A 120,833-nucleotide genomic window follows, 5' to 3' on the forward strand; every position below is an offset into this window, starting at 1 on the left:
TATGTGCATATATTTTGATACACTTAATTTAGCCTCATGAACTAATCAAGTCCTTAAATAGGTGAATCGGATGATCTAGTTTTAGGGCAACATCAAAATGGCGATGTGCCACTGGAGGTTTTAAATTGCAGCCGTAGATCACGGCACTGACCTTGAGCTCACAGCCCATAAATCATGCTTCAGTTGTGGGGATGTGTCCGTCATACCAGTGCAATATATGTGACCTGTCTGATCCTTCACAGTCTTCAAGCTTGATAAAGAATAATGAAATGTGATTTATGACAGAGACACTGGGTTCATGTGTTTAGAAATTATGTTAAAGTTGTCTATGAAGAGGGTTTGGAGAAATATAATGTCCAAAAATGTATGTAATTCTTTACGGAACTTCATTGCTTCATAATATCAAGTCTTCATCTTTAGTGGTGAATCAAACACAAATCCACAGCCTAAAGACTTTGAGTCCTAAACACCCCAAAACATTATCAATGTTGAGAACGACATAGATTTGCTTTAAAACATCACAACGTTAAGTCGTGGTAAAATTGAAAGAAAAGCACAAAATTAGGATAATTTCACCGTTTTTCTCTGACTTGTGAAACAAGGTTTAGGTTTTGTTTTCATTACGAGTGACAAAATAAGACTAGATTGACTTATTTTAGCTTGCATAATAATAATTAATAATAGTGTTTTAATAATAATTCCCATGGTGTTTGAATCTACACCGCCATGCTTCAAGATGTACCACATAGGATTGTGGCCATCAATCGCAGGGAAAATTGAGAGAGATGTGTGCGCACTGCACAGAAACTTACTATAGTTCTGAAAAAATTTACTTCAGACTTGAATAACTCCAGGGGGGCTCTTTCAAAAATGGGACACACCCTAACCTCATTAGGCGCCAGTTTACACAACAAAATAATGCAGCGTCTTGAGTCTTCTTTTGAATGTTTCAGAAAATGTAGCGCAGTGTAAACAAGCCCTAGTTAGAACTTTTATTTTATACAAAAAGATACCGTGAAATACCACACAGAGCAGGAAGAATTATTGCGCAGTCACTGAGGAGCCCTACCATGCATATTGCATGAAAATCTCACACTCCGTTCTTCTAACACACACACCTAATCCTGTCAAGGTTAGACAGTACAAACAGATCTTTAAGATGCCATTCAGTAACCATGCCTATCTATCCCAGATATCTCCATGTCAGGAAATGTCAGAAGAGGGATTAAAAAGTGCTCCTTAGCATTATCAATTGTTTGCAATTTGCCGTTTTTATCCACAGGAGAAAAGAAGGACGGCCTTGTCAAACCTTAAGTATCAACCCTGCCCTGAATGACTCTTTCTCTGACATTCACATTTTTCTGCAGTCTGAAATACTGCTGTGATGCTCATCATCGATGTACTCCGGCAGAATATATATGGCATATTACTGGTAATGTTTTCATCCGCCTGCCATTTTAGCTCTCCCTCTTGCTCTCTTTCTTCTCACATACACCTACTTAGAAATGCGTTGAAATCAGCGAGATTCATGAAATGGTTTGGCACGGTGTAAATTTCAAATGGACGTCATTTGTTTTCATTTCACGTGTTTTTGCATCACAAGCAAGACAAGCATTATTACCCCTTTACAGCCTTATAAAGCTGAAATATTACAACTGGGAAGTGAACTCTGCTTCCCAAATGGCCCTATAATGCCTACGGAGGGAACCGGGTTCTCAGAGAGTACTCAGCAGGAGCTGCGCGTGTTCATCAATCTTCATGGGAGCTAATAAAAGGCGATGTTGACTGTCTGTAGAGCTATACAGTTTCGTTTTTCCGTCAGAGCATTAAAGGCTTTTCAACTTTCAATCCACATGAGTTCCTGGAATTGAATTCTATACAACCCTGTTTGCATTTTTCTGTGCTTTTCTTACAAATTCCCCTTTAAAAGGCATTCAACTTGTAACTATTTAATAAAAAATAAAAAAGATATATATTAATCAATGTTAATTCTATTTAATTTATACAGGGAAAACCAGCTGAGACCCTGGTCTCATTTACAGTGGTGCCTTGTATTACAACAACAAACAATAAAAACATGAATAAGAAATAAAACAATAAAGAACGCATTTAAAAAAAGGTAAGTACAATTCAACAATTTACTACATGATTTATTTTTATAAAATAACCCAATTCTGATCTTCACCTGTAACAACTGCTTGGGCACTGTTACACGCCTGTTACAGGCCTAATATGAACTGTTACAGCCCTAATGTGAACTGTTACAGTCAATCAATCAATCAAGTGTATTTATAAAGTGCTTTTACAAAACACCCAGCCTTAAAGCCCAAGGAGCAAACAACAGTAGTTTTCAATTTCAGCTAGGAAAAGCTCCCTAAGAAGGCCTAAATTTAGGAAGAAACCTAGAGGGGTGGCCAGTCCTCTTCTGGCTGTGCCGGCTGAACATATTAAGAGTACAAATTATAATAACTAATAAATGCATGTGGGCTGAGTCCAGGGTCTCAGCTGGTTTTCCCTGTATTTAAACTTAGTCCAGGTCGGAAGCATGACCAGATGGACAAGGACAGGGACAACACGGGAGATGGGGGAGGTGTCAGCAGAGTGGCAGCTGAAATCGTCAGGTATCGTCTTGATCTGCAACACAACCGGGAGGACTTTGGACAGGGACAGCAATGGGCCTTTCAAGCCTGGTACTCCTCAGGTTTGGGCCAAGACCTCATGTCCTCCTAAGTTTAAAAACGGCAGGAGAAATTCAGCTAGATTTAGGCTTGTGCGAATTGGTCAAAGTGCACGTATTATTGTTCCAGCTAGTGTTAGCTATCACAATTTTGGTTTTATGTTCGCTAGATAGCCACCAACGAGTCCCTGAATTATGGGAGTGCATCTAATGCAATAGTTAGCCCAGATGATGTTTTGATTGGTTTTGCTGTTTACTTTGTTTCTGTGTTCCGTAGTTATGGAAAGGGCCCATCAACTTTAACCCCATTTGAAACTAAAGTCTGTGTTAATTTTTCCAGCATCGATGGGTGGAAGTTACACTGTTTCAAACAGGTCAGTATGCTCATGATTAGTAATGACAATGTCAGGTCCTAATGGAGTTATAGAGCCGATATACAACTCACTGCCGATAGGTGGCGTTAAGTTGCATAAGGCACCTTAAACAAGAGCAATTTAGTTTTTCAAGTCTAGTGGCAGCCAGAGAAGATTTGTGTTTTTTGAAAGAATGTGGAGGGGGGCGTTTACCCCATTTTACCCTGTAAGTTTCCCTCAGTCAAAGGAAGCAAAGGCTATAAAGATTTATTTGTTATTGACAGGGTTGAAATTCCCTTGAATTTGTTTCCAGATCCAGTGTGCTATATATAATGGGATTATGAATATAAAATGAAAAGGGGTGACAATCCTCAAGCTCCATCTTAAACCAGCTGTAGGGAGCTGGAGAATGGTCAAGCCAAAATATGACAGCATGGATGTTGTTAAGATTCATTATACACTTTGAGAGCCAATCCTGCCTCCGTTTTATCCTGTTTTTGTTACAATCCCAGATGAATGGATGATGGAGTCCAATTGTTTATAAAAGGATTTAGGTGTGAATATTGGAATATTCTGTATGAGGTAAAGAAATTGCTGAAGGAAGACCAATTCATTGGCATCAGTTTTTCTCAACAGGGATATTGGGAGGATTCTTCCAAATTGTATGTTTGTCTTGTAGAGAATATATTTTGTACGTGGCTTTTTCTGAGACGATCTTTAAGGTGTACTCCAGTCACATTATCATTCACCTGAAACCTTTATTCAGCTGTAAAGTCCCACCAAACAGATCATTTTGAAACCGTGGGTGACCAGGGTGGGAGGGGTCAGCAACAATCTGGCCAGCACACTAGCCCTAGAGTAACGTTAGGACCTAGACGGAGGGCAGGGGGCGGCTGATCGCCCTTTCCGGAGACTAAAGTGTGTGGCAGTTGACCCCTGCAGCAGAAAGAACCGAACCAAGTGGGTTTTCCATGGAGGTGAGGGTGGACTCTGGCATTGAAGTTTAGAGCCGGTAGAGGACAGACTGGGGTGCTTTTCTTTCCTCTGCTGTCACAGCTGGTGCTCCACTGGTGTGCCTTTTTTGTGATTGCTGTGATTTTGACCTTTCCCTAATTTAGCCAAAACTAACAGCTGAGCCCTAAATCTCCAGGGGTGGTTTTGTGAGGAGGTCTGGTTGTTCTGACTGACCGGGGCCAACAGCCGGTTGAACTCTCTACGATACAAAACCTGAGCAGCTTGACAGAAGCTACATTTTAAATGTGGATTTTCTTTTTGCATATATCAAAACAAATACTGAAACCGAAGCGGACCGAGCAGCTTGTTCTGGAAAGGGCATACATGCTTGATTGACAGACACGTGTAGGACGTGATACAACACATTTTGCGAGAAGGGGGGGTGAGCGAGAGTAACCGAGGCTATTATTATTATTATTTTTTTACATATGTTAAAATTCTGGAAGTCGTTTTACTATTTCAAATACTGGCAGGTAGCGATGAGTTTGACTGACATAAGGAGTGCTCTGCATATACGCTGTGCCGCGTTTGCGTGGGACTGGATTAATAAAAGAATCTAAAAGACTGTTATTAACTGGTTACCATTCAGTTCCGGAACACTGGAGATCAGTTATTTTTCTGTTCATTGAAAATGTTGTTTTCCTGTTATCTGTTCTTTTCCTTGAACTGATTCTAAACCCTGGCCTCAAAAGTAACACAAAAAATTAAAAGCAGGTGGGTGTGATGTCCTCACCAAGACAAAAAGTGTAAAGAAATGCTCAGGCCGATTTCCGGTCCAAGTCCGTCCCTGGCAGACTCAGAGTTCCGTCACACCCCGAACTCCAGTAGGGGCAGAGCCTGTCCTCCTGTTAGACACTTTCAGCCCTGTCTGTCTGTGGCCGAGTGAGAGCCATGCACAAAGTCATCCAAACGGAATAATCACCAGCGTCCGTCGGTGACCTTTTTGTTTTAATGTTCCCTGGATGATTCATCACGACCCTAATGAAACAGATGCTATTCTCATTAGATTTGTTCTAATTATATAATCTGCTGGTTCCCATACTAAATAGGAACTGTGGATATGTACCAAATGATCCTGTGTTGCTGAGTTGGAACAACATGGTACTTGCAACATCAGGGTAGATGGTTTAGTTTCCACAGAAGGAGGATGGCCAGGACAAAAGTGTATGTATTACTAATGATAATCAGTCTGGATAAGAGTGTCTACAAAATTACTTACAGAAAATTACTTGTCTTAAAAAATGCCACATCATTCTCTATTTATGGTAGGGCACTTTTGAAATAAGGTTGACGGTGTGTATTATTGTTCCATTAAGTGTTTTATATCCTTGCAGGGACTCACCCTGTAAACTCTGAAGTGTTCAATATAGAACCCTCTGTTGAAAGGGTTCTGCTTGGAACCACAAAGTTTTTTTCCTGAAACCAAACAGCATTTTTTAATGAATTCTATTGGGGCAGCAAAAAAAACTATTTACCTACCTGAAGACCTTGGAGAATCACAAGCAGCACTTATCGGTCATAAATTGTTGAGGTTGCCGGGAGCTGGAACTGTTTGATAAGAAGGTTCTTCTTATGCTACCACTTTGTCTCTGACACAAAATGAATTGCCACCCGGTAAACTGGGCTACAGATAATAACTGGCAAAAAATATTTTCAATTAAGCAAGAGAGCATGGCAATGAAAATGTTGAAATACAATTTTAATTTATCGAAAGCAATTCTGGGCTTTCTCTTCCACTCCAATCCTGTGGGAACATGAATAAAATGGTGAGGAAAACTCTCTGAGGCTTCAGTGTTATCAGGTTGTTTGAGCTCAATCACATCCTCCTCTTCCTTCAGTCTAATTCATTAAAGGTAGACCAGCCGACACGACCGCCAACGAGTAGCCTCACAGATATGAAAAATGAGTGAGATGCAAGACTTTAATAGCTGGTGTTCTTTGGCAGAAATAACTTTTAAAGTCATAACTTCATTTAACATTACTTGTTAAAAGAAGTTATGGTACCTTCATTTAACAAGTAATGCAGAATGTTTACATTTTTGTAAGCATTTATTCCACAAACAACTACATAAAAGTAACTTATTTCCGCATTCACAGCCCTACAAAGGCATTAATAGCTGGTGTGCGCCCCTTTGGCAGAAATAATATAGGCATTTATCTGTCAGACCGAATCTTACATCGACAGGGAGAAATGTGCCCACTTATAGAACTGATTCAGCTGTGTCATGTTTGAGTGTTTCTATAGGGTTAGAATCTGGGCTTGACTCATTCCACGATCCCTCCTTTTCTTATTTTTGAGCCATTCTGTTTTAGATTTTCTCAAGTGTGATGTGTTTGATGTGAGTGTTGGGTCCTTGTCCCGTTGCAAGATCAATTTTCAGTTCAACTTTGACGGAGGGCCTCCCATTCTCCTTTAGAACTCTCTGGTACACTGAACAATTCTTGGTTGAATCAATTACACGGCCCTGAGGCAGAAAAAATGCCCCAAACCAAAATGCCCCATCTTCCACGCTTCACGCTTGGTATGAAATCCTTCTGCCCAAATGCAGTGGGTTTGTTTACACCAAACGTGTCTGGCACTGCCGCTACTTTACCTCTGACTCTCATCCAGAAACCTGGATTTATTCCAACCTTTATTCCTGCTCACACCTCTTCGTCCCCGTTTAAACATAACATACAAATGTGAAACAGGAGCGTTTTCCGGCTGAACTGTTTGCTCACACAGGAGGCTGATAGTAATGAATGTGGCACCGGCCTGACAGCTCCGTTTGAAAGAGGATTGTGCTGTCAAGTGACCCTAAGTGTGACTGCGACTGTTGACTGATGGGGTAATCAATACAGCCAGCTCCATCCCAAATGGCACCCTATTCCCTGCATTGGCACGGCTACAGCTCCTATGGAATACTGTCTTGTCAGCACCCAAAATGTGTGTTGTAACTATTTCAGTCCAGGTCAAGCACCAGTGCAGAGTTTGTGGTTGCGTGATTCAACTACAATCTTGGACATGTTATGTTATTCTTTCTTCTGATGTGTGGGTGGGGGTGGGGGGGGGTTTGAATGCTGAACCACCATTGGCCTAATAGAGCTGATTAACAATCATTAACGAAAGTCTGTCTGGAAAGACTCTGGTGTCCTCACAAGATAACGATGAAGATAATGACGATGGGTGCTCAGTGTCTGTGTTTACATCATCACAATAACTCATTCTCACCGAGTCACACAGAACGTTATCACATTGTTCATTCCGCCCCTAGTGAATCCCAGATCTCTATGTCAACAGCCTGAAGACACAACCCATGCCACTGAATGCCTGGGATATTTTAGGATTTGCCTATGGGAAGCTAGAGGATTGTTTATGACCATATGCCTTGTTATACCCCACCCACTTGACCTGGTTCCCAATCAACCAAGATTGTTTTTCTCTTTCCGGTTCATTCACGAGTAAGCAAAAATATGAATACAATTTGCCAGAAATATTAAATAGTGTACACATAAATTGAATGTTAGTTAAAGGAAAATAAAGGATTTAATTGCTAACCAAAATGTTTTTACTTGGTACAAGCATTTAGAAGGCCATTTAGCAGTTAGATACTCCTACATAGACTTTGACTAGATGGATTAGTCAATTAGCTTGTTAATTAACAGATGTTTTATTCACATTTTAATTATATACAAAATTGACAATTTCCAATGCTTGTCAGTGATAGTCTGTGGCTTACTAACCTGTGTAACATTGTCATTTCAATTGTTGTTTAATAAGTAGCTGTGGCTAAATCATTCATAGTATCTATTACACAGTTGGAGGAAATTCTTACTCTTTCCCATTTTGTTTTAGCCTGGAAGTCATATAGACTGGTGAAATGGTAGTGCTACATTAGGCCTATTCCTGCGGAACTCAGAGTTAACATGATCATGTAATAGTATGGTTTTATTGTATAGTAAACGGTAATTATATGTAGTGATTGTTGAATACAACCTATAATCAACTTGGGTAACCAATCAAACACACAGAAAAGTTAAGCTTAAATGGAATGGAAAGGAGTTGTGCATTCCACATCAGTCCACAGAAACCTAAACACCTTTCAGACCTGGGTGGTTCTACTAAGACAAACTATTGATGTTTGAGGTTTTACGTGTATTGGCAACTTAATCCCAGGATAAAACCTAAAGGCTAGCCCAGAGACTGACTAAGAAGAAAGCCTTTTTGCAATGGAAGTTAATGAAGTACACTAGACCCAGTTAATATCCTGGTGTCTGTTAGAGCCACCCCTTGTAGGGAAAATCCACTGCTACACACTATTTAGGGTGCAATTTCTGTCTCCCTAAATACCTAGTTATGAATGTCTGGAAGTGTTTCAAACATAATTATGCACAATAGCAGTTATACATGCTTTTCTCAAAGTCCTGTAAAAACTATTTCTACTGGACTGAATCTTTATTCAATAAATGGTTCCGTGACTGAACCTTGGTATTTAGGTAGACAGTGTTACATGTAACGGTGCCAGTAAAGCATAAATGTAAAGAGGGATTATTTTATAGAAATAAATCTTCCTTCTCCCTGACTAGTGAGAAGTTAACTGTTCAGGCAGCATTTTTAGCTGTTCTTGATTATGGAGATAGTAAATACCAAAGTGTAATAGACACGACCCTGAGATCCCTAAACTCACAGTGATCTTTGTTTTATGACAGTTTTAATACTCATCTCTGCATCCTTTACCAGAAGGTTGTCTGGACGTCATTAAAGATGTGTGGAATACTGAAGTACTCTCGGTTTACAAAGCCCTTCTCCATAAACTTCCAACTTGTCATCTCTGTTGAAGGTCATAGTTTTGGATTATAACATCAGGTCACAGGGTTGGTTAACACTGACCCCTTTGGTAAACACTGAGATTGGTAGATCAGATTGGTAGATATTTGACAAATGTCTATGTTTTAATTAACTGTGTATGTCTATGTGTATTTACATGTTTTGTATGAGTTTATACACTGAACAAAATTATAAACGCAACACTTCTAATACCTTCTCTATGTACACAAAAGTACCTATTTCTCTCAAATGTTGTTCACAAATCTGTCAAAATCTGTGTTAGTGAGCACTTCTTTGCCGAGATAATCCATCCACCTCACAGTTGTGGCATATCAAGATGCTTATTGGACAGCATGATTACTGCACAGGTGTGCCATAGGCTGGCCTATAGAGAAAGTACAAAGAGAAAGTCTTAGATCTTTGAGTCCAGCTCATGATAAATGGGGGCAAAAACAAAAGTGTTGCGTGTATAATTTTGTTCAGTGTATTTATGTGCCATTTGTTTGATTGTGTTCTCAGGGCACACTTGTGAATGAGACTCAGGTCTCAATGTGTAAATAATTTGAGCCTTTGTTTGAGCCATCTGTCTGATCTATAACTTGAAATCATGTTCTGTAGCAAATATTGTGGCTTTTTTGGCAATTTCTTTGGCTTTATGAAGCCTAAAGCCTGACTGGAGCCCAACCTCCTTGTCAAATTCTGTTACCCCTCTTGAAGCAGACATTTTCTTGCAATCTCAAAACTAGGCAGTATTGTTTTTTTACAGATGCCCAGGAACTTGCAGGTCTTTTTCTAGAGTGTAAAATGTGTCTGTTCTGATGAGTGAAAAATCACTACATGAAATCACTATGTGGTCTGGTTTACCAACAGGAAATGTAGATGTCCCGTTTCAACCACTGAAATGCAAAAATGCTTGTACTTTCACTAGGTGTATGAATAATTAATATGAAAACAAACAGATATTGAACACAATAGTATAAAGCATTAAATACAAAATTACATCACAAATGCATTTAAACTTGGATTATTGAAACCTGTTATACCTTCAGCAAGTCCTTAGACCACTTAGGATGTTCTGGAAGAAGAGGCCTTGTATTTCCTTTTCCTTGCTACCCTCGTACTCCAGTTTGTCACCCATACGCCCACTCCTCAGTCCTCACTCTACTAAATAATGACATAGACGCTGCAGTGCAACTGGCTTAAGGGGAAGAGGAATAAACATGACATAATTAAGAGGATTTGCATACCATTAGTATTCTGTGGCGATGTTAGCAATGACCCCAGAGGCTGTGAGAGCACTAACAATGTTCGCCAATACATAAATTAGACAAGAGGAAAAAAAAACAGCAGTGCAGCAGGGTTGATGAGAGTCAAGAGGGAGCTGCGCGTCCTGAACTATTCCTATATTAGCGCACTGCTTCAAAAGGTACAACTCCAGGTATGGTGGGTCCCTGCAAGTCATGGATGTGTTTTCACCCTTGGACTGGTTTACATGCAACAGATGGATTTTTACATGCAACAAAGTCAGTGTGTCAATAGAAGCCTTTCAACACGTTAAGACAATATTCTAAGGCAGTTAAAAAAATGATTATTATATATATATATATATACTGTATATATATATACACACATTTATATATAACTACATACATTAAATAAGACAAATGCAAAAACTAAGTTATCATAAGGGTTACATGTTATCTCACACCTGTTAGGACTGAAGTTCAGTCAGGCTGATATCTAATTTTAACAGTAATGGCTCTATCAAGGAAAAAACACGTGTTTCATTAATTACAACAAGAAGTCCGACAGGTTCCAATTAATCAAGCATTTTCTGACATTTTTACTGAAAACTGTTCTAGCCATCTTCCAGGCTGATTGACATTTTCTGTCACATTCACAAGATTGACGACAATTTCTGGTTGAAGCTTCGATAGAATCAATAACTTTCACTTCATCAAGATTGAAAGGTGTAGTGTAAAAATCCAGACATATTCTAAAGTATCATAGATATATACTGTTCTCGCCCCCATTATCACATTAACCATCTCCCTTTTTAATGAAAGATCAGAGGGGAGTGCAAAAAGATAAAAATAAAAAAAATTGCAAATACATTTAGGAATAGAGGTAGAAAATGTATATATTTTAAACATAGTATATCAGGGCCAGCGAGTGAAAGATCACTGGTTCAAATCCCTCATTCAACAAGGTGACACATTTTGAAGATCCCCTCCCAATGTCCCTGCTTGGAAGTATTTAATGGCATTACAATGGTCTTTCTGGAATAACTTAACCTTATCCAGAACATCGTTATTTTAACCCAAAAGTCCTGTCATGGACAACTTGATAACACGCATATAAGACTGGTCAAAAGAAAAACAGCTGTTAATTGAAGATGGAGGTAGGACTGGCTCTCCGTAAATGTATAAGATACTACTTGGCCGCTGCGTCCATGCTGTCACGTTTTGGCTCGCAACCTTCCTGCTTGTTAGAATTCACTTAGGATAGAGTGTGAGGATCCCCACCCCTTTTCTATAGCCGCTGTGATCTGTCAGTCCTGCCAGGTTAGAGAATCTTCCTCCGCCCTAGACCCTTCTACTCCCTCTACATTCTCAGCTGTCTTTGAGACTGTATCACTTTCATTGATAACAAAGTTAGTTCGTACCATGCACCCCACAAATTGTGCCCTGGATTCCATTCCCTCTCGCCTTTTAAAATGTGTTTTTGATACAGTTGGGCCCAGTATTCTTATTCTGATTAATACTTGTCTTGTTTCTGGGTGTGTTCCAGCTACTTTTAAACATGCTGTAGTACAGCCATTTATTTAAAAAATAAACCTGGATCCTAATGTTCTTTCAAATTTAGGCCCATCTATAAGTTACCTTTTCTCTCTAAAGTACTAGAGAGAGTAGTTCTTAACCAATTGACAATGTTTTTAGAAAATCATGATATCCAGGAAAAGTTTCAGTCTGGCTTCAAGCCACGTCATTGTACTGAAACAGCACTCTTAAGAGTTTTTAATGATCTCCTTAAAACTGTTGACTCAGGGAGCCCCGCTATTCTGGTGCTTCTGGACCTGTCTGCAGCCTTTGACACGGTGGATCATGGGATTCTCTTGAAACACTTTGAACAGTCCATTGGCATCAAAGGATCTATCCTGAAATGGTATTTTCATCGACCATGGCACCTCTCACTTGTGGGTTCCCCCAAGGCTCCATTTTAGGCCCCATTCTTTTTTCACTATATATGTTGCCCTTGGGATCCATTTTTAAGAAACACAATATCTCCTTTCATTGCTTTACAAATGTACAAATTTATATGCCGATAAAAACAACATCTAACGACTGTACAGCTTAGACTGCTTAAAGGATATCAAAATCTGGTTGACGCTAAACTTTCTTACTTTAAATGAAAGAAAGACAGAGATTCTCATGTATGGACGAGGTAATTGCTGGGTGATCCTCTTGGTACCCTAGGCCCTCTAGCCTCTTATAGTAGACCGTTCGTTTAAGAATCTCGGTTTTATCTTTTATGGCTCCTTCAAACTTGATAAGCAAATGAGTCTAGTAGTGAAATCTAGCTTCTTTCAGCTAAGACTTTTGGCAAAGGTTAAGGTCTATCTTCCTCCGAGGGATTTTGAGAAAGTTATCCATGCATTTATTACATCTCGGCTGGATTACTGTAATTCCTTGTACCTGGGAGTAGATCAGAAAATCCTAAATCAGCTCCAGTTAGTACAAAATGCCGCCGCTCGACTTTTAACCGGTATAAGAATACGGTAGCACATAACACCAATTTTGGCGTACCCCATTCGCTTCCTGTTCGTTTCAGGATTGATTTTAAGATTTTAATGCTTGTCTTTAAGGTTTTAAATGGATTGGCCCCTTTATATCTGTCTGAACTTTTACATCGTCATTCTCCAGCCTGAGCACTGAGGTCAGCTAACCAGTTACTTCTAGTTGTCCCAAAAGCCAGGCTAAAAACTAGAGGGGATTGAGCTTTCACTCCGGAATAGTCTACCACTGCATATTCAAAATGCCCAGACTATACACACTTTTAAATCATTACTAAAGACGCACCTTTTTACTCCGTCTTTTAATCTTAGCTGAGTTGTCATTAAATGTCTGTGCTGCTATTTTGTCTGTGTCTTGTTATGTGTATCTACGTAATTTTTTACCTGTACATTTCATATATTTTGTATACTTTGATATTTTGTCCTGTACAGGTCAACTACAGTTGTTTTAAATGTGCTTTATAAATAAAGTTGACACTGACATTGACAAAAAAGTCCATAATGTCAAAGTGGTAAATAAAATCTACATATTGTTCTAAATTAATTACAAATACAGAACACAAAATAACTGATTGCATTGCAAGTATTCTCTCCCATTAATCAATATTTGAAAGAGGCACCTTTGACAGCAATTACAGCCATGAGACTATTTGAATAAGTCTCTAAGGAAACTGTAATTGACAGATATGCTGGTGACTGATAAGGATGTAGGTTGTGTTTTGTTCTTGCTTGCCTATATTGGCATTTTATTTTATACTGTGGTTTTGGGGGAGGTGGAAGGAGAGGGATGGTCTGTGGTTAGAAACTAAAAGAATGTCTGTTTCCTTCTGTCTTAATTCACATCACAAAAATCTGGCATTTTAACAGGGGTATGCAGACTTTTTATATCCACTGTACCTCATCAGACAAGTGACCAAAGGTCAGTACACATTGCAGTAAACCAGAACCAGTTTCAGACAAGGCACCATGCTGTGTACACCAGTGGTGGAATGGATCGCCCCTCCAGCTCATATTCTAAAACACAGTTTCACAAAACAAGCAAGGCAACATGTCATGCTTTGTTGCATTGCTTCTTAGTGTGCACCACTGATATAAAGTAATCCTTTAATGAAATCAAATAAATGTGTTAATGGTGTTAGAATGATTTTATGTAAACATGGATATGCTTATGTGTAAATAACATACAATCCTAGTAACTTTGTATTTTTATTAAAAGTATAATTTGTCTATAAATCATTATTGGAGACAACTCCTGAAGGTTCTGTCAAAATGGGCGGGAATCCTTTTACTGCCCTACAGCCAATCTGATTGAAAAAACACAAATAAAGCCATTTACCTGTAAGGGGGTAGCTCCAGGAATGTGCCACCTGCCACAGGAGCAGGTCTGATCCCCTAAAAAACATCCAAGACCAATTGGCTAAAGAATTGGTGATAGACATATAAATAATGGAATAAAAATGTGGCTAACTTAATGAGTGTGTATGAAGAAATGGGAAGATAAATATAGATGGAAGATAAATATATAATGGCGAAAGTAATACATAGAGGGCACTGGACACCACATAGCTGAAGTTAATACCAGAGGACAGTTGCTGGAGATGGGAAAGCAGTGGCGCCTACACATATACTCTGGTCAGGCCAAATTTCGAGGGGCTTTTTGAGGTGGTCCGGACACAGTCCCAACTCACTGGAAAGCTGGACACGTTGAGTGCAACTTCTGAACCTGATGACTATGTGCTAACTTGAGAAAAGATGGCTCGTTCAGGACATCACGACGGATAAGCACATAAGCCTAAGACATTGGAGGAAAGTCTATCCCCCTCTTCTTGCCAGCTGCGCCGATAGATACAAGAGAGTGACCCTAATCACACAGGAGCAGTTTAAAGACACTCAGGGACAATTTATTATATTGTGTAAGGTATCTCTATAAGTAAAAATAAGAACTAAATTGGATCAATTTGTTATGTGGTGTAGCTGATTTTCTCATTTTGTATCCCAGGAAACTGGCAAACCAGCCATTAACGTGGCCAGAAGATGTTGATCAAAGTTGGTTGAAATGGTTGACACAGGATGCATCTAGCTAACATTCTCTATACTGCATGAGATTTTTAATTTTAAAATTTTCAATAAAATGGCACACATTTCTAAAAACTTGTTTTCTCTTTGTCAAGTCTATAACACAGTGTAATGTGGAGGAAGTGAAGGGGTTTGAATACTTTCCAAGGCCTCTGTATATACAACACATTTCCTTGCAAAGAAGGCTGCATATGATCTTTGATTTTTCGATGCAGCTGTTTTACCTGTAGCATCAGAGTGGCAGGGTGACTAGTAAAGCATTTTCTACTTGAAACGGTTGAGTGAATCCACAATGACTCACAGGGCGCAGGTTGCCGGTGTCTCAAATTGCACTCTATTCCCTATTTAGTACTCTTCTTTTGACCAGGACACATCAAGGCACAGAGAAGTGTCTCATGTCCTTGGTAAAGAATAAGAATTCACATCGGCCACACAGGTCTTTATTGCGTCATCGACTTACACATAGCCTCTTAGCATGCAAACTGGGATGACGAGCGCAACAATGCATCTTGGGAGCTGTTCCTACCTTCCCAGTAGATTGTAGCAAAGCTCTACAAAGCTCACATATGCAGTCCTAAAGTGCCTGTTGATATTTAAACAATGACGTTTTGTGTAGTGTTCTGCATAGAAAATGAAATCTGTACGGCAATAACTATGCACATTATTACAATGAATATACATGTTTAAGCAGCTTGTACCCTGCTGCATCGAATGGTCTACTATTGACAGATTGTTCTGGTGCAGCCAGGAGCATCTTAGAGTAGTGCCTGAGAAAGTATGGAATCCCACTATTGGACGGCACCACCTTTTCTCCTCGCCAAATCAAAACCAGACATGGATTCCACGCCGTGTGTAGTTTATCGTGCAGACCTGGCTGTTCTGCACCGGTTTGTCCAGCTGATCAGCCTCACAATCGGGCAGCGGGCCACTTCAGTCACAAAATAGAATGTGAACACGCAAACATTGACGTCCATATTTGATTTGGAGGCGATGATGGCATCAGACAATCACATTTAATGGTCTCGTAGGCACTGCTCAGCGATGCATCACAGCTGTCTTCTGAATAGCGATGCTCTGTTCCGCTGGCAATGTGTTTTTTTTTTGTTTTTTTTAAATTAAACTCATAAAAACATACAGGGACTGATACACAAATCAGGCGGGTAAAGCAACGTGCCATGGAAGCGAATTGCAGAGCTGTCGCCAGGCCAATCTGATTAGGCTGTAATCAAATTAATTAGTAATGAAAATGTTTCATTCGTGGGCTAACTACAGTGGTGCTTTATGGTGAACAGGCTGAGGACAGGTGGGCTTGTATACGAGTTACGTACTGTATATCAGCTTAGCAGTATGAACACCCACCCACACATGCATACACACATACACACACACACACACACACACACACACCTTTTATTTACAAGTGGCTTCCTCTTTATTTCGCCTGCCGCCTCCTGCACTACAAATGAGCAAGGGCTACTGTTAGAGGATCACAATAATTTACGATGAGACATTCTGAGAACGGAGACAAGAGCCACTCACCCTGCTGTGTGTTTTCTTTTTCATCCTAGCTTGGTGTCCTCATAAAACCATGGTAACGTTGGGATATTTTTGTAACAAAGTGTTTTGTTTTTGCAGTTCTCTGTGTGTGTGTGGGTGGAGTGATATCCAGTGCCAATCCATTTTCCTCAAAGGAACACACCCGCCATCTAGTAATTTCCAAGCGGAATTATAGAGGATATATGATGCTCAATTCCCATTGTTACTTTGAGGTGTTTCAGAAGCTCAGAATTTAAATCATAATGTGTTGGGGCTGTTTAGGGAACTCATTTATGCATACAGTTGGCTAATCCCTAAAAGCAAGCTATTCGCTGCATGGTGCACAAAGTTTGGACAGTGGTCAGGTGAAAAGGATTGCGCTGTAGGGCACTACGTGGTAAACATGGCATTTGGGACGCGTGTGCACCCTGTTCACCCACTGTTATGAAAAGACTCCTCCGGCAGGCAGCGGACGGGCTGGCAGTGAAGGTCAATCATGGCCAAAAACATCCTGCCACCTGAACCGTTTGTTTCCCTGTGATGTGGCCGTCAGGAACCGGCCATCTGTCCCGCGGAGATTAATATGTCAATGCTCACCGCTCCAAGCCTCCTCCGAAATGTTACCTGAGACCAACACTGTACTGCCCTGAGAACTCTGCTTACATCGCTAACATTTACACTGTTAAGTCATATAGCAGACTTACTGCAGTGAGTGCATTACATTTTCAGACTTTTTTGTATTGACCCCACGTGGGAAACATACCTGCAACCCTTCCCGGGACCATCTAAATTGCATTGCATTTACTAGAACTGTAAATCTGTAGGTTACCTATACATTGTATGCACGCTGTTGATGTCCCGTTGGCTAATAAAGTATCTCACAAAAGAGAACACACCGCTCACATTTCTGAAAAATATTTGATTATATCTGTTCATGTGACAACACTGAAGAAATGACACTTTGCGACAATGTAAAGTTGTGAGTGTACAGCTTGTATAAGTGTAAATTTGCTGTCCCCTCAAAATAACACAACACACAGCCATTAATGTCTAAACCGCTGGCAACAAAAGTGAGTACACCCCTAAGTGAAAATTGGGCCCAATTAGCCATTTTCCCTCCCCGGTGTCATGTGACTCATTTGTGTTACAAGGTCTCGGGTGTAAATGGGGAGCAGGTGTTAAATTTGGTGTTTCCAATCCTCAAATCCTTGTAGTCCCCTTTACGGCACATCTAAATCGCAGCTTTGTACCCCAACCACTCAAAATAGGCAGGCACACACACACACACACTTCGAAAGAGCACCGGCTGCTGCCACTAACTGTGAAAGAGCCACAGTTGGACGTCCATGTCTTTATCACATTCTATAATGCAGCTCTCCAAAGTCCCTGTTTGGCCTTCTCTCCTCACTGGTTTACAGTGTATTCTGTGTCTCCATGTTTGACCTACTCTCCTCACTAGTTTACAGTGTATTCTGTGTCTCCATGTTTGACCTACTCTCCTCACTGGTTTACAGTGTATTCTGTGTCTCCATGTTTGACCTACTCTCCTCACTGGTTTACAGTGTATTCTGTGTCTCCATGTTTGGCCTACTCTCCTCACTGGTTTACAGTGTATTCTGTGTCTTCCTGTTTGACCTACTCTCCTCACTGGTTTACAGTGTATTCTGTGTCTCCCTGTTTGGCCTACTCTCCTCACTGGTTTACAGTGTATTCTGTGTCTCCCTGTTTGGCCTACTCTCCTCACTGGTTTACAGTGTATTCTGTGTCTCCCTGTTTGGCCTACTCTCCTCACTGGTTTACAGTGTATTCTGTGTCTCCCTGTTTGGCCTACTCTCCTCACTGGTTTACAGTGTATTCTGTGTCTTCCTGTTTGGCCTACTCTCCTCACTGGTTTACAGTGTATTCTGTGTCTCCCTGTTTGGCCTACTCTCCTCACTGGTTTACAGTGTATTCTGTGTCTCCCTGTTTGGCCTACTCTCCTCACTGGTTTACAGTGTATTCTGTGTCTCCCTGTTTGGCCTACTCTCCTCACTGGTTTACAGTGTATTCTGTGTCTCCCTGTTTGGCCTACTCTCCTCACTGGTTTACAGTGTATTCTGTGTCTCCCTGTTTGGCCTACTCTCCTCACTGGTTTACAGTGTATTCTGTGTCTCCCTGTTTGGCCTACTCTCCTCACTGGTTTACAGTGTATTCTGTGTCTTCCTGTTTGGCCTACTCTCCTCACTGGTTTACAGTGTATTCTGTGTCTCCCTGTTCCTACGATGAACCACATTCAAAAACTCTGCTAGAGTTCCACTATTCCTGGAGATCTACTGTCCTGTAGGTTTTCTCTCCAACTCTAATTTAGCACACTTGATTCTAATAATTAGCAGGATGAAAAGCTAAATTAGGTTAGTCACAAATGGGATTGAAGAGAACACCTCAGTAGATCTCCAGGAACAGGGTTGGGCAGCCCTGCATTAGAGCCTAGGCTTTAATAACATATCATGACACATGGAGAAAGAATATAACATTTAATGTTGGTAGCACCATATTTATTCATTTTCAAATTCAAATTATCCAGAGAATATTTAATAATGGTGGTACATACTCTTGTAAATGCATGCGAAAGTTCAAAATTTACAGTTTTGTTCAAATGTATTTAACCAAATTCCCATTTTGTGGTTCAAATCAACCTCAGAAATGTGCCTTTGTTAGTTTTTTCCCAAGTATTTTAATGCTTGTTAATAAATGTATGATGTTCTAAACAGGAGAACATGTAGAAATGTGGATTAAGAATATATTTTTTCTACAGTTTGTTAGAATTAAACATGTTCAATTGCAAATGTTTGTGTCTGCATGTAATATATAAAATATATCCGTTGCTTGTCTTATAATCTTCACAAAATAATCAGCCTTGCAATCTGTAGTTCATTTCATTCCAAAAAAACTTAACTATTTCCCTGTGGAGGACATCATGATTAACAGAGTAAGTCATGTTTAGATAAGAACTCCCGGCAGATTCATCACACATTTTTAAGTCCATTTGAAATTGTGCTCATTTGCTATCCAGTAATTGGCCTTGTTATGGTGGCTCTAACAGCCATTTAAAACTATGAAAAAAGAGTACACATTGAGAGAAATGTGCCTCATTTTTACGCAATCATTTACATAACGATTCAATTTGCATTTGCACGTACCAAAAGACAAACAGGGAAAGGGTTGTGGGCTTGGAACAAGGAGTATGCATACAGGAGCCTGACCAACCACTTATCAGTGTTCAGACATCTGCTATGTGGCTAAATGTATTGTTATACCTCCAGTATAAAGTACATTTAGCCATATAATAGCGACAGACTACTTGTCATTCTCTTGCTCTTCTATCAACCTCAGTCACTACACAACAGTATATCACATACAGAAGACTGGGGGTGTGTCGTATGCCAGCTCCCGGCAGAATGAACAGATCTCTGCTACTGCCGCTCAGTCCATTCTTGTCATCACTCTGGGGATAAGCATGTCTTCTTGTTCGAAAAATCACTGGAATTATCTATTTGAGTAATGAACACAGTTCTTTGTTCAAGGTGATCAGACATCCGTTTATTTTGGACAGTTTTTGGTGGACCTCAGTACCAATTTCTCTGCTTTTTTGGTTCTGTATTCCAGCACTTGTATTTTAAATGATTACAGTGACTATTGGGTTATTAAAGTGCAGACTGTCAGCTTTAATTTGAGTGTTTTTCCAACCATAAAGGAAGAATCACTTAAAAATTACAGCACGTTTTGTATATATTTCACAAGTGCTAACGAACATTGTTCCACTGATAAGATCAGTATTGTGCCAAAGTGTTTTTGCCACATGAGAAAATTGTTTAAAGACATTTATCTGAGCAGTAAGGGCCAGTTCTACGGACCCAGATGAAGCCTATGCTTCATCTGACCTTTTGGTCCACAGACCTTTTGGTCCTATGCTAAGACCAAAAGTCTTGGTCAATGGTCCCTTCCGCAGCAAAACTGAAGCAATATGCAAAATTATCTTGATATTTTCAAATCCGTTCTCCCAATCAAATTTCCCTTCCCAGTCTCCCTTGTAACCCTTCTAGTTTCGCCTATTAAATCATAATGAGTGTACCAGGCTAAAGTATGGATTAAATCAACATTCAAATCAAGAAACGAGAGTAAGAGCTAATTGATTTCATGGCAACATTGTAGGGCACATGTTTATATAAAAACTGTACAAATAGGTTTCTCTCTGCAAATCAAAGAAGGCAAAGGCTCCTTCTACATGTACAGATGACCTATGGCATGAATCCCTGGGTCTGTCCGTTGCGTGAACCGGGGTTTCTCGTGTTCCAGAGCAGGACTGACTGTAGTGAAAGGTCAGTTTTATATTGATATATTACTACATGAGGCTTCACGGCATCAGCATAAGATTCAATGGCCAGAGCAGAAAATCTGCCAAAGCTTAAAACTTCCCTGTCTCATCCGTCTGTGGAGGTTTACTCGGGGTGACTGGGCCAACCAGGAAATCTCTTGCTGCTCCAGACGACCAGATGATCTCTGCCTCCGAGTCTGACAGGAAGGACACTACTGAACGCTTACAAAGCCGCCACTCCAGATGGCGTCCCTGGTTGAGTCTTCAGAGCGGGTGCAACACGCCAGTTGGCGTCTTTACGGGCATCTTCAACATGTCCCTGTCACGGGCTGTAGTTCCCATCATTACCGGAGCCCAAGGTATCCCACACACACGCCAATCATCATGAGGTGCTTCAAGGGGCTTTACATGGCCCGCTCCGATTTTGCCAACCGCCACGACAAATCCACAGAGGACGTAATTTCCATCGCTTATTCATACGGCAGCAACAGACCTAGAGGAGAGGAACACCAATTGGAGAATGCTGTTCATTGACTTCAGTTCAGCATTCAACACTGCTGTTCCCTCAGAACTCATCAACAAGCTCACAGCACTGTGGGTGTGGACAACATCCTTTCCAGCTGGATACAGACACCTCCAAGGTTTAGGCCTGACAATCAACAACGAGGAGTCAGCCTATAGGGAGGAGGTATGCTAACTGGCATCGCGGTGCCAGGATAACAACCTCTCCCTCAATATTAGCGAAACATCTAGGCGTTACAAAGGTCCACTACTCTTCAAGCCTTGAAAGCACGGGCCATTGAGTTGCTGGGCATTATTCCCTCCTTCAGGGAACCAGGGCTATAGCCATAAAACAGACATTTTGGAATGACCCATTAGGGTGTCACACAAACACATACCAAGGCGGACTGAATGGGACTGGGAGCCGTGATACAATTATCGCCTACAGTTAATTCTTTATGCAGGGCCCACGATGTTGCCTCACCCCCAGGGGAGTGAGCTAACACTATTATTTGACCCCTTGATGCTGTATGCCAAGGTGACATCCTCCACAAATCAACTACACGGTCAATGCTTAGAAAGCACCCTAGCCTGAGCCTGTTGGCAAAGAACACAAGGAGTTGGTCTCATAGCCAGAACCCTAGGGTCTGGTCCATGCGTGTATGTAAAGCTTGCGCCGGACACAGGACCATTAATGAACCCAAAACTGGGGATCTGAAAAGAAAAAAAATGGGCCAAGACATGACTTCCTGCATGAAGCCAACATTCGGGTGTGCCGTCATTCTGAAGCGGCGAATGAACGGCTCCCCTCCAAGCAATCTTTAGCGGTATTACTCTCCAATAGCCTCCTGGGAAACAAACGTCCCAACACAAGTGCTGCAGACCCTGAGACCATGTCTTAGTGCACCACATAGGACTTCTGCCAGACGGGGGATGATTCCTGGGAATAATACATTTAGTTGAGGTAAATGAAAGAGGTGGGACGAAAGGGATCGCTGGCAGATGTCAGGACGTTGTGGGCGCCCACTACTGAGTGGCTAGCTGTCGCCAGGATTTGCGCTTATCAATGTGTCCTGCTCATTAAGGATCTCTCCAAGGGTCCGTGGTGGGCGATATGTAAAAACAACGTTAGGCTCCGGTGGACAAATGACAGTGACAGCGTGGAATTCAAAAGAGGAGACGGACAGTTGAGCAAAAGGGAAGAGAGAAAACCACTGCTTGGGAGTGATTAGTTTCCCGGTGCCACCACCATGACAATCAGATGCTCTCAGAGTAGCTGGTAACGTTTTCAGAGGTAGCACAAGCTGCTGGGGCAGGCGATTCAAATGTTATCATTGGATTGAATGGGCGTTATCAGTGGTAATCAGCCTCATAGATATGGGTCAGAAGGGGCCTGCTAGCCTACCGGCAGGCTCAGAAGGCTGTTATCATTCATTCGCATGGTTAATTTCTCCATTAAGGCCAAAAAGTCAGAGGAGCAGCTCTCTTGCTTACAGTAGATCGACTAAACACCTCCTTCCTGTAGAGTTCCTTGAACAGCTCTGCATAACAACTCGTCATAAATGTCTTTGTTTCTGCGATACTAAGACTTGGCCATATTAATTCTTACAGGTTACCATTAAAACAACAGGAAAGCCTGTCCCACAAACGCAAATTTTCGACTGCCTAGCAGAGATGAAGAACCCACTTCATCACAATGATTCCTAATTGCTGAGGAGTGAGGAAACTAGTATTGCATTGTGAATAACCTACAATCAAAGGTAATCACAAAAGTAAGCAACAGGGGTAGACTACCTGTGAAATGCTTACTTAAGGGCTCTTTGTCCAGCAGAGTGCCGAAAAGTGAATGAAAGAGGGACTAGAACATAAATACAGAAGAAAGTTAACAACCCTCTTACGTTTTTAAGGAAAACAAGAATCGCTTTGATAGATAGCCTGAGGGGATGTGTCCTTATTTCACCTCTTTCTCAAGCAATGGCCAAATGAAAACTAATATTCTCAGGTTTTCCCATGGGGCCTCTAATGCATGGACAACATTAAAATAAAATAAAGAAAAAAGTTTACCACCTCAAAGTGGTAAGAGCTCAAGCTGTAGCAGAGTTGCTCTCTATTGAATAGAATGTAAAGCGGACGGGGCGTCTTATTTGGGGATTGAATCGTTTCCCTCCAGGAGATGTGGACTGAGGTGGTTCGACACAGATGGCCACTGAGGCGTAGCCGACGGAGGGAAGAATCTGCCGCATGGAGCTAGGAGCAGGGCCCAGGAAATTGCATTCAATCAGAGCGTAGCCCAGGCGTCAGCTTTGATGAGGCTCGGCCTGTCACGTCCCAGCCCCATCAATACAACTGGAGGCAATTACCCTCTATGTTCTCTGGGCCTGAGTCCTAAATGGCCCATAATGACAGACACTACAGAGTGCTCTAGGGCCCAGGTCAGATGTAGTGCACTTGAAATGTTGGAATGGCAACGGGATCTGTCACACTATCGCCAAGTCACAACGAGTGGCCTCCAGTGCGGTCAATGCCCCTGAGTGGTGAGACAAGCCTGCCCCCAGGGGCTCTGCTCAAGACAGAGGAACAGCACTGTTTTAGGACACAAGTAGTTTGAGACTGTTATACCCTACTCTCTTGTCTGGTATTCCAATGTGGTCCTTGAAGGTTGCATTTTTTCATTGCAACCCCTAAAATCAGGCACTAGACCTTGGACACCATTAATGATGAGGTCGAACAGAAAACCAGCAGGCTCCGGACCTCGTAAGGTAAGATCTGAATACCCCTGAATGTTTACAGGATAGATATACCTCATTTGCCATTCAGGGTTATTTGCCTGTGCATCCAAACCCATGGCTGTATCCAGAAGTCCACAAAAACAAACATATTGTGCAACCTACCATCTGATTGGTATCAGACACCCATGGAGTTTGGCAAGGCCCGGCCCAGAACACTTGTGATTGAGTACATAGTACTCTGACTGGTTAGGGACGATTCCTTCAATGATAACTTTGTATTCTACAACACCCCTCATTTCATTTACGTCTCCTAAACAACTGCCTCAGAAGGAGGCTCAGACTGATATTCTGCAGGTAATAATTTGTGAACCATAGTGAAGTGGGAGATTTTAGTTTGAGTTGTCAAGGAATCGTTACATCCCATCGATCATAACAGATTTAACCCATGTACTCTAGGCTGAGGACTATCTGTGACCCACTCTGTGTCTTTTCTTAAATTCAACATTAATGCATTGAGTAACTGACATGCCGTGGATCATCTGAATGTGAGCAGTTGGTTAGCTCCATGTGATAGATTTCATGTTGATTGGATTGACCAGACTGAGGGACTATTTTCCACTACTTACTCGTTCCTAGTTGAATCCCTAGATCTAAGTTAAGTGACTCCTGACACCTTGGACATTCTGGGTTGAAATTACTCAAACAATGTATATCTCACTTCAAACCTCAAAATAATGGGCCTCCCGGGTTGTACAGCGCTGCAGTGCAGCTGTGTCACTGTTAACTCGTGTTCTTGACCCGCTTAAACCACACCGGCTTTGGTCAGTAGCCCCACACGAGCTGCTCCTATTGGCCTGGCATCATCTGCATGGAGGACGGCCATGCAGAATAGGTTTACCGCCTCACCATCTTATATGCAGAATAAGGACAGTGTGTGAGGGGTTCAATAGGTTTACCGCCTCACCATCCTGTATGCAGAATAAGGACACAGTGTGTGAGGGGTTCAATAGGTTTACCACCTCACCATCCTGTATGCAGAATAAGGACACAGTGTGTGAGGGGTTCAATAGGTTTACCGCCTCACCATCCTGTATGCAGAATAAGGACACAGTGTGTGAGGGGTTCAATAGGTTTTCCGCCTCACCATCCTGTATGCAGAATAAGGACACAGTGTGTGAGGGGTTCAATAGGTTTACCGCCTCACCATCCTGTATGCAGAATAAGGACACAGTGTGTGAGGGGTTCAATAGGTTTACCGCCTCACCATCCTGTATGCAGAATAAGGACACAGTGTGTGAGGGGTTCAATAGGTTTACCGCCTCACCATCCTGTATGCAGAATAAGGACACAGTGTGTGAGTGGTTGTCACTTGCCAACATCAAACGAAAGAAGAATTACGTCCTTGATTAATTGGCACCATTACAAGCGTGGCGAGATTGATCTGACTTGTGTTGGGTTTACTTTGGCAATAGGAGCACTTCAAAGATTCATGAGCGAGGGAGACGGGATCAGAGGGGCAAACCAAATCCTGGGGGCCGTCTTTATTGAAACAGGTGGTTGGTATTCCAGTCACATCCAGCCAAAAGAGAGGAAGCAGCGCCATCGTCTGCACCCAGCCCTGGGAGGGCAGCTAGCGCCTCTGATGAGCTCAGCCGTCTGAACTCTGAAATCGGGACTTCATCTCCTTGCCTTCACATAGGTCAGTCGCTGGCCCTGAGATGGGGCTCAATGGCCGCTGTGAAAAGTGAGGGAGTCGTTTTGAAGTCCACTCAAGAGGGATTATATTAGAATGCAGTGACTAAAAGGTCAAATTATACGGATTGAGTTTGGGGTTACACAACACCGTTCCTTCTCTGGACCTTTTTCACATTTATATATTGTTTTTAACCAGTGCAACTGACAGTAATAATAGCATAACAATTGTACTGCTCCCCATGGGAATCAAAACCACAACCATATTGTAGCGCTGCAGGAGACAAGGATATCGTGACCCTGACTTTGAGGAATGCTAAAATGTTCCACTTACTGTTGGCATTGCTTTTTTTACTTTCTGGAAATCTTTAAAGAGATCTCATGTAGGTCAAACAGGACAACGACAGCCCCATTTGACAAATATGTTGATAACAGTTGCCGTGTATTCTTTTGTTGTATTTTGTATTTGTATGTTTTTCTCTTAATGCTTCTCAACAAATTAATAACTTTTCACACATCAGAGTGATAGATGAAGCCCCAGTGTTTAAGAGAAACATTTGCATGAATATTACGTGCTTGATTCAGCGTTGATGTACACCCACTTCCTCTATAAGAACATACATACATACAATCATTCTGCCGTGCAAGCCCTTTATTATTGAATCGGCGACACACAGCCAACATCACATAAAAAAGAGGGAAATCCAACAAACAGCACTATGGTGAATCATGCAGTGGGCAAGGTGGAGTGGCTATCTGGACTCCTCAGGCTTGGCTGATGTAGACAAAGAGGGTTTGATTGTAGTGGTCTTTTGATGGCTCTGTCCATCACCCGCCAGATGGACTCACTCTTTCAGTCATCTAAAAAAAAAAAAAAACAGTTCAATGAGCAGAGGAGGAGATAATTCCCCTTTTCACATGTGAATAGAAATCCCAGTGTTTCGCAATTTTAAAACTGTTTGTTCATCGATCAGAAATGGGGTGTGGAGAAAACCAGGGGGAAAATAAAAACCACTTAAAGACCTGGTTGTCATTCCTGAGGTTTCATAGGCACTCTAACCAGAATACAGGTAGGTATGTATCGGGTCTGTGGGCATGGAGCTTCCAATGTTTAACAAATTCCTAACATGAACCGCACATCCTTGAAAAATACCTAGTCAAAACACTGGGTGTTTGTGCTGCCTCTAAATTAATTTAAAATAGATGAAAATGCAAAGCAGATAACTTTTATATCCTGGGGATATTACAAACAGCCCCTGTGATTTAACAGCCCCCTAACCCCTTAATATCTGGTAGTTATCCACTGATATATATCAAAGTGGTACACCTGCGAAATAGTATTAAATGGGGAGAAGTTCAAAAGTGGTTGAAATATATACACACTGCACACAATTGTGTTTACAGGCAAATCTCATGTGAAAGTAGTATGACCTCTGATTTTTTTTCTACCACTCCAGACTGGGGTCTCTGTGGCGGTATAGCTAGCAGATCTTTCAATGTCACCCACTAAAAAGTATGGTCAGTGGCTCAGAGGGAAGAGTTTGATCTGTGTGTGTGTGTGTGTGTGTGTGTGTGTGTGCGCGCGTGTATACGTGAGCAAGGTATGGGGTGATACAATACAGGGTGATAAGGATATCTTGTTTGTGACTACAGAGTCTGAAAAATACCTGGCTTACAAAGAAAAGATACAATCCAATCAGTCCAGTGTTGGTGTTTTCAATGAGTTTCTAGTTACCAGTTCACAGTTTAATTTAGAGAAAGCATGGAAGAGGACAGAGGATTCAGGGGTTCATACACAGCCTTTTGAAAGTATTCAGACCCCTTCACTTTCTCTGCACATTGCTGTGTTCATAGACCTTATTTATAAATTACGTCTGTAATTCTGTCTGTCTGTCTGTCGCTTTGGTTTTATATAATTTTTTTCAACAGGCTAACGTACTAAGAACGAATTTTTATTTGCAATTACAAAAAAAGCGGAGAATACACAAAAAAGCTAAGCAACAACACAAATACTACAACAGCTAACAATCTTGAGCACAGCAAAAGCACAAAACATGAAATGGAGAGAGCTGTCTTATCCAGACAGCATGACGACACAACATGGCACCAACATATTCAGACACAGACCGCTACACAAAGTACAAAGTAGCAGAGGTGGAACGGAAGCGCTTTGTGTAAAGCAGTTGCACAGGGTTGGTGATTGACTCTTGAGTGTACGGTGAAACTATCCTCCCTAAATACTTTTCACATCTCGTTCCAATTGCTAGCTGCAGTAAACAGAAGGGGTCTCTGATCTAAAATGAACCATATCGGCTTCCTCTCTGTGCTGACTCAAGGAAAGAAGCATCAGGGTTAGGAGAAAAACGTCTGAGTGACATCGGGGGTGAACCATATCATTGGACGGAATAGAACTTGTAAATCTGACAGGGAATATGAAACTCTCAATCCCTTTAAGATACATAACAGCTAGAGAGAAATTCAGTTTCTCTTCACATTCAGGAAATGAGGAAAGGCTTTATCTGATGCTGTTCATTCAACATTAAATGATACCGTTCTAACTTCATATTCTCTATTTGTGTTTGGTTGTTGGAAATTCAACTCACATATAACTTAATATGAGTCAGCGTTGTAATGGAACTTTGACTGGATCCTCGTGTAATACTTAGAATGGTTTTAAATAATGAAATTGTCTTATTTAAAAAATATTTAAAAATATTTGCAGAGCTGGTAGGGTGGTGCTGTTCCACTGGAGTTCTGAATTCTTTTCAATCACGTAACTCAAGTCTTAACTTTTAGCTCTCATAAATCAAGTTAATTAAATACAATTTCTATTGATTCCAAAATATTAATATGAAATCTCAATTAGTTGCAGCCCACTGAAAATGTTATTTTTAAACTCGTTTTTCCTTTTCTAATTATTTGCTGCAAGGATGCTTGTGGGTTAGTTAGTATAGCATGGCACTTGCAACGCCAGAGGTTTTCGGTTCGATTCCCACGGGAGACCTGGTCAGAATTATATGCACTCAGTAAAATAAGTCGCTTTGGCTAAGGGCATCTGTTAAATTACTAAAATCTAAATGTAAGGGCATTGAACAGGGTAAAAAAGCTAGTTTCCCCACATCACAACTCCCATGTTCTATTGATTTGATGATGCAAAATCATTTCCTACTCCACCTTCTAAAACTAAAAGTAATTTGAGAGTTCCGAACTCATGCGAGGTTTAGTGGTTCACTGATACTTAATAGTTATATAACTATTTTTCATGCGTTCAGTGTACATACATACTGTACACACTGTGGCACAAATGTGCCCGCACTCCATGAATCAAAGGTCACACCAACACCCTAACCAGAAAAGGCTAGAAGCTTCCGGGGGCAGCCAGCTGGGCCAGCCCCGGCCCTGTGCACCTGCCTCTTCTTGGGACCTTGTCGTGGGAGGTAGTTGGGGACTCCCAGGGGGCAGCTCGGGGCTGAGGCCAAAAGTACAGAGGACACCAGAGAAGGCTGCACAGCGAAGGTGGAGGAAGGTGGAAGGTGCAGGGGCCACCAAAGTTACGACTGCCAGTATCCGTTCCTCCCGAACCCCAACCGAGAGGCTGCCCCAGAGTCGGCGCCTCCTTCTCAAAAAAGGGGTGACTTCTGGCTTAGATTTCTCCCTCACCCCTTCCCCTCAACCTTCTTTTTATGTTAAGCGAACACCCTCCAGGGTTCTGAACTCTTCCTCAATGTCCGTTCTCTGTGTCTCTACCCATTACAATACCTACAGAAGACCGCTATGGAAGGTGACATATAGGCCGTACACTATGACACAAACAATCTATTAACACAACAATCATTCTGAAAATAATTTTCTTTAAATTACATTTTATTAATATGCACATACAGTTTCCTGTTTACATTTGCAATGAAGAAGTGTTGTGCTCACAAAGCTCAACAATCAGTTAAAAACATGCGCGGGCGGTGGCTTGGCTTGACAAAATATCAGATGTTGCTTTAAGGCAACAAAGCTAGAAAGTTGGATAGCTTCCTTGTATAGTTCATTATATATTTAGCTATTTTCATTAACTAATGTATGATTTTAATGGAGCAAGTGAGAAAAGTCCCATTGATTAAAATGAATCCTATTGATTTCAAAAGTCTCTGCAGCTTCAATGTTCTCAGGCAAGTACCAAGCTAACTCTAATGCCAGCTATGCCAACTGTGAAGGCACATAACATCCTGTAAAATTATTTTTGTTATTTGACACGTCAAACGAATACTTATTTGAAGTTTCAAATTGCATTACTGGAAGTGACATGCAAAGACCCAAACTAAATTTTTTAGCTAGAATGTTTTGAACAATAGCTGATAGTGATGGTTCATCTTCTATTTGAAAAGCTATTTCTGGTAAATGTTAGCAACCGAATCCCATTGGTGAAAGGAACTATATCATTAACTTCAGATAATTGTTTGTTTGTCTTTTTCACCCTGCATTTCTCCATACTATCCAATAGTCAGGTCTCTACAGAATATGCAATAACTCATTTTAATCCATCTCAAAATGCCGCCATCTGGCATTTTTATGCTTAATTGAGGGCAAGATATAATCTTTTCAGGAAGCTATTGTGTCAAAGTTTAGCATGAAAAATGCTTAAACTCTTTTGAGAAAATTACTAAAATGCAAAACAAGTTCTCTCTTTGCATTTAGAGTGTGCCCTTCAGAAGAACAAATTGCTAAATAATAGCTTTGTGTGTTCCCTTTCAACATGTTCCTTTTCAGCTCATCCTGACTGGATTTCACAGCTCAGGCCCCTCCAGCTATCACTCTTTAAAGTTACATTTCATCCTTCATTGTACTCTCGCAGGTTTGGATGGAGGGCAAGAAAAAGAAAATAGTAATGCCAGGGGTCATTCTGTCTCAACCCACAGTTCCTTATGAGTCTAGGGACAGTTTCTTTCTTCACCCAATGGACCTCAGCTCACCTATTCAGAACAACGTGTTCTTTAGGTACAACCTTTGACTTAGCCTCTTCGTGTCAATGGGCCCTGGCAGCATTCGAAATGGTACCTTAATCCTATAGAAAGCATTACTTCTGAATAGAGACCTGTGACAGCGAAGTGGAAAGGAAAGAGATTGTCAGTGTGCCTCCTGCAGGTTCAAGCCCACGCGCGCAGCTCATCACTCACTTGGTCAGCCGCTGTTATATAAAAACAGAGCACTTCTCTCCGGAAGATCTCCGACGTTCTGTTAAGTGTCTCATCCATTTAGTTTTTCATCGGTGGTGGCTTTCATCTCAAATACTCAGTGAGGTGGTAGTTTCTATTATTTGACCTGTCACCATGTTGTGGGGTTGGGCACGTGCAACGCAAGCATGAACCAGCCTTATGTCTAGCACTGTGTATTGCATCACATCGTAATACTGCCACATTCAACATGCCTCCTCCCTACTCAACTCACCTGCACCACTCTGTTAATGAATGTCTACTGCCCCCTTGTGCATCGCAGGTCTCCCTGCAGCATGTCTGGTCGTTCACGTTTTAGTTAACAGGTGCTCTAATGCAGCGGGATTCACAGTTACAGGTGCTGGTCATATAATTAGAATATCATCAAAAAGTTGATTTATTTCAGTAATTCCATTAAAAAAGTGAAACTTGTATAACGTATACATTAATTTCACCCAGACTGATATATTTCAAGTGTTTATTTCTTTTAATGGTGATGATTATAACTGACAACTAATGAAAACCCCAAATTCAGTATCTCAGAAAATTAGAATATTGTGAAAAGGTTCAATATTGAAGACACCTGGTGCCACACTCTAATCAGCTAATTAACTCAAAACACCTGCAAAGGCCTTTAAATGGTCTCTCAGTCTAGTTCTGTAGGCAACACAATCATGGGGAAGACTGCTGACTTGACAGCTGTCCAAAAGATGACCATTGACACCGTGCACAAGGAGGGCAAGACACAAAAGGTAATTGCTAAAGAGGCTGGCTGTTCACAGAGCTCTGTGTCCAAGCACATTAATAGAGAGGCGAAGGGAAGGAAAAGATGTGGTAGAAAAAAGTCTACAAGCAATAGGGATAACCGCACCCTGGAGAGGATTGTGAAACAAAACCCATTCAAAAATGTGGGGGAGATTCACAAAGAGTGAACAGCTGCTGGAGTCAGTGCTTCAAGAATCACCACACACAGACGTATGCAAGACATGGGTTTCAGCTGTCGCATTCCTTGTGTCAAGCCACTCTTGAATAAGACACAGCCTCAGAAGAATCTCGCCTGGGCCAAAGACAAAAAGTACTGGACTGCTGCTGAGTGGTCCAAAGTTAAGTAAATTTAGCATTTCCTTTGGAAATCAAGGTCCCAGAGTCTGGAGGAAGAGAGGAGAGGCACAGAATCCACGTTGCTTGAAGTCCAGTGTAAAGATTCCACAGTCAGTGATGGTTTGGGGTGCCATGTCATCTGCTGGTGTTGGTCCACTGTGTATTCTGAGGTCCAAGGTCAACGCAGCTGTCTACCAGGAAGTTTTAGAGCACTTCATGCTTCCTGCTGCTGACCAACTTTATGGAGATGCAGATTTCATTTTCCAATAGGACTTGGAACCTGCACACAGTGCCAAAGCTACCAGTACCTGGTTTAAGGACCATGGTATCCCTGTTCTTAATTGGCCAGCAAACTCGCCTGACCTTAACCCTATATAAAATCTATGGGGTATTGTGAAGAGGAAGATACGCCAGACCCAACAATGCAGAAGAGCTGAAGGCCACTATCAGAACAACGTGGGCTCTCATAACACCTGAGCAGTGCCACAGACTGATCGACTCAATGCCACGCCGCATTGCTGCAGTAATTCAGGCAAAAGTATTGAGTGCTGTACATGCTCATACTTTTCATGTTCTTACTTTTCAGTTGGCCAACATTTCTAAAAAAAAAATTTTTTGTATTGGTCTTTAAATAGTATTCTAATTTTCAGAGAAACTGATTTTGGGGTTTTCTTTAGTTGTCAATTATAATCATCACAATTAAAAGAAATAAAAATGTGAAATATATCAGTCTGTGTGTAATGAAAGAATATAATATACAAGTTTCACTTTTTGAATGGAATTACTGAAATGAATCAACTTTTTGATGATATTCTAATTATATGACCAGCACCTGTATAGTGTTACTGATTTCAGGCAGCAGGGAGAGAAGACTAAAATAACCCTTGTTTCATAGTTAGTCATCAAAGTTAAAATTTCTCCAGTCCCCTTATTTTGCCTAGCACCTTATCTTCTTGCAAGATAAAGTTGGAGAGGTCCTCAGGTCAGGATAAACATTACTCTGCAAAGGCACACTATATCACAGTATCCTGACCCGAAAGCAAACTAATGATATTGGATATCTTGTTAAAACATTGACAGCAATATCCACATGGACAGAAAAGCAACAGTTGAAAAGCAATCTACTTACATGCTATTATAATTGATACAAAACTAAACATTCACAAACTTAAAATGTAAAGCTACATTGTATCCAGAAAGTATTAAATGACCTTGAATGTTTCCACATTTAACAGCCTGACTTTTAAATAGGCTGTGATTTTGTCACTAATCTACAGACAGTTGATGTCACAGTGGAATTAAATCTAACGGCATTTTTACAAATTAAGGATAAACTAGTAAAACATTTCTGTCAGTAAGTATTCAGCCCATTTGTTAAGGCAAATCTAAGTTAGTTCAGGAGTATACATTTGGCTAAACAATCACATAATAACATGGACTCGGTGCGTGTACCATAACATTGGTTAAAATGTTATTTAAAAGACTGCATCCCTGTAGTTCTCACGTACCATTATGTCTCAGCCGAGTAGTGAAATCAAGAAAGTCCAGGGCGTTTTTTTCCAATGAAACTTGAGGAACGGCACTGATTGGTAGATAGAAAGACCAGACTCCAAATTACCCTTTGGTTGTGCTAAAGTTAGTAATTAAATTTTGGATACTGTAACAATACACCCATTCATTAAAAACGTACAGGAATCTTAGCTGCCGGAAAGGATTTAAATTCCTCAAGGATTTCAACGTGTGGCCAAAAGGGATTTTGGGTAACTCTGGATAACTACAGAGTTAATGTCTGTGATATGGGAGTGGCGATAGAAGTGGCAATAGATGAACAAAATTGTTGTTACTTAACAATGGTAAACAAACTACAGAACTAAATTGAGGAAGTCAATAAGAGTAAAACAATTCCAAAATCAGCATTTTGTTGGCAACAAGACAAATCACAACTGCAGGTTATATTCCCCATGCAGTGTAAACACCGAACTCATCTGCAGACCTATGAAGGAGACAGGAGAAACCCAACAGGAGAAAAGAGTGATATAACAATGTTTTTTACACCGCTGTACTGGAATGTAATTCTAAATTACGTGTTCAACTCTGTTTAATCATATTACAGAGATGTTAAATTGCCGGGTTCGCGTAGCAACTATACACACACCTAAAGGATTATTAGGAACACCTGTTCAATTTCTCATTAATGCAATTATCTAATCAACCAATCACATGGCAGTTGCTTCAATGCATTTAGGGGTGTGGTCCAGGTCAAGACAATCTCCTGAACTCCAAACTGAATGTCAGAATGGGAAAGAAAGGTGATTTAAGCAATTTTGAGTGTGGCATGGTTGTTGGTGCCAGATGGGCTGGTCTGAGTATTTCACAATCTGCTCAGTTACTGGGATTTTCACGCACAACCATTTCTAGGGTTTACAAAGAATGGTGTGAAAAGGGAAAAACATTCAGTATGCGGCAGTCCTGTGGGCGAAAATGCCTTGATGCTAGAGGTCAGAGGAAAATGGGCCGACTGATTCAAGCTGATAGAAGAGCAACTTTGACTGAAATAATCACTCGTTACAACCGAGGTATACAGCAAAGCATTTGTGAAGCCACAACACGCACAACCTTGAGGCGAATGGGCTACAACAGCAGAAGACCCCACCGGGTACCACTCATCTCCACTACAAATAGGAAAAAGAGGCTACAATTTGCACGAGCTCACCAAAATTGGACAGTTGAAGACTGGAAGAATGTTGCCTGGTCTGATGAGTCTCAATTTCTGTTGAGACATTCAGATGGTAGAGTCAGAATTTGGCGTAAACAGAATGAGAACATGGATCCATCATGCCTTGTTACCACTGTGCAGGCTGGTGGTGGTGTAATGGTGTGGGGGATGTTTTCTTGGCACACTTTAGGCCCCTTAGTGCCAATTGGGCATCGTTTAAATGCCACGGCCTACCTGAGCATTGTTTCTGACCATATCCATCCCTTTATGACCACCATGTACCCATCCTCTGATGGCTACTTCCAGCAGGATAATGCACCATGTCACAAAGCTCGAATCATTTCAAATTGGTTTCTTGAACATGACAATGAGTTCACTGTACTGGAATGGGCCCCACAGTCACCAGATCTCAACCCAATAAAGCATCTTTGGGATGTGGTGATACAGGAGCTTCGTGCCCTGGATGTGAATCCCACAAATCTCCATCAACTGCAAGATGCTATCCTATCAATATGGGCCAACATTTCTAAAGAATGCTTTCAGCACCTTGTTGAATCAATGCCACGTAGAATTAAGGCAGTTCTGAAGGCGAAAGGGGGTCAAACACAGTATTAGTATGGTGTTCCTAATAATCCTTTAGGTGAGTGTAAACACCATGCGTTTAGTGTACGGCCTATAGTAAGCATGACTAAAGTACTGTTGTGAAAGCAGCACCTTATATCATGTGCCTAACTAGCGCCAGCTAGAAGTCGCTGACGTTACTCGATTTTACAGATCAGTTTGCCTCTGTGTTTTTCCAAGAAAAGGGAGTATGCCCAAGTAAAAAAAAAAAATTTGTCAGACAAGCTATTTAAAATGCACAGTGGCAGCAAAAAAGCCCACTGTAGCCTACCGAAGCAGCACATTGAATGAATAATTTGCTGCGCAATTTGATAACTTTTAAGTTGTTTTGTTCACGTTTGATGTTTTGGTTTTAATTCTTTCTGAAACAACGAGTGAAGACGTTAAGTTACCAATGTTGCTGGATGGGGCAGTGTGCGGCCAAAATGGGCTTGGGGGATCGATTTACACTGAATTTAATTATAAACGAAACACTTTTATCATGAGCTGAACTCAAAGATCTAAGACTTTCTCTATGTACACAAAAGGCCTATTTCTCTCAAATATTGTTCACAAATCTTTATAAATCTGTTTTAGACCACTCAAAAATCATCAACATTTGATTAGCTGTTTTCTTACCTTGAAAATAGTCTAATAGTCTTAAGTAAGGAAACAGCTGGCACATTTAGATTGTGGTGGTCTGTGCCTTTAATGTCAGTCAGGCACAGCCCTAGATGCTGTATGGTAGTATGCCTACCTCTTTGGCATGTTGATAGTGTTTTTGGTTCTGGTACAGCATTGTGTGGGTCTGTGTTTGAGCGCTGTTGTGTGTGTGTGTGTGTGGGTCTGACTTACTGACAGTTTTGCACAAGGATACTTTGTTGGTGACCCCTGACTACAAAAGTTGTTGTGTGGAACGTGCCCCATAAGCTGATATAATGGATTGGATTTATCATCATCTACAGACTACAGACATTAAGTTAAACAAGCAAGATACTGTAAGGATTGTAAGACTTCTGTTCACTGAAGCACACGCCTGCGCTGTACTGGGTTCCCTTTACACCCTGGAGAAATAGATGACCCCCCCCCGATTGTCATTGTATAATTTGTACAGCGAAAACCTTTATCGATTATTGTACATACAGCCAGAGACTATCTAACTTGCCTTAGGCCCTAGCGTTACAGCTCTTTTGTTGGCAATTTCCTTGGCCTGGGTGTGTGGTGGCCTCTACCTCCCATCGATACACTTATCCACTGTTTGCACACGCTCAATTTCTTTGGCAGATAGGCTTGAATGCACCAAAATACACCACATATACGCCTAGGACGTAATGCTGAAAAACCAAAAGGACGACTGAGAATAAAGACAGTGGTAACTGAATAGAATGTGTCACCAAGATATAACGCTGTAAAAACATTTAACAGATCTGAATGGTTAGCCATAAACCTTTGGGAACAGCGCAGACATCAGGGTACACTCATTGATGTCAATATGACGTGACAACATGTGATTCAATGTTGGCTTGGTTTGCAACGTTTGCTACCGAGTTAGCGTGCAGCACATTTTCAATGGATACGCCCCATTGAAAATGTGAGGTTTACAAGCGTGAAGAAAATGTTCTCCCCACAGTTCTACCATTTCCTAAGTGTGGTCTTGATTTAGGAATACAAGTAAGGCTACTGTACAAAACACATATCTGCCTCTCTTATCTGGACAGCTGCAGAGTGCTGACCCAACACTGAATCACACCAATGGTTGTCAAGGGGTTGTAATTTGAGGTTTAGGCTGAATCACTGTCATACCTCAGTTAGTGATTACATTTTTAGTTTTAGGGAGCAGATCTGATGACAAAAGTAAATACACACCAGAACTACATTTTCAGGAACCCATTTTGGCTCTGTCAGGGAAATTTCTTACACTGATGTGTTCTTACTGATTAAAGGACTGAGTCCCCATGTTTGGATAAGTAAAGGAATGTAGTTAGAGTGGGGTCTGGTGTTTGTCTCAGGGAGACATCCTTGAACATCATCCTTGACCGGCACTAGTGGATTAGTTACTCGTAAATGAGTTAATCTGTATAACACTTTTACGGTCTATCCTTGGGTGTCCAGACATTGTGACTCCTAAAAGGTTGAAAAGGATTACCATGTGAATGTGTTTTATTGACATACATATTACCACACCCCTTTTTACTCTTCTTTAAATGATGATGCTTGTCCTGTTTTACTTTAGAGATTATTCATTGTTACTTTGTAACCAAATTGAGTTTTCCTCTGTCTTACCTACCATTTTCATAAATAGTTTGGACTTTAGAAATTGCCATCACAGCTCACAGTGCAACGTTTACAACCAGTTGTCAAAAACACGGACTGTATCTGTATATCAGTGGTTCGAACCTGTGGGAGTCGGCTTAACAGTACTCATCTGTATTTTAGCCCAAGCAAAGCACACCTGATTCAACATGTCAACACAACTTTGTGTATGCTAGTCCTGGGCTGCAACAAAAACATGTGCCGTTGGGTGTACTCGAGGACGGAAGTTGGGAACCACTGCTTTTAATCATCCTCTTTCCTACCACTTTGCCCTGTCACATGCGCTCTAAGTGGCCTGCTGTTCTCATATTTTCTCATCCTGCCTGGTAGAAGAGCAGCATGTCATTAGTTTGTTTTTAAGTTAATATGTATTGATGCAATCACTCATTATGGCATGTACCTTTTAAGTTAATGTTTGTGTCATATACAAATCATAGGCAGTCTACATGAAGTACAGGAGACACAAAAAAAACCTAAGTAAAATATTTGGAATGAAAAAACGACAGATATTAACAAATATATGTAATTGATCTTTTAGGCACATCATATTGAAAGCAACATTCAAACTATGTATTTCACACAATATTTTTAGGATACTTCCTGGTTTTATTTTTGAATCACCATAGTTCTAGAATTACGGCATTACTGTAATATTTAAAAACTCAATTATTTGTAGCACAGTTAAACACAACTGTAATGCAAAGACTCCATGACAATGACACACAGCCTCAGAAACGTTTTCATTATGAATAAAATCCATCATTGATTTGTTTGAATAGTTCAGTAAAGCATTACTCTAGGAAACCTACATTGGCCTCACAACTGAATATCACCAATTTCTGTCTCACAAGAAGACAACTATTGTAAAACAAAGTTAACAAAAAAAAAGTTAATTGCAGAAGTCCCAGACCTCATCTTTTAAGTGACCTAGACACAAGGCTCCAGTAACACTTGGACGTTGCCTCCTACGAACAACTATAAACACATGTCCTTTCTAAAGCTGCCAGCACAGCTTAATCTATTTGTGTCTGATTTCGTGACAAACAGCTGCAGGTCGCTGCACTCAGATGGTAATATGGAATTGCAGCGGCAGGCTGCAATGAATATAAGAATTTTATTGCAGCCTGCCGTTAAAACTATTGATATAATTTACCAAGTCAGAATTATGTATTTCTCATGAGTCATTCAAACAAGAATCTTTAGCAAAATGCTCTGTTACTCGGAACATACCCCAGGTCTCCCGTAATGGCGACAGCTGCTCTATTGAGTAGCCTACCAAACATGTTTTTAACTGAAGTAAAGTTGGTCTGATATTCGATATTGGATATTCAACGGAAATTCAAAGTCAGACATCTGGTCATGTTTTCCCGGACTCAACCATACTAAAACCCGTTGTATCGAATGACATCTATAGCTGTCTGCTTAGGGTTAGGGACCGTCAATAAATTACAATCTTTATTTACCATGTGGCTTAGCAAACAATTGAGTGTCCTCTCTGAACAGTTTGAAAGTGGTTTGTGGTTTCTAAGTCATTCACCAAAAAAATCAATTGAATTTTGCAATTTTCAAATGTCTATAAATAATTTTTTTTTTATAATCCAAAGGCTGTGCCACATATGCAATAAGGCATATCTGCAGACCGCAAGTCAGGGCAATAAGGCATATCTGCAGACCGCAAGTCAGGGCAATAAGGCATATCTGCAGACCACAAGTCGGGGGCATAACTTAATATAGGGGTTCCTTAATATTAAGTTACGCCCATTGACGGTTTCCATTGGTGTGGTATTTTTGATTTAGTGCATGCGTTTATGAAGGAAGAATTACTATGGTCCATGGCGAAGATTTCGGTGTGCTTCCATATGACAATCTCTAGCTATATACTTAGGGATAGTTAACGTGTTCACTAAGATCGCTTATCTGCTAAATTCTTTGAATCTGAGATTCGAATAGCTTTACAGTGACAGAAAACATGACAACCCTTATAGCTATGTTTAAAGATCGCTTGCTTCGCGACGAGGTAGGCTACTTGTTAACTAGCTCTAGTCAATTAGGGTACGTTATAACTAGCTAAAGATGCATGATGCACCTGTCAAGATCCAAGCAGGCAAGATCCATTTATTTTTAACTTCATATACACTATGTTGTCATCATTTAGAAATGTAAACAAAATAATATTTTTTCATGGCCATCTTCTATCCAGTGGTGTAAAAAGTAAAACGTAGAAGTATTTGGCTGTGTTCACCAGATTTGGGAAGTTGCCAAGGATGAGTTAATTACCTAAACAGAGTTCATAACTTACCACTGGCCTTAATTGATCATTTACAATCTTTTATTTTATTCTATTGATCACTGGTTAGTTTTGAACTCCCTTTACCTGGTACCTTAGATCTTAATTCGATACTTCCCTATAGTGGTGAACACAGCCGAACCCAGTTGAGTACTTTTACTTTGTACTTTGTACACCTCTACTTCTATGTGATGGTTGTGATCTTTCATTTCAGTTGCCAAGATGCGTTGTTGACCTGGGGGACGCTGTTGCCTGGGTAAACAAGTCCTCACCTCTGAATGATGTGGAAATACAGGGTGCTGTGAAGATGCTCAGAGAGGCCTCAACTCTAGAGGAAGATCAAGAAGCTCTCTCCCCATTCATGTTTTTGTTTAATTATTTTGAAGACACTGAAACATTCATGGATAAAATAAACAAAATAGGAATTTTGAGCTTCTCTGTTAATTATTTTTGTTGATGAGGTTACCTATTAGCTGTCTTTAAACCATCAGCTAATGCTGGTTTCCACACAACAAAAATTACAAGATCCAGAAAACACAGTATAGATTGACGAGACAAAGAGACAAGAAACATCAGTTGTTCAGCAAGAGTAAACTGGATAGTGTTTTGGAAGTGTTCACCTGGCCATACAACATGATAGGATGAAACCAAAGCGTACAGAATCTGGTCAAAGTTGAATAAACAGTACATTAATTGACTTTCAATAATGTCTGTTGTGCTCTTTTGGACCTGTTCTACTTGTAATTTATGCTATTGAATCAACTTTTATGATAAGGGTTAAATTAAACCTCAGATAATCAATTCCAAGACATTCCTCCCAACAAGTCCATAACCATGTCAATAATCAAGAATAAAAAATGTGCTTGTTCCAGGCACCCCCGGAAACATCTTTAAACAGATGTTGACCTGACCTCTGCATGATGCAAATTGAAACCTGCCTCCTTTCTGCAACAGGCTATAGAAAATGTAACACTTCCAGTTACCAATTTCAACTTTCTAGAACAATGCTGTTAAATTGAACAGTGCAAGTCAAAGGAAGGAGAAACCATTACAATGATTATGAAAACTGGTCAGTAATCCTGTATAAACGTGTGCAAAAGGGAGGCCTGTTTCACTTTGTAACATATAGAGCTCAGATCAACTATATTGTAACTGCAATAAGCACCATTCTCAACCATCAACCTCCTAATGATGGCCCTCTACTGTATCACATATAACCAAGCAATGGCTACTCAAAGAAAAATGTACCATGGCAGGCATAGTGAGTATGACTGCACATGTGTCTGTATTATAACTGCACTCAGCAGCTTTCTAAACCACCAGTGTCTCATTCTTCACTGTAACTAAAACATTTGGCAGTAGAGCGCTTTTTCCAAATCTAGTCAAAGCAAATACACTTTTGTTTTTCTATATTAATGCTTGAACTGCTTGAACCTAGTGTCATATCTTGACAAAAGATGAATGAATGAAATTACATGGACTAAAGTTGTAACATTAGTTAACTCTTCTTCCTCCATTAACACACTCAACATAATGTCATATCCATACAAGACACCTAGCGTTGAACCAATGGCAAACATCAGTGGGCGTTACTTAATATCCAGTGGGCGTAACTTAATATTCAGGAACCCCCATATTAAGTAAGCCCCTGACTCAATAAGGCATATCTGCAGACCGCAAGTCAGGGGCTTACTTAATATGGGGGTTCCAGAATATTAAGTTATGCCCACTGGATATTAAGTTACGCCCACTGATGTTTGCCATTGGTCAGTTTAAACGGGGGTTCCTGAATATAAAGTATCGCCCACTGATGTTTGCCATTGGTTCAACGATGTCTTGTATGGGTATGACATTATGTTGAGTGTGCTAATGGAGGAAGAAGAGTTAACTAATGTTACAACTTTAGTCCATGTTATTTCAAATTAGTCCACGATCTTAGTGAACACGTTAACTATCCCCAAGTATATAGCTAGAGGTTGTCATATGGAAGCACACCGAAATCTTCGCCATGGACCGTAGTAATTATTCCTTCATAAACGCGCATGCACTAAATCAAAAACACCACACCAATGGAAACCGTCAATAGGCGTAACTTAATATTAAGGAACCCCTATATTAAGTTATGCCCCGGACTTGTGGTCTGCAGATATACCCTCCTCAACATGTAGGTGTCTTCTGAACAATTTGAAAGTGGTTAAAAAGCTGTTGTATACATAACTTTGAGGCATGTCATTTATTTACGGTCCCTAACCATCAGCAGATCGCTGTATTCGTCGTTCGATATACCGGGTTGTTAGTTTCGCTGAGGCCGGGAAAACAGGACCAGAAATCGGGGTTAGAATATCTGTTGAATGCCCAATATCGAATATCAACGCAACTTTACCTGGGTCATATTTTAACAATATAACGAATCGGCAAAGCTAGCTAAATTACTCTCCAAACTTGGGCAGTGAGTGGCAAAAAAAACCTAACCAAGCTATTTTAAATATTGTAACACGACGGGAGACGAAAACATCCACAATTCCAGGACCACTGTCCAAGCCTCCTGGTGCTGTACATGTAATCGTTAACTTCAGTCTTGCAATACATTGCGACGACAACAAGATGGGGGTGCGTGAGACAGTCAAGGCAGTTTTATTCTCTCTCTACATCTGTCATGTTTTTGGTGGGGGTGCGTGGGAACTCACCCTGCTTCATACCAACGATGTCCACGCAAGAGTCGAAGAGACAAGCGTGGACTCTGGCAAATGCACAAATGGTGATTGTTTTGCTGGAGTGGCAAGAAGATTTACGAAAATACAGGAGATCCGAAGCCGGGAGAAAAATGTGATGCTGCTAGACGCAGGCGATCAATATCAAGGAACTGTTTGGTTTAACGTCTATAAAGGAGCCGAGGCTGCATATTTTATGAATAAACTTGGATACGATGCAATGGTAAGCCTTTGTATGTTAATAAAATATTTTATAAAAGGATGACTTAACAAACATGTTCTGGTAATTGCATTCTTGCAAGATGCTTCACAAGTATACTTTTAGAAGACGATAGTAATATGCTATTTTTCTCAAAGCAATAATACATTGTGCATAGGATAGTTAAGATATTTTTCATATTTTAAATCATACATTGTTTAATCTTATAAAAAGTGAATATAGAAGTTTAAACTATAACTCTTTCCATTTTTGCATATTTAACTCAGAACCTTATATTTAAGAAGGTTCCTGATAAATGAATTACTGTGTGACAGTTTCTCAAACTGAGTCCTTGAACTCTTGTTAGCCTATATGCAAAACAATGCTGCAACCTCCTGTGTACCAAAGCGCGTTGTCTGTCAAGAAGGGTTGCTAAAAGGCTTTGTTTTTGGATTTCTGTTGTTCACAATTCATATGAGAATTTTGGTAAAATTTAGTGAAATGCTTTTTAAAGTTTTTGTGCTCATTACAGTCTTTTGTTATGAAGATGCACCAAATAAGGTATTTCAAGAACTGCAGTCCGCCTTTAATATTATCCAATCTCTTGGTCAGCTGAAATTACTTCTAAATGCTTGGAGGGAAAAGTTTGAGACTTTTACAAAGCCTAAAACCTGCAGAATATTCTAGCCATTGCAACTAAGTAGAGCAAAAAAATTGAGGAGAATCCACTTAAAATATCTTGTGAAAATGCTTAGGCTCAAGGGGAGTATTTTGTGTAGAAACTAGTCTTGTTTTTCTTCAGAAGCAAGTAAAGTGGCTTGTTTTCCCTTTCTGCCTGTAATTGATTATGTTGATGTCCTACCTTCCTGCCATTATGGCTTCGTTATGTATTCTGGACACTCTGTACCATGGGGTGCTGAGGTTTGTTACAAACAACAAAGTCTCCCTCATTACTGCACACTCTGTGAGAGTGGGCTGGCCTTCGCTAGCTATTTGAGATTAAGCCATTGGTACATTTTGTACTTGGACAGCTCCCGTTTTTAAATTTTTACCAAAACCCAAAGCCACACAGATTAAAAAACAACTACAATAATAATAGAAAATAGTAATGATAATTTAAAAAAAAAGTACATCACAAAGCCATTGGGAAAACAAAGAGGGGGAAACAGACTTCCAGACACGAAGAATCCTGCGTGGAGCCAGCAGGGAAGCAAATGCAACAATGTCTGCTTGAATGGGGGTCAACTAGAACAGGTCTTCCAGAACGCCAAAAACAGCTATCTGTTAATGTCCCGCACTTCAGACAAAATTTGGAAAATGTATTCCCAATAGCTCTTTGGGGCAGGGCACAGAGTGAACATATGACCCAGGTCACACGGGGAGACGACATCTATCACATTCATCGTTCACATTCGGACAGATTTCAGTTAGCCTTGACTTGGGAAAAATTAGCTCTATGCACAACCTTAAATTGTATAACGCCAAGATGAGCACAAGTGGAGTATAGTGGAGCATTCCCTGTCAATCACCTCATCCCACCACTCCTGAGTGAATTCCATGCCCATCTGCAGCTCCCAGGCAGATATAGCTTTGTTAATGGAGTGCTTGTCCAGTGACTGAATAACCAAATAGATCTGAGAGGTTAATCCCTTCTGTCGAGGTAGTAAAGACTATACTGTCCCAGAGTAGGCCGGGCGGTTCGGCAGGGAAGCCTGTGAAGAAAACTGTGGAGACACAATGCCTGACTTGCAGGTAACAGAAAAATAAGTTGTGTAGAGTGTATTTAAAAACCAGAGTGAGAAAAAAACAGAATAGAGTCATTTGTCATACAGGTCTTGGAATGTTGTAATACCTTTCCTTGCCCAGAAGCAGAAAGCAGTGTCGATTATGGACAGGTGAAGATGTGGTTCTTAGCCGATGCAGAGACTATTTGGAAATGACACCAGAACTGATACCAGACCATAAGTATGGAAAGTACCACAGGATTGCCAGTATAGTGAGGGGGGGGGGTGCTGGCAAAGAACAGCAGAGCAGAGCAAAGCAGGAAGATCCCCTCCTGTGACACACCCTGGAAAGAGGAAGATGCACATAGAGCTATCGTAAAGGGGCTCAGTAGCGAAGGCAAATAACGAAGGGGAAAGAGGGCAATAAATGTCTGGTCCCACGATCAAGGGTAGAATAATCAGAACGGGTGTCATTAGTGCAGACACTGGCCTGGGGAGACGTACACAACAGACAAACCCATGGGCCAAATTAGTCCCCGAATGCAAACTTCTTAAGAAAGGCAAAGATGTTTTCCCATTCAACTCAGTCAAATGGCTTCTCTGCATCTAGAGAGATTACCACCTCAGGACATTTTGAGGAGTTTCTGAGAAGTCTCTTAATTTAATACAATGACAATCATCAGTGCTTATAGTGGAAAGAGTGGTGTGGTAAGTTGCTGCACATTTGTCTTATGTCACGTAGGTTTTACCCAAAGTGTGGGCTGTCCCCCCACCTTATCCTTCCTGCCATAATGTTTACTGTTGTGTATCTTCCTCTATCCTGTCCTAAAACCCCTTGGTCTGCATCTACCCCTATCCTGCTGAAGATGCTTCCTTTACCACAGCATAAAACCAACATTCCTTTTCTTATCTAAACATGGGGACTCAATACTTTAATCAATAAGGATACATCAGTTCAAGAAATGTCCATTACATAGACTGCACAACCTCTTCAAGGCAAGGTTAGCCGCAGTGTCTGAGTCGACAGAAGTAGTCTCCAGATCACCCAGGAACCAAGTCATATTGGCAACATCTAATGGGAACTCAGAAGTAGTACTCGCTTGCCCAGGGTTTCAGAACCTCCAAGGGTCCACACATCCATTCTTAGCCATGAAATCTGAAAAGGACTTCGACAAATGGAGAGGCAGTCACGGTTCTGGGGTTGGCGCGGTCCAGAGCCAGATCAACAACACAATTCAGATCCCCACCAAATATTAATAGATGGATGTTTAGAGAAGGGATTTACCCCAACAAATACCCACTGGCAAATTCAGCATCGTCAAAGAACAAGCATATACATTGACCAAAACCACCAGTGTGTGCAAGATCGAGCCTGTTACGACTAAATACCTCCTGTTGCTGTCAGAGATTACATTAGTAGCTGAGAAAGGAATTCTATGGCCAACCAAAATTGCACCTCCTCTGGCCTTGGAGTTAAAGTGTGAATGGAAGGTCTGACTAATCAATCAAATTTCAATCAAATGTATTTATAAAGCCCTTTTTACAACAGCAGTTGTCACAAAGTGCTTTACAGAGACACCCGGCCTTAAACCCCAAGGAGCAAACAACTGTAGTGTTGGATTTCATTGGCTAGGAAAAACTCCCTAAGAAGGCCGAAATTTTAGGAAGAAACCTAGAGAGTACCCAGGCTCAGAGGGGTGACCAGTCCTCTTCTGGCTGTACCGGGTGAGATATTAAGAGTCCAATTGGACTAATTTATAAATTTCTCTGGGCTAAATCCAGAGTCTATTTGATTTTAGACTAGGTCAAAAGTATGACCAGGTGGACATGGACAGGGACAGCAACGGGCCCCCCAAACCAGGTACTCCGCAGGTGTGGACCAGGACCTCATCTCCTCCTAAAATGTAAAACTGGAGGAGACTGAGAAAAGTTAGAAAGTGCATTCCTCATATCCCCCAGCACAATAATATAGCAGCGTAACACCTTGGAACTGAGACGGGGGGGGTCCAGCGACACTGTGGCCCTACCAGGGGGAGGCCCCGGACATGGCCCAACAGGCAGGAAATCAATCCACCCACATTGCCAGGCATCAACCAAAGGGACACCCACCAACTGCAACCCCCCTGAATGAGGGCCGAGTATTGCCAGCAGCGTACAGCCCAATTGCACAAGTGCGCAACAGAGAGTCAACAACAAGCCAGTGACTCTTCCCACGAAAGGCATTGGAGGGAGGGCATCCCAGTGGCGACGAGAGCCCACCTGGCAAGACAGCAAGGGTGGACAGTATCAAGCCTACTGGTCACCTTCACGCCCCCGGGCCAGGCTACACCTAATTATGAACCGTGCTGTAGCGATGAGTTTTTAGTAGACACTTAAAAGTTTGCATTGAGTTTGCATTTCTAACCTTAATTGGCAGATAATTCCACAGTAGTGGAGCTCTATGAGAAAAGACCCTGTTGCCAGCTGTTTGTTTAGAAATTCTAGGTACAATTAAAAGACCTGCATCTTGCGATCGTAGGTTACGTGTAGGTATGTATGGCTGGATCATTTCAGCAAGGTAAGTAGGAGCAAGTCCATGTATTGATTTGTAGGTTAAGAGTAAAACCTTCTAGTTAGGATTCTAGCAGCTGTGTGCAGCACTAAGTTTATTTTTTAATTTGTCTGGATAACCAGAGAGAAGAGCATTGCCGTAATCTAGTCTAGAAGTAACGAAAGCATGGATTAATTTTTCTGCATCAGTTTTTGATAGAAAATTTCAAATTTTTGCAATGTTTCAAAGATGAAAATAAACAACTCTTGAGACAAATTTTATATGTTTTTCAGGAGAGGTCTGGGTCAAGGGTAACGGCAAGTTTTATTTTTATTTTTTTGGGATACAACCATGCAGCCGTCGAGGTTCACAGTGAGATCTGCTAACAACGCTTTTTGTTTCTTGGGTCCTAAAATGAGCATTTCGGTTTTCCTTGAGTTTAAGAGCAAGAAATTCTCTGTCATCCACTTCCTAATATCTGAAACGCATGCTTCCAAAGTAGCTAATTTAGGGGCTTCTCCATGCTTCATTGAAATATATAACTGTGTGTCATCAGCGTAACAGTGAAAGTTTAAATTGTGATTTCGGATTACATCCCCCAGAGGGAGCATATATAGTGAAAACAATAATGGGCCCAGAACCGAGCCTTGAGGAACACCAAAGCATACCTTTGACTTGTCAGAGGATATGCCATCCACACTAACAAACTGATATCTTTCAGATAAATAAGATTTAAACCAGGCTAGAACAAGTCCACGTAGCCCAATATGGGTTTCTAGGCTCTCAAAGAGAACGGAGTGATCAATAGTGTCAAAAGCAGCACTAAGATCCAGAAGCAACAGGACGGATGCAGAACCTTTGTCTGAGGCCATTAGAAGGTCATTTGTTACCTTCACGAATGCAGTCTCAGTACTATGATGGGATCTGATACCGGACTGGAGTATTTCATAAATGTTATTTGTCTTTAGGAAGGTATTCAGTTGTTGGGAAACAAATTTTTCTAAGATTTTGAGAGGAACGGGAGGTTCGATATTGGCCTATAATTGTTTAATATGTCGGGATCCAGAAGCGATTTCTTTAGAAGAGGCTTAATTTCCGCTATTTTTAGTGAGTTTGGTACACATCCGGAGGAAAGGGAGCAATTTATTATGTTCAGCATTGGCTGACCTAGCACAGGAAATAGCTCCTTAAGTAATTTTGTTGGAATCAGGTCTAGCCGAGAGTTTGTGGGTTAAGAATTCATTACAAATTTAGTAAATGTGTTGAGCGATACGGTATCAAAAAATTCAAGTGTCCCCATTGACACCTGGTCAGGGGGGTTCAGGACATTTTTAGGACAACTGAGATTTTGCGGAGCATAACTATTTGAGGAGTCAGTTATTTGTTTTCTAATGGTGATGATCTTTTCATCAAAGTAGCTCATGTATTCATTACAACTAAAGTGAAGACCCACTTCACTTGCTAAGCTTTGCTTTTTTGTTAACTTTGCAACTGTATCAAAGATACATTTTTGATTGTTTTTGTTCACCTCAATCAGGTTGGAGAAATAAGCTGATCGAGCAGACGTGAGTGTACTGTCTATCCAGGCTAGTCTAAATACTTCCAACTTGGTGGAGCGCCACTTTCGCTCCAATTTTCTGGAGGCTTGCTTAAGTGCTCTAGTATTGCCTGTGTAACAGGGAAAAAGTTTCTTGTTGCTTATTTCTTTTGTTTTTAGTGGTGCAACTGTCTAATGTATTTCGCAGTGTTGAGTTTAGATCCTCGATTTGATCGTTTACAGATTTATTTACTCTGTCGTTAATGAGCGAACTTGTAAGAATATCAAGGAATTTATTTGTAGTCCGAGAATTTATAGTACGGCTTTTGAAACTCATTGTTTGCGGAGCAAGTGGATTTCTTGTTTTAACGGTAAATGTAATAAGACAGTGATCCGATAATCCAGGATTTTGGGGGGAAATTATTAGATCTACAATATCTATTTCTCGTGACAGGACTAAATCTAAGGTGTGATTGTGGCAATGTGTTGGACCTGAGACATGTTGGATGAAACCCATTGAGTCAATTATGGCTTCAAATGCTTTTTGAAGAGGATCATTGGACTTTTCCATATGAATATTGAAATTGCCAAAAATTTGAATACTATCTGCCATGCCTACAAGGTTAGACAAGAACAATGGAAACTCCTTGAGGAACATTGCGTATGGCCTGGGGGGCCTTTAAATAGTAGCTATGTAAAATGATTTATCGGCCTGGTTAACTTTCATTAGTAAAACTTCAAAAGAATTAAACTCAGTGATATGTTTGAGAGTAAATTTATATTTACTGTCATAAATATTAGCAACACCCCCTCCTTTTCGGGATGCACGAGGGATATGATCACTAGTATAACCAGGAGGAGAGGCCTCATTTAAGGCAGTGAATTAATTAGGCTTTAGCCTCGTTTCACATAAACCAATGGACCAAGGGATCTAACATTTAGGAGTCCCATTTTGAGATAAACTTCGAGTTTTACAGCCTTGAGTGATCCTTAGTGCATAAATGAATCTCTTGCAGAAATACCACATTTGCATTTAGCTTCTTCAGGTCCCTAGACTTTTTGACAGGTGTATTCATCTATTTGGTGTTCCAAGATAAAAACCTTATAGGAGAGCACCCCCCTAGCGCAGTGAAACCAGTGCTAGATCCTCTACCCATATAAAATAATGAAAGGAAAAAGATGAGAAAACAGGCCAAGCATTTGCAAAGAAAAGAGAGAAATGGTCATTTGTCACAATAAAAAAAGTGCACCACCCACTTTCCGCAGTGTTGGAGGTCTCCCAGAGCATGAATCAGAACCGTCACCAGACTACAAAAATTTTGGTGTGCAATAAAAATTGAATATTTTTATGTACAAGTGTGTCTGAACAGGCAACATGTAATTTTATTGTGGGTGGTGCACTTTTTTTATTGTGACAAATGACCATTTCTCTCTTTTCTTTGCAAATGCTTGGCCTGTTTTCTCAACTGCTGTGCGCTACGGGCTGCTTGAGAAGTACTTTTGTGACATATATGACGTCCTCCAATCCTCCCCGATATGGGACCTGAAGTGTTGCCAGTGAAGAGGTCTGGTTAGCCAATTACTGGTAATTGGGACAACCTAAGACAGGCACAGTCATGCATATGGCCACAATCCACAATATGCATACCTGAGCTACATGTGTACGTAACCCAGAAACAGGATCCGTGCTGAACAAATATTACAATGAGTAGACCAAGAACATTTTATTTTTTTAGATTAGAGGAATAGTTGTACAATGAAGCATGTGCAAGTACAAATGGCAATTCTAACTGTGCAATCGAGGCAAATTGGAGGTGTAAGGTAGCATGTGCAACTGAAATGTAGGGATAGCAGCAATGAGGTTCCCAAGGTAGACACGTACATGTAACAGCGGAAACTTCCTTATCAGACTTTGCAAAGCAATGTCAGAGTCCAGTAGTACAAAAGGAGTAGTGCAACAAGGTCCCTGAGAGGCAGTATTAAGCAGTGAGCAGGAAGGTATGGTTAGTGATGGGTCAGCAGGGTTACAGTAAATGGAAAGAAACTGTTCCTGAGCCTGCTGGTGCGGGAAAGAAGAGACCTGTACCACCTGTCTGATGGTAAGAGGGCAAACAGTTTATGGCATGGATGTGAAGGGTCCCTGGTGATGCCGCGCACTCTATGCAGACACCGCTTGCGCTGGAGGTCCGTGATGGCTGGGAGCTGGGCACCAGTGATGTGCTGGGCGGTTTTCACCACCCATTGCAGGGCCTTCCGGTCGGCCACAGAGCATCCGCCAAACCACACTGGCACAGGTCATGGTGCTTTCAAGGTCTGGCGAGGTTGTCGAGTGACAGACGTTGTGGAAATCACTAAATGGGAAAGGCACAGAAACTGTAGATTATTTTCACAAATATGACTAATCTCACAAATAGGGATTATGGATTGCAGCGTCATGATTTTCAGAGAAACGTGGCTATACAACAGCATAACCGACAACGCAAATGGGCTAGAGGGGTGTCTTTGGGGCTGATTGTACAGCAGAGGAATCTGGTAAAACCAGAAGAAGTGGCCTGTGCATTAATGTAAACAAAGCATGGTGTACAGACACTAACATAACCGGGAGTCACTGCTCAACCAATCTGGAGTACCTGATGATTAAGTGCAGGCCTATTTACTTTGCTTTGGGAGTTAACATCCATTGTTGTCACTGCAGCCTACATACCTCTGGATGCTAATGCTATTCTGGAGATGAAAGAACTGCAGGCTGCTATTAGCAAACAGCAAACTGCACATCCGTGTGGTGCTTTTATTGTTGCAGGGGATTTCAACCACTCATCTGAAAACTGTTTTTCCCAAATTCCACCAAAATGTCTCCTGCCCCACCAGAGGAGACAATACACTAGACCAGGTGTATACAAATATTCCAGAGGCCTACAAAGCCAATCCTCTCCCTCACCTGGGACAGTCTGATCATCTTTCGCTGTTCCTAATCCCCAAGTATTTACCCCTCATTAAATGTGTGAAACCATCAGTGAGGACAGTCAAAGTATGGCCAGACTCACTACTACAGCTCCAGTTTCAACACACAGACTTGAGATTGTTTGCCACTCAAGCCACTCTTGACTCCCCATACAGACATTGAAACATATGCTTCTTCCTTTGTGGATTACATCAACATCTGCATCAATAATGTCACCATCCATAAACTAATAAAGACCTTCCCCAACCAGAAGCCTTGGATGAACAGAGGCCCAACAACTGGTAAAGGATGCTGCTTTCAGATCCAGCGATGCGGAGGCCTACAGCTCATCCAGGGCCACCCAGAAAACATGATCACAAACTGCAGATCGAGCACTTCAGCAACAACTACAAACCCTGATGCATGTGGCAGGGCATTCAAGCCATCACAGACTTCCGGCCAAAGAACCCTACCCCCAAAGCTAGCGACGTCTCCATCCCTGACAAGTTTAACAGGTTCTTCCCTCGCTTCAACAGGGACAACAAATACCCAGTCATTAAAGTTGAATCTAATCTAAAGCTTTATTCAAGATATGCAAACCTGGAGCTATTAACCACACTCTCAGAGTCCGGTCAAGAGCTCTCCATTGAACATTGAGCTCAGGTCAACAGGTGCTGATCATATAGTTAGAATATCATCAAAAAGTTGATTTATTTCAGTAATTCCATTAAAAAAGTTAAACTTGTATAATGTATACTTTCATTCCACACGCAGCTGGAGTCAGTGCTTCAAGAACCAGCATGCACAGACGTATGCAAGACATGGGTTTCAGCTGTCGCATTCCTTGTGTCAAGCCACTCTTGATCAAGTCACAGCGTCAGAAGTGTCTCGCCTGGGCTGAAGACAAAAAGGACTGGTCTGCTGCTGAGTTATGTTCTCTGGTGAAAGTAAATTTTGCATTTCCTTCGGAAATCAAGGTTCCAAAGTCTGGAGGAAGAGAGGATAGGCACAGAATCCATGTTGCTTGAAGTCCAGTGTAATGTTTCCACAGTCAGTGATGGTTTGGGGTGCCATGTCATCTGCTGGTGTTGGTCCACTGTGTATTCTGAGGTCCAAGGTCAACGCAGCCGTCTACCAGGAAGTTTTAGAGCACTTCATGCTTCCTGCTGCTGACCAATTTTATGGAGATGCAGATTTCATTTTCCAACAGGACTTGGCACCTGCACACAGTGCCAAAGCTACCAGTACCTGGTTTAAGGACCATGGTATCCCTGTTCTTAATTGGCCAGCAAACCCGCCTGAACTTAACCCTATAGAAAATATATGGGGTATTGTGAAGAGGAAGATGTGATACGCCAGACCCAACAATGCAGAAGAGCTGAAGGCCACTATCAGAGCAACCTGGGCTCTCTTAACACCTGAGCAGTGCCACAGACTGATCGACTCCATGCCACGCCGCATTGCTGCAGTAATTCAGGCAAAAGAAGCCCCAACTAAGTAATGAGTGCTGTACATGCTCATACTTTTCATGTTCATAATTTTCAGTTGGCCAACATTTCTAACCCTATTTTTTTTTGTATTGGTCTTAAGTAATATTCAAATTTTCTGAGATACAGAATTTGGGATTTTCATTAGTTGTCAGTTATAATCATCACAAAAGAAATAAACATTTGAAATATATCAGTCTGTGTGTAATGAAAGAATATAATTACTGAAATGAATCAACTTTTTGATGATATTCAAATTTCATGACCATCAACATGTATTGAGTACAGTCCACATAGTCCCCCACCCAGACATGTTGTGAACTTCGGCAACAACATGTCTACAGCCATTGAGAGGTTAGCCAAAGCTATACTTATCTGCTGTAGGCACATCCTGTAGAATTGAGCAGAGCGAGATCACACGATGGCCTTACTAAATGACTGGATTATAATAAGAATAAGCAATATCACTGTACTATGGAATAACATAATTTATACCAGGTCTCCACAAAATTTTAACACTACAGCCATAATATTGGTTTAGGGAGTTGTTCCTCTATCAGTGCAACAATTGCAAATAACAGCTGTTGTGTTATCAAGCTTCCAACATTCAGAGCAATACATTTTTTAGTACTGGATTTTTTTTTTAGTACATTGTTGCAGTCTTGCTCAAGACTGGTGCACCAACCGCGTGCTGGTTGTTTTTGTGGTTTTCCTGGAGCATGTGCCCTCACATCTCCCGGATATAAAAGCAAGGGTGACACACTACTTACATATTGTTGTGTTTATCTGTTTATCTTTTGTTTAGTTTTTTTGTGAGAAATTGTGTGACTGAGTGTGATAATATGCATTAGAAACATTTTAAAAGAGGGAAAAGAATAAGGTGTTGCAGAAAGCACGATAATAATGACAGTATTCACCATTTTCTTCGTTGACATTAGTGACTGATCTGCACACAAAAAAGAAAACAGAGAAAGTGGCGAAACAATAAAAAGAAAAGCAAAAATACAAAAAAAAACAAGAACATAAAGACATATATACAGATATCCCTCCCTCCAACCCTCCCTCCCACCCAAACCCATAGTCTCCTTCCCCAATGGAGACAGCAGGTCGGCATCGTACGCAGCTTCGACACATGCCATCGGAGTGTCTCCTGATCCCAACGTGTGGAGGCCCCATAGCATTCGCAACAGATAGCATTTGTTAGGAAAATAATGTCACATTAGACCCCTGAAAGAGGACAACGGTTAAACAAACAAAAAAAGCGAACAGAAGCCCGGCACTATTGCTGTGCGGTACTATAGTGACCACCCAGAAAAAAAAACAGTCCTACCACATGGGTAGCTTTGTAACAATATAGTGACAAGCACCACAGCACATAGCAGCATCAGTCAATATAACACAATAGCATAACGCTACTGACAGAAGGCTGAAAGGGCAGTCTAATAGCACCTGAGAATACGACTAGTTCATCCGGCAGACGAGAGGGTCACATGGCACCCAAAACAAATCAAACGTGGCGGTCGAATCAGCGCTGGGCTTCCTCGTCGGAGTCGATCTGCAGCCTCTCCCCTTCGTGTCCAATACATAGACGGGCAGGAAAGCGAAGGGAGATTTTGACTTTCTTTCACAAGAGATTTTGGCTGTGTTTCACGTCAAGGAATGCATCTCCCCTCCTAACGACAGCAGACGTGAGGTGAGGGAAAATCAACACCTTGCGACCGCAGGAGTGTAGTAGGTCTCCGTTTCGCCTTCAGAGAATCCGGTCATGGTCCTGGAAATTGTGGAATCTAACGACGAACACCCTGGGCCTGGTGCTGTCGCCTCCACCCGCTGGGGGAGGGCCGATACTGTGAGCCCTGTCCAATTTCGTGCGAGTAGGAATGAGGCTGGTACCCAGGACTTCAGTGGAAAAAAAATAAACCATAAACCCCGCCTACCCCACCTTCCAACTTCTCTGGAATTCTGATCACCCGACGGTTGCAGCGGTGCGAGCGGGCCTCTGGGTTCTCAGTCTTGTCCGCCAGTTTTTGGTTCTCGGACGTCATTCGGGAAACTGGTTTCTCGAGTGTGACTATGTGGTCGCTGTAATTACATAGGTCGTTTTCGAATGCGTCCATTCAGCGGCCCTGGTCCTTGGCGGCGGCTCAGATACCATCGAGAACAGAGCCAGCTCAGTAGCAGATGCCGTTTCGATGGCAGACCTCAGCTGAACAGCTATGAGAGATGTAATTTCCTGAAAACAAGGCTTGAGCATAGATTCTGGAGGTCTGAGAGAGTAAACGCTCTCTCTCTGCAGCGTGTCAGTCAGTCAGCCATTGTGAGTGAAACGCTGGTCACAGAAAGCTGCTCACAGAAATGCTGGTCACGGAAACGCTGGTCAGTGCGCTTTGTTCTCAAACTGTGTGCCATTGAAATTAAAAAGGTAGCCTAATGGACGATCAAAGTGTTTGGTACGGGGTGAGGAGGAAGGCAAAGCAAAACATAAATTAGCTCTCGCCGTGCATCCACTCCCTCCACATGCCAAGCAGTTCCCATTTGACCTACAACATGTTCATTCACTGTCCAGCGGACTAATGATAAATATTGCCTAGTGTTCCACTAGCGTGCAACTCTTACCTGCAGTGAGCTGCACATATATACACAGTGGATATAAAAAGTCTACGCACCCCTGTTAAAATGCCAGGTTCTTGTGACGTAAAAGAATGAGACAGATAAATAATGTCGGAACTTTTTCCACCTTTAATGTGACCTATAACGTGAGCAGTTCAATTGTAAAACAAACTGAAATCTTTGAGGGGGGAAAAATGAAAAATAAAAAACTCACTATAACCTGGTTGCACAAGTGTGCACACCCTTAAACTAATACTTTGTTGAAGCAGCTTTTGATTTTATTGCAGCACTCAGTCTTTTTGGGTAGGAGTCTATTAGCATGGCACATCTTGACGAGGCGTTATTTGCCCACTGTTCTTTGCAAAAGCACTCCAAATCTGTCAGATTGCGAGGACATCTCCTGTGCACAGCTGTCTTCAGATCACCCCACAGATTGGATTCAGGTATGAGCTCTGGCTGGGCCATTCCAAAACTTTAATCTTCTTCTGGTGAAGCCATGCTTTTGTGGATTTGGATGTGTGCTCTGGGTTGTTGTTGTGCTGAAAGGTGAACATCCTCTTCATCATTAGCTTTCTAACGGACGTCTGAAAGTTTTGTGCCAAAATTGCCTGCTTAATTCCCTCCACCCTGACTAAGACCCTGGTTCCAGCTAAAGAGAATCAGCCCCAAAGCATGATGCTGCCACCACCTTGCTTCACTGTGGGTATGGTGTTCTTTGGGTGATGTGCAGTGTTGTTTTTGCGCCAAACATACCTTTTGGAATTATGGCCGAAATGTTCAACCTTGGTTTCATCAGACCATAACACATTTTCCCATGTGCTTTTGAGAGACGTTTGTTTTTGCAAACTTCAGCCGGGCTTGGATGTTTTTCTTTGTAAGAAAAGGCTTCCATCACCCTACACCATAACCCATTCATATGAGGTAGGGAGATTGTTGTCACATGTAGCACACAGCCAGTACTTGCCACAAATTCCTGCAGTTCCTTTTATGTTGCTGTAGGACTCTTGGAAGCCTCCCTGACCAGTTTTCTTCTCGAACTGTGTTCCATGGTATATCTAATGCTTTGGAAATTATTTTGTACCCTTCTCCTGACTGATATCTTTCAACAATGAGATCTCTGAGTCTTTGGAAGCTCTCTGCGGACCATGGCTTTTGCTCTGAGATGCAACTAAGAAAATGACAGGAAAATCCTATTAGAACAGCTGAACTTTATTTGTGATTGCATAACTTAAAAAGAATTACATTTGTGGTTAACTATGACATGCATGGCTGTAAATGTGAGCATTAACTCTTCCTCCCACATGTGCTCTGTTTGATTTGAATCTGTAGTTGGGTGTACATTTTATGTGCTTTTTAAGTCCTTTCAAAGTTCTTTCCACATAAAAGTATATTCCAGTGTCATAGTCTCTTCCACGTTGTCAGTAATTAGTTGAGAATTAATTTTGTTTTCAGGTTTTAACTTGGAGGATGTTTTCTGTTGACTTTGTCAATAATACTCATTAATGCCACTGTTGACTATGTGAGATTGTTTTGTTATCTGTGGTGTCTCCTGTTGTCCTGACAATAAATTCCTTAGCATCAATTTATTGTGAGCCATAATACAATGGCTCGACATGGGACTAGGTAAATGACAGCACTGTGGAAACTATTCAGAAATATGGTGAATGACTTCGGCCTTTGTTTTTACCCTTTAAAGGCCCTGGGAAATCATGAGTTTGACAATGGCGTAAAGGGACTAATCAAGCCATTTCTCCAGGAGGTGAATTTCACAATCCTCAGTGCTAACATCAAAGCTGACAAGAACCTAGCCCCGCAGATAAGTGGCCTTTATTTGCCGTATAAGATATTTAATATCAGCTCTGAGCGAGTGGGCGTGGTGGGATACACATCAAAGGAGACACCTGCTCTCTCACAGACAGGTACTGTTATATTTTGGCTAGTGTGACTACATTTCATTCGTCTTCCTCTATCTATCATTATTTTTAAGTCGTTCCCTCCTCTTGTCCTAACCTCGCCTGTCCCCCTGACAATAATCCATATTCATCCTCCTGTCCAGTGTGCTTTGTGCTCCCTCTATTTACACTTGGATTTTTTTTTTTTAAATCACTCCTCTTAGCTAAAACACATTCATGTTCCTAAATCTGTTGCAGGGCCGAATTTAGTGTTTGAAGATGAGATTGATGCCCTCCAGCCCCAGGTCAACAAACTCCTCACTTTGGGGGTCAACAAGATAATCGCCCTTGGTCACTCTGGCTTCAAAACAGACAAAGAAATAGCCAAAAGGGTAAAGGGAGTGGATGTGGTCATCGGGGGACACAGTAACACTTTTCTGTATACAGGTATGCATAGAGTTTGCAATTCTACTTTTGTTATTTATCATCACAGTCACGGGTGCCGCTAAGAATTTTGGGCCACATGAAGAGATTGCAATTTGGGCCCTCCCTCCCCTGAAAGATCACAGCCCCAGGTAGTCACTAACTGTTCACACCACATTTAAGCAAGTGATAATAACCTATGTCCTTAAGTCAGTATGTCCTTTTCTCTTTCATCATCCTCTATCACATCTTCTTGCTCACTATCTGCTACAAGGACAGATCCCTCAACAAGCATGAAGCATAAAGTATTGTCAATCCTAGATTGAAATTAGCCCCTTAACTTGCTTATTGCCTAATATACAGTACAACAGGCTCCTCTATGTTAGTGTTGCTAAGCTGCTTTCTGTTGAAACTGCTGCAAATGATTGCTTGGAATAACTTATTATAGTTGCCACTATATGAGCTCACCTGGTCTCCTGTCCTCAGTAACACCCTCTGAAACTAAGGGCCATGTGTTTCATGATTTTAAGATTTTCTAGGTCGTTCTGATATAGGAGCCATCACCTTATCGTGGTGGAGAGGTTTGTGTGTTCCTATGAACCTGAGGGCTGTGTTGTCCGGGCCTTAGTGCTCCTGGTAGGGTTTCCCATGGCAAAGTGTTCTCAGGGGAGGAGGCACACTAAGAATGGCCTACGGGTTTTGGGGGCGGGGTCTCTGACTGTTGTTTGTGCATATGCCCCGTTCGGGGTACTTGGCCTTCTTGGAGACACTGAATGGAGGCTCCAGTAGGGGACTCAATAATTCTGATGGGGAATTTCAACGCACACGTGGGCAATGATGGAGACACCTGGAGTGGCGTGATAGGGAGGAACGGCCTCCCTGATCTGAACTCGAGTGGTCGTTTGTTGTTAGAGTTCTGGGCTAGTCATGGATTATCTATAACGAACACCATGTTCGAACATAAGGATGCTCATAAGTGTACGTGGTACCAGAGCACCCTAGGCCGAAGGTCGGTGATTGATTTTGTGATCGTGTCATCGGACCTGAGACAGCATGTTTTGGACACTCGGATAAAGAGAAGGGCGGAGCTGTCAACCAATCACCATCTGGTGGTGAGTTGGGTCAGGGGGTGGGGGTAGACCCTGGACAGACCGGGGAAAACCCAAACGGGTAGTGCGGGTGAACTGGGAACGTCTGGAGGAGGCCCCCGTCTGAAAGATCTTCAACTCACACCTCCGGCAGGGCTTTTCTGGCATCCCTGTGGAGGTTGGGGACCTTGAACCTGAGTGGTCGATGTTTAAAACCTCCATTGCCGAAGCTGTGGCGGGGAGCTGTGGTCTAAAGGTCTTAGGTACATCAAGGGGCGGTAACCCTTGAACACCCTGGTCGGCACCAAGGTGTTTCTGGAAAACCGTCCACCACCTCAGGATGGGAAAACGGGGAACTATCCAAGCTGTGTACAGTAAGGATGGAACACTGTTGACCTCAACTGAGGAGGTAATTGGGCGATGGAAGGTACACTTTGAGGAACTCCTAAATCCCACTAACACGCCCTCTATAGTGGAGGCAGAGCTGGAGGCTGATGGGGAAGCATCGTCAATCTCCATGGCAGAAGTCACTGAGGTAGTCAAACAACTCCACAGTGGCAAAGCTCTGGGGATTGACGAGATCCGTCCAGAAATGTTGAAAGCTTTGGGTGTGGAGGGGATGTCTTGGATGACACACCTCTTCAACATTGCCTGGGAGTCGGGGAAAGTGCCTATAGTTGATAATTGAACCTCAGATAGTTGAACCTCAGATTGAAGAGGAACAATGCAGATTCCGTCCTGGAGGGGGCCTGGGAATATGCCCATCCAGTCTACATGTGTTTTGTGGATTTGGAGAAGGCGTATGACCGGGTCCCCCAGGAGATACTGTGGGAGGTGCTGCAGGAGTATGGGGTGAGGTGGTCCCTTTTGAGGGCTATCCAATCCCTGTACATCAAAAGTGAGAGCTGTGTTCGGGTTCTCAGTAGAAAGTCGGACTCGTTCCAGGTGGGGGTTGGCCTCCGCCAGAGCTGCGCTTTGTCACCAATCCTGTTTGTAACTTTTATGGACAGGATATCGAGGCGTAGTCGGGGTGGGGAGGGGTTGCAGTTCGGTGGGCTGGGGATCTCATCGCTGCTTTTTGCGGATGATGTTGTCCTGATGGCATCATTGGTCTGTGACCTTCAGCACTCACTGGACCGGTTCGCAGCCGGTTGGGATGAGGATTAGCACCTCTAAATCTGAGGCCATGGTTCTCAGCAGGAAACCGATGGAGTGCCTCTTCCGGGTAGGGAATGAGGCGTTACCCCAAGTAAAGGAGTTCAAGTATCTCGGGGTCTTGTTCGCGAGTGAGGGGACAATGTAGCGGGAGATTGGCCGGAGAATCGGAGCAGCGGGGGTGGTATTGCATTCGTTTTTCCACTCATTTGCATCGAAAGGAGCCAGTTGAGGTGGTTCGGGCATCTGGTAAGGATGCCCCCAGGACGTCTCCCTAGGGAGGTGTTCCAGGCACGTCCAGCTGGGAGGAGACCTCGGGGTAGGCCCAGGACTAGGTGGAGAGATTATATTTCGACACTGGCCTGGGAACGCCTCGGGATCCCCCAGTCAGAGCTGGCAAATGTGGCTCAGGAAAGGGACGTTTGGGGTCCCCTGCTGGAGCTGCTGCCCCCGCGACCCGATACCGGATAAGCGGATGAAGATGAGATGAGATGTTCTGATATAGAGACATATGATGGATCTTAAGGGGTGGATCTTAAGGATATACAAAAAAACACGAAACTACTGTAAACAAACATCATTGGAGCTGACTTCACATATGCGAAAGATTAAGTGCCTACCCTAGATATCACAAAATAAGATCTAGGCTACGATATATAATTATCAATCCACCGTGCATTAAGTCTGTCTAATCAATCATATTCTCGGCAATTCAGATGTTCATGCGTTCATACACACAGAAAGCAATTCTGGCACCTGCCTTTTCTCCCATATTACAACTAAATCAGTGTTGAAAAGTTGACTCGCCCGAAATGTGAACTCCTCGCATTAAGCGAGTGGAGGGGTGGGCGAGCTAATTTCCAACCCTGCATATGACATTGTACCTTTGATGCTGATTCATTTATGATACTGATTAATTCATGTTATACAATACAAATATGCACCAAGTCATATTCCTGGCTGACTGCCTTCAATCTTAACCACTGCTTATATTAGCTTAAACCATTCTTAATCTGTGTCAGTTGTGCTCACGTTTCTTTCCAAATATATTAATTAGCAGTTGTTTTCCCTCAGTTTACATTCTTTTGTTTCTTTTCTTTTTTGGTAACCCGATTTCCCTTTCTTGGGGAAACGCATGACTCCATCATAGTAGCAGTAAATCTGCTCTGTGAGCTTCGTTTAGAGATGAATCCTCGGTGCAGGGGTTAACTAAACCAATTTGTACCTTTTGTAAGGGTTGCGAGTGGCCTCAGGGAGCCTTCACTATATTTTTGGGATACAAATTCCAGTCAATCAACTGATTTCTTCAGCAGATTTAAATTCAGTAAAGACACAAAAAAAATTACAAACAAAAACACATTTTCATTCCAAGATTTTCATGGGCCCTCCCCTCACTGGAGCCCCTGGGTAGTCAGCCCAACTCTTCCCTCCACTTTGACACGCCCCTGATCACAGTAGCTACATTTGTATTCTCTCAGAACACCTCAGTCGGGTGTTGTAAGGAACTGTGGAAACCACAGTGGATTTATTACAGAACTTATCATGCGTGTCTGTGTCACTGTGTCTCTCCCTGCATGTCTCCATTTGCCTTTTTCACAAGTTATCTAACAGGGATTGGAAGCACCAGAGTTCTTACTCAAACCTCAACCTTAGAAAACCTATAACATACGTTGTATGTTCATTAAATGGTTCTTGTCCATTCAATTGTCCTTTCAAGGAAGTACTCTAGGACAGTGCAATTTAAAAAAAGACAATGAGTATTAACTCGCTGCCATATTGATTTCAAATACATCACATCACAATTTGGATGTGATGTGCAGAAAATGCTAATATAGGTCAAGAGACTTGAACAGGATTTGTGCCACAATTGCTAAAATGCTAGCATTCAGAGACAGCTCTGGAAAATTAAACCAAAGCTTGGATTCCTATAAGAACCTTGTTCATAAACTGCTAACAGGGAAAAGACACCAATGTTTCATTTTGTTGCTTGTGCGAACCATCCCTTTAACCATGCTATTCTGCACTGTGAGGACCTAGCAATGACTACTACTATTTCAGGAGATTCATTCCACAGATATTTATCATGTACGGGAGGGGGGAGGCCACATTCATCCACTCGCAACCTCTATATTGAGCTCACATGGCATAAACCCAATGGCAAAGCTTTATTATGAAGCAGTAACTGAGACCGCTGTGGCCAAAGCCCATATCATTATACATTCTCACATTTCTAACACATTGTAAAGGAGAAGTGTGCAATGCAGTTGATGCCTTTCATTTATTCAAATTGTTAATTGTTCAACATTTTGACAGGAAAAAAGCCTTCCTCTGAGATCCCAGCAGGTCCCTACCCTGTCATAGTAAAGTCAGAGGACGGGCGGAAAGTTCCTGTGGTGCAGGCTTTTGCCTTTGGTAAATATCTGGGTTACCTCAAGGTGACGTTTGACGAGTCTGGAAATGTTCACCAGTCAACAGGCAACCCCATCCTGCTAAACAGCTCTATACCACAGGGTAAGTATAGAACTTATGAGTCATCACAGAGGAAGTTCACTGCAGGTGAAAAGGGTGCAAATGGAACCTAGACTGAAGATGACTATATTCTAAAAGACACATTAGTTGGTTTTCTGGGAACTTTGCATGTGACAAAAAAATCCCCCGCTAATTTCAATAGATCCAGTTGTGGTTCAATAATTGTAGTTTTAAACGGCATCATTCACCCGAGATCCTGCAAGTTATAATTTGTGGCTAAGAAACAGACACTTATTCTTGGTTCCAATGCAATTTCATCATGGGAGACAGTGAGAATGCATTTTGGTGTGCTGCATCTTAAGCCTGTATTATGACCTTACGTGGCTTCCAGTTTCACTGAGGTATAGACATTTGATAATACAAAAACCTTGTAGCTATCTATAATCCAGAGGAAACGTTTATAACTCACAAATGAAACATGACATTGATTATTGACCTTCATAAATCAAGTAGTGTGTAAAAAAGAAATAGCTAAAATAAATGATAAACCCGGAGGTTTTAATCCCGAATGCTGATTGACTGAAAGCCATAGCATATCAGACCTTATACCATGGGTATCACGTAACATCATAGCTTTTTATTTTCCTAAATGCTTTGGTTTATTAGCAATAAACCCTCTTGGGGGTTATAGGTCAATATTCCACAATTAAGTGCTGTATCCACTCCTTGTAACAATGTATGCACTCTTTGTAACAATCATTTTGGAGGACTGTATAAACCCATTAGATTTCTTGTATTGTAAGAAATAACTGCATATTATCTATTTCTGCCAGACCCCCAAATTCTTGCTGAAGTAAACGAGTGGAAAAAGGCCCTCGCAAATTACTCCAACCAGTATGTGGGGAGGACCCTGGTGTATCTTAATGGAACCTTTGAAGAGTGCAGGTTCCGTGAGTGCAACCTGGGTAACCTTATATGTGACGCTATGGTGAGTTTGTAGTATTCGGCACACCGGGTGACCCACGAGTCAAGTCAAACGCACACAGACCACGTGCCTTTGACTCTTATCTGTAGCCAACTGATGAAGCTTTTACATTTTTTTGACTGAAGGTACATCACAACGTTAAGTATCCAGATGAGCTTAAGTGGAATCATGTCTCCTGCTGTATCCTCCAAGGGGGAGGTATACGCTCTTCCGTGGATGAGCGCAGTAGAAATGGTGAGTGGGTGCGGTGGAACAGAATTGGGACCTATTTTATAGACGATTTCAAGGAGTCAACGAATTAATGATGGCAACAAATGTCAAACATAGCAGTTATCCTGAGCTTTGAGGGTGCAAGAGTGCAGATGAGACCATGTCCACTGCCCACTCTGGCTCCAAACTCAAGTCCTGGGGGTTGAATTGCTAGTCCAAGGATCACAACCAGGGGACACATTCATTCTGTGCTTACTGTGACGCCTTCCTGGAAGAGTGGTCAAGTTAGGGTAATTGAGGCTTGACCTTTGGTCTTGCGTCCGGAGCAGATGGCCATATACTAAATAATGGGAAATCATTAACTGAACATAAAATTCAACATTTTTCAGTTCCTTCGTGTGTCATCATTGGTTCGGATAACAAGAAACATTTGAATGTTGAAAAAAATGATTATGTATTGTAAAAAGTTTGTCTAACAATTTAACGTTTAGATTGGATTCGACTTTATTGTCATTGAACAGTTCGAGTACAGTATAACAAAATGCGGTAATTAGATATGAAAATTGAATAAATTTTTAGATAATGCTTTCAGTCATTGGAAGTAGATGGGGATCCGCATCAAAGGGGATCTACACCCCAAATGAATATTGTATTCCAGTTGGGAAAACAGACGAGGAAAGAGCAACATTTGTAAATTGCTCTTCCACTTCAGGCTGTCAAACAAAAAATGCAGTTGGCAACACTGTTGTTAACTGTCTCAGTTGGTTTTGGCTGATGTAGATTTTTCCTTGATGTGTGTGTGTTTGTGTGTGGGAGAGAATCATCTCCATCTATCTGAAACATGAGTCTTATCTCCTGTTAGGTTCTATCATGATGGAGGACCTTATTTCGGTCATGCCTTTCGGGGGCACCTTCGATCTGGTTCTGCTGAAAGGGTCCACTCTGAGGAAAGTTTTTGAGCACTCCGTAAAGAGATACGGACAAAACACCGGGGAATTCCTTCAAGTGTCAGGTGTAAAACTGTTCAATCATTATTGTTGTTGTGGTTTTTTAATGGTACAGAGGTCATATAAACCTCTTGACATCACCTACCTGCAGAGACCACTCCCCCCAGCCTGTGCTCAAACATCACATTTTGGTTGGCTTTTCCCATTCCTTCAGACTACACAATGGAAAAGAATGAGGACCAGTGGTTGAACTCCAGTGATGTGAAGCTGACATTACATTTCTATAGAATTCAATGTTGGGCAAAAATTATCATTTGAACAGGAATGTCTCATTTAAGAAAGTCAACTACAAGCCGATGTGTTGAAAATAATTAAATGAAAATTGTGAACAGGTTGTTAACATTGATGCTCGTGTTGACTGTAGGAATTACACACAAACTTTTCAAACCCTAGAACTGCGCTGACTTTAATTTCCTCCTGTGTTTTTCTCAACAGGATTCCATGTAGAGTACGATATGTCACGACCCCCAGAGAACCGCGCCACCAGTATCAGCGTCCTGTGCACGGACTGCCGAGTGCCCCACTATGAGCCTCTGGACGATAACAAGGAGTACAAGGTGGTCATGCCCTCTTACTTAGCAGAAGGTGGAGACGGATACTCCATGATCAAAAACGGGAAGCTGAAACATGACACCGGTGAGCTCACAGAACATAGTTACCAATGTGCATTCTATTACCAATACGCTGTAGTGCACTTTCCTTAAGAGCTCTGGGCATTTCTTGTTGCGCAACTGTCATGTTTTTTTCTGATCATGTTTTAGACCAGTGTACTGTACTGTGACTAGAACCATACTGGTTGTAAATGACACAGTCCTGCATGATAACCTAAATTGTGTTGCCTTGTTTAGACCTGTTAACAGCCTTTGACAGCTGTTCGTTCACACTGAATTTAATTTAAGTTGAGGCCTGCTTATGGTAAAAGGCCTCTTCTGAATGGTTGACTCAGGAACTGAATGTAAGACATCAGAGATACTGTAAAACATTTAAACATACATTTTATTCTGATGATATAATAATTTTCAGGATTTATATTCTCTTGAATTAACTACAACCCTGTTTCCGAAAATGCAGCATAAAACGCTGTATAAAATGCTAATAAAACCAGACTGCAATGATGTGCAAATTATTTATCCTTATATTTAATTGAAAATAATACAAAGACAACAAATCAAATGTTGACGCTGAGAAATGTTATAGTTTTTGGAAAATACATGCCTCTTTTGTATTTGATGTCAGCATCATGTTTCAAAATTAACTGGGACAGCAACATGTTTACTGTGTTGCTTCACCTCTACTTTTAGTAGTGATGTGCATTACAGAATCGTGTGTGGGTTTTAATGCAGTGCCGTCTGAGGGCCCAAAGATCACAGCCATCCAATTTGATTTCGACCTTGTCCCTTACGTACCGAGATTTCTCCAGATTCTCTGAATCTTTTAGTGATATAAATATACCATAGATTACGAGATCCCCAAACTCTTAGCAATTTTACGTTGCGAAAATGTTATTCTTAAATTGCACTATTTGCCTGTGTAGTCTTTCACAGAGTGGTGAACCCCTCCCCATCGTTACTTCTGAAAGACTCATCCTCTCTGTGTTTATACCCCATCATGTTACTGACCTGTTGCCACTTAACCTAATTAGTTGTGAGATGTTCCAACAGGATTTTTGTTTTAGCATTATCGGTACACAACTTTTGTTGCCCGTCCCACCTTTTTTGAAATGTTTTCCTGGCATCAAATTCAAAGTGGTCATAAATTTTTCAAGAAACAGCATTTCTCAGTTTCAATATTTGGTGTGTTGTCTTTCTATTCTTTATTGAATATAGAGTTTAAATGATTTGCACTTCATTGCGTTCTGTTTTTTTTTTTTTTTTAATGGGGTTGCAACTTGGACCAGCGTTTGTTCCCTTTACCACCGCCTCTTCACCAGTGTCCGTATGATCTCAACTGTCAATAAATGCCACGATAAAAACAAACAAATATGTAACCAGGATGCGTGTCCACGCTCTGTTTACAAAAACAATAAATAGGCATGACAGACAACTGTCTTTCTCATACAGGTGACATGGACATTGCGGTGTTGCAGCGCTACATTACAGAGAGAAAGAAGGTGCATCCAGCTGTAGAGGGACGTATCAAGATTTTCAACTCCGCTTCAGGACCAAGACACATGAGCCTGTTGATTTTACTGGGGTTTCTGATGGCTTTGTCTGGGAGCCAATGAGAGATCAAGCTTGCTGATGGATATATTCCTCTCATTTCAGCATCGAATGGACTTGCAACATCCTCAAGGATGTTGTGTATAGATACTTCACTAATGCTCAGATATTTCTTTGTTAATCCGGCAACTTGATATTACATTTGGGACCACCCATACAAGGTCCTGCATACATACATTTTCTGAATAGGGCATTGGGCCACCACAAACAGCATCACGGAAGATATTCTACAAGTGTCTGGAAAATTATTCGGAGGGATCGTCTTTTTAAAATTTTGCTTGGGGTTTTTTGATCGTGGGGGAAACCCTGTCTCAGGCGCCTCTGCAAAATCTCCATAAGTGTTAATTGTGAAACAAAAAGTATTTGTCACTGGAGCTTCTGCCAAACAAGCCCAACAGTCACTAAGTCAGAGTTATGTTACTCTATATTCTGAAAAGAAAAGGTTCTTGGGGGAGCCTTTAGGGCATGGGTATTCAACACTTTCCATTCCAAGGTTCTGAGCCTGTTAGCTTTCTGTTTTAGCTCATCATTTATTGCACCCACCTGGTGTCCCTGGTCCCTGAGTAGATGGTTAAAATGACAAAACAGTGGCGAGGGCCAGTAGAGTATGAGGGGTACTTCACGATAGGACTGTCACAATATCAGAATGTTTAAGCGCATTCATTTTTTGTCCATAGGTGACATGAGAAACGGATGGAAAAATACTTTCATCTAGTCAATACAGCATTATCATATGTGTATTATTATCATGATATCAATATTTGAATATACTTCACACTGAAACTGAAGCAGAACCCATACAAGTTCCCCTATATGTTTTTGATGTGGTAGGCTGTTCAAGAGGTTTCTTTATAAACAATAAAAGATAATTCCTTTTAAATAGACTTTGACATTTTTCATTACAGATCTTATAGCCCTTGCTGGCTGGACAGACACTTTTACAACAAGGTAAAAATCACAAACTGACTCATTAACCACCATTATTTACTGTTATGCCTAATCATAAACCTGTAATGTATAGCACCGGGCATGCATGTGTCAGTTTAGTTCTGGTTTTGAGGCTACCTATGGACAAAAGAGCATGTTGATGAATTCACACTATCAAACTTTGTTTTTATGCTGCTAAAAGTCGATTCTTGTGTGTCAGATCCATATGTAAACTTGAGGTAACCCATGTACACTATCACACGGTTTCTCATCATGGCTTCTCATCATCAGCATCGGCAATTGAGTTACCATGCATGTGTTATTTTGCTCAAAATGTACTTGAATTTTGTCCACATATTTCAGTCAGCACCAAGTTAGAAAGTTCATAACGGTCATTAGTGAAATCGTTGGAGTTGACAGGGAGGTGAGTGAGGGACAGCAAGCCAGTCAAACACGCCTTGTGACGGTGGCTGATTTAGGGAAAATGAAGTGTTCACTTTTATATTCTCAAAATTACCGCTCTTCAGGGGAAACACTCAAAATGTCTTGGGTTTAGATGGCCCAAATGCTTTTAATACCAGCTACAGCTGGGAGACATACTGAACCTGGTCCGCTAATATCGCTCAGTTAAGGTGTACGTGGTGGCTAACGTTCAAGAAGGAATCTAATGATCTTTACCGTTATCTTGTTTATCGTGAACCAAACCTAGCCCCAGCCCTCTTTTTGTTTGTTTACAAACCCAGTGACCTCAAACTCCAACCGTTATCTGGCCTTACTCCGTGTGGAACTGTCTGAAGCACCTAATCTAGTTGAACAGGCACTTTCAGTCAAAAACACACAATATCACTGGAGACCCTAGGGGTTATACAAAGATCACACAGATGCAACTCTAAGGAATAATGCATGTAGACAATTACATTTTCCACAGTCAAAACAATTGAAAGTGGGCCTTGCTCAAAAATGTTGCTCCCCACATCTAGGCCCTCAATAGAAGGGAAAGTTACTGTTGCTGTTCCAGTTTAGAATTGCCACAGGTTCCCTCTGGTCATTAGGATTTCTCTTGGATTTCAGGAAGTGAACAAACACAATGTGTGTATTTTGAATTACGGAAATGTCTTTCATCTGTGTATGTGGTGGGAGCTTGCACAACACAGGGTGGGAATACTTTCGCAATTACAATCATTCATTTTGAGGTTGTGTTTTAAAATAGATAACTTTTAATGTACCATTTTTAATTCAGTAATATGAAATAATTAGTCAGAGATCTGAATACTTTTGCGAGACACTTATCCTGAATGAGTTGTAATTCAGATTTTACTATCACAACTTACGGAGGACACTCTATAATTCAATCTGTGTTTTAAAGAAACAATGATATCAAATACCTTAGAATTACTGTTTAACTAGCAATATGACATAGCTTGGCTAATCTCACCAGCAATCAGAACAGTGTTTAGAGATCCACATTTTGATTAAATCCAAACCCATCTAACTGGATTAAATGTCTGTAGTGATGCACTTCTCTGTTTTACCAAATGGGAAAAGAGAGAAATCAGTGAGTTCTGTTGAGAATCGTCAATGGAAAGAAGGCTGTTAGGAAATAAGCTATTTTCAGCTGCTGCAAGATGTCTACTCAACTAACACAGTTATGAAAACAACTCGTGTAAATCCCACATGAGACTTAAAGAGATGGTTCTGGGAGGGGTGATGGAAAATTTTGCTAATTAAATAGATTATTCTGATGTTGAAAACAGATCTCTGTTACGTCATCTCCTTAGAAAAGTCTTAACAAGCCTAACCACATACACACTATGACGGGAAGAAGAACAGGAGGGGAGGAATGGATGACACCAACAAAATTCCTTTAAAAGTGGTAGTTTTTGTTGTCTCCCCTATAAAATATGGCAGTAAAATTGGGAATAGGGGCAGAGCAGGGCCAAAGCCATAAAAACACAAACACCTGCCACCATCTTCAAGGGGGAAACAAACAAAAAAACGTAGGCACTGTATTGAGACCACATCTGTTTGAAATTGTATACATGACCCCCTCCCCCCAAATATGCAGTTATTCCTAACAAATCACAAACACACAGCAAAGGAACTCCTGGTGCACACAGGAAACAGGGATATGACTCGACTGGTGCAGAATACAACTCAACACAAAAACATGCAAAACAAAAGAAATTGCTTAATTATTGGGGTGCCATAACAGGATGTGACAAATTCAGACGGTGTGAGTGGTACCAGACCTGTCCGAGCCCAAAGGAAGTAAGTCAGACCAAACCATGCAATGACTGGAGCTTAAGACTTTCCAAGCAACTTGACTGTTAGCTACGTTGTTCAACAGTATTATACCCAAAAACAAAAAAAAGAACTAATTGGACTCCATAGACCAACCTAACCTATACTCTTATGTATGCAGATAATTTCAATTACTTACGTATAGTTATACATTTATATGTAGTCATTTTGCTGACACTCGTTTACATTGTAAGCTGTGGGAGAACAGATTAATAAAAATAACCTGGGGGGTACATTTTACAGACTTTTTACCTTGCTGGCTAGAGGAAACTACCTTTTGGTAGTTTACCTTCCAGGCTAACTGGCTTGCTCAAAGGAAAATTGCCAGATGTATAGCCCAACCAGATTTCCCAACCAGACTAAACAAAGACAGAAGCAATGGATAATAAAGATAACCCCCAAATACCAAGCTAAAGTCAACTGCATGAGTATCTCTGCAAAATGTATGACAGGAATAAAATGTATGGATATTGAAACAGTTTGAGTTTATAGGGTTTTACCTCCCTCAGACAACACGTCAGGGATTACATCAGAATCTTCTAATGTAAATCTAGAAAAGCTTTACACACCTGGGTTTTCCATAATCAACTTCCAGAATTCTTCAGACTCTGGAATTATTGGCTAGAAGAAATATTCAAGTTTTGTCATAGATTCTTAAAACTCATGTACAGTGGATGTCAAAAGTCACAGCCTTATTGAAAGTACAGCATTTGGTAATGTAATGGCTAAAGTCATGACAAATCATGTCAGTCCCCTTTCACCTTGAATAAGACCTTATCAAAAAAGACTTACATAAAAACAACCTGATTATTCCCTGGATGTTTTCAAATGTTTTTATTGCAATGCCTTCCCTCTCTTTGCCGATGCTAAACTCACACCATGATCCAGACCCAAAACGCTAGAGAACGTTCCTCAGTATTGTGCCACCTACTCCCAAAATTAAGGCTTTGCCTCGAAGACAAACATTATACTAATACATTCTTTATTTGATGCGGTGTTGGTGCCATGAGCATAAAGGATAAACGATTTGGGAACATCTACACCCACGGTGACAGTTCCTTCCTGTCCTGAAGCTCAGTTCAGAAAGATGATTATTTTTATTTATTTTTTCGGTTGTGTAATGCATCATCCACATCAGAGTTGTTAAACATGCTGTGTAGCGGCTAAATGTCTGATTGATTGATGGGTAACGTAAATCTATCACTTTGAGGCTCTCAGGTCTTAAGTTGAATCCTTACTTGATATTCAACACTTGACTGAGGGATCTGAAGAATGGGGAAAAGAGGAACGGGCAGTCGATTAAAAAGAAAAGCAAATCCCTATTATTTCCCAAAAAGAGTGAGACTGAATTGAACATTATTGATGATATTGATGACAATGAAGCGTCTGCTGCCAGCACACCGTTTTCACAGTCGATAAGCAAAAACAGCCCATTTCGACCACCTTGTAAAATTAATAAATATGTTTTATTAGTGCATTATTATACATTGGAATGTTGATACGATATGCTCGTGGAGACATAGGAATTTGCTAAGGGTACTGGTTGTCCCATGGCTCCAGGAAAGGGAAGCTGCCATCTACATCCATGAACTACATCTGGGCTGATGAGTCTCTCTGTGCCTGTTGAAGAGAGAACATATCGCCACGGCGTAAGCACAGAGGCACACCACCTACATCCTGGTCATTTTCATTTATAAGTGGGTCTTAAATGTCTAAACAGTTTGGAACAGACATCCGTTGGATAAACAAATTCTAAAACGTGCACGTGCACATGTACATTCAAGGATCCAGTGGGGTAGAGGAGATACGTTCTACACAACATTACTAATTATTATGACAAACGTATTACAAACGGCTGTCCTGTGTACATCTGTTTGTCGATGGTTTACCCTGCCAAGCTCTGGAAAAAGTTCCTCAACAGCAATATCCATCAGGATGTACGTCATCTAAAGTGGACAAAGACAACAAGGAGAAAACAACCAACAGTCACTTTTATTTTAGAACTTCATCACAAAAACAAATCTCAAGGGCATTCGTTTTTATGTTTAATGTCTCCCAAGAGGCTGAATCCCAAATCAAACGGGCTCAATGTAGTGCACTACAATAGACCAAAGCCCCTAAAGGAAGCAGGGTGCCCTTTGGGACACAACAGAGGCAAACTATTGAGTCTGCCACGCCCCAGCCTCACCTGCTTGTTGAGAAGTGGCTGCTGGAAACCGTCGAAGAGGAGCTGAACGCCCTCGTACTTGGCCTCCTGCCCGATGCACTTCTCCACAAAGTCTACGAGGTGAGAAGACACGTTACAACACAAACAACCCGAGGCTGACAGTAGGTGACGACACCACGGGGACAGCTTTACGGGCGCAAACCAAAGTGTTCATCATAGCAAAGATGCTACAGCACCACAAGACCAAGAAACCGCTGCTGACATTGCCATCACATTGCCAAACCGAACCAATTATCCCAGGGCTTACCGGCCACTAGCAAGCTAGCAGCAGAGATCCCTTCCTGAGCCAAAATGAACGACAAGACCTAAACGCTCAGATGTTTTTAAAAATTGTTTTAAGAAGAAAAACCATAAGCCTTTAGCAAAAATAATAATTTCAATAAGGTTCTGTAGAAATGATGTTTGGGCAGCAGGGCTCTGAGCCCAACACATCATACTGACAACACTTGAATTGCCCTGACAATGGTGTAACTCTCAGATATATTTTTTTTAAATCAATCTCTCTAAACCTGAGGTAACATGTTTACACTATTAGTAAAATGTACCTTATCTTAAGGATAATGTACCTTCTCTTAAGGATGGTCTTTAGGATAATGTACCTTATCTTAAGGATGGTTTAATTTTTTTCTCCTTAAAACAAAGATTTGAGGCGCCATTTTCTGCAGTGCACATGACAGAATACAGTAATGGGCTGGCCAAGTGGGTGTAACCTGGCAAGTAGTTTAGCATTTCTTCAAACGCCTTCTTAGCTCTCCTCTGCTTGTCTAGGGGTGTGCGTTCCTCGCTGGTCTCGCAGAACACTGCATCTGAAATGGGACAACAAGACACCTTAAAAGGAATGTACTTATTATAAGTCACTCTGGATAACAGCGTCTGCTACATGTCCAAAATACTGAAAGCCTTTATAACTCTGGGAGGGACAGTTCAAGTACATCAAAGAAGTGTGGCCCGTTTAACAGTAGCACTCTGTTAAACAGATAAATTGTCTGCATCAAACAACCCACAACATCTAATTATAGAGGAAAACAATTTGCAGTCATAACGCCAAAACTGTACTGTTTATAAACTGTACTGTTTATAAGATTTTATTATTTAATGTTTTATAAACATTGTTATTTGAACCAAAATAAGAATTGCGCGCCTTAGTTGTGTGTGATTGTCATGCGCTCAAAGGTGGGCTGGCATAACCAGATCAGTGACGGCTGAAGCCAGTTTAACTTTCTCCGGTTTTGGTTGGTTGGATGCATGGTAAAAACAGAGCAGGCTATATCTTCGATATTAGCCGAGCTATATAAAATGTTATTTAGTTATCTACTCGACGCATCTTTCTCTGAACAATGATAGGCGATAGGCCTACCGTGGTGTTGTATATTATTTAAGTTTCAAGGTTTATTTGTCAAATGCACCGAACACAGCCAGGACGAGTTGCACCGAACAACTTAGGAATTGTTTCATCTGTTAGGCAACTATGTTAGATAGGTGTAACATGGCGCTGCCTTCAAGATAAAACATTATATGGAATTCACCACGACATTTGAGGAGAAAAGGTGTGTTGGGAAGCACTCTGCCAAAGGATGATTATTTGCATTTGACTCGGCCATGTGATTCTGCTTGCTTTGCATTCCTGAAAATTGTGTTCACTGGTTATCATTGGCTGCGGATAACGTCAGCAGCCAATGATAACCAGTGAACACAACTTTAAGCTATGAGTGCAGGGTTTATAGTCACAGTTAATTTATTTAATTAGCGTTTGGAAAATCCATCACTGGTGGTCCCAATAATCGCAGGTTGTTTGCGCGGGTAAATCTTATTTCTATGTGGGTGTTCACGATTGCAAATGTGCATTCGCGTGCCGGGGGTTTCTGCAACATTTTGAAAATGTTGTTGGTTGTGGAGCAAAACATCAGACTTCTGCAGATTTAGTTTATGCGCGAAAAGCTACGGATATCTTAATTTTTATATACAACAATGTCAATACCCTTTTTGAGTAATTGCCATTGATTTTTCAAAAACTTTTTGAGGCAATTAAAAACATGAAGAAAACAAATAACAGAATAGGCCAACGCATCATTAGATTTTGGGTTATGTTAAAAAGTCAGATTCTGGAAGATCGAGAGTTATTGGATTAATTGGAATGACTGAATATCTGACAGATATTACTCCTTCAGCGTGTAATGTAGAGATGTAGGCCAATCATATTGAAGTAGGAAGCAACAGTTTAGAAACCCTTTCCAAAGACACTGTACACAACCCATAAGGTAAAATGCAAATTCAGTTTTTGGGCAGCTATGTAAACTCTAACATTGATTGATCTCGCATAAGGTGTTCAATTGGTTATAGGCTATTCCTATTTTTTTTTTTTTCAGTGCCTCTTAATATGAAATTAATGAAAAGTAATGAAAAGTAATGAAAAGTAATGAAAAGTAATCCGATCATCTCCGATGAACCCCCCCCCCCCCCCCCCCCCCCAAAACACACACCCACGCACACCTCTGAGCATGGTGATGAGAGAGACCACACGGTGCTCCTGCAGGATCATGTCCAGTTTGTGCTGAATGTAGTTCTCCATGTATGCCTCCATGGTGTTCTTGAACAGGATGCGACCGCCAGACAGGATGTGATGCAACCAGTCTGGCATGTGGAACACTACTCGACCTGTCCAATACATGGAGCACATTTCATTAAAAAAATATAAAAACATTCTGATGGGATGCATACTATAAAACGCTATCATTAAACTCTCAGCGAGCTGTAGGTCGAGCCATATAAAGCTAAATAAAGGCCCGGGGACCACTGCATTGTAAAAAATTACTACACACTATTGGTTGTATGCAAGTCTACACGCTTGGTTATTGGAGAATGAGAGTGGAATACTTACCCAAAAACATCATATAGTCATACATTCCTTCGACTGAGATCATCTCCATAAAGTAGTTGTGATTGTGTTTTTTCTCCACACACTCTGACAGGTTAGCGTTGTTTTTATACAGGTCAGTGATGAACTACAGACAGGAAGGAGGCGAATCATCTTTACATTGACAGCAAATTGAGCAACCAGCTAACAAGACAAACGAGACAACTGACATTTCAGGGAAGTTCAGACCAACAAGCAGTTTCTTCCAACTAATGGTGGAGAGATACGAAAATGAGCCGTGACTATGGAATACTCATTTATTAATCACCACACCCTGGAGTGATCCAGGCTAATCTGCATGATCAGCTGGATGGATATTTGGTGGAATTTTGGAGCGGTTGCCTCACTTTGCTTTTCTCCGCAGCAGAGCTAAGGATCGTGAGTTCTGGTCGACTGGGTTTGGGTTTGGGAGATTCACAGGAGTTAAAGAAGGACTGGATAAAGGGCTCCAGGTTCTGTCCTTTCTGGTAGGAACAGACAAAGACAACATACAACACCATGACTGATGTTACTCCGGCCACACTATTTCTAAATAATATCTGCCTTTAATAGTTAATAAAAAATATACACACACAGCTCAAAAAAATTGAGGGAACACATAATCGTCACAGTATATCACTAAGTCAATTAAACTTCAGGGATATCAATATGTCCAATTGGGAAGCATAGGCGATTGTGAATCAATGCCACTTTTTTTGGTGCAAATGTGACAACAGGTCAAATGGAGAGGCAACAGTAGGACAACCCCAAAAAGGGAATGGTTCTGATCCTTTGTGCGAGGAGGAACAGGAGGAGCACTGCCAGAGCCCTACAAAATGACCTCCAGTGGGCTACTGGTGTGCATGTTTCAGACCAATCTGTCAGAAACCAACTCCATGAGGGTGGCATGAGATACTGTACATATACTTAATACACATTTTCTGCCCTCTTCTATTTGCACTTCTGGTTAGATGCTAACTGCATTTTGTTGTACTGCACTTGTTCAATGATAATAAAGTTGCATCTAATCTAACTGGCGCCCCATTCTCTTCTCAGGTGAGAGCAGGTACACACTGAGCACATGACAGATATGAAAGAGTCTGGAGACACCATGGTGAACCTTTTGCTGCCCGCAACATCAACCAGCATGACCGGTTTGGCGGTTGGTCAGTCATGGCCTGGAGAGGCACATCCTTAGAGCATCGCCCAGACCTCCACGTGCTAGCCAACCGTACCCTGACTGCTGTTAGGCACCGGGATGAAATCCTCAGACCAATACGCTGGTGCAGTGGGCACTGGGTTCCAGGACAATGCCCGGCCTCATGTGGCCAGAGTGTGTAGGCAGTTCCTGGATGACGAAGGCATTGACGCCATTAACTGGCCCTCACGTTCCCTAGACCTGAATCCAACTGAGAATCTCTGGGACGTTATCTATCGGGGGATCCGGTGTCACCAAGTAGCGCCACAGACTGTCCAGGAGCTCACTGATGCCCTGATCCAGGTCTAGGAGATCCCCCAGGACACCATCCGCCATCTCATCAGGAGCATGCCCAGACGTTGTCGGGAGTGCCTACAGGCATGTGGGGTCCATACACACTACTGAGTCACATTATGAGTTGACGTGATGAAATTCACGCAAGTTGGAACAGCCTGTGATTTCAATTGTTTACTTAGATCTTTGCTGTGAGTTTGAATCCAGCCCTCAATCTGTTGGTGATTATGGTTTCCATTGACCGTTGTTACATCATTTTGTTCTCAACAGAAAACACAAGGTACAATAAAGATTTTGACCTTTAATGTATTTTGTTCATCGAGACCCGATGTGTGATTCAAGTGTTCCGTAATTTTTTTTGAGCAGTAATAATATTATATATATAAAAATAATGGTATTGGCTAGAAGCTCAGTAAGTTTTAATAACCAATAGGAAACGCCTCTTACTTCTTTTATAATTTTTCCTGGAACAGACCTGAATATTTTTCCTATGGGAGGGGGAAAAAGCTATTAATAAATTCCGCTTCCATGGAGCTGCATGTACACATATCTCATCTACGTCTCCAGGGGATTTCATGTCCTTCTCGTGTTATAGATTTGATTTCATTGATGCATACTAGTTTCTGACTGGCTTACTGGTGATGATAGTGTTTTTCTATAATGCACAGTGTAACTGCATAAGGCATCTGTAGTCCTTGTGTTATGAAGCCCTTATGCATGAGTTATTACACTCTTCATTGTTGTTATAAGTGACATATCTGTCATGAAGGCCACCATACCCAGGTTGACATCAGGCATCATCTTTTCCATGAACTGAGTTTCCATACTGTTCGGAGACAGAAAGTCAGCCAGCAACTGGCTGTTACTGAGCTCGGGGTGCTGCAGCAGTCTCTGTTCAAAAACACAACATATATCAAAAGCATGAGATCAACAGAGATACTGGAGGAGTCATTTTATATCAAAGGCTTGGATGTAAGCCGAGGCAACAGGGCTATGAATCAATACCTGCAAATACTCCTCAAATTCCTCCCTCTTAGAAGCCAAGAACTCACAGTTCTTTGGTCCAATAATTCTCTTGGAGGGAAGCTGTGCATCTGCAAATGAGCCTGTCCAACACAGAACAAGTTCAAATATTCAGCCACATTAGTGGACAAAACAAGCTATTATTAACTGGGTGGTTTGAACCTTGAATACTGGAAAGCCATGCTAAGACAGGAATAACATTAAGACAAAAATATAAGTTTTGGTCACCGGTTTAACATAGAAATAAACCTTTTCAGGGGTTTGTGGTACATTGCAGAGCCAAACAGCGGTGGCACACTGGCCATATACCATGCCCCCTCATGCTTTTCGCTTAAACAAAAGCTCTGTCTTCACTACCCACGGGACCGAAAGCCGAAAAGTACCAATACCTTTGTCTGAACTTGAAAGTCTTACCATGAAACTCTGTGAGCTTATTTTCTAGAACGTAGAATTCCAAGTATCTTCTGAAGATGGACCAAGTCTCAGTTTCATGTCCAACTGAAATAAATCCCCAGAATCAACAGTATTAAGAAAAAAAACATCAAATAAAGCAGTTCTATTTCCCAACATCACCACGTTTCAAGACATTTCTTAAGATTAATTGTGATAAAAGTGTGGTGGAATTCTAACACTGAGCAGATACGAATAGAATAACCACATAAACCATCTAATGCACATAATTCTGGGCCCCGTATATAGGCGGTCTCTGAGGGCCCCTCCCCTCTTTACTCAAGATTTTAGGGCCCCTCTACACGTTAGGGCCCTATATACATAATACCCCCCCCCCCCCCCCGGTCCGACGCCACTGGTCGTTATGGTTGAGGTAATGATTGATGCGCAGCTGTCGTGACACACAATTCATCCAAAATGGGGGTTAACAGTCGCTCCCTCACCTTCCTTCCTGTCGTTGCGCACCACGTCAATACAGAACACAGGGACCCTCTCCCTCTTGACCTCGTCGTCGTAGAGGTCAATGTAGGGGATGGTGATGCTCCAGGCTGACAGGTTCCTCAGGGCTCCTGGGGTGGAGCTGATCTCAGCCGGCGTGTCGTCCTCAACCACTATCGTGGCCTCCTCCACCTGCAACACACGCGATTGCGCGCGGGACCAGTTGAGCTAGGCTTCGGGTGCGGGTTTTGTACGTTCAAGCGTTAAAACGCGTGAGACTAAAGGGGTAAATTGAGGAAGTGGCCACATTTTGTCGGTGGTGGTCAGTGTTAAAATAGTGCACAAAAAAAAAAAAGTGCGCCGTCACGGAAGTTTTAATGCTCTTACCGTTTCATCTTCGGCGTCGACCATGGAATACGGCAGTAGAGAACCTTCCATGGTGGTGCTTTTGAATACACCTTTGATTTTGCTGCCGATCCTGCTTATGCCAAAGGTCTCCCCTCGCTTTGAAGTGTTCCTTCACAGGCACACACAGTAAGCACACAAATGAGTAAAACAGCAGAAAGTAGAGCCAGGAAGGCAGCAGCCTTGTGAGACCGTATGCGCTCCGGTCAAACAGTCCAATTCAAAGAGCAACCGTTCATGCGGCGTTCGGTTAAAATAACATGGCGACTTCCAATCAGAACATGAGCACGCAAAGAGAGCAGACGTTACACAATGCTGCACCTGGCTAGCGACACGCAGACGTTTCACAATGCTGCACCTGGCTAGCGACACGCAGACGTTTGACAGCACTCAAGCAACGAGCGACAGTGGTGCACAACGGGGGTCCATGCTTGCAGACAGATTAATTTCTAGTGATTCATCCTCAGCGGTATTGGGTGGGAGGTATTGGTTGGCAAAATAAGTGCACTTTCCAGAGATATCAAAACAAAGGAGGTTCCCAAAGAAAACATGGAGACAAAGATTGTTTTTAGTAACACCATCTGTTCCCTGCTTCCTCTGTGGCTCAAGTTTGACATCAAAACTAGGAGGTCCAACTAAAATAGTACCTCAATAAAAAACATTTTTTAAACCAAGTCCCATAACCCTTCCCATTCAGTTACTGCACTTCAACAAACAAAGCATAAACAAAAAAACGCTTGCAAAAGCATACTGAATATGGGAGCTTACCACAATGTTTTTCACCCCCCCCCCCTGCCCCCAGTCCCATTGCAGTTAAATTCACAGCATTCTGTGTATATTAAGTTGAACGCACGCATGCAGCAAAACTACTTGCAGCTAGCTGTGGGACATTAGTCTGGCCTGGTACAATTTGGAAGAACTCACCTGATATCATCCAAACTCAGACTATTCCTGGAATAACAGGCACAATAAATTACAGGCTGTCAGGGTAACAGCAGGACCCGCCCATAGCTAAAGTCTGAAAATACCACTAACAAGCTTGTGTGACATTTCTGGGTGTGGTGGATGTAAACAGGTCTGAATGAAGGCCCATTATACATTATAATATTCACCCGAATATGAAGGCCGCCCCCTGCCACAGTTTTTATGTTAACTTGGTTTACACATAATAAACACATACTAAACACATTAAATTAGCAAAAATAAGAATTATAGTACACTTTTAGCTTTTGTTTACAATGTGGAATATCTCCAAACGAGTCACTGTTCAGACGTAAAGACGACACGTCTGGGTTACATTAAAAGACAGATAAGCCCAACAGAACTAACTAGACGATCAGAAGAACATTATCCAATGTTACATTGCCACCTGGAGCACATACCTGTTTATTCTGGAGTCCCTCCTGGGCGACTCTGCCCCCCTCAGCAGATGTCGAAAATACTGCAGAGACAGAGTCATAAACGAGGTTACAGTTTCGAAGTGTGCTAACTGGCGTTGGTGTGGCGAGAAACTGTACTCCGATTCAATTATCTTCGTTAAGGTATGTGTATGTCCAGGCTTTAAAATAGGATAACTCCATCAAAGGACAACATGTACGGTCCATCACTGCCTAGATACCACGCTACTTGTGCCCATTTAGAACAACAGAACAGTCGGGTGCTCAGTGCTAGTACTGTACTTGGACTCACCTCGTCACTGTGGCAGAACATGGGGGTGAAGACGTTCTCCAGCAGCGACAGCACATGCTCATAGGCCTCAAACAAGCAGCGCATGGTCTGCAGTCTCACCACTCCCTGGTACGGACCCTGTGCAACTAACAGAAGCCAAGGTGGAGGGGACCGTTGGTGTGGATCACTGGGCTGACTACAAAACGTACCTGGCTAGGAGGAGTTAACACAGCAGCTAAAAGACCACCGTGGTAGAACTGTTCTTATTCTGTAGTACAATAATATCACATTGCTTATTCTAAGTATAATCCAGTCATTTAGTGAGGCCATTGTGTTTCGGCTCTGCTCACTTGTACAGGACGTGCCCAGAACAGAAAGCTATGGTGTTAGCGGAACTTCTCAAGGGCTGTAAACATCTGGTTATCTTTCAAAGCCAAAGCCATGTAGACTAACCACGCATAGGAGGGGGGCACAGTGGGCTGTACTGAATGTGTGTAGGCCTGAGCTCAACCTTCAACAGAGAGCTTTTGACCCGACTCCGCTGAGAGTGTTGTTAACTGCTCCAGGTTTGCAAATCTTGAATAAAGCTTTACTTGTGAAAATAATCTACAGTCTCCGTGCCTTTCCCATTTAGTGATTTCCACGACACTATGTCATGTATTGTAGGTTCGGTGGACTTCAGTAAGAGCCTGTGTCGGAGAAAGGCAGATCGCAACACACACTGCAATGATTATTGTTGTGATATTGGAAGTATGGGCTAATCGGCGAGAGGTTACCGTTCCGTATTTCCTCAACGATAAAGGGGTCAAAGTTGATCTTGTCCACGCTCTCCTCCAGGCAGTAGGTCTCGTGGAAGTGTTGCACCTCTCCATGCAGCCGCTGCAGCTCAGTGTCGCTCAGCTCCGGACGCAGGATCTTATCGTTGAACTCCTCTGGAACGGCACCACACAGATACGGACGCATTGGGTTGTTAAGCACACAACATCTGGAAGCTATGAGACAAAAACATTACCCAAACACAAAAACACAGATGTGGGTGCAGGCGTCCTGTTAAAACGATCTCTGAAGGCCTGGCTGCACTTACCCACGGTGAGACAGAACTGGAGCACATGCACGGCCCCCTCTTGCTTCAGGAAGTTCATGAAGCGGAAGAGAAGGTCCTGCTGCTCCCTGATCTCCTTCAGCTCCAGTTTCAGCACCTGATTAACCATACAGCCAGAGGACAGAGTTCAGACAGCATTTCCTACTATTCCTCCCCGCAAATGGAGTTAGAGAGGCTCAATTACTAATACATCCTGCTTCGCAAATTGTACTTCCAAAGAACTCCTGCTTCGCAAATTGTACTTCCAAAGAACTCCTGCTTCGCAAATTGTACTTCCAAAGAACTCCTGCTTCGCAAATTGTACTTCCAAAGAACTCCTGCTTCGCAAATTGTACTTCCAAAGAACTCCTGCTTCGCAAATTGTACTTCCAAAGAACTCCTGCTTCGCAAATTGTACTTCCAAAGAACTCCTGCTTCGCAAATTGTACTTCCAAAGAACTCCTGCTTCGCAAATTATACTTCCAAAGAACTCCTGCTTCGCAAATTGTACTTCCAAAGAACTCCTGCTTCGCAAATTTTACTTCCAAAGAACTCCTACTTTGCAAATTGTACTTCCAAAGAACTCCTGCTTCACAAATTGTACTTCCAAAGAACTCCTGCTTCGCAATTGTACTTCCAAAGAACTCCTACTTCGCAATTGTACTTCCAAAGAACTCCTGCTTCTTTGGAAACAAAAAGATGCCAATATAGTGGGAAATGGTGTAATGGTGAATTTGTGGACACCCGAGTTTATCAAAGCTGACACATCAAATGTTAATTTTTATAAACATTCTCAATTTGACAACCGTTGTTATTGGAATGGATATGAATCTAATCTACATCACTTACAGATGTCTTCTTGGTACGAGGGTCAGCATATTTCTGCAGGAATGGAACTAAGGTGGACGGGGGCTCTGTGGCCTGTTCAGGCTAAGAAGATTAGAGCAATAAATCAGAAATGCATGACATTACGACCACACGACACTTCCGCAGTTGGATTGGGAAAACTTTCAAATGACTTACTGGAGATTTATCAACAAATATTAGCACCATGAGGTTTACTGTATCCTGAAACAGAAAAGGAGCAAACGCAATGTGTCAATAGGAGGGAATGTCACTCACCAGTAAATGGATAATATCTCAGAACTGTTTGGGTATCACCATTTCCATACCCTACAATTTTACCAAATTCTACTTACAGGATCAGCCATGAAGTCCATGGTGGGCAGGAAGACAGACCCCACCATGACCTCTCGCATCAGCAGAGCAAGAGATCTGCCAGAGGAAACACACAGAGGAGTCTATCAAAGATATTTAACAGAACAGCTCAGACACAAAACATCATGTATTAGTTATCATTTGACGTCAGGCTAGACTGGATGCAATGGACATGTTTTGTTTTAAATTATTAAATGCAGACCGACTAACTGCTAATGCAACGCGCGATTCTTTGCATGACATTGACCTATTATTCACATTAATGAGGCTGTAGCATCGGCTGAACTGTCCACAGAGGCAGAACATTTGACCTAATTCAAACATGGACCTGACAGTAGCAATTTGAGTTAATGCAGCATTCATGTTTTCACAGGAGGGTATTTGGTGTTCCATTACTTGGTTCATTTAAATACATTAAATAAGTATTAAAATCGAGTGTTTTGTTGACACAGGTTCCCCTTCATATAATATTAAAGTTTTGTTTAAAAAACATTCTGCAACAAAAATTGATTAATTTAATAGACTGATTCATGGTGAACAAGATATAAGAGAAGGCTATACTGAGAAAGCTGCATGGACTGCCTAGCTGGTTGGGCTCACCTGCAGTCAGTGGCTTTGGGGGGCATTAGATAGGCAAACAGCATCTCCGTCAGCTTCCGGAGATATAGAAGCTCATCCCTGCGACTGCGCAGGGCAACATGAATGTCAGGACCGTATTCATCCAGAGCAGCCTGCTGCAAACCCTCTGTGGTCTTCACTGAAACACACACACACGCACGCACAACCACATTAGACCTCCCATAGTACTTTGGCCTATTGACCAACATTGCAGTGCAGTGGAGAATGGTAAGTATTCAGTCAATGAAAATGTGCACTACGAAAGAAAATAAAAAGAAAGAAAAGTCAACCTTTCTGCTTAGCCTTTGTAATGATTTCGACATGCTTCATGGCAGCTTTCATCATTTTCCCAGAAATAATCGAGGGAACATCGACCTACATAAAACAGTAACAGTGTGAAACCTGAAAATGTAATGGGCCTATTTATCTATTCTAAATATGTGGATGCAAATACCATATAAAAATGTAAATAATGCTAAAGGCATCTGTTGATGAAGTCTGGGATAAAAACTGACAAATCAGCCGAGAACTTCACATTACCCTTTGGGCACGTCGAACTAACACAGACGCAAAGAACCGGAAAGTCATTCTCAGTTCATCTATGCACGCCTCATCATCTGTGATGTCCCTGTAAAGCATAAAACAATAGACGTTCCAAGTCCCCTCTCTTCGCCAGACAATAAAAAAACATATCCGTAGTAATTCTAAACTGTGTTTGAATCTTCTCACCTGTACCAGGGATACACAAAATTCTCCAGAACCAACTCGAGCACCTAAGGTCCAAACAACAACATATTGTTAACTGCATTTGTGAGGATTTCTAATCAACATCATTTTTAAAAATGAGCCAGTACCATACCTCGGATATGGAAGCGTCCGCTTTGGAATATACTTTCAAGTCCAACCATGGCTGATGATTTTCCAGGAGTAATGTTGGCCTGTGGAACACAATAACGTCCGCAGCAGGTCCCTTAGGCAAACAGTCCCTTTCACAAAACAAAATCTCTCGTGCAGACAGCGAGTCGTCTGGCTTGCCATATATAACGCCAGCAGAAGACTTGGAGGCATTCACAGTTACTGTTTAGATTTCATGTAACACTTCAGTGGCCAGAGCAGTCCCCAGACCTCAACCCAATAAAAGATCTTTAGAAAGAGTTGGAAATTGCACGTGCTGCCACGCTAGTGGAAAATACACCATGCCATAATCCATGCCACAAACAATTCTGTTTGCTCAGTATCCAAAAGGGTCTGACCCTGCATTAGAAGGGTATACCTACTACATTAGGAAGTTTATTTCACTAGTAATGCATGAATGGGACAAGCCCTTCAGCAGCACTAAGTGTCCACTAGATGGCAGATGAACTCCACCAAACCCTACGTAGGGCAAAATCCTAACATTTTACTGAGATACGGCTGTTCATTGCCCAACACAACACACGTTTCCATCCATTTTTCTCTGTTAGCAATATACACTGTATAGTTGTGTTTGACATACCTGTGACGTTTGCACTTTACTTTCCCACATACCGCACAGCTGTGTCCCAACGGAAACAACTCCTGTTGCGCCTGCTGCTGGAGATGGGATAGACAGTGATGTTACAATATTTACTTTGAGCTACTCCACTGACAAACGACCAATTACGTTAATAGAAGGTTAATAAGCAACTAAAAAACGTCACAACAGTATATTGCCCAGCGTCTAGTCAAACGCTTTGCGACAGAGAACGTAAACAAGTGTTTCTTCATTTACGAAGTTCGAGGAAGTGTCTCCCTGTTTCGCCCCGTTCATTCCTTTTTATACCCGTTTCTTATTTCAGAGCAGCTTACTTTGTTTTTTGGCTTTATGGAGAACAGGATGTTTGGAAGAAGGGACTCCGGACCAAGGGAGCAATAGAATGTAATCACCCCAGCCAGGAAGGACCAAAACACCATTAGAATGTGGAGATACCTAGAAAAACAAGGTCAGACTATGTAGCAAGATGTGTGATACCAAACGGAAGACAATAGTACTAGTAGCTAGTGCTGAACAGACGGACGTTACACATAATAGTTGAGGAAACAGCTAAATGTCATGAGTATGGCACATACATAGGATGTCATTACACTCGAGAACAAATATCTACTTTTTGTCCACCTACCGATTTAAAAGAACGGTTGAGAAAAGCATAAAAACCAGGAGAAAGCAGATGACAGGATATTGACGTCCGACGTCCCGCAGGACATCAATTTGCAATCCTTGCTTAAGACCCTCCAGATAAACTCGAATACGTTCCATTTTACTTCAGTCAGTTTAGGTGAACATTGCGTTTACTTAGCTACACTGTTGTCTGCTAGCTAGTTGAAGACAAGCAACAAACACCAACATCAAGCCAACTAAAATGAACAGTACTTGCCAACTAAAATCAACAAGTACTTTAGCCGTTCTGCAAGGTTCGCCCCTTTACCGACTATCTTAAACTAACCCAAAACAGCTAGTTCTTCAGACAGCGAAACATATTCTGATAGTATTGTATTGACAATTCTTCATTTTAGCAAGCGTTATTTTCTAAATTTCTAATCCGGCGACTTCCTTGACAGACGGACCGTTTCCTTAATCCAATGTTAGTCACTTCCGGTTGTAATCACTAGAAAGTCACACCAGCGGAATGATCAGGTAGATATCTAGGCTACTGGACTATTTAGTACTCTTTGGTTGTATTAGCAATCACATCACATTCTGTAACTTAAAAAAGGAAATCTGATTTCTAATTCAGAAATGATCTCGAGCCACCCTTTCCGTGTAATCTCCAGCGTCATTTTGAAAGTGACATATAACATTATTTAATAAACACATCCGGATGGCTATATATTCCAAACCTACAACGGTTTCGTCGTGGACTGTTAAATTGTCAGCAATGTCACTAATTTCCATAACATTTATATGTATACACTTCTGTTGGATGGACAGTCATGGATGGAAAGTCATACACATATAGTTATACAAGAGCACTGCAATCAGTTACTGATAAAAATCAAGACTTTTATTTGTTTTTAAAACAAGGTAATCCTCTCACTTTACAGTATAAAACAATTTATTTGCAAGAATGCAAAAACACTTACAATTGTTTAAAACTGGAAACATCGTTTCAAAGAGTTGTTTATGATGATACAGACTTACTGAGGAGTCAACATAGTAAAACCTGATCAAGTTCCTTTCTCGGTTATGCAACAGAAAGCTGCAGTATCCCCTTTAACTGGATAAACCCAGTCATATTCAACTGCAACTAATCACATGCTCAATATGATGGAGATTCAAGACACTTGTCACATCAAACATGACAAAAAGGCAGCTTGTTGGAAGGCTGATCTACATTCATGTTGTGAAACATGATTAGGAAAATATCTGTACAAAGTAGGCGCACTGCAACCTTACAAAAAGGATGTGATCATATACAAAAGTTAAGACATACTACCCCAACAAGGAAAGAAAAAAGGAACACTGCAACGCAGTAATGTCTTTCTGTTTAAGGTTTTTACAAAAGTAACATTATGATAAAACTATTGTACAACCAGTAACTACATTATCTGAAGAAGCACATAGCCAATTCAGTTCAAACCAGATAAAAACAGGGCTTGTTCTTTCACTCCTTACATGAGCGAAACGTGCTCTGCTGTTGCCAGACACCACCTGTTAGGGGTGGCAGTTTGGGTCAAGCCCTGCTTTTATCAAAGCCTTCCTATATACAGTACAGACAGGGCAGTAGAATCCTCTGCAGTGAGGTAGTTAACCAACCCTTCGAAGACAATTGCTGAAAATAACCACTTTCTGGAATGCCTAATCATTTACGGCAAGTTGTACACTAAAAACCTGCAAAATATCCAACCCAACTCAAAACAGGATTAAACATGTCTATTCCATCATAAAGCTGAATTATTAAGCACAAAATATACATTAGGATCAAGCTCATCTGAGCCACTTCAAACTTACAACAAAAGTGCAAAAGACAACTACATTTCATTTCAAGATGAAGAGTCCGCTGGGAAATCTCAACATCTTCATTCATAGTCATGGCATATTCTTTGGGGACAAGGGAAGGGGGTAGGTGGCAAGCTTATATCAATAAGTCCAGGCAAGTGAAAAGTTTGGTCATTTGATCGTATTCTATTGTGGCGATTCTGGGAGATGTGCTCCTGTAAGGCTGGAAAAATCACTGGACCATCAAGTTGACCTTACCATCAATTTCCACTGGCAGCTTCCGGTGTAACCCCGCATAGAGTATCAGGTCAGTCTTCATAGTGACAGGTCAGGACCGGCCTCGACCCCTTTTCCCTGCTAGTCAGGTAACAAAAGGACGCAATTAGAATATGGATTACAGCTGAAGACCACACAACATGTAACTACAGTTAACGGTGTCCTGCAAAATTTAAAATGACCAAACCATTTGAGTAAAAGAAAAAAGCCATTGTTCTAAACATTCAGCTCTTTGCCATGCAACAGGTCTGTGTTCAGGAAAAAGTCAAGCAGAACAGTCACACTGCTGCATTCTTCAAAAGGTGACCAGTCAAGTTAGGGGCCAAACTACAAGCAAAAAGCACTAAATACATACATGCATACCAATTATCTATCAATGTTCAGTTAGGATTTTTATTAGAAACATGCAAGATCAGTGTTAAGGCTACCAGTAATTACATATATCCTAGTGGGAACAAGAAAAGCTTCACAAATTGTGCTTTAATGGCCAAAGGGACAATCTCTCAGATTCCACACTTCTTTTTGAAGCATTTCTTCAACAAAATCAATTGAATTATGCTACATTTTTATTTTGGAAATTTAAAAAACATCTTTAAATACAAATTGAAAAAAAATAAAAAAATGTACTGAAATGAGAGTATGTCAGTACACATACTTATGTGGAAATATGGATTGCTGTACTAGGTGATTGACAATCTTATGGCATGCAAAAATGCAGCATGTGTCTACAATAGGCAAACCTTTAGTCATTTTCTTCCACAAGGAGCCTTTAAGTAAGGCAATTTGAAGAGAGAATTTGCCAAAACATGAATTTGCAACACAATTTGAAGTTTTGTACACTTGTGCGTGTATGTTTATTAAAAGCAGACAAACAGCAAAGAATACAAGCCAAAATGTAAAGCCAAAAAATAAATAAATAGGACTGGAGTCCTCTTTTTTTTCCTTCTTGAAAAACAAGAAACTGCATTTCATAGCACTATCTTCTGTAACATACAAATTAATTCCATTTGGAGACATAAGCTTCGTTGCCATTAGCTACTTTAGACATGGAGACCAGAATCGCTAAAAGCATACATAACAGAGCCAAATAGACAGCTGCAGCACATGATTGCAAATTTTGTTTGCAAAGTTTCAAACCTGATTATGGAAATCGCATTAAAACTAGAATTAAATAAAAATGTTGCCAGATCAGGTGGGAGGGTGTGTACTGTTCAAATACAAGCGGATTATTAAAATATATACAAGACAAAACTTGCCAGATGTCACCAAACTGAATAGTAGGGAGGCAACCGTATGGATTTGGGACCAATCAGATCAACTATCTAAAAGAGGATTGGGAATCAAAGCCCTGGCGTTCTACTTCCACTGTTGCCCATAAGAATCCCGGTAAAACTCCTGGTTGTCAGATTTGTAACCATAGTTACCAGAATGATCACCACCTTGGAGCGGTTGCTGAGCAATGGGATGAGAGCCCCAGTTCTGATTATTGGTCTGGCGCCGCTTGGAATCTGGCTGGTTGTACCCATCAGCTTTGCGCTTTCCTCCCACATTTCCACCGCGGCCACCCCTCACACCACGTACCCCGCCGCGACCTCTCTGCTGCGCGCCTCCCCTGGCACCTCGCACGCCGCCTCTGCCCGACCCGGGGCCGCCGCCGCGCGGGGAGTAGACACCTCGGGCCCTGGGGGAGCCCGACCCGCCGCGGCCTCTGGCTGGGGGTGCCCCGCGCGCACCTCTGCCCCCCCTTCCTCTAACGGGAGCCTGAAAGTCGTCGTAGGCGTAGTAGGGGTCCTCGTACCCGCCGCGGTAGTTGTGGTAGTCGTAGCCATAGTAGTCGTAGTAATCCTCGTAGCCGTAGTAGTCGGGGGCGTAAGAATACCCTCCCCTGCCAACTCCTCTGCCCCGGCCTCCTCTTGTAGGAGGCGGCAACTGAGGCGGCCCGTAGTTGTAATAATAGTCATCGTACCTGTGTAGGGAGACAAGCAGAGTACGGCAAACACAGCGTAAGGACCTGCGCACGCACGCACGCACGCACGCACGCACGCCACTGCTCTGATAAGATAACTTAGACTCTCTCCAGCTTCAAGGAGGAGTAGAGACGGGAAACGTGTCACATTCTGAAGACTGGTCTTACATGTTTGTTTTGGCTACTTGTCTCTGAGCTTTACGTTCTTTCCTCTTCTGATCGGGGGGCTTTGCAAAGACTATGTCAATGTGCTCTCCCTCTAGGTCTTTGCCATTCATTTCAGCCAGGGCCTGTGGAGATCAAACGAACCAGTGATTGTGAAATTACCCACCTTACGTGCACGTATTTACAGCAGAGTTTGTTATTAGAAACTGAAGATCAATACCTTGACTGCTCCGTCCCGCTCATCAAAGTGAATGAAGGCATAATCTTTTAGCTTTTTCACTCGCTCCAGTTTACCAAACTGACCAAAGGATTTTTCAAGTATTTCTTCTGTGACACTGTTTGCAAGGTTTCGGACAAACAAAACTTTGACCTGTGGGTTGAAATGCCCGAATAAAAATATGATGAGAACTTTAATTGTTGTAACCACAGAAAGCAGTCCAGTGGCCTAGGGTGAACAATCAATCTGTCCTGCTGCGATTTGAGCACAACCCAACTTTCCCCCACCTTTTTCCAGCCAATAAAAACCTAAACAATGTATTTGTTAGATGAGTGATTGAAGCTTCAATTAAAAGCCTATAAATCAAGACTTTGGAAATAATGAAAATCTACATGGCCCTGTTTAAAAGGACTGCACCATGTAGGAAATAAAGTGCCATTTGGGCCAGCCATTCTTTGCTCCAGCATTTCCTAACCTTGTATAGCAGATCACCTACCTTGGCCATGACCTCTGGATCCGGGTCCTCAATAGGGTCTGCCCATTCTACAGTAACCACGTTTCCCCAGACCTTCACCTTGCCACTCATTAGCCTCCGTCTGGCCTGAGCAGCAGTTTTGTGGTCCTCGTATTCCAAGAAGCAAAAACCTCTGTTTTTCTTTTTGTCATCTGGCTGATGGTACAATATGACATCATGAAGACCCTCTGTTGCAAATGAAAAAGACAGGTCAGATTCATGCTGTCATTTCCCAAATTTAAAGTAATTTGCTGGCCCTTTTAGACTGATCATTCACCGTTCAGCCAACCTCAGAATACTCACAATATAGGAACAAAGTTTTAAATGATTAAAAACATCAATTGATGATACTACAAGTTTCATTCCCTGACCAAGGCTCAAACCCTGGTGGCTGTGTCCTTCCAAAACCAATAGATAACATGGCTTAGACATGGTAGTAACATGAGGCATGAAAGTATAGATTTTTCATTTCACTAAATAACTGTATCAGAAGAAATTGTCAGAAAGTAGCCATGCTTTCCGATAATGTTTAACTTATTTGGATACACAAGGACTACATTTTAATTAAATTACATTTTTAGCAATGTAAGTTCACCACAATATAATTTCTAATTAACCTGGAATTCACCAACCCCACGAGACATCACTGACAGAACACTGCTTGCATCCCCGATCAACAATGAACTTTCTAACCTGTGACTTTAGCAAACTCCTCCACAATCTGGTCTTTCGTTTTACTCTTGGGGATGGAACCGACAAAGAGCCTGTTATTGGCAACAGATATACACACTCCAATGTGTTTGCCGGGCCGTATTTCATGATTGTTACACTGGAGAAAGAGGAGATTGTTCACCAGAGTTAAATGCAAACTGGAAAATTTCCTACATTATTTTACATTTCAGTTATTAGGCAGACACTTTCACAGAGCAACTTGAAACCGACTACACCACTGAAAAGTGATAAAAATGCGATAAGTGGAACGTCAAGGGAAAGGAGACACTAACCAGGTTTACTGCCTCTGAGGCTGCCTCCTTAGTGCAGAAAGTGATGAAGGCATAGCCCCTGTTTAGGCCACTAAGTGGGTCCATCATAAGACGTAGATCCCAAATAGGTCCTGCCTTCTCAAAGAGTGGGACCAGCTCATCCTCAAACAAGTCTCGAGGAATCTTCCCTACAAATATCTGAAAGGGCGTCAAAAAGAAACATCAGATAAATGCGTAGTTCTCTGATACATTGAGCTAAGCCAAATTTATGGAGTCACTCCTGAAATACAAAAGCAATCGAGTCATTCACAAATATTTGCTTATCGAAAATTTAGATCTTCACCTCAGTTCCAACAGTGGGCTGAGCACCTGAATACACTGCCTCTGGAGGGGGTCCTCCATATTTCCGTTGACCCGTCGTCACATCAAGCGTATAGCTGGTTCTATCAAGCAGAGCCTGCAATTACAAAAACTTTATTTTCACACGATCACAATCAGCTATGCAGAAAGAAAAACAGCAATAAAACCAATAAAACCAAAATCTAAATAAAGCGGAACACTGACAAGCTCAGCCAACTCAAATGCTCTCTACAAAGTGCATGGAACTTCAATCTGCAAGTCGACTTACTTTTATTTTTGCCTCATCTGGTCCTTTTGTGGTGTCTGAAACTTTGGTCCCATGCTTCTCCCTCTGCCTGTAAGTCTTCATTACTCCACAGAGAAAGGCACTTTTGTTCTGCGAAGGAAAGATCAATAATCAGTGTTCCCAGTGTTATAACAAATATCCAACCAAGTGCGACTGTCTCACACTTACTTGCACATGCGACAGATCGCTCTCCTTGAACTGAAGCAGGACATGGAAGGCACCTTCCTCGTCAAATTCTTTCAATGCTTCAATAGCCCTTTCATCTAGGTCACTGTGCGCAGCCAGGCCTATAAAAGAGCAACATTTGTAGTATCGCTACTTTGTTTGCCTATGACAACCATGACATTGAATGTGTCAAATTAGATCTTATCAGTAAAGCGTCACAGCAATGTTGTGTTACGGCGGTTTAAGTCCAGATATCATCAAGTGGACAGTTAAACAAAAACTTAGACATTACTAAACATTTGGAAGGAACTCCAAGCAGATTGACCTTTAGGAAAACTGATCGATTGTTTGAAACAAACATTACAATGACAGAGTCACATTTATTATAGACCACAATATTTTACATACAGACCATATTTAAGAGGACCAAGTACATGGGTCTACTTTGTGTTATCCTTTTTGCCATGGGAAAAGAGATTGCGATACTGGGATCATCACATCCAGGAAAGGCACAAACAAATATTACAAAAATATCTGAACTTCCCCACTAGGCTTTTCTTTTGAAGCCTAATATAACAACCATGTCCAAAATCTGTCTTTGGTGGACATCAACCGTCTCTGCCTAGACAGCTGCTGCCATTGTTACTGCAAATGGCCATCTGGCCTCTGATGTCCCCGAATGAAGACAACACCTCCCCATCGATCCACCCACTAAAGCTTCTCAGTTTCAAGAGTGTGCTAATCCCCCAAACCTAATTAAGCCATAGCACTGCGTCGCACCTCAGTTCTTTGGTATAGTGAAGTGTTGTCTACATTCACTGACCATCACTCCCAAAAATATGGTATTGTTTTTGTAAGCCATGACCAGACTTTCAGAACATGTTCAAGGGCTACAGACTGGGTCAGGTAGAAGCTGAATAATGTCCACAAATACAGCTTCTAGTTGGTTTTGTGTATGGACCACAAACTCCTGGCTTGAAAATGTTAACCTGTTTAGAAAGTTCTCATAACAGATATGGAAAGTGTGATCACATGGTCATCCAGAGAAGCAGGTGCTATCAACTTTGGTTTAGCTTTGTTTGCCTCGAAGGAGACTAAAAAGGCATTTAGCTAATCCGGTAGGCTTGAGTAGCCAGGAAGCCAGCTGTGTATTCCTTTGAATATTTTTTCCAATGTGACAAATCCCACAGCTACCCACTAGTTCAAATAACACTCAATGTCCGCAACAAGGTGAGTAATCACAATTTGATTTGCTGAAGTTATTTACACTTACAGGAAATGATGGAAGAGATCAAAATAAAAAAAATAAAAAGTTACGATAATTCTCCTGTTGCTAGCAGGGTTGACAGTGAGGACCTCTGCAATGTTTGGCCTAACCATTGGCCACACCCACTACAACATCCCCGCCGCTGGTGGAAAAACAATCCTCCACTGTATATTTTTGAAAACAGGTAAAAACTGAACATAGTTGCCTTCCCAGGTAAATTAAAGCTTCAAGTACAACTATAAATAAAACATGCAATTGCACTTACCTGCTAAGTAAATTTCATCTAATTTCTCTGCAATTTTCTGTGGTAAACCAGAGTCTAATAAAGCCTGGAAATGGTCTGAATGGTTAACAGCTTCAGGTGTCTCCACTGTAGTTGTGTCCATTGGTTCCTCAGTAACATTTCCATTTACATGATCGGTCACCTGATCAGTCGCCATGTCTCCAGACATCTATGTAATTCAAGAAAGATTAAGTTAATTACTGGGAAAATAGCTTTTTCAAATTGCAGGAAAAGCACCATTGCACACCAACACAGCTGTTTTAACCTTCAAGGCAGAATCTACACATACATAAACCAATGCCACTGTGCTTCATTTCATTTTCTATGGCTAGTAAGGCACAAGTTACTAAATTGTAGTGGCAATGCTAAATATATAATTCAATTACAGTATAGGAACACAACCAACTTTATGTAGACAATGTTGTCAACTACAAACGCCGACATCTCGCTTTTTTTTTTTTTTTTTAAACATAGCTGCTTGGAGAAAAAAAAAAAAAAAAAAAGAGTATGACACTAGAAGTCCAGAGAACAACTGGCTACAATCTGTAGTGTACACGGCCGGCTTTAGAATTTCGTAAACGTTCGCGTTAAATTAACGTTACCTCCACGTAGATATCCAGTCAATCGCTAACATCTTATCTGCCTGGATTCATATTGGGATTCGTGTCGGAACTAACGGGTTAACGTTTTTCACAACCATTAATCGTTTTTTTCGGACTTCATAACTACTTAAGCTAAGTTTAGCAATGCACCGTAGTGAGGTAGTCAGCTAAAGTACTTATTTTAACTACCGTCACCGAGTTATAAAGACGTTAAAACGAGAGTCTGTTAACGTTAACCAGTTAGACTGCAATGTAGCCACCGTCGTTAACCATGAAATATTGTATATATTGCAGAACTATAGTTCGGCATAAAATTACAAGGTGTGCAAACAGATTCAGTAGTATCCCAACATTGACTACTGTAGCCGGGCAGGACTAATCAAGTCAGGGCAACCACGCCGCATTATAGCCAGCTAACTACTGCATTATTAGCTAATTATAATAGATCGCTAGTTAACGTTAACTACTTTTATTTTATGCCTTCGCCGGCTAAAATATTTGCAATGACTTAACGTGCAGCTAAAGAAAATAGCGTTAACTCTGGAATCCTTCATATTTCAAAATGCCGGGTAGGAGTGTACTGCTGCTTCCCACATTGTTTGAAAGCACTGCCAGAACAAATAACTTAACCTATCGGTACTAACAGCTAACTTGACCAGTATCCTTATCATGCTTACCATTTAATAGTTCCTTAGTTACGAGTGCACGGCGCAGATTTATTCTGAATTGTAGGTCTTATTTAAACAAAAAATTTAAGAAAGAATACACGACTCCCAGCCCAGAGCAACTACCTAGCTTGGCTTGGTCGGTTTGAGTTCTTTCACTCCGGTCCCAATGATGTAAAATGGCGGCTGGTTGATGCCGCCACTGCTCCTACTAGATCTATGGGGTTTCTGTAACTACAAACCACGGGCTAGTACATTTTTGCTGTGTACAGGGATGTATTCATTTCCCCGATTCTGTTACAAATCACGAAGAGTAACTTCTTATACGCTCCTTAAAACTAATGTTTGCACACCTGGAGTAGACCCATTTCAATCAGTTTGCACAGAACATATTGACAAAACGAGAAAAGGTTATTTTGATCAATGTATTGACATTGTCAGGAAAATAGCAATATTCTATGGAGGACCAAACCTGCCAAAATTTGAAATAAATAAAGTAAATAAATGTATGCATAAAAATAGAATAATAAATGTATTAATTAATATTATTTCCCTATTTATAAGTCCTTGATTATTCATTTCTGTACTTATTTTTTCAGTATTCTGTTATTTATGTATTTATTTACATATTCTTTTATTTCTTTATTTCTGTATTTCCTTGTCCTTCAGCTAATGAGGGGGCTGGACTTTAACAGTCAGAAATAGCAATCAAGCACAGAGCAGCAGATAGAATCAGACTTTGAAGATGGGTGAGTGCAGTTTTAGATCCTTGGCGCATCCCCATGTTGCCAATCACTAATCCTAGTATAAGCACATGCATCATTTTCTGCATTGATGAAATTAATTAGGTATAAAAAAAACTAATGTTTTCTGAAAAACAACGTTTTTACCAAGTGAATAGGCTACAAGAATGACGTGTCTTTGTGGGTCTGTCCCAGGAGTCCTGGCAATACATAAATAAATAAATACATAAATAAATAAAAGAATACATAAATAAATACAGAATTAAAAGAATACAGAAATAAATAAATACAGAAATATAATAATACTGAAATAAATAAATACAGAAATACATTTATAGAGAAATACAAGATTATGGAAAATAATATAAAAATAAATACAGAAATTATTGATAAAGGAATTAAATAAATAGGGAAATACTGATTGATGCATTTAATATTATATTTTTATGTATACATATTTATTGATACATTCATTTATTTCATATTTTGGCAGGTTTGGTCCTCCATAGAATATAGCTACACTCCTGACAATGTCAATCTACTATCTTCATCACTTCTACCTATTCACTTTATACAATAAATGTTGCCATGGTCTAGACCCAAAATAATGCTTAAGGGTACCAATAACAATGAAATTCTGATTCTCACTTCAGCTCCTTTGAATAAATGGACATTCATAATAAATTTACACTGCCCAAACAAATTACCGCATTTCTCTTTCTGATATTTTGAGATGTTGGCATGTGATTTTATATATACTTATGGTATACTTAGTAGACTTGGAGAGTAGTTGGGAGGATGTTGAATCGTGTTGGTGTGTAACTATGTTTTGTAACTTTATTACTTGTTTGGAACTTACTTGTTTGGAACACCTGTTCAATTTCTCCTTAATGCAATTATCTAATCAACCAATCATATGGCAGTTGCTTCAATGCATTTAGGGGTGTGGTCCTGGTCAAGACAATCTCCTGAACTCCAAACTGAATGTCAGAATGGGAAAGAAAGGTGATTTAAGCAATTTTGAGCGTGGCAAGGTTGTTGGTGCCAGATGGGCCGGTCTGAGTATTTCACAATCTGCTCAATTACTGGGATTTTCACGCAGAACCATTTCTAGGGTTTACAAAGAATGGTGTGAAAAGGGAAAAACATCCAGTATGCGTCAGTCCAGTGGGCAAAAATGCCTTGTTGAGGTCAGAGGAGAATGGGCTGATAGAAGAGCAACTTTGACTGAAATAACCACTCGTTACAACCAGGGTATGCAGCAAAGCATTTGTGAAGCCACAACACGCACAACCTTGAGGCGATGGGCTACAACAGCAGAAGACCCCACCGGGTACCACTCATCTCCACTACAAATAGGAAAAGAGGCTACAATTTGCATGAGCTCACCAAAATTGGACAGTTGAAGACTGGAAGAATGTTGCCTGGTCTGATGAGTCTCGATTTCTGTTGAGACATTCAGATGGTAGAGTCAGAATTTGGCGTAAACAGAATGAGAACATGGATCCATCATGCCTTGTTACCACTGTGCAGGCTGGTGGTGGTGTAATGGTGTGGGGGATGTTTTCTTGGCACACTTTAGGCCCCTTAGTGCCATTTGGGCATCGTTTAAATGCCACGGCCTACCTGAGCATTGTTTCTGACCATGTCCATCCCTTTATGACCACCATGTACCCATCCTCTGATGGCTACTTCCAGCAGGATAATGCACCATGTCACAAAGCTCGAATCATTTCAAATTGGTTTCTTGAACATGACAATGAGTTCACTGTACTGAAATGGCCCCCACAGTCACCAGATCTCAACCCAATAGAGCATCTTTGGGATGTGGTGGAACGGGAGCTTCGTGCCCTGGATGTGCATCCCACAAATCTCCATCAACTGTGAGATGCTATCCTATCAATATGGGCCAACATTTCTAAAGAATGCTTTCAGCACCTTGTTGAATCAATTCCACGTATAATTAAGGCAGTTCTAAAGGCGAAAGGGGGTCAAACACAGTATTACTATGGTGTTCCTAATAATCCTTTAGGTGAGTGTATCTGCCACACTTTGAGAGGATGTTGAATCGCATTCATTGGATGGAGACCGTAAGCTATTTCTCGTATGCAGAAGTATAGTATGGGTCTGATATATCTTTGGGAGCATGCGTATGCCAGTTTGATAAATCCCAATTATTTTGTGCGCATGAAAATCGTAGGAATTCCACATCAGAATTTTGTTAGAAACGTACACAAGATTGATACACGAGACTGCTGGTGCACTTGGAGCTCATCACCCTAGACTGTGGAGATGATAGTGGACTTCAGGAGAAGCCCAGCTACTCTTCCCAAGATCCCCATGGGGGCTCCCCAGTCAACTCTGTGGAGTCCTTTTGACTGCTTGAGTAGTCACAACTCCAATAATTTAATCTGTTACTCTCTACAGTGCAGAAGCAGCCATACAGATAGATGAAAGAAAAACAAAAAAAACAACTAATGTATCCTACACCAACAATAAATCACAAGATCCACTTCCTTTTCCCTTGCAAACTGGCACTTGTGTAGAAAATGTCAGTGTCCCTGATTCACTGGTACTCTGGTTTTGCCTCAGGACCCAACATTCACGAGACAATTTTGTTTATTCTAAATGCTATCTGGGGAATACATGTTTATGCTATATAAGCAATTAAAATGAGCAATTATCAGACCAAGGAACTACATTCTCACTTCCAAATTGCATATTCTTGAAGAATTTAGCAGGTCACTTGTAAAAAGCTAACACATGTAGCTCCATAGAACACCCTGTGTTTTTCTCTGCTACATAATTAAATTCTACACTCTACCTAGTTTTTATTTTTAATCTGTCTTTAATTTGAACTAGTTTTTATAGTAGTGACTGAAATGTGGGTTGTAAACCCACCAGTTGAGAACCACTGCATTCCTAAATGTCATCAAACTAGCACATGATCAAAACCAATGGTTCCAGGTATAGCATTCGATTATCCAATGGGCATTCAGATTTAAAAATCAATCAAGAAAATAATTTATTAAATCAAACAGATTCCAAATTACAGCAGTCAGATCTATGCATTTAATCATATAGGAATCAATTTCAAAAGTGTCATCCTCAGCATAATTCCACTAAATCTAGTACATTTGATTCTAACAAGGGGTCCTGGATTTCCTTCTTCCATTTTTCCTGGTCTGCCATCCAGCTGCAATTCCATAAGACAGAGTTAGCCAGCAATATTAAAATGTTGCATGTTCAAACTTAGCAACTAATTACTTTGTATTTCAGATATCCATGTTTTCAGTCTTAGAGGAATCAGGTTCGGGATAGTGTCATCCTTAATACAATCTTACAACAATTTTGCATTAATCTTGCATTAATCGTAAAAAATCGTAAAAAATCTTACAGGTGTTTGAATTTTCTTTTTCTTCCTCTTTCCACAGATCTGCTGTCCAGCTGCAATTCCATGAAAAAACGAATTAGCCAACATCAGATATTTTGCATTTCAAAATTGGTGTTAAAATAATTAAACTGTATTTCAGTAATCAGTCCTGTGTCTTCAATCTTAAAACAATCATGTTTGGAATAGTAACATCCTTGATATAATTTTTCACAAATCTAGTTGATGTTAATAGATTCTTACCGATGAAATGGGATTTCACTTTTCCATTTTGTCCGAAGGTGGTAATATATTATTACAGGTGTTAGTGGATTTCCTTTTTCCGTCCATTTTTTCAGGTCTGTCCAGCTGCAATTCAAAGAGACAGTAAATATTATTGAAGACTGCCAACATACCATCCTCAATTGGCATTTTAAAATGTAGCATCAAAGTAAATTGTATTTCAGAAATCAGATCCGCGTCTTCAATCTTACAAGATTCATGTTCGGAATGGTTTCATCCTTAATACACATTTTTCACAAATCCTAGTAGATGTTAATAGATTCTTACAATTGTTACCTAAGTTCCTTTGTACCCCAGATCTTCATTCCAGATGCAATTCCATGAAAGACAGTAAATGAGTTAGATATTAAACATCAGATAAAATGTTTGTGCTCAAATGTTGCATCAAATTACATAAATTGTATTTCAGAAATTCAAGCTTTCAATCCTACAAGGATCAGGTTCGGGATAGTGTCATCTTTAATACAATCTCGCAACAATTTCGCATACATGGTAATAGATTCTTACAGGTGTTAGAGGATTTCCATTTTCCTGTCCATTTTTTCAGGTCTGTCCAGCTGCAATTCAAAGAAACAGTAAATATGATTCAAGACTGGCAATATAAGTAAAATGTAGCACCAAAGTAAGTCAATTGTATTTCAGAAATCAGATCCGTGTCTTCAATCTTTCAAGATTCATGTTCGGAATAGTGTCATCCTTAATACAATTTTTCACATATCTAGTTGGATGTTAATAGATTCTTACCGATGTAATGGAATTTCACTTTTCCATTTTGTCCGAACGTGGTAATATATTACTATAGGTGTTAGTGGATTTCCTTTATCAGTCAATTTTGTCCACGTCTGTCCAGCTGCAATTCAAAGAGACAGTAAATATGTTTAAAAACTGCAAACATAGCATCTTCATTAAGCATTTTAAAATGTAGAACCAATTTAAGTAAATTGTATTTCAGAAATCAGATCCGTGTCTTCAATCTTACAAGATTCATGTTCGGAATAGTTTCATCCTTAATACAATTTTACTAATTAGCATTTCACCTGCTATTTCTGTACTGCAGTAAACTGGTTGATTTCCCAATTGATTAACACGCGGAATGTAATGTCTAAAAAATATTTCCAACTGCTGGTTTGAAATATATCTACGGTTAGTTTTTTCTTAAATAGACAAAATCTATATACAAACAGTACACGATGATCCCTGATTACATTTTCCCCCTCCATTACCACGTGTAGTTGAGGCATGTCCTCAAGGGAAGTAAAATCTGTCGGATTCCCAAACGTCTCACTATTTTGACCTCAGATAGTAAAACAGTATAATCTATTATACTATTTTGCACAAAACCAGCAGCGTCAAAACGTAGTAACTTCTTACAGCGCAGTACAGTCATGCCTTTTTTTCTAACTTGACCACTTACTTTTTTCTTGTCCGTAAACGTTTACGAAAATGCATACTTCGATAATGATAACGCCCTACTTCGGCTTTTGGCTCGATTTTATTTGACATAACTATTTTCTATGTAGTTAAAAAGCAATCAACTACAACGACGTACTGAAGAAAATCTGCTGTCCGTTGAAAATCAACTTCCAGACGAGGAGACAAGCTGGAATTTGTTGAAATAAAGAAGGCAGATTACGCGATCCCTAAAGTTATATTATGTTTGATTCAACCAATGAAAAAGTACTTCTCATTGCAAATTCGCTGATTGGCTCCATTTGGACTTGTGACGTCGCATCTAAGCAAGCGCTAAATTTGAAATGTAACAGATAAGCTACTTTAGCTTGTCATCCTAGCGGAGTGGATATTTGGCAATTCATTTTAGAATATATAGTTACCTAGAAAATTGTGTCATTTTCATTGTCAATCAGCTGTTCAGTACGCAATGGATGTTCGATCAAATTTACAGTAAGTTTCGCAGACAAATTGGATATACTTACACAGCCTATTGCTAGCTAGCTAGCTAACTGTTGTTATTTTTCCCGACCAGTTACCCTTCTTATTGCTAGCCAACTAAATAACTTTATACTCTGTCTAGTAAGTACCTGCCATATGTCCCTAACAGGTAAAAGTATACATTTAATAAAACTTACATTTAGGGAATTTGTAATGATAAATTTATAACGTTACTACTTTTGGCCGGAATGACATCCTCGTTACTAATTCGCTACCGTAGGATGCCAATAGTTCGCAATCTTGCTATACAAAAAGGTAAATTGCATCTGCTGCTAGCTAACACAGATGTGGGGTTCTTATGTTCTACTTTACAATAATGTTTGGACTAATGCATGTGTAAACATGGATTTTTAAAAATGAATTTTAAATGGCTCCACCATTAGCTTATTTCAAATGTAAACTGTATCCCATCATAACCGCACACAATATTGTTTTACTCAAGCTAAATATAAACATGAACGAAACGTATGATCACATGCCTTTGTTGAGGAGAAACGTGATATTTCAGGGTCCCCAGGCCTTTCCCCAGGATCTTTCACTTTTGCCTATGGATAAATGCCTAACTATTGGTGTAGAGAAGTGTCTGATGACTCGAAAGAGAAAATTCCCTATTTGCGTTTAAGATGTTTTTCATGTTTGTAAATAATGTACATTCAAACAAACACAGTGGAGCCTCAAAACTTGGTTAATTCTATAATTGAAATACATTGTATTGTTAGACCTTGATGTCATAGATGGTATATTACAAATATAGTTTTGTATATACAAATATTGGATATTTGTTAGTAGTTTACATTTCTCTAGACCCATCCTTCAGTTTTTACCTAACTTGAGTTGAGGTTACCACTTTGCCATCGTTTATTTCCAAGCTTTAAGTGTAGGCCAAATGTTAGCTGTCATGTTCAGAGTCCTTTGGCAGAAGTTGAAACCAGGAGAGTTTTGAACACACAAATGTTTTCCAGGGCTTTTGAAGAGAGTTTGCGTGGATACACTGGAGACGACCCCCTTGATCCATGGGACAGGTGACTTGTCCCTCCGCTGTCGTCATCATTACTGTTGGGATCAGGGTTTGAATGTGAAGCTGGAGAAATAAAGCCAGCGGATTGTATGAGGTGGTGTTACAGTGGTGATTTGTCTAGGCTTTTGTTGCTATACTGACATTGTTAGTTCAACTATTGTTTCTATGCATTCAGGTACATACAGTATCTGGAGAGAGTATCTTCCGGGCAGTCCTGGGAAATGTCTATGGTGCTAGATCGTCTGGTACAAAGGTTTCTCTCAGAGGAGCGCTACTCCAATGACCCCCGGTACATAAACTACTGCATCAGATGTGCCAGTTATTACAAAGAGCCCATCAATCTGTATAGCCGTATATACAGCAAGGGCATTGGCACCCGAGCTGCTGTCCTCTATGTGGCCTGGGCTCAACAGTTTGAGCAGCAGGGCCAGCTCCAACAGGCAGACAACGTGTACCGAAGCGCCATGGAGAAACAAGCTGAGCCGGCTGACACCGTCCTTCAGGAGTACAGGTGACCTGAGCTGTTGTTAGCCTGTGTAGTCTTTGTGCACGTTTACATGAACAACTGTTGGCTTAAAGTGACAGTGTTTAGACCTGCCCAAGTTCAGGACTTATTCTTGATAACGTGTTCCCAGGATGTTCCAAAGTCGGATGTCTAGTGGGGGGGCACGGGCACCAGGTAAGACTGTTTTTGTGTTTTATAACTTCAGGATTGGTTCTTTGGCTGTGAAATTAACTCGTCCACTATCTGACCTGTTTTTATGCTGTTTTTGGTTTTTAATCTGGTATCAGAGGGTGTACGGAATCCTCTTCAAAATTCTCACTTTGTGAATCAGTTGCACACCCACCGAGAGCCCAGCCCACAGTGCACGGTAAATTTGACTGAAAACCTCTCGCAATGAGTGATGTGTATTTGTATTGTTCTGGAGGTTATCTGCAAATTCTTTTATTTTTTTCTGTAACAGGACACAGAAGGTCTGTCCCAACTACCAGCTGACAAAACAATACGAATGTAAGTCAAAAGACTGAATGCCAATCCTTTGTCTTGTCCCTACATTAATATTATATTTTTGGGCTGTTAAATTGTAACCCCTTTTAATGAAATCACCCACAGAATCTCTCGGTCAGAAGTTGCTGTGGTAAAGAAACCCAGTCCAGACACATTGCAGACCCTTTCAATGTACTGCAAGGATGATCTCCTCTGCGAAGGCTCTGAGCTGTGCTTTGAGGAGGTCAGAGCTGCACGATTCATTGCGAAACGCAATCAAGAGGAGAAGCGCAGAAAATTTGGTACGGTTATGTGACTACCGACCTAACAGCGCATTTCCCTCACACTCCATTTAAAGATATGCATGCAATGCTTATTTTACAGTGCGGTCAAGGACATCCTAATGAATGGGCCACATTGGGAACGGGACATTGTTTACTGACACCCACATCAGGGGTGTCGCGATATACCAGTATTGACGATAACCGTGATATTCACAAAATGAAATATTGATATCTTGTTAATAATACACATGATAAAATCATGTTCACCAGGTGAAACTGAAGTCGTATTTTCCCAAAAACTCCTCTCATGTCACTTGTAGACAAACTATGCACTGGCGTTGAAATCAACAGTTTAGCCCCACTAGAACCCCCGGGAGAGATCTGCAAAGACGCACCATATTAGTAGCCCCTTCACATTGGAAAAAAGGACATGGTATTTTTCCCAAAAGTCCTCTCAGTTTTTCCATAGCTTATTCACGGACAAACGATGAATTTGCTTAAACTACGAGTCTGGACCTAGACACTGGACCTATATACTAGTGTTTGAATGAACACTTTTTTTTGTAGCCTAATCACTAGGCGAGAATGTTTTGTTTTTTTCCAAAACCTCGTCTCGGTGTTAGGCCTTGTGGATCTTTTGTTGCTCTGGTTGCCTTTTCATTATCCATTAAGTGTACATTTTCTTTTTGTATGCTTCTATTTTTTTCATTTGTACAGTTATGGTTACAGACTCTCTCTCTGCTTCCATACCCTCGCATTTTGAGTGTAATTACTTTGCATAAAAAGGGAAACAAACACATTAAACCAAGTTGAAGATGAATTTGACTGACAGGTTTTTTCTTCTTTAAGTTTTCTATAGATACAGCGAAAATATCGTTGCCGTGAATTATTTTTGCCAAGATAATCGTGTAGTGAAAATCTGATATAGTGACTGCCCTAACCCACATCTAAAACAAACAGTAGGTTGCATGTCCCGCTACCACAGAGGGCGTTTTTGACCAATGTTTTCTTTGTGTCCGGTACACAGAGGAGCTTCAGAGGTTGCAAGACGAGGTGATGGATATGAAGCAAGTGCTGGAAAAGCTGGAGAGTAACCTGAGTGGGAGTGCTACGTTCCAGGAAAGATTAGCCAGTTCTCTACCAGTACAGCGCGTGAGGACAACATTTTATTTAGTCCCAGTTTCTGTTGTGTGTTCCCTGGATGATGTTGTGCCCCTTTTTTAAATGTGCTATGTACTTCTGTTTCAGGCACCCGGCACACATGCAACGGCTGTGAATTCTGAGCCCCCGTCTGGACGGTTGAGGGGGGAAAACCCCTCCCAAGGTCTCTCCCTACACAGGCCTGAAGCACCCGTGGGTCACTTTCAGGAAAATACAGAAGGTGCAAAACCATCTGCTCCCCGGGCTTGTTCTCTACAGGCCTCTCTGGTTCAACCCCGGCCAGAACGAAACCCGAAACCTTTTGGATTGGCCGCACGGAAGTCGGCAGCCCACGGCCCAGAGGAGCTGCAGCCCAGCGGAGTCCCGCGGCAGGGCGGGGTCTCCCAGGTCAGCAGCGTTTTGTGCCAGCACAATGGCAGAGAACAGCAGTAAGTGATGATTGGTTGATACTGCTCTCTAATGTGCGTTCCTTTATTTGAACAACAACAAAGCAGACACCCCATCTGACAGGAGGACTGTTTTTGATTAGGCATCATTTGGTCCTAGTATTTATTAGTCTGTAATCACGAAAATGAGTGGTCCTGTTTTTCCAGTGAGACATCTGTCGGCGAAGCTACCGAGTCAGAGGTGAAATTGGACTGTGAGTAAAGGTCAACCCCCCCCCCCCCCCATTGGAATTCCAACGGGTATTAAACCACTGTTCAATCACGTTGTTGCTCCCACTGTTATTGTCTCTGGCAGTGTCACAGGGGGCAACCGGGAACCTCTCCCATGTCACTCCTAACACCTCTTTGGGACTGGTGCAAGCCACCCCGTCCAGAGTGCTCCCATCCCCCACAGTCAACACACGGGAGGCGCTAGGTGAGTTGGACCCCTCATCGATTCGCTCAAATACAGGCGGTTGTTTTCTATATTGTTAATTATTTACTTTAAAAAAAAAAAATTGGTGGAAAACGTGTTGCCAAAAAAAAACGGTTGTGTGCCTCAAGCAGCTACACTGCACCTGTTTTATTGGAGGTATTCTGATGTGTTGCCATACTTGGGACATTTTACCGGGTGAAAGCGGCAAGACAAGTGGAGTCCCTAGCATCTCACCTTGCCTCACCTTGCCTTGCCTTCCAGACGCCATCATGGACATGTTTCAGGCGCCAAACCTCCTGCAGGAAGAGCATTTCCCTAGCAGCATGTCAATGCATCAGACAGGAAAGAGCTTTGACGCTGGCTACCAGGCAACAGGTATTTCAACAGCCCCCCCCCCCCCCCCCCCCCCCATTATAACTTCTCTATCTTTCTTGCTAGGTGGGTCAGATCAAAAGTTCACGACATTGAAATGTCACCGACTAATGAGTTCTTTACTTTCGGACAGGAAACGCCTGTCCGTTCAGCAATCCTCCCAGTGCCATACCGTTCGCCATCTTTCGGGATGAGAACGACGACAAGGAGAACTGCGGGTGAGGCGTCGCGTTTCTTCTCCTTCTCCCCTTTACTTTGCCGAATGTTCACCTCTCAGGGTACATTTATTAACAGTGCTTCGTTTTTTTTACTGCTCCGCTTAGTGCTGCTGCCGATAACAAGATCAAGCCTCCGATGGCCCCAGCAGGGATCCCTGTGTCTAAAACTCAGAAACAAAACGTACGTTAGCGTGATTTCGCGGGTAAAGACCTGTATCAGTTTCAGGCTCTGTGTTGAAGACTGGTTCGCCTCACAGAGCCAAACCTCCTTGTGTCGTTTCGTCAGGAATCTCAGTCGGAGCTGATGCCAGACGAGAGCACAATGTGGGGCGTGCGCTACAACTCCCTCAACTCTGTGGCCGGCTGTCCCGACAGCACCAGAGACTTTGCCCTGATGGCCCAGCTGGTATCCACGCCCTTCCAGAAGAAAGCTCCCCACTCCTGGGACGGTGAGCGGGACCACGGTGGCCTTTTGCCCGAGCTCATACGTAGGATGCGTCCCAACTTGCACGCACAGGCTCTGGTCAAAAAGATGTGGGGGAATTTTACCTACTTAAACGTGTAGTGGAGGCAGATACGCCCTGGAGGAAATTTAATGTGATTCACTGAATGGAGTGAATGGAGCTGGAATTTCTAACAGGCTAAAACGCCATCTGACCGGGTTAGTCCTTGCCCCCGCTAACTGGGCGTCAGGGTGGCCTAGTGGTTTAGATTGTTGGCCGAGTTAACCATATGATTCTGGTTGTAATCGCCAAGGGTGAAAACAGTTGGCCTTAAATGCTCCCATTGCTGTAAATGACTGTCTGTCCTTAGCACACTTACCAAGTGAAATAACTGTAGCCCCTATCCTTACTCTAACCCTAACCCTTACTTAGTCATTCCAAACTTCAAAATTGTGCGACTTCAGAGTTTTTAAAACAAGCTCTCTCCGTTGAGAGATCTCTTCTAAAGCGGATCCGCCTCCAGTGCGTTTAAGTATGTACATCTGTAAACAAACAACAACAATGGCCAGAGTTAGTGGTTGTCCCTTTGGCTGAATGTCTGTCTCTGCCGTCTAGAGAACGGACACCACGTAGGCTTCGGAGGTCCGGAAGAGGGCCCTTTCCTGCGACAGCCCACCAAACTCAGGTAACCCGTTGGGCAGACTATCGGGAACTTACGCAGTGTGGTTGTCTTGACGTCGAGTCCTCGTTGGCCCGCTAGTCTGCCCGTGTCAGTTGATAATGCCTTGTTTTCCCCTCCCCCAGTCCAATCATAGAGCAGAGCCCACCTGAAGGGCTGTCGGAGACTGGCATCGAGGGCTCTATGAGGGCACAGGGCTTTGCTGAGCAGGGCACCATCGTCGGAGAAGGGCTGGCCCAGCGAAGTCTAGCCACGTGCTCCATCACAGAGGTCCAGCACCATGCCCCCACCGCACTGTCCTTCAGAGACCAGACTGCCTCCCTGGTCCACACTGAAGGGGCAGTGGCCAAAAGCCCTCCTTCCAAGTCCTCGAAGCCAGACTGGAATGTTTATGTGAGCCCGGAGAAGCCTGTATTGCAGTCAGCTGGTCCACTCGCACTATGTGCACCTGTGGCAGAAGCATTGGTTTCGAAGTGCCAGATCCCTGGTCCCGATGTCCCGACTAGTACAGTCAAAGCCCCAATGTCTGCCTTTGACACGCCTGTGAGTCCAGAGTCGGCATCTTTGTTCGACTGGTTAGTGATCAAAAGCACAGAGGTCATGGTTGAACCCCAACTGGATGCCTTCATGAGTTCCCGACCGGTTCAGACGACGGACGGCTACCCTCCAAAGACCACAGATATCCCCATGAGTCCAGAGCCGGCAAAGTTCGGTTTGGATTTTGACATGAGTCCGCTCCGTTCGTCATCGCTCAGAATGGATATTCCTCAGAGTCCGGCTGCTCTGAAGGGAAGGTACAACAGAGACATTTCCATGAGCCCAGGTCATGGGTCAAAGGTGAACGTGGATGTGCCCATGAGCCCAGATCATGGGTCAAAGGCGAATGTGGATGTGCCCATGAGCCCAGATCATGGGTCAAAGGTGAACGTGGATGTGCCCATGAGCCCAGATCATGGGTCAAAGGTGAACATGGATGTGCCCATGAGCCCAGCGGCTCAGGGGGCAGTGGCGGCAAAGCCGGTCTCCAACCCCTGGGATGAGGAGCTGATTTTATCCCTGCTGTCCAGGCTGCCCACCCCACTGGACTCCCTGCCAAACTTCATCACCTGGGGGTGCAAAGTCCCCAACATCGCACCCAAGATGAACATCCAGATGGGTAAAGAAGTCTTTGTGTGGTAACAACAAGATAAGGACAATTTCTCTTAACGATTTGACAATTTCGCCTGTATTTTCTTAATCGATGTTATGGCCATCCACAGGTGATGGCTCTTTGTGGGTTAACTGTGTCCTTGGTCAGGGTGCCTTTGCCACGGTTTACCAGGCAATTGACCTGACAACCTCAGAAAAGATGATTTTAAAGGTATGATAGACCTTAAATTGTAGAAAACTGTTGAATGCATGGCACTTTTAATGATTAGTGATAGTTCTTTTATCTTTGGGGGTTTGGAGATAGTGATTGTCTTGTGCTGCCATTTCTAAAACGAGGAAACATGCCCAGTGTACTTTGATCTTTTACTTATAATTCCTGAACTATTTTCTGCATTCAGGACTGTCAATCCTTTCATTGATCTGTAGGTGCAGAAACCAGCCAATCCGTGGGAATTTTACATTAACACTCAGCTGAACACACGAATGCCGCCCAACGTGCGCCACCTCTTCAGCAACATCCACTCCGCCCACCTCTTCCAGAACGGCAGCGTGCTATTGGGCGAGCTCCACGGCTGCGGCACCCTATTGGTGGGTAACAACCCCTCTTCCTCACCAACTCGGCATAATCAGGGCTGTGTCTCAATCCTCTTCGTTTCCTCCCAAGTCTGCACTCAGTTCCCCTTGCTGTTTCGGTGGGGAACGAGAGGCCTCTTAAGTTGTGATGACGCTTTTCCCTGCAGAATGCCGTGAACCTGTACAAGAACATGAGTGACAAGGTGATGCCCCAGCCTCTGGTGCTGTACTTCACCGTCTGCATCCTGCACATGGTGGAGCAGCTGCACCACGCCCACATCATCCACGCCGACATCAAACCGGACAACTTCCTTCTGGGGGAGAGGTAAGGGATGGACGAGGAGCGGATACGTCCCTGGGTGTGGGCAAAGTGGACGGAGGGGCGTTTTTATTTCGATTTTTTTTACGTTTCTGTGGTTACAGTACTTTGCCAGGGATTTCGATGGTCCGTTCTCCGCTGGGTAAACTGTTTGCTTGTTGTCTTTTAGGTTCCTGGAGAACAAGTCGTTTGACCCTGATACTCTGGATCACGGCCTTGCCCTGATTGACCTGGGGCAGAGCATTGACATGACTCTCTTCCCAGAAGGCACTGCGTTCACCGCCAAATGTTTGACCTCAGGCTTTCAGTGTACCGAGATGCAGAGTGGGAGGCCCTGGACCTACCAGGTAGTGTGCGCGTACGTGCACGGCCCCGCGCCCGTCCTTTGGTGATTATGTGTATTCCGACTTGACCTGTTGATCACATTTCTTTGTGTTTTCAGACGGACTACTTTGGAATAGCTGGAACGGTGTACTGCATGATTTTTGGAACATACATGCAAGTAACACGGGAGGACGGTGTGTGGAAGACGAACGCCGTATTTAGAAGGTAACCCTGGAGCAGGGCTGCCAGTGTGTACCGTCCCGCTGTGTCGTTAGGGGACAGCTTCTCATCCGGGTAGCGGCATACCGACCTGTGACCAGGTGTCCCGCTGAAGGACAGAGTCTCTGGTTTTGGTTTAGCCGGGGCGTCCAGTGTCCTCTCTAGGCGCCCGTCCTTAAGGTTTATCAAATGCTGAAATGTTTCCATTTTGTGTTGGGTTACTATTGCGTGAACGGAAAACCTTTTCCATTGCTCCACTGGTTGTCACGAGCAAGGTTGAGTTCAGTCACAGCACTTACATTGGGGAGAACAAGTATTTGATACACTGCCGATTTAGCAGGTTTTCCCACTTACAAAGTATGTAAAAGTCTGTCATTTTCATCATAGGTACTCTTCAACTGTGAGTGACGGAATCTAAAACAAAAATCCAGAAAATCACATTAAGTAATTAATTTGCATTTTATTGCATGACATAAGTATTTGATACATCAGAAAAGCAGAACTTAATATTTGGTACAGAAACCTTTGTTTGCAATTACAGAGATCATATGTTTCCTGTAGTTCTTGACCAGGTTTGCACTTACTGCAGCAGGGATTTTGTCCCACTCCATACAGACCTTCTCCAGATCCTTCAGGTTTCGGGGCGGTCGCTAGGCAATACAGACTTTCAACTCCCTCCAAAGATTTTCTAGTGGGTTCAGGTCCGGCTAGACCACTGCAGGACCTTGAGATGCTTCTTAGTTGCCCTGGTTGTGTGTTTCGGGAAGACCCAGCCACGACCCATCTTCAATGCTCTTACTGAGGGAAGGAGGATGTTGGCCAAGATCTCGTGATACATGGCCCCATCCATCCTCCCCTCAATACGGTGCAGTCGTCCTGTCCCCTTTGCAGAAAAGGGGACAGGACCTCTACATGCTTTGTAAGTAGGAAAACCTGCACAATCGGCAGTGTATCAAATACTTGTTCTCCCCACTGTATGTGGGTGAAATATCGCAATTAGTCGATTTGAAATGGAGATATCCGACCTGTTCAGGGTGCCCTCCCGCCCCTTCATGTTCAACGCTTCTTACGGCACATCGTGGCAGCCTTTCTAGGCTATAAAGTCAAGGAACTCACAACTGGTTCTCCTGTCCTCTCTATTCTCCAGGAATCCCCTCAGTGAGGTGTGGACAGAGTTCTTCCACACTCTGCTGAATGTGCCTGACTGTCAGTCCTTGCTGTGCTTGCGGAGCCTGCGTAGTAGACTGAGCTCCGTGCTCCAAACGAACTACAGCAGCAAGCTGTCCTCGCTGAAGACCCGGCTGGTCATCCAGCTGTTGGAGAGCCGTTCGGCGCGGCGGTAGACCTCCCATAGAGCCATGACCTCTCGTGGGTCCTGTTCAGGTGGTATGCGAGGACCTGGTCTAAAGACGCCGTGTGCGCTAAGATGAGCTACCAAGTGTTGTCTGCACGACCCTGGGTGCGTTGCACTGCCGTGTATTTGTAAATGCGAAAGATTAGCCTTGAATCCATTCCCAGTCACTGTTGTTATTTTTATTACTTTTAATATTGTTTAGTTAATACCCTTATTCTGTTTAATGTGGGTTATGAAATTGATGTTGGAGGTATGGTGTATTTTTATTTCATTTTAATTAAAAAATGTCAGTCTCTGATCCCCCAGTATTCTGTTGGAACTGTCTTCATGCAGAAAGATGTCACTAGGTGTCACCCTTTGTTCAAGAAGCTGAGAAACATGCTGTTCTACCCAGGTTTACTGTAATGACCTACTGAATAATTATGTACATCAAGGTGCTTCACACTGTAGAAATGTTATGAGCTGCGGAACGGCTGTCCGGTTAATGATTTCTTACCATTCAGTTTGCATCTGGGCCACATAAATCATCCATTGTACTTATTTGGAGAGTCAAGCAAATATGTGTTCATTTGGCTCTATGCTTTGGTGTTTTCTCAAAAGGGTATCATGATAAAAAGGTTTTTAATTCGTCAGGTCCGCTCCCCTGTTTGACCTATGTGGACATTTAATCTGATCTCTTTGTTATAATTTTTTTTAAATTGTTTTATGACAAGAAATTACAGATGCTTTTAACTTTGTTCATCCACAATCTTTTTTTTTGGGGGGTGTTGATTGTGGACGGGGGACAGTGCAGCACTACAGCTATCTTTCAACAGAGGTTTTACCATTGTGAAAAGAATGAAAATGTGCAGAAATAATATTCTTAAATATCCAACCTATGTGCAACAGAGGTGTGAGTCAGAGCATATGACCAGTAAGATCAGGGGTCTTCAAACCCCTGTTTGGGGAGCCATTCCATGTCTTTGAACTGTTCCAGAGCTAGCCCACCTTTATTCAATTAGTGAACGCATTTTCACTCACTTGATTAGGTGAATCAGATAAAGCCATTCGGAGCCACAACTAAAATGTAAGGAATCTGCACATTCCTGGTTTGAGAACCAGCTGGGCTGGATCAAATCCCAGAGCCGGCAAGGTGACAAATCTGCCATACTTGAGCGGTTTACTCAAACAAGGCATGTATGTGACATAAAAAAAATATAATCAAAATCACATAATGAGTGGGGGTAGCTACAATATGGTAGGGTATGAACACTAAACAAATAATTATCAATATTGACCATTTACAGCAAGTTTTCCTCAACGCTTAAAACACCTGAAGAAGTTCAAATATGATTATGGTGAAAATTTCTCCAAGTTTATAAAGCTTTTTGGGTCTCGGATGTAATCACTGCCCATGTCTAATCAAAATATATTAGTGTTTTATTTTTCACTCATTTTAGAAACCATACCAAATATCCAAGGGGGGTGAATACTAATGCACTAAGTTCTAGCGCTTTGTCACTTTTCCAGTGCACAATACAGCTCATTTAGAGGTGCCTCCAGCTCGGCCGTGATTACGGACGATCATGAATGATTTGTAAAAAAAATTATCAGGGAGAAAGACCAAGATCCTATCCGACTTTGACAAGGCACACTGATTGACTCACACTTAACAACTCTGACGCTCTGCATTTAACGAGCTTCTTTGTGTTTGTCCACACCGTCCGTGTCCTGAACGGCGCCCTGTTTCCCTGGTCAGAAGAAGTGCACTAGGGCCTAGGGTGCCGTTTGGGACGTACGGTACATTGTCAATTATTTCACTATCTGAACCCGGGAGATGAAAAGAGAGGGCAGCGCGACGGGGGTCTGCTGCTCTTAGTGATGCTGTTAATTTAATCTCCAGGCAGCTGGAACGGTGGCGCTGAAACAGGCCAGCCTTTTAAGGTGGACACAAGAAAAAAACCTCTCAAGAAGGCTGCTGATTTAAACATGCCTTGATCTGTTTTATCCCCTCTCTTACATCCATTCAGGCAAAGATGATATCAGAGACCATCAAAACAGGTGGTCCTCAATACACACCTGAGAAACTGCACTTTGAAAGTAACCCTGTTCATAAATATGATTGTGATTTTCCAGTGCTCCTCTCCCATGGCTTGTAAGTGGGATGTTTTACATGTACTTGTCTCTTAATTCACAAAATAATTTTTGATCTGGCCAAGAGAAGAAAAACAGAATCAGATGAGATTTGTTTGTTTTTTATTTGATGTGGGTGCCCAAGGGCAAGGATCAGCTGTGACCTATCATTTGGATATCATCCAAAATCTTGAAAGGACAATGAATCATCATATTCAGGCCACTGTTGACACATAATGAGATCCTAGCCACCCTAACAAACAAGGAGAATGTACACATAGCAAGAAACCTCATAACATTAAATATTCATCAAAGCATTTCTTTATAATTCAGCGTTTACCATTGTGTGGAATAATACAACCCTATTTCCCAAGAAGTTGTGACGCTGGGAAAAATGTGAAGAAAAACAATGCAATGATGTAAATCATTTAAACCCTATATTCAATACACAATAGTACAAAGACAACATATCAAATATTGAAACTGAGAAATGTTAATGTTTCTTGAAAAATATATGCCCACTTTTAGTATTTGACGCCAGCAGCATGTTTCAAAATTGCTAGGACAGAGGAAACAAAAGACTGGAAAAGTTGTGTAATGCTAAAAAAAAATCTGTTGGAACATCTCACAACTAATCAGGTTAATAAGAAACAGTTTAGTGACATGATTGGGTATTAAAAGATCATCCCAGAGAAGTAAAGATAGGGAGAGGTTCGCCAATCTGTGAAAGACTGCACAGGTATATAGCGCAACAGTTTAAGAATAACGTTTCTCAATGTAAAACTGCAGTGTTTGGGGATCTCAAAGTGCCTACAATGGGCCCGTGAGCATCAGAACTGGACCACAAAGCAATGGAAGAATGTGGCCTGGTCTGATTAATCACATTTCCTTTTACATCAGATGGATGGACGGGTGCGCGTGTGTCGCTTACCTGGAGAACACATGACACCAGGATGCATTATGGGAAGAAGGCAAACGGGCGGAAGCGGTGTGATGCTTTGGGCAATTTTCTGCTGGGAAACCTTGGGTCCTGCCATTCATGTGGATGTTACTTTGACATGTACCACCTACCTAAGCATTATTGCAGACCATGTGCACCATTTCATGGCAACGGTATTCCCTGATGGCATTGGCCTCTTTCAGCAGGATAATGCACCTTGCCACAAAGTAAAAGTGGTTCAGGAATGGTTTGAGGAACACAACCAGTTCAAGGTGTTGACTTGGCCTCTAAATTCCCCAGATCTCAATCCAATCGAGCGTCTGTGGGATGTGCTGGACAAACAGGTCCGATCTATGGAGGCCCCACCTCGCAACTTCCAGGACTTAAAGGATCTGCGGCTATCGTCTTGGTGCCAGATACCACAGCACACCTTCAGAGGTTCAATGGAGTCCATGCCTCGACCGGGCAGGGCTGTTTTGGCAGCAAAAGTGGGACCTACACAATATTAGGCAGCTTGTCATCTTCCCACAGTGCATCATGGTGCCATCAACTCCTCCAACGTCCAGTTCTGACGCTTGCGTGCCCATTCTAGGCACTTCCAACAGTGGTACAGGGGTCTTCATGGGAACTCTTCATGGGCTACGCAGCCCCATACACAGAGGATGCGATGCACTGTGTGTTGTGACACATTCCTCCCATAACCATAATTGAAATGTTTTTTGTGACTTGTACCACGGTAGACCTTCTGTCGGTTCAGCCCAGACGGGATAGCCTCCGTTGCCCTCGCTCATTGATGGGCCTTTGGCGCCCCAACACCCGGTCGCTGGTTTGTCCCTCCTCGGACCACTGTCAGTAGGCACTCACAACTGCTGACTGGGAGAACCCCACAAGCCCTGCCATTTCAGGGATTCTCTGACTCAGTCGTGGTGCCATAACAAACTGGCCCTTGTCGAAGTCACTCAGGTCTTTACTCCTGCCCATTTCCCCTGCATCCACCACGTTGACTACAAGAACTGATTGTTCACTTACCATTTTATTTACCCAGACCTTGCCGTGTGCTCTTGTTAGGAGATGATCAAGGTTATTTGCTTCACCAGAGAGTGGCCATTATGTTTTGGCTCATCAGTGTATAGCTATATAGACAGAGAGAGTGAAAGAGAGATAGCTAGAGACAGTGTGGAGAACAAGTATTTGATACACTACCAATTTTGCATGAAGAAATCAAATTTTTATCATAGGTACTCGTCAACTGTGAGTGATAAATCCAGAAAATCACATTGTGTGATTTTTAAGTAATAAATTAGCATTTTATTGCATGACATAAGTATTTGATACATCAGAAAAGCAGAACATAATATTTGGTACAGAAACCTTTTTTTGCAATTACAGAGATCATACGTTTCCTGTAGTTCTTGACCAGGTTTGCACACATTGCAGCAGTGATTATGGCCCACTCCTCCATACAGACCTTCTCCAGATCCTTCAGGTATCAGGGCTGTCGCTGGGCAATACAGACTTTCAGCTCCCTCCAAAGATTTTCTATTGGGTTCAGGTCTGGAGACTGGCTAGGCCACCTTTATTTAACCAGGAAAATACTTGCTGAGATTAAAAATCTCTTTTTCAAGACTGTCCTGGCCTGGGTGGAAGAAGACCTAAAATAGCCTTATATATAAAAACATACCAGTGTTGAAGTCTCTGTGTTGACAGAGAAGACCATCCAACACGTTCATGCAGTTCACAGTGGTGAGTGAGAACTTTAAAACCAGTGATGAACCTCAGAACTCCATGGTATACAATGTCCAGTGCATGTAAACTTTGAGACGAAGCATGCATATATAAAACATACCCATAGTCAAGAATAGACATAAAAGTACCAGCAACTAACCTCTTTTTAGATTCTAATGAGAGACAGGATTTGATTCTTTGCCCTGGCTGTGTGTTTCGGGTCGTTGTCATGCTGGAAGACCCAGCCACGACCCATCTTCAATGCTCTTACTGAGGGAAGGAGGTTGTTGGCCAAGATCTCGTGATACATGGCCCCATCCATCCTCCCCTCAATACAGTACAGTCGTCCTGTCCCCTTTGCAGAAAAGCATCCCCAAAGAATGATGTTTCCACCTCCATGCTTCACGATTGGGATGGTGTTCTTGGGGTTGTACTCATCCTTCTTCTTCCTCCAAACACGGCGAGTGGAGTTCAGACCAAAAAGCAATTTTTTCTCATCAGATCAAATGCCCTTCTCCCATTCCTCCTCTGGATCATCCAGATGGTCATTGGCAAACTTCAGACGGGCCTGGACATGCGCTGCAGGAATTTAATCCATGACGGCGTAGTGTGTTACTAATGGTTTTCTTTGAGACTGTGGTCCCAGCTCTCTTCAGGTCATTGACCAGGTCCTGCCGTGTAGTTCTGGGCTGATCCCTCATCTTCCTCATGATCATTGATGCCCCACGAGGTGAGATCTTGCATGGAGCCCCAGACCGAGGGAGATTGACCGTTATCTTGAACTTCTTCCATTTTTTTATAATTGCGCCAACAGTTGTTGCCTTCTCACCAAGCTGCCTGCCTATTGTCCTGTAGCCCATCCCAGCCTTATGGAGGCCTACAATTTTATCCCTGATGTCCTTACACAGCTCTCTGGTCTTGGCCATTGAAGAGAGGTTGGAGTCTGTTTGATTGAGTGTGTGGACAGGTGTCTTTTATACAGGTAACGAGTTCAAACAGGTGCAGTTAATACAGGTAATGAGTGGAGAACAGGAGGGCTTCTTAAAGAAAAACGAACAGGTCTGTGCGAGCTGGAATTCTTACTGGTTGGTAGGTGATCAAATACTTATGTCATACAATAAAATGCAAAATAATTATTTAAAAATCATACAACGTGATTTTCTGGATTTTTGTTTTAGATTCCGTTTCTCACAGTTGAAGAATACTTATGATAAAAATTACAGACGTCTACATGCTTTGTAAGTAGGAAAACCTGCAAAATCGGCAGTGTATCAAATACTTGTCCTCCCCACTGTACATACATATATGGAGGTACAGCACGATTTCCGTTTAAGGTCAATTCATTACTTTTCTACTGTAATTATAAAAGCCTCCCAGAGTCGATTGATCCCATCAAACATTTGATCATATAAGAAATCCAATCTTACGCTTGCAGGCGAATAGCTTCTGTGACAGCAGCCAGCATTTGTATTCACACTACAAGCCTCAGTGTCAGTCTTTCTTTAGCGCAGCCCATTATACCCCCTCTGTGTTCAGTTGACAATCCCCTGCAGTCACCTCAGCCTCTTCCCAGAATGCCAAGGCGGGGGCGGTGGGGGGGCGGCGAGGGACACCGCTGGTCCAGAGCTCACCCCGACGGGCTCCTAGGGGGCCATCCAAACTCCCATTTAGCCCTGCAGAGGCCCTCTGTTGTGGGGAGCAGCAGGTGTCACCCTGTCTGATGGTGTTCGGCCCCGCTGTCGGCCGGGGAGAGTGAGCTTTAGCGAACGAACACGGACGCGGCGAGGTGAAAGTACGGCCTGAGTTGGAAAAGCTTAGAAACTCAAGACCGCAGCTTGGGATGTGTCATCTTGTCTTCATTCTATCATGGAATTTGATCACTGCGGCTTCCGTCCTAAGTAAACTGTAATGACCTGTTAAAGGGAATAGGGTGGAACTTTGGGACTCGGTGAGGTGTCTTCCAATGCACTGTAGCCTGGGCCTTGGCTTTGTGGATCAGCACCCCGAGGGACACACATGTTGTCACCTGTTAAGAGAGTAGGGCAGTTTACAACACCACAGGAGAATGAAACCAACAGAACTCTGGATGAGGAAATGGCCTCCTCCTCAAAAGGATCTTGCCACAGTTCGCATCAACACTTGCAGTGTTGGTATACACATGATTTCAAGTCAGGTTGGATCTACATAACATAATGCATTAACTTTGAAATGGAGAGTGACATCAGCACCCATCCTGGCAACAGTTGCCCACCGGATTATTTCTAAACCCCATACACACAGGCAACCATTGTGCCAGCTGGCACGAAGGTTGTGATAGTACCAGTCTCTTTGTGGTTACGCCAGTGAGTTTGTCTGCACCAACACCGATGTACCAACATCTGCAAACTTGGCGCACTGGGTTTCGGAGAGAGATGCCATCACTTCTCTTGCCAACACTTGACCTCCAGTTGCATTTCCGGGGGGGGTCTCGATGGAACATTTTCAGACACCATCTGAGTTGTTTTCTTTGAATTGACAAACTGAGCGCAGCTGCCTGCCATGAAATTGTGCAGGGCTGTTTTGTAATCTCGTTATCATTGGCTCTGTCATCAAAATCTGATTAAGGGGAATTTCATAATAATTGAAGCGGCTGTGTCATATCTGTGATGAAATGTACAACATTTCCAAGAATAGGGTTGCAGAATGACTGTGTTTATCACAAATACACAGGTTCTTCATGCTAGTTAGTTGGATCACACTCACAGCAAGTGAACAGAGTGGAAGTGTGTAGTAAATTCAGCGCACAGCAAACAAACACCCGCTACCCCATTCTCCCTAAACCTGTTCTCTGGTCTCATTGACTGCCTGTTGAAGTGTGACAGGACCCCACAAACAGAGGCACACTGTTCTGATCTTGCATCACCCATTTCAAAACAACGCAGTCTAACTTAGCTGTAGCTGTCTTTGTAGGAAGCATACTTTGATTAGGAAACCGGCTGCCCATCCCAAATTCCAACCAGTTCTTAGCATGGGGCAATACTTGACTGGTCATTCCTGGCTGTTTATTTTAGTTACATCCTACAGCGTATGTTTGTATTGTATATTGGGGAGGTCGGGGTCAATGAATCCCAGGATTTTCACTCTTTTCCAGGGGCGTCTCACACACACACACACACAATTCTACACCCCTGGTTACAGCTCCAGCGGCCACTTGTCAGATATACAGTGGGGAGAACAGGTTTTTGATACACTGCCGATTGTGCAGGTTTTCCTACTTACAAAGCATGTAAATTAATTACTTAAAAAACATACAATGATTTTCTTGATTTTTGTTTTAGATTCCGTCACAAACAGTTGAAGTGTACCTATGATAAAAATGACAGACTTCTACACGCTTTGTAAGTGGGGAAAACCTGCAAAATTGGCAGTGTATCAAATACTTGTTCTCCCCACTGTACTTGAGCACGGGCTCCTTTCTGCTTCCAGGTACCGTTCCGTGTGCCGAAAAACGTGCCATAAATGCGTAGGGTTGTGCGTCAAAGCGTAGGGGTAGAGCTGTCTTCGCTCTCACTGTCTACAAAGTCGAGCTGCTTTGTTTCCAACATCTGAAGGGATCCGCAGAGCAGAGACTGAAAAACTACACAAGGAAATGACCTGGTCCTTTCAGATAGACTGACAACGGCCGTTGCCATAGGCTAACCATATGCGGTATATGTTTCATCTCTGTATGGTCCTCTGTAATATGCTGCTGCCTTGGCAACAGCCAATGGGGATCCTAAAAAAACACTAAACACTGGGCAAAAGGGCTCACTGGGCTAAAGGCTCACTAGACAAAGGGCTCTGAGATGGAAATGGAAAGAGGCAGTAGACCTTCAGGAGGAACTACCTCACATCAAAATAGGTCAACATGTCAGTTTGGGTAAAAGAAACTACACGATAGCATTCATTTCCTTCCTGTTTAACCTCCGGTAAGCTGTGATTGTACGCGAGTACAGCTTAAGACACTGTTCCTGCTTGTTAACCTAACACAGTTCATCTCGTTAACACCTTTTATACTGTTCTGACTTTCAGAAAGGGTATCTTGACAATTTTATTTAAAAAATGTATCCATAAACTAATCCATTGCAACATATATTTGCCATATAGACACATTAGCATTAACAAGCCCGAGCCTTTAATCTTGACAGCAATGAAGCCCTTTGCGTTTTCTTGAGATTTCATCATTTGCATGTACCGTCCATATACCAAGGCTTCGTTCTTAATTTTACCCGCTTGGCTAGCATGAGTGGAGGAACCCATGAGGACAATAATGATGTGTTAACTGCTAACATTAACTGGCTAAGACAGAGCCAGTTGGCGACCAGCAG

At 41.9% G+C, this 120,833-nt stretch overlaps 4 protein-coding genes, 1 long non-coding RNA gene and 2 other non-coding genes across 21 annotated transcripts; 2 read left to right on the top strand and 5 right to left on the bottom strand.

The window, feature by feature from the left end:
• Positions 1–41,610: 41,610 nt before the first annotated feature.
• On the top strand, positions 41,611–67,817 carry nt5e (5'-nucleotidase, ecto (CD73)). 2 transcript variants are annotated; one of them, XM_010882785.4, is made up of 9 exons: positions 41,614–42,684; positions 57,186–57,408; positions 57,640–57,828; positions 62,361–62,558; positions 63,350–63,504; positions 63,627–63,735; positions 64,574–64,723; positions 65,154–65,354; positions 66,779–67,817. In XM_010882785.4, exons 1-9 carry the CDS (start codon positions 42,355–42,357, stop codon positions 66,940–66,942), a joined length of 1,719 nt encoding a protein of 572 aa, XP_010881087.1. In that variant the 5' UTR covers positions 41,614–42,354; the 3' UTR covers positions 66,943–67,817. The 2 variants fall into 2 exon arrangements, with proteins under 2 accessions (XP_019911800.1, XP_010881087.1); XM_020056241.3 differs by lacking the exon at positions 66,779–67,817 and having other exon boundaries at positions 41,611–42,684; positions 64,574–64,658; positions 65,154–65,352.
• Positions 67,818–71,612: 3,795 nt separating this feature from the next.
• On the bottom strand, positions 71,613–86,320 carry snx14 (sorting nexin 14). Of its 6 annotated transcripts, none has more exons than XM_010882779.5 (29): positions 85,817–86,319; positions 85,506–85,626; positions 85,174–85,247; positions 84,538–84,616; positions 84,408–84,451; positions 84,219–84,306; positions 83,969–84,053; positions 83,661–83,817; positions 83,042–83,117; positions 82,866–82,910; positions 82,692–82,772; positions 81,846–81,960; positions 81,538–81,693; positions 80,783–80,907; positions 80,476–80,534; positions 80,018–80,044; positions 79,076–79,205; positions 78,694–78,880; positions 78,215–78,298; positions 77,783–77,883; positions 77,557–77,668; positions 77,225–77,265; positions 75,654–75,770; positions 75,271–75,394; positions 74,883–75,047; positions 73,103–73,198; positions 72,354–72,445; positions 72,034–72,111; positions 71,613–71,785 (listed from the first exon to the last, which is right to left on the bottom strand). In XM_010882779.5, exons 1-29 carry the CDS (start codon positions 85,951–85,953, stop codon positions 71,756–71,758), a joined length of 2,826 nt encoding a protein of 941 aa, XP_010881081.2. In that variant the 5' UTR covers positions 85,954–86,319; the 3' UTR covers positions 71,613–71,755. The 6 variants fall into 6 exon arrangements, with proteins under 6 accessions (XP_010881081.2, XP_010881085.1, XP_010881082.1 ...); XM_010882783.5 differs by having other exon boundaries at positions 72,055–72,111; positions 85,174–85,250; positions 85,817–86,318; XM_010882780.5 differs by having other exon boundaries at positions 85,174–85,250; positions 85,817–86,318.
• A 370-nt stretch (positions 86,321–86,690) lies between these two features.
• Positions 86,691–95,647, bottom strand: syncrip (synaptotagmin binding, cytoplasmic RNA interacting protein). 6 transcript variants are annotated; one of them, XM_010882790.5, is made up of 12 exons: positions 95,395–95,646; positions 94,098–94,284; positions 92,569–92,687; positions 92,383–92,490; positions 92,098–92,211; positions 91,776–91,952; positions 91,465–91,600; positions 90,754–90,959; positions 90,261–90,410; positions 90,044–90,165; positions 89,334–89,875; positions 86,692–87,987 (listed from the first exon to the last, which is right to left on the bottom strand). In XM_010882790.5, the coding sequence occupies exons 1-12, from the start codon at positions 95,395–95,397 to the stop codon at positions 87,962–87,964; spliced, it is 1,890 nt and encodes a 629-aa protein (XP_010881092.3). In that variant the 5' UTR covers positions 95,398–95,646; the 3' UTR covers positions 86,692–87,961. The 6 variants fall into 6 exon arrangements, with proteins under 6 accessions (XP_010881089.3, XP_010881088.3, XP_010881092.3 ...); XM_010882789.5 differs by having other exon boundaries at positions 86,693–87,990; XM_010882793.5 differs by having other exon boundaries at positions 86,693–87,987; positions 89,491–89,875; positions 95,395–95,645.
• Positions 95,648–99,119: 3,472 nt separating this feature from the next.
• Positions 99,120–101,442, bottom strand: LOC105017849. 3 transcript variants are annotated; one of them, XR_828551.4, is made up of 7 exons: positions 101,348–101,442; positions 100,543–100,648; positions 100,306–100,355; positions 100,075–100,097; positions 99,760–99,864; positions 99,523–99,572; positions 99,120–99,321 (listed from the first exon to the last, which is right to left on the bottom strand). It is a non-coding gene; the product is annotated as an uncharacterized LOC105017849 (long non-coding RNA). The 3 variants fall into 3 exon arrangements; XR_002198123.2 differs by having other exon boundaries at positions 100,066–100,097; positions 101,213–101,428; XR_828550.4 differs by having other exon boundaries at positions 99,126–99,321; positions 101,213–101,428.
• LOC114829504 lies at positions 100,434–100,501 on the bottom strand. The gene has a single exon (XR_003777419.1). It is a non-coding gene; the product is annotated as a small nucleolar RNA SNORD50 (small nucleolar RNA).
• LOC114829447 lies at positions 100,744–100,811 on the bottom strand. Its single transcript, XR_003777364.1, has one exon. It is a non-coding gene; the product is annotated as a small nucleolar RNA SNORD50 (small nucleolar RNA).
• Positions 101,443–101,534: 92 nt separating the features above from the next.
• On the top strand, positions 101,535–112,342 carry bub1 (BUB1 mitotic checkpoint serine/threonine kinase). Of its 2 annotated transcripts, XM_010882798.3 has the most exons (24): positions 101,535–101,700; positions 102,711–102,770; positions 102,942–103,277; positions 103,402–103,445; positions 103,559–103,638; positions 103,732–103,778; positions 103,881–104,056; positions 105,066–105,190; positions 105,287–105,627; positions 105,793–105,839; positions 105,941–106,060; positions 106,322–106,435; positions 106,566–106,650; positions 106,756–106,831; positions 106,937–107,099; positions 107,709–107,778; positions 107,898–108,693; positions 108,736–108,928; positions 109,032–109,132; positions 109,348–109,509; positions 109,662–109,819; positions 109,983–110,160; positions 110,256–110,362; positions 111,504–112,342. In XM_010882798.3, exons 1-24 carry the CDS (start codon positions 101,678–101,680, stop codon positions 111,697–111,699), a joined length of 3,798 nt encoding a protein of 1,265 aa, XP_010881100.2. In that variant the 5' UTR covers positions 101,535–101,677; the 3' UTR covers positions 111,700–112,342. The 2 variants fall into 2 exon arrangements, with proteins under 2 accessions (XP_010881100.2, XP_010881099.2); XM_010882797.3 differs by having other exon boundaries at positions 107,898–108,928.
• The last annotated feature ends 8,491 nt before the right edge of the window (positions 112,343–120,833 follow it).

Source organism: Esox lucius, chromosome 18, assembly GCF_011004845.1.
Source record: "Esox lucius isolate fEsoLuc1 chromosome 18, fEsoLuc1.pri, whole genome shotgun sequence".
Taxonomy (NCBI): Eukaryota; Metazoa; Chordata; class Actinopteri; order Esociformes; family Esocidae; genus Esox; species Esox lucius.

What these genes read in the sequence shown, in the direction of transcription:
- bub1 (XM_010882797.3), top strand. Translation starts at nt 101,678, where the DNA reads ATGGATGTTCGATCAAATTTACA. An exon ending in GTTCTCTACCAGTACAGCGC is followed by an intron (nt 105,191 to 105,286) that starts GTGAGGACAACA and finishes CTTCTGTTTCAG; the next exon opens with GCACCCGGCACACATGCAAC. An exon ending in CTAAAACTCAGAAACAAAAC is followed by an intron (nt 106,832 to 106,936) that starts GTACGTTAGCGT and finishes TCGTTTCGTCAG; the next exon opens with GAATCTCAGTCGGAGCTGAT.
- nt5e (XM_010882785.4), top strand. Translation starts at nt 42,355, where the DNA reads ATGGGGGTGCGTGAGACAGTCAAGGCAGTTTTATTCTCTCTCTACATC. An exon ending in ACCTGCTCTCTCACAGACAG is followed by an intron (nt 57,409 to 57,639) that starts GTACTGTTATAT and finishes AATCTGTTGCAG; the next exon opens with GGCCGAATTTAGTGTTTGAA. An exon ending in AAACAGCTCTATACCACAGG is followed by an intron (nt 62,559 to 63,349) that starts GTAAGTATAGAA and finishes TATTTCTGCCAG; the next exon opens with ACCCCCAAATTCTTGCTGAA.
- syncrip (XM_010882786.5), bottom strand. An exon ending in CCTCAGAGGCAGTAAACCTG is followed by an intron (nt 91,601 to 91,775) that starts GTTAGTGTCTCC and finishes CTCTTTCTCCAG; the next exon opens with TGTAACAATCATGAAATACG. An exon ending in AGCGGGACGGAGCAGTCAAG is followed by an intron (nt 90,166 to 90,260) that starts GTATTGATCTTC and finishes TGATCTCCACAG; the next exon opens with GCCCTGGCTGAAATGAATGG.
- snx14 (XM_010882780.5), bottom strand. Translation starts at nt 85,953, where the DNA reads ATGGAACGTATTCGAGTTTATCTGGAGGGTCTTAAGCAAGGATTGCAA. An exon ending in CTGAGTTTGGATGATATCAG is followed by an intron (nt 79,206 to 80,017) that starts GTGAGTTCTTCC and finishes GTGCCTGTGAAG; the next exon opens with GAACACTTCAAAGCGAGGGG. An exon ending in AATGCTAAACTACTTGCCAG is followed by an intron (nt 72,446 to 73,102) that starts GTTACACCCACT and finishes CTCACCTCGTAG; the next exon opens with ACTTTGTGGAGAAGTGCATC.